Below are 144179 nucleotides of genomic sequence, written 5' to 3' on the forward strand. Positions count from 1 at the left end.
ATTCTGATCTGAGAAATGTACCAAAGCGACTGAGAAAAACTGTAATAAATTCAGCTATTTTTTTGTCTTATGTAAACATCTTTTATGTAAAATATCTTACTCAGGACCGTACTACACAAAAAATAACATGCATTTTTTATTATCCCTCTTGTTTTAATAGATAGATAGATAGATAGATAGATAGATAGATAGATAGATAGATAGATAGATAGATAGATAGATAGATAGATAGATAGATAGATAGATAGATAGATAGATAGATAGATAGATAGATAGATAGATAGATAGATAGATAGATAGATAGATAGATAGATAGATAGATAGACAAAATTAGAAAACGACAATAGACAATATAAGAGAATTTAAAGGAGGATGCATGTTTCCAACAATTGTTATTCAACTTTAGGTAATTTGGAGGAACTAAACAAAGGCAATAAAAGGACAATTATGAGACAAAATTAACACTTGTTAATTTGCCATACTCATATCCATAAATAAATGTGACCCATTCGTGAAATCATTTTAAACAGAGCAACGCTTCAGTTTTGATTACCTTATTCATAATGTCCTGCTTGAATGATCTCAGTCTTCATTAGGCAGGGAGACAGCAGCTTACTTAACGGTAATGACGGCATACAAAAGCGCAGCTCAATCAGGAGTTGGCTCCTGTCAGAGGAGGCGGCGTTGTAATGTCTGCAGCTGAAGGGGTTCAACCAGCTGCCTCAGGTGTAACAGCAATGGGATCTTCACCTTCTGCCCTCCCAGTGGAATACATCAACTCTGGGAGACAATCAGGCGTTCATACAGCCGCCTCTCATTACATAGCCCAGTGCGTACGGTTAAAACGAGGCACGTGTCAAATGCAAATGGACTGAACTTGAGTTTTGGGAAGTTTAGATTGTTCTCAGGACAGCTGGTTTATGGATAAGGGAAATGCTGTTTGTGGCCCTCTAGAAATAGCGAGGAAAACAAAGTAATGAAGCTGTATGATTCCAAAAGTAGAGAGTAAAAATAGTTATTCCAGATTACAGACTGTCAGAGAGAGAGAGAGAGAGAGAGAGAGAGAGAGAGAGAGAGAGAGAGAGAGAGAGAGAGAGAGAGCACCATTATTTATGTATATATATATATATATATATATATATATATATATATATATATATATATATATATATATTACTATTTTAGTATTTATTAATATTTTGATTTTGCTTTTATTTTTATATTTTATTTTTACATTTATATTCAGTTGTAGTATTTTTTAGAACTTAAACTTACTTTTCTTAAGTTCTTCATCTAATATGTATATTTTATTTTATTTCAGATTTATTTTAGTTACCAACAAATATTTTAATAGTTTTAGTTAATAAAAATAACAATGAACCACACAAACTTAATTGAAACGAATTAAGTATTTTGAAAAATATTTTGATATATATGTATTATTTGTCCCTATGCATCCAAGCATAACCACATAAGATAAGCTTTGAAAAACTGTAAAGTATGCACATGCATTTTTGTACATTTGGATAGACAATGTAATGCACAAGATCAATGTTTTGACAGCAGAATTTAAACCTTTTTTTTTTTTTTTTTTTTTGCAGTACGTACAGCTTTAGATCTGCAATAATTATGAATCCTTAAAATTGGTATGGAACTACTAGAATATTTCCAATCATACCTCAGGCGCAATCCCATACATTTACATTTAAAAATATTACACATTTCAGTGCCTGAGCTAGTACATTTTATATACAAATACCTATGAATACCAATGAGATCACATTGGGTATTCAAACTTTCATATATTTTAATGAAGGATAATTAAAATGCTATTAGCTATATTGTGCGAATTCTCAAGAGAGACAGATATCAAGAACTCTGTTAATTATTGAGAGGTGAGGGTAAATGTTATCACAGGTTAGCGTATGACATTATTACAGCTAAGTGTTCTTAATTGACAAACAAAATAATGTAAAACTGGGCTAAAAATACTTGTTGATTAAAAAAAAGCAGGTTTAGTGTCCTTGCAGCATGTCTTGTTGTTTCATCTCCATCCTTGTTTATTTAATTTCTTTTTTTCTTATTTGGAAATGCCAGCCATCTGGCCGCTAGCATTCCTGGCAGTAACTAATTCTGGCAAACATTCTGCCATTTACTGCTATCATGACACACCATAAAAAATTATTCTTTCATTAATAATGTATTTATGGGCTGAAGAGGAACAAGTGAAAATGTGTATCTTTCACTCAAATGAAAGAGTGCAGCAGGAGGGCGAGAAAAAGAGACAATCTAATTACGGTAAATCCGCCTCAGATATACTCCAAATCATTGTTACAGTGCTAATAAGCTGTCGGAGGTGTCAACACAGCTGTTATTGGCTGGACTTTTCAAAGTAATGGGTTTCTTAGCTGAACTTTTCTTAAAGAAACATGTATTCTCTATAATGTAAAAATAATCACTGTTTTCAAATAGGTTTACTCCCCCGTCTGCAACTGGTCAGGCAAATAGATAGTCCCACCCCAAACTCATGCCATTGGTTGAGCTGTGCTGTAATGCTACGTCCAATATTGCATACTGTCTGTAGGTACTACATTTACATGTCTGAAATTTACTTCGCAACCATTAAAAAAAGTATGTCCTAGGGATGTCCCAAGCCAATCTCAAGGATCGATTAAGCAGTTTTTTTTTAACTGATTGGTATCGGCTATCCAAAGCCCGATCCTTTATTTTACATCAGCTGTCACGCAGGTGTCATTCAGTAGGTGGCGGTATGCATCTTCAAGTGTGTTTGCCGACTGCCATTAGAAGGAAAAGAAGCAACACAAATGTTTGTGAGTGAATGAGGTCTGTTCTTGCATGTTCTAGTACTTCAGTGTTTAGTATATTTGATATTCGAAAGTAATTTAGTCACTGTTTATTTGTATCGACCGTCAGACACATCAGTTGGTGCTTCTCAAACAGAAGAGTGTGTCCTAGTAAGGCTCTAGTAAAGCGTCATCAAGTGCAGTTGAAGGCTGGCTCAATTTGAAGGATCTTTGGAAGGCATGCCTATATGTTTGGAAAGGAAATTACGCATTCTGTGGAGCCTCTAAAGGTTCATGGTGATGGGGAAAAAAATATGAGATCCGCTGCAAGCTTAACCATGTCCCTTTAGGGGCTCCGAATTCGGATCCAAATTGCTAAGTAACACCATCCCCCAACCCCCCGAAACTGAAATCCGAAAATCCAAAATCGGTTCTTCATTAGGACCCCACACGATCCCATTGGTTCAAATTACTTTTAATAGGTACTCTCTTTAGCGCCTGTTTACAATCCTACAAAATCATGTTATGATAAATGCTGTTTTTGCATACTGTAAAGTAGGGAAGCATGCGATTTCGGACGCATTGTGTGTTTACACAACCTAACAAATGGCATACTTAGAGTTGTTTATCCACATTGTGCTGGAAAAGGAGAAAGTAACCCTTAAATCTCTGTGATATTCTGGTCTAGATACGGCTTGAGTCCCTCTTTCAATGGTAATTTTATTGTACGATAGCTATACGCTAGCATTCCCATTCATCTCAATGAGATTCTAATTCAGCTAATATACTCAATTCAAATGCATTGTAATGTGCTTCCATTTTAAAACATTCTGGCTGCTCTTTTGGGTTGTTTTTATATTTTGGATTCTGGAACTGTAAAGTCCTTGGTGTGATGATTGCACACAGCCAAGGTTGCTGTGATCTCCTTAAATGTAAGCTGTCAAACACTTTCAGTCCACCCTCATCGCTGCTGTGGTTGTTTCTGTGCTGTGAAGGTCGACTAAAGTCTCAGACAGACCTTCTCGGATAAAACATCTAGGAAAATTCACACTGAAAGCTTAAAGAGTACTGCATAATGTTAGTCTGGCCAGTGCTCGAAGTAGTGCTTATTTAATATATTATGTTTTTCTATTACAATAAGTATATAACATGAATTTTTTTTCTGTTGTTTCTAAGGACAGACCTAATATACAGCCTATATTTGTTTGCCAAAGGAAACAGTCGTCTGTTTAGTATCACTGCTGGCCTGATTTTGAACTAGATTTCTAGATATAAAAAGGTTTGCGGCACTGAATATTTGAAACATATTCAGGAATTTTGTTTGAAGTAGTTGCAAGTAAGCAAGATGCACACCAGCTTATTACCCGTGTCTAAAAGTAACAAGCAATTAATTGTTTAATATGTCAGCACTTTCATACATGAATAGATGGTTCTTGTCCAAAATAAGTCAAGGGTCAAGCTTTTGCTCATGCATATGGCCAATGCAAGTGCACCGTGATGTAGTACATACTTATTAGTGCATGTACTTTATTTTTTGCACTTAATTACAGGGATGCACCGATATGAAAATTTTGGCCGATATGATAACTGATAATTCTATATATTTGAAAGCGATAACAGATATATTGCCCGATAAATCTAAATCCAATTTTTTATATAATTTTTGAGAGCCTGATTACAAAAACAAAAGTCTCACCATAAAAAGCCATGTCCAAAGCACACAGATATAATGTTTTCTACGTAGCCTATATGACAGATTTGCACTTCACATGTTGCGCTTAACTGTATTTTCCTTTTTGAAGTGACTCCAATCATATTTCAAGCAATTCAAAATCATCATGGTGAACAGTGCACATCTGAAGTGTCTCAGCTGAAGGAAATAATCCATTATTTATCGGCTTTAATATATCAGCCAAATTTTCTTATCGGGCTGAAAACAATAACATTAAAAATTATCGATACCGATATGGTGGCCGATATATCATGCATCCCTAGCTTTTCCCAGCTGTCTACGACCCTTTCAGAACAGAAAACAGCTTGTGACCCGTCAGTTGAGTATGTTTTAGGCCTAACAGTCTGTGTCTAGTGAGAGTGACGGTTCATCTTGTCAAGCAGTACTTGACATACAGAAAAAAACAGTGTAAACTCACTATTGGTTGTTTTCTTGGTGCAAGAACACCTTTCGTCCTTCCTTTGACACCTTCTTCGTCTCATCTGGATAACTATTAATATGACAAAGAGGTGAGAGTCGCCCCCGCAAATAAACATGCAGCACTGCGTGATTTATATCCAGTGCCAACACTCTTTATTAGACTGTCAATACATTACCTGTTGTCTATTTGCAGCTGTCGAGGCTGAATACACAGACAGGCCAAGAGGAGAATAAATGCATCTGCGGCGGGTGAGAAAAGCCTCCGGTGATGAGACCCGTGATGGACAGAGTGGTAATTGTGCGGCGGACCGGATGCCTTTCTGCATCCCGGCGTGTGATGAGCGCCCTTTCCTCTGGATCTCGCCGTGTGTCTACGCCCTGAGCCGATGTTTACCCTGCTCTGAGCTTGCTTTGCCTGTCGATTGGAGCGGGGAAGATATTGCGTGTCAAGTGCTCTCCTGGGCTAAACTATCATTTCAAAGTGTTATCACACAATCCTGACTCCCAGAGGCCGCCCGCCTGCCAGCCGTACGGAGGCGCTGGAGGAGCTCCAGACTTTTGCCAAGCTCAGCGTATGCCGGGCGGCAGACAAAGCAATGGCAGCATAGCAAGGGCACTGAGGATGCAAATGAGGGCAGGCTGTGCAGGTAACACTCCAGTAAACCAAATGATTAATCAGGTCTTGTATATTTTCAGGCAATAAAAAGCATGTTCCATCAAATAAATGTGTTATTTTAGGTCTCAATGACACCTGTTTTCATAGGACAGGGGAAAGAAGACTGGAAACAACTGGAAGAAGAGGGGGTAATAGGATTATTATATGGGATGTTTTCCATGTAAATATTTATTGTTCAAAATGTATTTGAAAAATACATTTTGCATTCACACAAAATGTATTTTATGATTGGAATTTTTTTTTTTTTTTTGCCCCTTCAAAATACATTTTTAAGTATATTTTGGCCATTTATATATTTAAAATGTAAATATTTTTTTTTACACACATTTTGCATTCCCACAAAATGTATTTAAGATTGGAAATGTATTTTCTTGCCCCTTGAAGTACATTTTTTAAAATATACTTTGTCATTTGGAAGGTTTAAATGCAATATATTTTACATTTGAAAATATATTTTCAGCCATGCTATTTACAACATATATTTAGCATATATTCTACACATTTTTGTTTTCAGAAAAAAATCATGGAAAACATATGGGAAACACCCACTTTTTACTTAATATCCTGTTTCACTCTGAAATGACACAATATAAAAGTGAAATGGGTTGCAAATGCTGATTCATATGGACTTTAAATGCACAGGTAGTTTGATTAGAAAAAGTTGACAATTTGTGACCTTTACATGTTTTAATAATTATATACTGTATTATGACACATCATGTTTATAGTAGAACCCTAAAACAGTGGCAGATAACTTACTATTTCATATGAAATATAATATAAGCTTAAATTTATATTCTAAAACATTTTTCTAAGCATTTTTGTGTGTGTGGCTAATGACAGCATAAACTCATTGTACCTAATGGACATGCAGGGTCAAAGTGCAAGAGGGTAAAGGTTAGTAAGTTGCATTTTAAATAATTTTGTTTTTCTAATTGGATCACCCCTGAATAGGGCAAATCAGAGCAAATTAATTTTGTAGTCCTAGTGTCATTTCAAGGACATCTCCAACAGTGACATCTGTTGTTCTCAGCAGTCGACTCCAGTGTGTCTTCTTTATCGCACGCTAATATTTGTCATGCAAGTGCCTCGCCCTAAACCACAGTTCTTGTAGGTTGTAGGCCTGGTTATTTCATTCCATTACTTTGTTGTCAGACTTATCAAATACTGAGTAGAAAGATTTTGCATACCATTTTACATTGTTAATTTAACAGACACTAGTGTTACATTTACATTTATGCATTTGGCAGACGCTTTTATCCAAAGCGATACTATACATTTGTATCTGAGTATGTGCAATCCCTGGGATCGAACCCACGACCTTGGCATTGCTAGTGCCATGCTCTAACCACTGAGCTACAGGAAAGCTTGTCATATCTTCAACCACAAAGGCACATAATGTCATTTAGCTTAAAAAATAACATTAAACACGTTATGAAAAAGTATTCGCAACACATTTAACTACATGTGAGGTTAATCCAAGTCAGAATATAGAATATTCCGTGGTAAATAATGCAGGACGGGAGTTGATTGCTATACAATGGGATTTGATTGGATAGTAAAAAGTAGGCTGTAATGTTATCGGCTCTTTTCCCCATCTTTGCAGTCCTGTAAATGTTAATGCCTGTACATTTTGATAAAATATCACAAAAGCAAAGAGTTTTTTCCCAAAGGGAGTTATTCTCTATAACTGAGTGTCACTGTTTCTGAACTCCCAAAATCGCCTCGAGTTTTCTTCCAGGAACGAACACGTCACAATATTCCTTCCACATTTAAATAATTCCAGCCCAAAGCATACGCAAAATAAAGGGGCGAGACCTGTTTGAGTTGCATTAAGATGTTGAAACTTGCTGTTTGGGGCATGACATTTCCACGCTCTAAACAGTTGACCAATTACAACACACTGGTTCAGCCGACCAATCAGAGCCTATTGCACTTTTCGTAAAGGAGTGGCTTCATAGAGACAGGAAACAGAGCGTTACTGACAGACTGGAAAGAGAGGTGCATCGACAACGTCAAATATGTGAAAATGAAGATGTTTTTTGAACAGTCAAGCAACTATGAAAAAGGGCATAATAGGTCCCCTTTAAAACATCCAGGCAAAGTTGAGACTCTCAGAGCCCACCCAACATGGCGACTGTTTCCCTAGCTTCCCTTAAGTAAAGGATTAGCACATCTAATTGCGCACCAATAGCCAAACTCTTTTAGCTGATAAGGTGCCGCATGAGTAATGCATTTCTGTCTTGCTCTGAGCGCCGTAGACACAGACAGGATTTACTCCTGCCTCAAATCTGTCTCTCCTCTTGTGCAAACAGGCTCAGAGGGAACGTTCTGCTGGCTCTATCTTCATAAGCAATCAAATCAAAAGGCGCATTCACGTAGCCTCTTCAATTTAGCCGTACTATGCAGACGGGGCACTGCTGAAATTGTTTCTCCTTTTCTCTCTTGTTGACTTTCTCATCATTTAACTCTCAGCTTGGCTTGAAGGAAGCAAATGACAAACAACATCTGGAACTTAGTTTGTTGGTAGAAAGTTGACATTTGACTTAGTGATGAATTCATCCAAATTCACCACCAAACCAGGGTTTCCAGGTTAGTGCTCAAATACACCACTACTAAAATATTTTGGACAGGGTAACAACATTACAAAATTGGCCAAGTTTAAAAAGGTAAAGTTCACAACCATAAAATGAAATGTGTCTTGGTTGAAAAATGTATTTTATTTTAGCTGACGCAAGACAGGTTAAGGTAGGGCTGCATGATATATCATTTTAGCATCAATATCCGCGATAGTCACACTGTGCGATATCAAGTATAGGGATCAAAGCTGATCCATGTTACATAAGGATCAGTTTAGGGCTGTCAAACGATTAATCGTGATTAATTGCATTCAAAATAAAAGTTTGAGTTTGTATTATATATGTCTGAGTCATATGTTTAATTATTATTTATATATATATATATATATATATATATATATATATATATATATATATATATATATATATATATATAAATATACACAAATTAATGTATATATTTAAGAGAAATGTTATTTATGTACAAAAAAAATATTTAGATAAAATTTAAACTATATAAAAAAAAACTAAACTCATTTAAGCTTTGCTGATTTAAACCAAGAAAAAGACGCAAAAGAGAACTCGCACGCGCTGTGAGAAGATTTGTGTGCGCTCATTCGACGCGCGCACACGCTTATTTCAGTCAGCGCGCAAATACTGACTTCTCTTTCAAGTCTTGCGCTTCGGAGGACAAATTCATACAAAAATTAAGTCAACATGCCCGTCTTGGCGAGTATCCTAGCAAACATAGTCAGTTATGTCTTAAGTGAACGTATAACAGTCGAGAAAGACATCGCATGTGTAACAGTATATGTAGCTACTGGATCGTGCATGTCTTAAAGGGAAAAAAACTATTCCTGCTGCCTGTTTTAATGTTAAATCAAACAACAAATAACAAAGAAATCACTCACTGCTCTTGACTGAATAGTTTTTGTAACTTCAATAATGATTAATACTATTTATTTTATACAGTAAAGATAATATGCAGTGTTATTTTATATTTGATTACTTTATCCATTCTGTACCTGAAAACTGCTGTTAGATACCTGAAAACCTGAAAAGCACTGTTTATTTTATTTGAATATTTGCTTTATTGTACTTATTTGTGATGTGCTTATTTGCTTGTAGTTTGATCGTTTGTTCTTATTTTCTTTATTTTTATTTGACAGTAGTCTTATTTTTAGGGTCACGGTTTCGGTACGTGCTAATAGCACATACCGAACTGTACCAAAACCGTGACCCTAAAACCGTGATACGAACCGAACCATGAGCAATTTGAACCATTGCACCCCTAGTGTCATCAACACTCAACAATGTTCCTGGCCCAGCAATGTGTTTTTGTTGTTTCTCACTGTTTTTTTTCTGTTTTTACTTTTCACAATCTTTATCTTGGCTGAAGCACTTTTGTTTTAATCTATATTAAGGATAATAAAATCAGCCTACATTATAGTTTAATGTTAAAGATATTAATATTACAAAAGTGAGTGAGTCTTATGTTTATTTTTTATGTTTGTATGAAGGCTAAATACAAATAAAAGCTGTACATAAATTTATTTGTACTGTTTTTATTTCTTAAATATTATATAGTTTTATAGGAAGAGATTTCATAGATTTGGCAAATTCATTTTTCAGACGTTGTGGCCATTCTTGGCAGTTTTTCTGAGGCTATTATATAGTTCATATCGATATCGGAATTATATCGTATCGACCGAAATTAAGAATTATATCGTGATATAAATTTTGGCCATATCGTCCAGCCCTAAGTATAGGGATCAAAGCTGATCCATGTTCCATAAGGATCAGGCTAGGGCTGTCAAACGATTAATCGTGATTAATTGCATTCAAAATAAAAGTTTGAGTTTGTATAATATATGTCTGAGTAATATGTGTAATTAATATGTATATATATATATATATATATATATATATATATATATATATATATATATATATATATATATACAAATTAATGTATATATTTAAGAGAAATGTTATTTATGTACAAAAAAATTATTTAGCTAAAATTTAAATTATATACAAATATAAATAAATAAATACATATAATAGTAAATATTTCTCAAATATATACATGGATGTGTTTGTATTTATATATACATAATAATTACACACAGTACACCGACATATTTTAGGCAAACTCAAACTTTTATTTTGTATGCGATTAATCGTGATTAATCGTTTGAGAGCCCTAGATCAGGCATCACACAGAGTGAAAGTTTATCATTTGAATGTATTTTAAAGTGATAGGACCTAAAAAAAAATTTATTTTAGGTCCTGTCACTTTAAACATTCAAGTGATTTTAAACCATCTGAGCTCAAGAAGATTCAAAAGGGAACTGGCACGCTGTTTTCTGTGTGCATTTTCTGGTGTCAGTGATTTAGAAATGAAATTAAAAGTACTTTTTTATTGAAATATAAATGCTGAGTATGTGTATGGGTTAGAAATATTATATGAAATTAATATAAATACAAAATAAATCAAATTCATGTGATATATTTCAAACTTAAAACCTGTAAACTTAAAACCTTAAAACTTTAAGCTGTCAAAACTACTTCAAACTTTCTGGTCTAGCTTTCTCAAGCCAACTTCAAAGTTTGTTTATGAACTTTACTCATCTACTTGCTAATTAATGTCCTTATTTGGATGATTACAATATATATTTTTTTCTTTTTTATATATATATTTTAAAAAAAAGAAAAAAATTCTAAAAAAGAACAAGAATGCTGTTCACATGGTCTGTACAACATGAATAAAGGGTAATTGTCTTAATGAGCTGATGAGTTAATGAGCATCTAATGATTTTTGGTCTTTTAAAATATACAAAATGTCTGATCTACAAAAATCAAATGTTTATAGCAATAATAATGCAATAGATAAATGCTCTTCATCATCATATGGCCCATTAGCACTCGAGGAAAAAGACTGTGCTTCATCTTAACAACACCAGTGAATGTCAGAAATAGAAAGTTGCCATGGATCGAAGTATTGCGCATCTGATTTCATGCCCGCTTGCATGTGCAGCTCGTTCCGTGACTCTGAGTCTTGCGGTGTGGAGCCTGAGTGAAAAGCTCTCTCATGAATGAAACATCGCGGCTAATGAAACGAACCGCTCCAGTTCCACTGGCTCACACGCTCATGCACACGGATACAAACACGCTTCACGTGCACGACAACATGCACGGGCAGCCTATGTATATTTGATGCTGAAAATAGTAATATTTTCTCCATTGTCAGGGGGTGGAGGGCATAGCTTAAAAGATGAGAGGTTGGATGGCATGACCAGGTGATGGAGTGACTGCACTTGGTGGTTTCCGTGCAAAAACGGCACAGTCTGAATGTGCGTGCAGCTCTGGCGGTCTCACAGACTGAGCGGCCCATGAGGCCTTGTTGCCGTGTCTCGGCCTGCGTGACTCAGATTGAGTGAAGTTTTAAAGAAAAACAGACCATACACGAGGAACAAACTCCAATCTCTGACCTCCAACTGGAACTGTTTTTGACACAAAGAGTGAAAATAATCAATCCTCCATCTGTGTCTCTTGAATTGGAGATCTTCTACCAAACCCGGCTCTAACAAGGCTACAAACTGCTGGGTTTGAGATGGCTTTTGGTCAGGTTGTTCGGATTTGAAAAGTAAAAATAACATAAATATCTTATGTTTTAATCTTTACCTAATACTGTAAAAATAGAGTGTGCAAAAATGTCTTAAAATGTAAGGGTTATGACGGAATTGCAGGAGTTTGTTAGATTGTGATGGAAATGTCAAAATGAAAAAAACTAAACAAAAACAAAACAATGTTTTGTGTAAAATGAAAAATAAAATTGAAAATAAAATTGAAATTATACTCTGATTTTAATATTAAATAATTATAAAATAATATTTCAAGATAACATTTTAATCATTTGTTTTGGCTTCAGTACAATAAAAAGCCAATTATTAAATTTTGAAAACATATTGTCTTGACATATCTTTACATTATACACACACCAAACACATAACAAATCTTATATTATATATATATATATATATATATATATATATATATATATATATATATATATATATATATATATATATATATATATATATAAAATTAAAATTGAAGTTTAACATGATTAAAGAGTTAATTAATATTAAAGTGCATATATTTAAAGGTTTGCACAAAAATGTAAAAATCTAATTATATATATTGAAAAATTTGAAAATTACTTAAAATCTCAGGAATACTTCAAGTAAATTATTTAGACAAAAAGGGGTACAATTGCCAAAAAAAAAAAAAAAATGTTTTGGGAACCCATTCTAAAAATAGGACTTATTATAGTAGTGTTCTAATATATGCAGTATGGACTATAATTGAACAGACACTTCAGTACATGCTGCCTAATTTATTTTGCTAACACGGTCTATCTTGAGGACGTTTTCAGGTTTTGAAGGTGAAAAAGTTTTAAGGCTCAGTTATTGCACAGTATGCTGCTAATTTTACTGAAGAACGCATTCACGTAAAGACAAAAGTGGTTCGCTTTCATCCATAGTGCTGAACTTGTATTTCCCTTCAAAAAGGAGAAGATGCTATCTGACACAAAGCGCTGCTGCTCAAACACCCATGAGGAAACACGCTGGCCTCGGTGAGAGGTTCAGCCAGCGAACACGGGTGCCCAGAGGACGGACCGGAGGAGAAAATCAGGCTAGGGCAGCAGATCAATGCACATAAATTCTGTGCTCCATTTCTACACGTGTTTCCCCCCTCTTTTCCTCATTGGAGTTCTTAATGAGAGCCGGATTGAAACATGCTGAGTCCCTCACATTTATTTTTGGCATGGACATTAATGTAATTTGCATAGAGTAATCAGACCGGTAATCAGTCTTGCTTAGTTGTTTGTATACACAAACACGCACAGCGATACAGGTGTGAAATTTTGCCAGCAACTCTCTCTTGCCTTGTTTTTATTCATAACTACATCCATATGTGGTTTGCATCTACTAATTTGAGTCACTGGACTGCACTGTATTCAGCTATGTGGTGGCCATATAATATGTTAATTTTGTCAATCAAAACCAAAAGTAAGTAAAGCATCACCACTACTAATGCCAATATTTAAGGATTTAAGGAGAGGTGTGAAATAAAAACTTATGTGGAAGGAGAGACTCAGTATTAGAACACCTTAGAAAGTGCATAGAAACACATACTGCTGCAATATTTGCATCTGCTTTCCTTCTGAAAGTGTTAAAAAATCTCATCTTCTGTTAATAGTCAAACTTTTAGCTCATATGGGTAACGTACCCATCACTGCGCCTCTGCATACATGCTTGTACTACACCAGTGGGGGAGCTACGGCATGCTGGGAAATACAAACCACAGGCAAGATCAGTGTGTTAACTAGGACAGTTCCAAACTTTTCAAATAGTATTCACACTGCCTTCAAAACGCACAGCCTCGAAAGAGAATTGCTGTAACCGAAGGGGATGCTGTTTTGAATCTGTTCACTTGTTGACCTTTTGGTTTATGCATAAATTATTATGGCAAAGTTTTAAAGTGCGTTTCTAGACTTTGATGTGTTTTAGATTTTGTGCTATTTTGAATGTAAGGGTGAATCTCAAACATGTCTGAGTCATAAAAAGCAAAAATAATAAATTTATAATAAAATAATATAAAATAATACATTTTGCATTTTGTTTTTTATATATTATATATATATATATATATATATATATATATATATATATATATATATATATATAAAAATATATATATATATATATATATATATATATTGTGGCATTCATGACAAAAAAAATATATATATATTACAATAATGCACATTATTGAATAATGTGAATTACATTTTTTTATGTGCTTTGCCATGTTAGTTATACAATATTAAAACAATATCATACTTGCAAGTCTATTAAGCCCATTACATTTCTCGCCACATAAGAAAAAAATATATAATTATGACATTAAAAGTTTAAATTATGATAGGCCTACTAAATCATATTTATGAAATGAGAAGTCGAAGTTATGACATACTAAGTCATGACGAACATCCATGTAAATAAGTTTGCCGAACTACTTTCTTATGCTAAATTTACAGTGTCCAAGCCTTACAAATTCGAAAATCGGTCCGTTTCTGAGAAGTTAACATTTAGGAGGCAGCACGATTTAGTGGTGTTTTTATACAACAATAAGTTAATAATGAATAACTTACCTTTTAAACCGCAAATCGCTAGTTACTTGTCTGTTTTAGTTAGCCAACGAAAATATTCCCCAACAAAAATGACGGTTACTGCACCGACACTCTTTTCTTCCCTTCCTGAATGAATGAGTGGTTTGAACGAATCGGTTGGATGAATGATTCAAATGACTCACTCATAAAGACAGTCACCTGAATGTATAAGCATTTTTAACGAATCGGTTGAATGAGTCAATTAATGTAAAAGACAGTTACAGTTGCCATAACTAATCTACAGAAAGAGTAAAAAAAAAAAAAAAACACACACACACACACATCACTAGACAGACTACAGTCTCTATAAAAGAAAAAACATAAATATTATATATATATATATATATATATATATATATATATATATATATATATATATATATATATATATTTTTTTTTTTTTTTTTTTTTTTTTTAAATAATGGAAAAATGACTTCTGGCATGTTTTTAAAGGATTTTTTTTTTTTTTTTTTTTTTTTTTTTTTGTTTAAAAAGAAGTATAAGAAAATTACAAATTTGGGTGTTGTAGTTTAAATTTCCTCAATAAGCTAAGTAGTTTTTAATGAAAACATTCCAGGATTATTCTATACAAAAAAAAAAAAAAAATCTTTCAGTATGGCCTAATTAGCGGATGTTATGCAAGACAAAATATATCTTATACAGTATGGCTGAATCTCTTAAAGAATTAGTTCACATTCAAATTAAATGAAAACATTCCAGGATTTTTCTCCATATAGTGGACTTAAATAGAGCCCAAATGGCTGAAGGTCAAAATTAGTTACACTGCAGCTTCAAATTGTTCTACACGATACCAGGTGAGAAATAAGGGTCTAATCTAGAGAAACCATCACTCATTTTCTAAAAAATAAAATGTTTAATTATATACGTTTTAACCATAAATGCTCATCTTGAACTAGCTCTCTTCTTCTTCTATATTTGAATTCTGGCAGTGTAGACACTGCTAAGTGTATTACTGCCCTCCACAGGTCAAAGTTTGAACTAATTGTTATATACTTGCACTAGCATATTGTATATGACAATTTAGTTCAAACTTTGACCTGTGGAGGGCAGTAAAACACTTAGCAGTGTCTACACTGCCAGAATTCAAATATAGAAGAAGAGAGCTAGTTCAAGACGAGCATTTATGATTAAAACGTATACAATTTTTATTTTATTTTTTAGAAAATGAGAAATGGTTTCTCTAGATAAGACCATTATTCCTCGTCTGGTATCACGTGGAATGCTTTGAAGCTGCACTGAAACTGTAATTTTGACCTTCAACCGTTTGGTCTCCAGTGAAGTCCACTATATGGAGAAAAATCCTGGAATGTTTTCCTCAAAAACCTTAATTTCTTTTCGACTGAAGAAAGAAAGACATGAACATCTTGGATGACATGAGGGTGAGTAAATTATCATGAAATTTTAAATTGAAAGTGAACTAATCCTTTAAGAGATTCAGCCATATTTTGTCTTGCATAACATCCGCTAATTAGGCCATACTGAGAGTTTTTTTTTTTTTTGTAAACAATAACTTCAACTCCGTAATGAATCATATCTGATTTTAAGAAAGTGTCCTTGGAATCAATAAGGATCATTTAGGAGGTTGACGTGTTTTTATGGCATCTTTTGAATCAGTTACTGAGCCAGTTGTTGTTTGTGTTGTTCGTACAGACAATGCCCACCCACAAGAACGATAAATAATGGATGACATTTTTATTTTAGTGCTCAAAACAGTCTCCTAGGGTAAAGAAAACACCGGAATCCGTTCATTACTCATTAACACAAATATCTATCCCTCCACAAATATCTGCCACACTAACGGAAGCACTTTGAGCTCTATTGTGCGAATCTCTTTGCGGTAATAAGCTCCGTGAAGTTGAATCGGCGGTCAGGCCTCTCTGTGACTAACAAGGTTTAATCCGGGCCAACAACACACGGAACCGCCTGATTCAGCATTCACCCCATACCATTTGCGTTTTCTCGGCCCTTGAAATATCTTATCGTCTGAATTAGAGCTTAATTTCTCCTCTGTCTGGTTGATATCTCCAGGGGCGTGATAATTTGCACAGCATGGATTGTATCAGATTCATGCAAATAAGGATCATCAGTGACAGACTTTGCTTATAACATCAAAGGGAAAGTTTGAGTGGTTAGGGTGCACGCCGAGGCCAGCAGAGTAAAGGTTTTGCATTGAAATGATGCCAATTTGCATATATGCTAATGAGGGCACTATTACATTTTATCAGTAGGCTAACTTAAGAATTTCTGGTCTCAGGCTAGGGAAATCCTTATTCGACTTGTTCAGGTAATTAGGTCACTCACTGTAGATCTCTTTAATTCCTTATGCATGCAAGTATGAGAGTGTTATGACTCATGGTAGAGTCATGAGATTCATTAGGCTAATTAAGAGCCGCTTACAGTACGAGTTCACAGACTCATACAGAATATATTTGTAGCGCATAAATGTTTAATTATTTTCTTTCCAACTTATTTGTGAACATTTTTTATACGTTAACCCAGGGTTTATTGTTGCCACAAATTCACCCTTTCCAAGTGGGTCATGTGGAATTTATTTTTCTTTACGGATACTGTGTGCATTAAATATATAAGTACAAGCACTATACATGCACAACAACACTGGAAACTCTAGGTGCTCATGAATGTTTAATCAAAGAGTTGGTATAAATTGCACGTATCGCAAATGTTTGGGCAACAACAAGAACACCGCTGTTTGCATTTTGTCCCTTTGGATAACTGTGGACACTCACTTTGAAATGTATTTATCTTTGACACAGTTGGTGACAAGATTAATTTATGGCGTTGTTTACAGTGTCCAAATTAATATCAAATGTGCTTTGCATCCTGATTTCTGACATCAGTATTTTTAAGAGTGAAATTCAGAAACCAAATTTTTTTGTATGGCCTATTGTTTCAGTTAAAAAGTGGTTGGGGATGATGGGTCAAAAGGTGAGTGTATATATATATATATATATATATATATATATATATATATATTAGTTTGTCAAATCGATTAATCATTGCAAAGTTTTGGGACGCCTGCCTTTACGTGCACATGAACTTTAATGACATCCCATTCTTAATCCGTAGGGTTTAATATGCAGTTGGCCCACCCTTTGCAGCTATAACTGCTTCAACTCTTCTGGGAAGGCTTTCCACAAGGTTTAAGAGTGTGTTTATGGGAATTTTTGACAATTCTTCTAGAAGCGCATTTGTGAGGTCAGGCAGTGATGTTGGCAAGAAGGCCTGGATCGCAGTCTCCGCTCTAATTCATCCCAAAAGTGTTCTGTCGGGTTGCGGTCAGGATTTAATTGTGCAGGCTAGTCAAGTTGCTCCACACCAAACTTGCTCATCCATGTCTTTATGAACCTTGCTTTGTGCACTGGTGCGCATGTTGGAACAGGAAGGGGCCGTCCCCAAACTGTTCCCACAAAGTTGGGAGCATGAAATTGTCCAAAATGTTGTGATATGCTGGAGCATTAAGAGTTCCTTTCACTGGAACTAAGGGTTCAAGCCCAACCCCTGAAAAACAACCCCACACCATAATCCCCCTCCACCAAACTTTACACTCGGCACAATGCAGTCAGGCAAGTACCGTTCTCCTGGCAACCACCAAACCCAGACTCGTCCATCGGATTGCCAGACAGAGAAGCGTGATTTGTCACTCCAGAGAACACGTCTCCACTGCTCTAGACTACATCCGACGCTTTGCATTGCACTTGGCCATTCCATTCCATGAAGCTCTCTACACACTGTTCTTGAGCTAATCTGAAGGCCACACGAAGTTTGGAGATCCATAGCTATTGACTCTGCAGAAAGTTGGCGACTTCTGCGCACTGTGAGCCTCAGCATGCGCTGACCCCGCTCTGTGATTTTACGTGGCCTGCCACTTCATGGCTGAGTTGCTGTTGTTCCCAATTGCTTTTACTTTTTTATGATACCACTGTCAGTTGATCATGGAATATTGAGGAAATTTCACGAATGGACTTATTGCATAGGTGGCAACCTATCATGGTACCATGCCTGAATTCACTGAGCTTCTGAGAGCGACCCATTCTTTCACAAATGTTTGTAGAAGCAGTCTGCATGCCTATGTGCTTGATTTTATACACTTGTGGCAATGGAAGTGACTGGAACACTTGAATTCAATGATTTGGAGGGGTGTCCCAATTTGTTTTTGCAACTTTTTTGCAATATATATATACACCGGTATATATATATATATATATATATATATATATATATATATATATATATATATATATATATATATTGCAAAACATTGGGACACCCCTCCAAATCATTGAATTTAAAGGGATAGTTCACCCAAAAATGAAAATGAATGTTAATCTGCTTACCCCCAGGGCATCCAAGATGTAGATGACTTTTTTTCTTCAGTCGAACGCAAATTATGATTTTTAACTGCAACCGCTGCCGTCTGTCAGTCAAATAATAGCAGTGATTGGGAACTTGAACAATAAGAGTCAAAAAAACTTCCATAGACAAATCCAAATTAAACCCTGCGGCTCGTGACGGCACATTGATGTCCTAAGACACAAAACGATCGGTTTGTGCGAGAAACCGAACAGTATTTATATAATTTTTTACCTCTAATACACCACTATGTCCAACTTCGTTCAGCTTCCGGCTAGTGAGGTCTGATTGCGCTCTGACAACAGAAGTGATGTCTCGGGCTCATTGAAGTATATGGGCGAGACATCACTTCCGTCATCACAACGCGTTTTTTGACCTCACTAACAGGAAGCTGAACGAAGTTGGACATAGTGGTGTATTAGAGGTAAAAATTATATAAATACTGTTCGGTTTCTCGCACAAACCGATCGTTTCGTGTCTTAGGACATTAATGTGTCGTCACGAGCCGCAGGTTTTAATTTTGATTTGTCTAAGCAAGTTTTATTTACTGTTATAGTTGAAGTTCCCATCCACTGCTATTATTTGACTGACAGACGGCAGCGGTTGCAGTTAAAAATCATAATTTGCGTTCGACTGAAGAAAAAAAGTCACCTACATCTTGGATGCACTGGGGGTAAGCAGATAAACATCACATTTTCATTTTTGGGTGAACTATCCTTTAAGACAGAATTCAAGTCATGAATCAGTTTTAAGACATTAAATTCACAGCTTTAAGCATTTAAAATTCATATAAATTTGAACTGAAATTCTTCATTTTGTCTCAACTAAACATTTTATGTCATTGATTTTTTTGTTTTTACATCTCAACTACACTAACATTTTAATATTTCTGCAATCTGTTATATCACAGCTGTAAAAATGACTAACCTCTAGTCAAAACTCTTCTGTGCCATAATATTATTATGATAGTGTACATTATGTTGTGTGTGTGGGCGGCACATTGCTGCACAGCTTGTTGTGTGACCTCCTGGCGTCCTATCTGACTGTGCTCACTCAACGGGAATGAGAAAGTGATGGAGGACAAGTTTCGTACATCGCCACAACACACATCCTCAACACTGAACTCGGCTATCACCGACAGGCTGAGGCTGTGAAACGAGGCTGTCTTTGAATTGAACTCGTCTCATCTAAGAGTTTTGTGGGACAGACTAAATATTTGACATCCAACTGCGGAAGAAAGTCACTTTAGCTGTCTTTGAGAAGTGGAAATCAGTTCAGTATTGACAATATGCTTCCCAAATGTATGTGGACACATAAAAATGTCTAAATCTCATGTGTTAAATAAAATATCAAACATGTCATTTAACTAACTTCACTTCCATCATCATTTTTGTTTTTTTTATTTTATGCAGTGCAATGATATTCAGACATTGCTTTTTTGCAATCAATTCTCTGACTGGTTTGGGAGTTCTGATGATGTATGTTATGTGTGTACAGGTTCTGTATATGTGATCATTCACCTGAAATGAATTCAGAGTATAATCCGCTTCAAGGTGACATTTGCGCATGAATGGTTTCAACGCGTCATGCAGAGGACCATCCAAATGGGCAAGTTATATTCTTGGCAAAGGCAAACACAGACAAAACACTTGCTAATATTTTGTCTCCACATAGATGACAACTTTCATAATGTGACAATGGAAGCTGACAGTCTCTTGATATATGCAATGTAGTCATGAATCAGTTTTAAGACATTAAATTCACAGCTTTACGTTGAAGTAATGAAGAAACCTCTCAGAGGAGAGCACTAAAGCCCAGCGGACATTAAAAGCAATTGCTCTGCTGTCACTGAAGTGCTGTTGGCTTGTGGTTCAGACTGGAGGGATGGGACAGAATATTTAGGTATGCCTGATAATGCATGATAATGTTTCGGCAAATATGTGTGTGGGTGAATGACACAAAAACTGTGAAGAAGGGTCATATTCCACCACATGATCAACAGAAAAAGTATAAATATATTGAGTAAAGGTCAACATCCAAAGTATGTAAGGTCGTACAACTAGATCTCTTTTATTGAATTCAAAAGGTTTTAATTATATTTTGCTACATATAAAGGTATTTTAAAGTTTTTGAAGTGTCAAAATGCCATCCAAAGGCCAATACAGCCATTTCATATATATATATATATATATATATATATTTTTTTTTTTTTATTATTATTCTGGCATGATTTTATAACATTATATATCAACATAGTGCAAAATGCTATTACAATTATGTGTAGAAGTCGTTGCTTCGTTCTTTGTTATGAGAAAGAATGTCCGGAAAAATGAATTTCATTGATGTCATTCGGAGTAACCAATATAAAGGGACCATTTTGGACCAAGTTATGCGGTCAGTATCATGTGACAGGATGTGACATCATTCAGACACCTGCAAAGGACCACATGGTCATGAAGCAAAGTAACTAACTCTCTTTTTATTTGCGAGTCCCGAAACATCAGGTCATTCGGTACAAGTGCTTTAAAACGTGGAAAATATTTTAAAAACTTGTACTAAATATAAAATGTTTAATTGTCCTTTTGTTTGCTAGCAAGATATCAGCCTGTTAGCATTGTTTGAAAATATCGTCATTCGGTATAACCAGAAGTGTCATTTGGTAAAACGTCTCGGTTACGTATGTAACCCTCGTTCCCTGAGGGAGGGAACGGAGACGTACGTCAGTAGTGACCGACGAATTGGGATATCGCTTAGAGAGCCCTATCATCTTCGTGTAAACTAAAACAAGCCAATGGAATTGGCGTGCGATATTTGCATAATGCGCACCGCCCCCGACAGGTGTATATAAATAGGAAGCAGATGCAATCGCACTCTGTTTTTCGCTGAGGAGACAACTGGTGTCCGCACTACAGCGAGGGTACAGAAACTGTGGCGACGGGACGTACGTCTCCGTTCCCTCCCTCAGGGAACGAGGGTTACATACGTAACCGAGACGGTCCCCTTTCAGTCGGTCACGTTCGACGTACGTCAGTAGTGACCGACGAATTGGGATCCCAACTAAAGCGCCACAGTTACGAAACCCCTTCCAGTGCCCAGCACAAGCTCAGCCGCCCATAGCACCGGCTGGCGGTGAAGGGGGCGAGCTTACACCGAGAGAGTCTACTGCTGTCTAACCACTACCCACTAAGTAAACTAGACACACTGGGGAAAGCGAACCCGAAGGGACGCTGCGGAAACCACTACCTACCCAATGGGGGAGGAGTTTACGTGGGAATACACACATGGACTGGCCCGGGGGCAGTACGCATATGGAGTCCCTGGGATGGCTCCACCTGGTTAGGGGGAGACTCATCTGACAGGTGACAGCAGAGCTGGCTCTGCTAAGGGAAAGACACGGACTCGGCCCGTAGGGAGTTTTAAACCGTGGAAAATACACATATGGGACCGCTCACGTAGAGGGGTCACGACATATGGGCCCCAGCCAACAGACAGCGTCAGCGACGGATGTAGGCCTGGCATCAGACACTCCGCAATGTCCGAGCCGAAGGGGAGGCGGAGGAACTCGACAGGGTTCGCCAAGCGGGGAACACGACTGGAGTGAAAGTATGCACGTATCCGGCCAGTGGCGGGAATGGCATTGCAAGCCGACACTTAGAGTGGGTACAACACGTCTACCGACTAGAGGATGCGAGTACACGTGAGGATACCGGCTCTACACGTAGGCTATAAAACCTAGCGAACGTGTTTGGTGTCGCCCAGCCCGCAGCTCTACAGATATCTGTCAGCGAGGCGCCATGAGCCAGCGCCCAGGAAGAGGCCACCCCTCTGATGGAGTGGGCTCTCAACCCGAGCGGGCAAGGCACGCCCTGGGATTCGTACGCCAAGGCGATGGCATCCACTATCCAGTGGGCCATCCTCTGCTTGGAGACAGCCTTTCCCTTCTGCTGGCCTCCGTAACAGATGAAGAGCTGATCTGAGGTCCTAAAGCTTCGCGTTCTGTCCACGTAAACGCGCAGAGCGCGGACGGGACAGAGCAAAGCTAGGGCTGGGTCTGCCTCCTCCGAGGGCAGCGCTTGCAGGTTCACTACCTGATCTCTGAAGGGAGTGGTAGGAACCTTGGGCACGTATCCAGGCCGGGGTCTCAGGATGACGTGAGAAGCACCGGGCCCGAATTCTAGGCACGTTTCGTCGACCGAAAATGCATGCAGATCCCCTACCCTCTTCAGGGAAGCCAATGCAACCAGAAGAACCGTCTTAAGAGACATTAGTTTCAGGTCGACTGATTGCAAAGGTTCGAAGGGATGACCCCGGAGAGCTGTGAGAACCAGGGTCAAATCCCAAGAGGGTACGGAGGAAGGGCGAGAGGATTCAGTCTCCTGGCCCCCCTCAGGAATCTGACGATCAGATCGTGTTTCCCCAGGGACTTACCCTCAACTGCATGGTGATGTGCGGCAATGGCGGCAACATACACCTTGAGGGTGGAGGGAGACAGCCTTCGCTCCAACCCATCTTGCAGAAAGGAAAGCACGGATCCGACCGAACATGATCGGGGGTCCTCTCGGCGAGAGGCGCACCATTCGACGAACAGGTTCCACTTCAGCGCGTAGAGATTCCTAGTAGAAGGAGCTCTAGCGGAAGTGATGGTGTCTACGACCGCTTGCGGGAGATCACTCAGAACCTCCGCATCCCGTCCAGGGACCACACGTGGAGGTTCCACAGATCGGGAGGCGGGTGCCACAGGGTGCCCCGTCTCTGAGTCAGGGTGTCCTTCCTCAGAGGAATCGGCCAGGGAGGTGCTGTCACGAGGAGAATGAGGTCTGAGAATCAGGTCCGAGTGGGCCAGTACGGAGCCACTAACAGAACCTGCTCCCCGTCCTCCCTGACCTTGCACATGAATAGTGCGAGAAGGCTCACTGGGGGAAGCGCATGTTTGCGCAGACCCGGGGGCCAGCTGTGTGCCAGGGCATCCGTGCCGAGCGTGCCGCCGGTCAGGGAATAAAACCACTGGCGGAGGGCAGTATCCGGGGAGGCAAGCAGGACTACCTGGGCCTCGCCGAACCGCTGCCAAATCAGCTGGACCGCCTGGGGGTGGAGCCGCCACTCGCCCGCAAGTAGATGCTGCCGTGACAGCTCGTCGGCTGCACGGTAGAGCACACCTGAGACACGAGTGGCCCGAAGGGACCTCAGATCCTTCTGACTCCACAACAAGAGATGGCGGGCGAGTTGCAACATGCGACGGAAGCGTAGACCACCTTGACGGTAGGTATGCGCAACGGCCGCAGTGCTTAGTGAGCGGACTAGAACGTGCTTGCCTGACAACAGCTCCTTGAAGCGGGCCAGCGCAAGACGAACCGCTAGCAACTCGAGGCAATTGGTATGCCAATGCAGCTGAGGCCCCGTCCAAAGACCTGTCACTGCATGCCCGTTGTACGTGGCCCCCCATCCCGTGGCAGAGACATCTGTGGAGACCACAGCGTGCCTGGACACTCGTTCGAGGGGTACTCCGGCCCACAGGAACGAAGGGTCCAACCACCGGACAAGGGTGCGACGGCAGCTCGGTGTCACGGGGACACGGAGCGTGCCGCACTGCCACGCCCATCTCGGGACCCGGCCGCAGAGCCAGTGTTGAAGCGGTCTCATATGAAGCAATCCGAGCTGCGTTACCGCGGCTGCAGATGCCATATGCCCCAGGAGCCTCTGAAAATCTTTCAGTGGAGCCGCTGTCCTGCACTTGAGCGAGCTCAGGCAGTTCAACACCGACTGGACGCGCACCTCGGTGAGACGCGCAGTCCGTGCGACCGAGTCTAGCTCGAGACCGAAACAAGAGATCCTCTACCCGGGGGCGAGTTTGCTCTTGTCCCAGTTGACCTGAGGACCCAACCGGTTGGGAGCTACAACCATGTCGGGTAGGACTTTGTACTGACATGCCCGACCCTCGAACGCAGACCGACCTAGGAAGGGTCTGCTTTTTGTCGAGGCAGAATCGAGACATGAAAGTATGCGTCCTTCAGGTCTATTGCTGCAAACCAATCCTGGGGACGGTCCAGGATTGGCCGTAGCCCACCGCCCTTTTACGGTACAATGAAGTAGGGGCTGTAAAACCCCGCCTTCATATCGGCTGGAGGGACCGGCTTGATTGTACCCTTCGCCAGGAGGACAGCAATCTCCACCCGGAGAACAGGAGCACTGTCCAACGACACCTGAGTGAAGTGGACAGCCCTGAAGACCGGGGGACGCCGGGCGAACTGAATCGCATAGCCGAGTCTGATAGTACGAATGAGCCAACTGGACAGGCTGGAGAGCGCTATCCACGCTTCCAGACACTGAGCCAGCGGGACCAAAGGCACCACAGACGCACCGGGGGTGGGGCAGCAAGGCAGAGAGGGACCCGACTCGGACGGCTTGAGGGCGGCCCGGAGTGGGGTCGGACTCTGCGAGGCAGCAGTGTGCATGGGAGACGGCGCACGGGACGCGGTCTGCACCATCACACTGCCACCTGCTGGCGAATGGGGAGGGAGCTGACAGCAGCGAGGCGGAGCCTGGCACACTGGCAGACACCCCTTGTTGTGACCTGGAGTTTGAGGAAACTGCTCTTTTTGTGGCAAAGTGGGTACCGCTGGACTCCGGAGAGCCAGCGGCGGTAGATGGACAGCCGCCACAAAATCCCCCCCGGCCCTCCTCCGGGGTTGGGAGAGCAGATGGAATACTCTCCCAAAGGGCAGGAACCTTCCGCTCCAGGTCGCCCGTCTCAGGGCCGAGTTTTCCCCGACCGCTTGCCACCTGGCTGGCAGAGACGGGCTGGGCACCACGTCCACGCCCGGCACCCTGCTGTTTGGCTGGTGTAGGCTGCTGCTTTGCCAACTTAGCAGGGGCGGAGGAAGACGCAGGCGGGCGCCCTCGGCGACGAGCGGGCTGAGGCTGAGCCACGGGCGGCTGGGTGGAGGCAGCAGCGGACCGCCGTGGCATGACATGTCTGATAGCCTCAGCCTGCTTCTGTGCAGCGGAGGACTGTTGGGCACAGCTCTCCACCGCGTCGCCGAAAAGGCCGACCGGAGACACGGGGGAATCCAGGAACCGATGTTTGTCGGTCTCCCTCATGTCTGCCAAGGTCAGCCAGAGGTGGCGTTGCTGGGCTACCAGAGTAGACATCGCCTGGCCAACAGAACGCGCTGTCACCTTCGTTGCCCGGAGGGCAAGGTCAGTGGCAGCGCGCAGCTCCCCAAGCAGCTGTTGGTCGGGACCTTCCTGGGGCATCTGCGACAGCGCTTTTGCCTGATAGACCTGCAAAAGGGCCACCGCGTGCAGGGCAGAGGCAGCCTGCCCACAGGCACTGTAAGCTTTCTCAGTCAGACCGGCTGAGAATTCACAGGCCTGGGACGGGAGACGCGGCTCACCGCGCCAGCCAGCGGCCGTTGGACACAACTGCGTCGCAACAGACCGCTCGACTGGCGGGATCTCCGCGTACCCCCTGGCTAGCCCGCCGTCCAGGGAGGTGAAGGCGGACGAGGGACCAGGCCCTGTACAAGCCCCAAGCGGAGCTTGCCAAGACCTGGTCACCTCATCGTGTACTTCCGGGAAGAAAGGCATTGGGGGGGGACGCTGGATTTGACCAGCGCGACCCCCCGCCAAGTACCAATCGTCCAACCGAAATGGGCCGGGACAGGGTGGAGGGTTCCACTCAAGCCCGACGCACAAGGCGGCCCGGGAGAGCACAGCCGTAAGCTCGGGATCCGACTCGGGCAACGCTACCGTCCCGGGCGGCAGCGCGTCCGAATCCTCCCCCGAGGACTCAGGCTCACCTTCCGATGCAGCGATCGACATCTGATCCGCCGCCGGCACACCAAAGGTAACGGCTGGACAGTCCGTAGAGGGCCCAGCGGAAACCAACGGTGGCACGATGGGTTGCGGTGCTGATGAGGCGGCAGGGGCCCGAGGAGCGTTTCCGCTCGGCGGGAAGCCCTGACCGTAATCCTCCGGTCACCCTTCCTATACAGCGCCGTACCGTCATTCCGGTTCCCGGGCCGGAAAAAACGGTCGTACGCGGCATAGGAGAGGGGACCCCCGCTTCCTGAGACTTCAGGAAGGAGAGTCTCGACCTCAGCATCGCGATAGTCATGTTCCCGCAATGGGAACATGAACCATCCACAAAAGCTGCTTCAGCGTGCAGAATGCCCAAACACGAGATGCAACGATTGTGCCCATCAGCAGGGACCAGGGAACGACCGCACCCATTAACGCACAGACGAAATGACATACTGTCAGGGTTCGTCTGTAAAGCTCTTTTAGAAGGGGAAGTCAACTCACTCGTGCTGAAGCACCCAGGGAGCGACGCGATGTGTCAGGTACACCACTCCCTGACACACCGAGGAACCGGCCCAAATCGCTACACACGCACACACTCTTTGTGTTGCTGTGAAAACAGCAGTTTTCGAGCTTATAGCTCAGCTCCTCGGAGACTCGCGACCTCGCTGAACGTGCCCTTTCACCAGCACTGGAAGCTCGCTGTAAATCCTCTTCTGAGGCAATGTTTTAGCATAAAACAAACGAAGAAAGGAGTCTTCTAAAACAGGACACCAGTGAATGGCTCCGAAGCGAAAGACAGAGTGCGATTGCATCTGCTTCCTATTTATATACACCTGTCGGGGGCGGTGCGCATTATGCAAATATCGCACGCCAATTCCATTGGCTTGTTTTAGTTTACACGAAGATGATAGGGCTCTCTAAGCGATATCCCAATTCGTCGGTCACTACTGACGTACGTCGAACGTGACCGACTGAAAGGGAACCGAAATTTTGGTTAAAACGAATGACTTTTTTGGTGACAATTTTTATTTTTATTTTTTACCATTTTAAAAACCTTATTCGTCAATGACCCATAAATAAATTTTAATTAAAAATAATGCCATGATGTATACTTACAAAAATCTAATTTTTGCAATGTAAAAAGAAATTATTTTAATTGATATTTGTTATGAATTTGGAATACGGAATGTTATTGATTGATTTACCATAATGAGACATTTTTAAAAGGTAAAAATAAAAAAGGTAAAATAAATCAGTTTGACAGTAAAAATATGCTTCATTTTGATAATGTCAAAATGAGGGCAAAAAAACTTAATGGTCTTAAAGTATCTTCAGCAAGCAAGCCATGGATGGATGGATGGACGGATGGATGGATGGATCAAAAAGAATCGGAAAGAGACAGAGCGAAAAAAACTTTATTTTATTCATATTTACATATATGATTCATGGTAAAGTAACTCCATTAATCTTTGTCTTACAAACAAATGCACAATTAGGTAATTTAATAATTAAAACAGAATAATTATAATTTAATAAATAAAAGGATGAACATACAGATAATACCCTGTTTTCAAAACTTAAATGAGGTCCAGTGTTTTTGTAAAGTCAACATGAAATGCCATTCAAAACCCATTTTACTTCTGACTGTGAAACCGATATCCAACAAGGGGATTTAATGTATGGCGGGACTTGATAGGAACGTGAAAAGTGTTTGGAGAGGAATGTCCTTTCAGCTTACAAAAGAGGCAGATAATATTTTGATGAAAACTATGAAACATTTTTTCCTTTTGGAACAACATGCACAGATTAATCATTCATAATAAGACCAGGAACATCTAGTAAAGTAAACAGGGTCAGTTTTGATTTCATGTTGACTTTAGAGTAGTCAGTCCCACCATTACAAGATGCACACAATTATGTGCAATTTCCCTTTTATCTCATAATTGTATCTGTTAGTTTTAGTAAAATGAATGATCTAAAACAGCCCAAACTCTGAGAGCACTCGATTTTCTCAAAGTAAGAAAGAATAAATATTTTAAAACTGGCCTGAACTCTGAATCCAGTTGTAAGAGAAAGATAGAGATTCCATTTCAGACAGATTTGAGATTCCATTTGAGAAAGTATTTCTGTTTTCCGCAGACCAACATTTACACATATTTATTCCTCCCATATCCAGAGGGATCCGGCGCTCTTCTGCACGCAATAAATAACAGCAGGTTGAGTTTCAGAGTGTTTAATCAAACACATGACATACATAATTGCCTTTTTCCCTTTTTACGACCACAGAGACAAAGCAGAGACTAATTCAGCGTTTGTCTGTATTCTTTTGCACTCCGCAGCTTTTGTCAGGAGCCCAAATGTTTCCTCCTGAGGGTCTCGGTTCATCATAAATTATACGCTTGTAGCTTAACTCTTATTCTCCCGTGACGTCGCACTGTTTTCGTCTTTTATTCAGTGTCATGTTTCAGCACTTGAGGCACTCGTAGTTTCATCCATGCCATTGTTGTGGTGCTGTGGTGGGTGTGGCGAAACTATGCATATTCATTTCCACCTTTTAAATATTCATTATTAGGTCCACTTTTCACATATTCATGACTCTATTACTCATAAAATCTTTATCCATGTACAACAATATTTAAATTATGTGTCATTTAAGGCAGTCCAAACATTTACAAAAGGAAGTAAAAGAGACGAGGGATAATTGCAGAATGTCCCGCTGAAGAAGAAAAACTCCATCCTTATCCCGGTAATAGTCCACATCAGCTTTCGTTGAGGAAGGGACAGTCGTTTGAAGTTCATACACAAGACCCAAACACAGATCAGATCAGTACGTACTTGCATTCTGATGAGGTCCATAATTATATGTGCACTGACGGCACACTCTGGTTCAGTACTTGGGCTCTCATCACCTGGACGCTGGTCATGATCTTCTTCTGATGGCCCATTAATGTGACTCCCAACCTCTGGATGTCACTGAGATGGAAGTGGAAAAAAGAAATGTGATTAATTGAAGATTATGAGAAGTGCTGAGCAGTTATGATCAATTATTCATCTAATGTATTATAAATGTAAACATCCAAAAACAAGCTTCAACATTAAAACTCACCCCTTATTTATGTGACCTTAGATTAACTTTAAGGCGGATTTGTCTGCTATTGCCTACAATGCTCAACTGCTACACAAACATTTACACAGAAACCTTTCTATTGCTGTAATTGACCCTTTCCAAGATTAGTTAATCATGGCAATTGTAACCATAAACGTAATTAATCAGAAAACTAATTGTGCAGCTGAAATTAAGGGCTTTTTATGTTAAAAGATTCATTACAAACATCTGAAACAAACATGATTTGCAACCAGCATGGCTGCAGTTGGTCGAGGAAAAATGTTTTTTTTCTCACACAAAAACCTTGAAGATTTCATGACCACATCCAATAAAAGGGACTCTAATAATATTATTTCTAGAAAGGTAGTTGCCATTTAGTTGAAAACTGGGAATTTGGTCCAAAATTGACCAACAGGGAGAGCCACTGACTGACCCATTGAGTAGTAATTGGAAATATGGACAAAATAGCCATAAAAGACTTGCTTCTGGAACTGCTTTCAATTAATTACTAATCAGTGTTATTTTAGTATTAATTTTATACAGTTATAGTATTTATTATGGAGCCCTTAAAAGTACATGGTGGTGGAAAAAATATGACATGGGAGGAAAAAGAATAAGTCAATGCTTTTGCGTTCCGCCGAGAAACTTTGCATTCGTTCCCTTGCAAAAACTTTGCGTTCCACAGAGAAACTTTGCATTCCCTCACAAAAACGTTTGCGTTCTGCTGAAAAACTGGTTGCACTTTATTTTACAGTACGTGCACTTACATGTGCTTACAGTTTACTTACCTAAGAAATTACTGGGTTATATAAGGTAAGTACATGGGTTAAGGTTAGGTTCAGGGTTAGTACCTAGTTATTACCCAGTTATTACAGTTACTATCGTAAGTACATTGTAAGTACTTGGGGAACAGGACTGTAAAATAAAAGTGCTACAAAAAAAATTTGCATTCCCTTGCAAAATCATTTGAGTTCTGGCGAGAAACTTTGCGTTCCCTCGCAAAAACATTTGCGTTCCGCTGAGAAACTTTGCGTTCCCTCGCAAAAACGTTTGTGCTCCGTCAAGAAACTTTGCATTCCCTCGCAAAAACGTTTGCGTTCCACAGAGAAACTTTGCATTCCATTGAGAAACTTTGCATTCCCTCGCAAAAACATTTGCGTTACGCTGAGAAACTATGCGTTCCCTCGCAAAAACGTTTGTGTTCCGTCGAGAAACTTTGCATTCCCTCGCAAAAACATTTGCGTTACGCTGAGAAACTTTGCATTCCCTTGCAAAAACGTTTGCGTTATGCCGAGAAACTATGCGTTTCCTCGCAAAAACATTTGCATTCTGCTGAGAAACTTTGCGTTCCCTCACAAAAACATTTGTGCTCCGTCAAGAAACGTTGCATTCCCTCTCAAAAACGCTTGCGTTCCGCTGAGAAACTTTGCATTCCCTCTCAAAAACGTTTGCGTTCCGCTGAGAAACAATGCATTCCCTCGCAAAAACGTTTGCGTTCCGCTGAGAAACAATGCATTCCCTCGCAAAAACGCTTGCGTTCCGCTGAGAAACTTTGCATTCCCTCGCAAAAACATTTGCGTTACGCTGAGAAACTATGCGTTCCCTCGCAAAAACATTTGCGTTACGCTGAGAAACTTTGCATTCCCTCACGAAAACGTTTGTGCTCCGTCAAGAAACTTTGCATTCACTCGCAAAGACGTTTGCGATCCGCTGAGAAACTTTGCATTCCCTCGCAAAATTGTTTGCGTTCCGCTGAGAAACTTTGCATTCCCTCGTGAAAACATTTGCGTTCCACTGAGAAACTTTGCATTCCCTCGCAAAAACATTTGCGTTACGCCGAGAAACTATGCATTATTATGCGTATTTTTTCCTTCACCATGTCCCTGTAACTTAATATTTTGAATTAGCTTCAGAAGACTTAATATAGAATATATTATAAGAATATAATGCAAAAATCAGAAGAAATGAAGTCATATAGGTTTGATAAAGTTTAATTTTTGGGTTATCTAAACTTTCAAACATTTGAAGCAAATCAATTTGAGAGCAGAGGTTTGAGAATGTGTCTCAAGTAAACCCATGAAATCAATTGTTAAAGCTGGTCTCCACCAAGCTAGTTTCCAGTTTTTTGAAAATCAGGGATTGATTTGCTTCAATGTCTACAAATCCACTAAAACTGGACCAATAGGAATGGCATTGACCGTACCGTCCTGACACACCACAAAACTGCATCTAATGGTCATTGATCATCTGACTTGAGGAGTTGACGATCAATCAAAGGCTTAAAGCCATAGGACACCTTTAATCTGTCCTCCATCTACCTCAGCGCTTAGATTCACATATCCAGCTGGAACCCTGCGATGGTGAGATGATGCATCTAAAAGGCTTCATTTCTGCATTAGCAGTCTCAAGCACTCCATCGTGTTACGGAGTGAGAACTCAATCAACTCACTGTTGTTTCATGCTCATCACATGTCCTAGAGTCAGATACCCTCCTGCGGCAAAGTGGTCCTTATAACGGCCCATCTTAATGGTGTCCAACCACTCGTCCACCGATCTGCAGCTGGTGAAATCAGGAATGCTTCTGTTCATCAAAGGACTGTTTAGTCTGAAATGAGAGCAGGGGGAGTGAGGAGGCGCGTACGAGATGTACCTTTGAAATGCGGCGAGTGAGGGCAGAAAATCAATACGAGTTAAAATGATAGAGAAGGGGGGGGGCTGTAGATCTGGCCGGTTTGGGTAGATTAATACATGGATGAAATCCCTATTTCTTCCCATCAACGCTCCCTGCGCATCTGGATATGCACCGGCAACTTGACAGGACTTGCGCTCCGAGCTGAGCAATTTATACAAGTCCAATTGTGAAAGCAGAAGCGTTCTTTTTTGGTTCACGGCAGATCAATGTCAATATAACACAGAGGTCTTTTATTTAACAGCGAACACATCTATTTGAGATGAGCTTATTGGAAAACGTACACTCGCGTCTTAAAGCGGCCAGTCGTATTCCCAGCCATTCAGACAAAACTTTCTCGTCAACTTTGTGAGACTTTTAATACAGATCATATCTGACACCGACAAAGTGCATTTGTCATGTAAACCCCCCCCCGCTTATTGATTGGCGGTGCTCACCTGCACAATGTGTCCATTGACTTGAGGTTCTCAGGGTTCCGGATCAGCTTGTCCAGGACTGTGACGATCTGGCAGAATCTGGGTCTTTCATTGCGGTCTTTCTGCCAGCAGTCCAGCATTAGGGTGTGGAGGGCACCGGGGCAGCCCATGGGGGCTGGGAGTCGGTAACCCTCCTCTACGGACTTGATCACCTGCAGAAAACCAATCAAACTCAATTTATATGTGGGATATTGTATTGATTTGTCTATTTGCCAAAATGATTCCACTATGGCTGATGTTTTGCCATGTTCTGAATGGAAAATACATTCGATCAGAAATCATTCTAATATGCTAATTTAATGCTCAAGAAACATTTCTTTTTATTATCAGTGTTGGGGGTAAAGCATTGCAAGTATGCAAGTAATGGACGTTGAGTTACATAAACAGATTACTTTTGTCAAGTAACTAGTAAAGTAGCCCATTACTTTTAAATTTACATCAACATATTACTTCAAATAAGTAATGCAAATATGTAACACAAGTTACTTTGTTTTCCAATTTAATAACTGACACCTCTCATGTCCCCAATTTGAGAGAAATCGGGTGTCCAGAGGTGCGCATGATAGTTATTCTAGACTAGTTCTAGACTAAATGTGAACATGCATTTACTGATATTTACTCTGCATCCTATTCTTCTGTATTCCAAAATGGCATCACAGCTGAAAGGTTTGCTTGAGCTGCGCCCTCTACTGTACAGGCATGAACTTGCATTTCCTTCAGCCTGAGACTTATTCATTTCACTTTGGGTGTGAAACGGCCTTTACATTTGCCAAAAATAGAACTTTTTTGTTGTTATAAAAACAAACAAGACCAGCCCACATGAGGAAAAGCAACGCAAAAGTAATGTAACACATTACTTTCCATAAAAACCTAATTAGTTACTCTTTTTTAGTAACACAATATTGTAATGCATTAAAAGTAACTTTTCCCAGCACTGCTGATTATTAAAGGTGCCATAGAATCAAAAATGGATTTTACCTCGGCATAGTTGAATAACAAGAGTTCAGTCCATGGAAAAGACATACATTGAGTTTCAAACTCCATTGCTTCCTCCTTCTTATGTAAATCTCATTTGTTTAAAAGACCTCCGGAAAACAGGCGAATCTCAACATAACACTGAATGTTACATAACAGTCGGGATCATTAATATGTACGCCCCCAATATTTGCATATGCCAGCTCATGTTCAAGGCATTACACAAGGGCAGCCAGTATTAACGTCTGGATCTGTGCACAGCTGAATCATCAGACTAGGTAAGCAAGCAAGAACAATAGTGAAAAATGGCAGATGGAGCAATAATAACTGACATGATCCATGATAACATGATATTTTTAGTGATATTTGTAAATTATCTTTCTAAATGTTTTGTTAGCATGTTGCAAATGTACTGTTAAATGTGGTTAAAGTTACCAGTGTTTCTTACTGTATTCACAGAGACAAGAGCCGTCGCTATTTTCATTATTAAACACTTGCAGTCTGTATAATTCATAAACACAACTTCATTCTTTATAAATCTCTCCAACAGTGTGTAATGTTAGCTTTAGCCACGGAGCACTATCAAACTCATTCAGAATCAAATGTAAACATCCAAATAAATACTATACTAACATGATCCGACGCATGCATGCAGCATGCTTGACGAACATCTTGTAAAGATCCATTTGAGGGTTATATTAGCTGTGTGAACTTTGTAAATGCACTGTATTAAAGCCGGGGGATGGGGGCCGCAGCCTGAATTGGTGCATAGTTAATGATGCCCCAAAATAGGTAGTTAAAAAAATGTTGAGCTGAAACTTCACAGACACATTCAGGGGACACCTTAGACTTATATTACATCTTGTGAAAAAACGTTCTAGGGCGCCTTTAATGTTAAAACAAGTAGTGCGGCTTAATATTTTCATGATTTTGTTTCCCATTTTTTTCAGGATTCCTTTACTACAAAGATTAAAAGAACTTGATCACCTGCAGAAATCCATTTAAACTGAATATGTTGGACATTGCACTGATTTGTCTATTTGCCAAAATTAATCCACTATGGCTGATCTTTTGCAATGTTCTGTAAAGAATATTCATTGTATTAAAAATCCACTCAGAAATTATTCTAATATGCTAAACCATAAAACCAGACAAACTGAATATGTCAAATTGATTTGTTTAATTGACAAAATGATTCCACTATGGCTGATATTTAGCTATGTTCAGGATGAAATATTAAACTATTATTCATACTGGGTGCTGCATACTGCAAAGTACACTAAACATTACCTACTCTTTTTTTTTTTTAATAGTATGAGCAACATTCTTCATTGTTACTTTTTCTTATCTGGGCATGAGAATTAATTAACAAGCAGCAATAAGCTACATTGTTGTTGCATTATCTCTATATGCATATTAAATTAAAAGAATTATATATTTTTAATCATTTTTATATAACTCTTAGTAAATCTGATCAAACAATGAGTAGTAGTAAATCATGCATCACACTGGAGACATGCTTTTAATTATTATTATTATTATTATTAGACAATTGTTTTTAGAATTTATTTGAAATACCAAAACATTTTAAATATCTAAAATCCTGCAGATCCAAGATAAATTGACGTCTTCATAGGATATGACAAAATACTTATTTGCAGAGTATGCTAGCATACTATTCTGAACATATGAGCCAATATGAATATGAAGTGTAGTTTAGACCCACATCTCTGTTGGTCAAGTTCCAATATGGCCGTTCTCCATATGACATCACTTCCCACATCACAACTCCATAACTCCATACATCACTGGAGGACGAGAATTTCCGATAGGCAATGGCCTCCGGTGCCGTCCAACGGATTGGGATCTTTCCTCCCTAAAATTCCATATAGACAGTGATTTACATGCACATTCTCAAATTTCTACATATCCTAATTATTGTTAATATGCAAAATCCAGTAGTTCATTGCTTCGACATTCAGTTAAACTGCTAACAGTGATTGTAAATTAATTGCCTAAATTATTACATTATTAGCTAACTGCATTCTTTAAATTGTAATGTTGACCTGCATTCTCTGTAAAGCTGCTTTGAAACGATATGTATTGTAAAAAGCGCTATACAAATAAGGATGCATTTATGTGATCAAATGTACAGTAAAAACAGCAATATTGTGAAATATTATTGCAATTTAAAATAACCGTTTTCTATTTTAATACATTTTCAAATATAACATATATGATCAAAGCTGAATATTCAGCATCATTACTCCAGGCTTCAGTGTCACATGATCCTTCAGGAATCATTCTAATATGCTGTTCTCAACAAACATTTTTAATTATTATCAATGTTGAAAACAGTTGTGCTGCTATCTATCTATCTATCTATCTATCTATCTATCTATCTATCTATCTATCTATCTATCTATCTATCTATCTATCTATCTATCTATCTATCTATCTATCTATCTATCTATCTATCTATCTATCTATCTATCTATCACTAACATTTGAAGATAACTCTTTTAAGTACTTTGGTCTTCATAAATTCTGCCGAGTATGTTTCTGGAAATGGACACAGCAGGAAACGTACACTTACACTGGTGGTATAGGCTGCATCAGGGTCGTCCTCCAGCACACGTGACAGACCGAAGTCTGAAATCTTGCACACCAGATTACTGTTGACCAGAACATTCCTGGCAGCCAAGTCCCGGTGGATGTACCCCAGATCAGCCAAGTAAGTCATGCCAGCTGCTATGCCACGCAGAATCCCCACCAGCTGAATAATGGTGAACTGACCATCATGTCTCTGTTTTGACGGAAGAAAAACAAAGCAGGGGAGAGAAATCAGTGAAGTTTAACTTCGGTTCACGGGGAGGTTCAGCGAGGCGAAACAAAACTACAGCGAAATACAAGAACAAACAGAAACGTGTTTACACACCCTCAGGAAAGAGTCCAAGGAGCCGTTCTCCATGTACTCTGTGATGATCATTACTGGTTTGCCTTGGCAGAGAATGCAAAAACATGGAGAAAAACAGGGGAAAGAACAAGGAAAAGATGTCAGGAGATTGGAGAGATGATGAAAAGTCTGGGTAAAGTAATACAGAACTGCAGGTATTCTTCACTTTTTACTCAACTATGCGTGAATTATTAACTTACACCGATGTACATTCATTTGATCATTATTGCAAAATATACCGAGTTTGTTACCCCGATGTGAAGGCAGAGGGGTCTTATCAACCTTAAGGGGTTTATTTTGCAACAATGCCAGTCATATCTTACTGCATATTACAAGACTACTTTACAAATTAATAAATACACATTCATTCATGAGTTTGTGAGAAAAAAATCATTATAATCATAACAAATAAAATGATTACTTAAAAATTAATATAACAATTGTAATGAATTTATAATCTATAATAAGTCTAATACAAGTCTAATACATTTATAAATTAAAATTATAAGTAACAATTTAATTTTGAATTTTATATATATGAACTTTATATAATAATATATATAAAGATGACAGATTATTAAAATATATTTTAAATATAATTACAAATATTTTAAATGTACTTTAAAAACAACCCAATGTATTTATTTTTTTATTTTAGAAGGTATATATATATATATTGCATTATATTAAATAATGTAAATGGGATATAGGGAAAACATTCTGCTCCATAAATGGTATGGAATAATTTTGAAAACAAAATAAGTTCCAAAAATGTTCCATTCATAAGTGCATGACACTGATGGACATTTGAAGCGCTTACTGCGGGTAACAACCCCCTCCAGGTGGATGACGTTGGGGTGATCGAACTGTGCCATGATGCTGGCCTCGCCGAGGAAATCCCTTCTCTGTTTCTCAGTGTAGCCAGCTTTAAGAGTCTTCAGAGCCACAGGGATATCACGTTTTCCGGGCAGCTTCATCCGCCCATAACACACTTCCCCAAACTCTCCTGATGTGTGCCAGAAAAAAAGGATTATATAGTGGACAGTGTCCACTCATGTTGGATTTGGATTCAAGTAAGACTTTCGACCTTCACAATGAGTCACATGAAAGTACTACAATTATGTGTACAATTGTGCTCATGTTTTTCCTATTTTTCCTTTAATAAAAATATTAATCTATAATTTTTTCATCTGATTTTTTTCCCATTATTTTCTTGATATCATGTTGATCTCGATGCCCAGGTGTATTTCACACAATCGCCAAGGACAGCTATACCTGAACCGATGATTTTCTCTATTTTGATCCTGGACGCTTCAATTTCTCTGGCAAATTCGTGGACAGCCTGGCAGGGGTCCTCATATGTGTGGGGATCAATATAAAATCTGGCTTCTGGAAATGATACTAGAATAAACAGAATTAGCATTTGGTCACATATTGCAGCATGAAAGCAATTTTCAGTCACAGCCACAATCTCTGAAGGGCCCAGGCAGCAGCTACAGCAAGATATTGGACCAAAAAAGCAATAGTTTCCTGCCTAAAATTCATTAAAAGAGAAATCATCAGGGGAAAAGTGTGCGTCTCATACCATGGCCATTTTGGTAGTGCATTTTCTCCTCGTCGGAGTCTTGGAAAGCTTTGCTGTACCCACAACGTCTGTAACGCAATCCAGAAGGAGAAACAGAAATGTTTATTTTTCTAAAACGGCCTTGTGATGTACATCCCACATGTTAATAATATTCAAACGTAAAACATAAAGAATGTAAAACTTAATTAACTCCACACTTAATTACCAAAGACAATTTTTTGATAACAAACGTCCTTTGTTTTAATCCGCTGCCTTATATTTATCAAGCAAACTGAAAAAGTGTCCGTTCATTGATGTTAAATTTTCATCAAATTCACATGGAGACTTCAAATCATTGGCATCAAAAAGCAATAGAGAGCAACAAAGACCACTCACTTTTTCAGTTTTTCACATTCATTTTCTCCAAAAGTTCTTCAATAAAGAGTTCAAGTCACTATCCAACTCAACCAGCTCTGAGTTGAATTAAACTGAAGCAAAAAGTATTTTTGAAAAGCCCCCCAAAAATTCAAGAACGCAATCGAATCAGAAACAGCGGTACAACACGAAACAATCTAGGTAAGATTGAATGTACAAAATATACATTTAAACTTTATAGCAAAATATGCAAACATTACATAATCCACAAAGCTTAATGGGAGTTTCATGATATTTGATACAGCACTTTTGTACATTATTGCATTATTCTGTATAGAGAAAATGAATGTGATTTTTATTTCTGGAACCCCACTGTTGTGCTATATGATTTAAGGATATTTAGCAGTGTTATTAGTCCAAAATCAATCAAATTTAATTTCCATTGTACAGGCAAGTTCACATTAATGACAATAACTATAATGATAACAATAAATATAAAGTTTTAAAAATCATTCTAAACATAAAAGAATAGCAGAGTCCACAGCACAACTATAATGGCACAGAGAAATGATATCGTCAGAATCACTTTCAGTACTATTTTTTCCAGCTGATAAATGACAAAAACATTGACAGCCAATCAGAATCCATCCTGCTGTAATGAGCTTGAGCATTTAAAGCGGTAGACAACAAAACTGCAGAGCCCACTCAGAATAAACAGAACGTTTTTGTCTGCTGGTGTGGACTCTAATATCATTATATATACCTTTATAGTTATCGTTCTTGGTGTGAACGGGCCTTAAGGTGTGTATTTCAGGGTGTAAATGTACCTAAACATATATATAATGCCGTGAAACACTTTCAAAGATAATTACAGCATGATTCATTGTGCTGGTTGAGTGGGATTAGTTCAGGATGGGAAGCTGGCATGAATATTCTCTTAATCAATTCACTCAAAAATGACAATTCTTTCTCATTTACTCTCATATCATTCTAAACCTGTATGACTTATGAAGATGTACAATAGCAAAATCAAAGATATTTCCTATTCTCCATGTTGCGTTCACTAGAGAAGGAGAGATGCTCGATTTGTGAATGAATCATTCATTTGAGTCAATTTTTTTCAATGAATCATTTGCTCCAGTTCACAAAACAGGTCTGAATTATTACAAAATTCAGCTCATCCAGTCAATGATTCGGTCACAGACAGAAAGTCACACAGGTTTGGAATGAACTATATGAACTATCCCTTTAACATATGTAACAGAATAAAGCAGGGGAAATGAATGCAGACAATTCAAAGTACTCCTCTTGCCGTTTTCTGCAGATGACAAAGGCCAGAAATGTCACCAGTCCCGTTACCGAAGCCACGCAGATCCAGATAATGGTCATGTTGGTATTTCGCAGCAGAGCTGGCAAAGAAACACAGAAACTAAATATCAACACTAACACGTCATTAAACACTCTGAATCATCAGCAGTTTTTTCACTGCAGGTGACATTTGACCAGCAATGTGTGCAATTCAAACACACCATATTTTGTTGCCATGTTTTGGACAATGATTTGAGACATTTGTAAATTCTACCCACCATTAGTTTTTAACATTTTAAGATTAATGAGAGACATATATTTATATTTAAAATTATATTTCCCAATATATTTAAGGTAGAAAAAAAAAAAAAAGAAAAAAAAAATATATATATATTTAAAATGTATTATACATTAACATTTATATTTAATAAATATATTTATATTTAAAATTATATTTCCCAGTATATTTAAGGTAGAAAAAATAAATAAATATTATATTATTTATATATATATATATATATATATATATATATATATATATATATATATATATATATATATATATATATATATATATTAACAAATAAACTTGATAACTATGTCCGGGCGGAAGGAAGAGATTAAATTATTAAATTTACCATTTCATTTCATTTTCTCTTTATTTTAGCAAAATTATGACCTAATATAAAAACTCACTCCTCTTAATTAAATATTCCATGTTCATATATTAAAAAAATATGAAACATATAAAAATTAAATGAATACATAAATTATTAAAATATAAAAAATATTAAACTAAAAAATAAACAAATAAACATTAAATTATTTTAAAAAGAGCTTTATTTAAAAATACATCTCTTTAAGGTTTTGCAGCTGTTTCCCTGTTTTGTTCTCACTGACAGATATTAATGAAAATATTTATGAAATAAATTAATATCACAGCCTCCTTTCTATATTTCACCCGCTATGAGATCATCACACTGGCTCCGTTCCAGTCCAAACGCTTGGAAAAATAACGGCACGTCTCTCCTCAACAAGCCGCAGGATTTGAGTATCATTGGTGTCTGTATAGCATTAGTAATTATTTAACACTCACTTGCTTTGCCGGTCTGTATCTCCACTGACTGGCTGAATCGCCCACAGCCAGCCGAGGTTCTGGCCCGAATCTGGAAAATGTAGCTCGTGCCGGGCTTCAGACCTGACACTTTAGCGCTGGTGTTCTTTGACTTCAGTGTAGCATAACTTTGCTGTTCATTGTCCTATGGAAAAATGCCAGACAGACAATTAAGGATTACATTCAAGTAAATAGTCTGTTTAAGGTCAATTATGTAAATACAATCCATAAAGACAATAGTGGACAATTCACACCAGGACCTGACAAAATCTTATTTTGAGACCCAGGCTAGAGGATTGGACCGATTAAACTGAAGTGCTCACTAATCTGTTAGCATTCCCCGCTTCACCCCACTGCGTCCGTGAACTCTGTCCCCACCGAAGGGTTTCGCTTTGTTAAAACGCCTTTGATGCTCCTCTGTCCCCTGGGGAGACCGCCGGCGCCTTATATCCATCAAAAACTACTGCATGGTCTTTGTTAAGCACCATTCCCCAGGAATCAACACACGGGCAGCGGCATGGCAAACAGGGATTGCACGTAAATCATATTTACATAGTGGCATTGTTGACTAGGCACTGTATACTAATTCTCTGTCACAGCTGATTTCTCTTTTGCGCCATTAGGCAGCAAAGCTCCCGGCTCATGCAACAATTAACTTCCCTCCAGTGTTTGGCAGCGCTCGCTGTGTTTGCCTTCAATGTCACTTTAAATAATCTCTCCAAATCAGTCTGAGAGCACTATTGGTTGGTAATTTCCTTTCAATTAGCCTGAGCTGCCAATAAACCTAGTGGTTAAATTGAGATATTTGACTCCAGGCTAGTCTATAAAATGTGACCCTTCATTAAATGGGACTCGCCATCAAGCCATTTATATAATAATAACAAGACCTTCTCAGTTAATGAATAAATATCACTCCTTTAGGACACAGAGTGTATTCGCTCTGATGAAGAAATTACCTTTTCATAATATTTGATGTCATATTCTAATATAACTCCATTGGGCTGCGCTGGTTCGTGCCAGAACAGAGTGACACTGTTCTGACTGGCATTTTCTTGTCGGACAGCCATTACTTGAGATGGAGCTGTGAAAACAGAGATATGATGGTCCCTTTAGTAAGACAGCAGATTCATTTTATGACAATAATTTTATAGATAAGAGAAGAAATACAATTTACAGTATTATAGCTCGTTGGAAAATCCAGATAATACCAGATTTAGCCTTTCATTTATTTATGTTAGCTGGTTCGAGCTAGTTTAGGTGATTGATCAGCTAGTCAACTAGCTAGTTGGACCAAGGTTAACCAGGTAAGGGCTGGAAGATCACTAGAACTATGCTCAGTTCCTGTGTGTGCCACAGTCCTGCAGAGTTTAGTTTTAGTTTCCTTGATCTAAACTGTTTGAAGGAGGCCATTTATAGCTGTTTCAAACTATTTTAAGTGTTTGAAAAACTATACTACTAGCTGGTGAGACAAAGTTCAACATGTTTAGGGCTGGAAGACCACCTTGACTAAGGCTGACCACACAATTGAGCCCGATTTTAAGCCCGATTTTGGGCCCGATTTGCAACCCCCAATGATCTGAGGGGTGTGACCAGATTCGAGGCTTCTCGCAACCGTCATTACGATTATTTTACTGCTCCAGATTGCCTCAAAGCCTGCACAATCACAAATTGTAAATATCAAACATGTTTGATATTTTGACTCTTGATCAGGCTGCTTCTGACGTGATACCCGCAATAGCCAATCAGAGCTACCGGATGTTGCGTGCTTCTATATAGCTGAAACTCGGCAGCCACAAACATGCCACAAAAGTGGAGTATTAAAGAGTTAGTTCACCCAAAAATGAAAATTATGTCATTAATGACTCACTCTCATGTCGTTTCAAACCCGTAAGACCTCCGTTCATCTTCGGAACACAGTTTAAGATATTTTAGATTTAGTCCGAGAGCTTTCTGTCCCTCCACTGAAAATGTATGTACGGTAGACTGTCCATGTCCAGAAAGGTAATAAAAACATCATCAAAGTAGTCCATGTGACATCAGTGGGTCAGTTAGAATTAGTTGAAGCATCGAAAATACATTTTGGTCCAAAAATAACAAAAACTACGACTTTATTCAGCATTGTATTCTCTTCCGGGTCTGTTGTCAATCCGCGTTCACGACTCCGCAGCGACGCTGCTGACGTGTTATCTGGTGCGCCCGAGCTTCGTTTACAGTCTGAGGGAGACGCACGCTGTAAACAAAACAACCTTCGCAAACATGTCTAAGGATTTCAACACAGAGGAAGACTTGCATAGCCATATTTATTTGAACCCAAATACACGGACGAAGAACTAAGAGCGATGGAAGAAGCCTACACCGCTGTCACAAGCAGCGTCACTGCTTAAGAGAATACAATGCTGAATAAAGTCGTAGTTTTTGTTATTTTTGGACCAAAATGTATTTTCGATGCTTCAACAAATTCTAACTTACCCACTGTTGTCACATGGACTACTTTGATGATGTTTTTATTACCTTTCTGGACATGGACAGTATACAGTACTTACATTTTCAGTGGAGGGACAGAAAGCTCTCGGACTAAATCTAAAATATCTTAAACTGTGTTCAGAAGATGAACGGAGGTCTTACGGGTTTGAAACGACATGAGGGTGAGTCATTTATGACATCATTTTCATTTTTGTGTGAACTTACCCTTTAAGAAAGATCATCACCCATATTCTCATCTAACTGTGAAAATGTTACTACAATCGACAGGTGTGAGGACCCGTGGTCTGGACGAATCTTCTATTGTGTGCCTTCAGAGGATATAATGCTAAATATCCATTGAAACTGTCATTATGTCTGTGGTCTCCCACAATTTTAAAATCGGTTAAGATTTAAAAATCGTCTAGTGTGTTAAAAACTGACCATTTACAGTCTGGTTCAAACTAGTGTAGGTGGTTTATCAGCTAGACTAGCTAGCTGATGGAGTAGAGGTTAACCTAATTAGGGCTGGTAGACCACCTTGACCAAGCCTATTCAAAACTGGTCATTTATGGTCATTAGCTAGTTTAAACTAATTTAATTGCTTGATCAGTTAAATTAGTAGCTGGTTTGGTCAAGATCAACATGGTTAGGGCTGGTAGATCACCTTGATAAAAGCTGTTCAAAACTGGTCCTTCGTGGTCATTAGCTTGTTCAAATTAGTTTAGGTGCTTTATCAGTTAAATTATAAGCTGATTTGGCTTAGGTCAACCTGGTTAGGGATGGTAGACGACCTTAACTAAGATTTTCAATGGTCATTAGCTAGTTCAAGCTAATTGAGGTGGTTTATTAGTTAAATTAGTAGCTGGTTTGGCTGCGATAAACATGGTTAGGACTGACAGACTATATTGTCTAAACTGGTCAATTACGATCATTAAAGGGATAGTTCAGCCAAAAATGAAAATTTGATGTTTATCTGCTTACCCCCAGCGCATCCAAGATGAAGGTGACTTTGTTTCTTCAGTAGAACACAAATGATGATTTTTAACTCCAACCGTTGCCGTCTGTCAGTCTTATAATGCGAGTGAATGGGAACACAATCAATAAGAGTCGAAAAAACTTGCACAGACAAATCCAAATTAAACCCTACAGCTCGTGACGACACATTGATGTCCTAAGACACGAAACGATCGGTTTGTGCGAGAAACCGAACAGTATTTATATAATTTTTTACCTCTAATACACCACTATGTCCAACTGCGTTCAGCACTCGCTTAGTGAGGTCTGATCGCACTCTGACAGTTGTACATAGTGGTGTATTAGAGATAAAAAATGATATAAATACTGTTCGGTTTCTCTCACAAACCGATCGTTTCGTGTCTTAGGACATCAATGTGTCGTCAGGAGCCGCAGGGTTTAATTTGGATTTGTCTGTGCAAGTTTTTTCGACGTTTTTATCGATTGTGTTCCCATTCACTCGCATTATAAGACTGACAGACGGCAACGGTTGGAGTTAAAAATTCTCATTTGTGTTCTACTGAAGAAACAAAGTCACCTACATCTTGGATGCGCTGGGGGTGAGCAGATAAACGTCAAATTTTCATTTTTGGGTGAACTATCCCTTTAACTGGTTCAAACTAGTTGATCAGTTGTTGGGGCCGAGTTCAAACTTGTTGGACCACTTTTGCTGAGGTTAACCATGTTTCAAAACACATCATGGACTGGTCAACTAGCTAGACCACCTTAGGCTAGAAAAGACCTGGATTTTCAAGTGTTTTAAGAATTATGTGAATAATAAATGCAATCAAACATTAATGACCCAACAGTGTCTCCTACCTGCCTGGTTTGTGGTGATATTGACCGTCACCGACTGTGGCAGTTCGTTGCTCAGGTGTGTGACTCCATTTAACGCAACAATACGGAAGGTGTAGTTAGCATGAGCGGCAAGATTCAGCACCGTCACCCATGGTTCTGTAAGTCCCGTCTGCTGAGGGATAAAGCGCACCGGGGCCGCTCCTGTCCGGGCCACCACGACCCCATTCAAGGGTCCTCCTCCTCCTCCAGCTGTCCCACCGACAGCTCCATTAGTGTCTGCAACGCCCCCATTGACGCTCCCCACCCCATTACTTCCACCTGCAGCCACCCGACAGTCCTCACACTGCGTCCCGTCTTTGTCGCACTTCTGGCAAAGGACATCATAGATGACATCACTGCGGCCTCCTGCGTCCAGAGGTGAACCCCACTCCAGACTGACCGAGGTGCCGTTCACATATGAGATGATGTTTACTGGAGCTGACGGAGGTCCTACGGGGAGGGCGAAGTTAGACAGTTCTTAATTATAGGTTAATTAGTGAGGTTCAGGGAATTGGTGGTTATCAGGCTAGCCGATCAAATGAGAATGATTGAATTTGCACTTCAGTAACCACACGACCCTGGTTCAACAAGTAATCTTGTCTTACCATTTTTCCACTCATTAAAAGTTCAAAACAAGTTCCATTTTTGTTCCTAAAAAAGTATTTGGAGGGCACAACTTAAAAATATAATATAATAATAATTAAATTAGATTAATAATAATAATAATAATAAATATATAATTAAATCAGGACTAAATTTGTTTTAAAGAAAGAGAGCACAAGCACACTTTTCAAGCAAAACATTTCACAGAAATATTAAGTAAAAATAAAAATAATAATAATATTAAATAAGATTTTTATTTAATCTTATTTTTTTTATCAGGCTTGCTAATCAAGCTGATCAAATTATTTATACATCAAAAAATATATTTATACAATAAAAATATTTATAAAATAAAAGATATATTGTTGAAAATTAACTGTATTGTGTGACTTTGTGCTTGGTTGTTGTTAGTGGAATATGTTCATGGTTAATGTAATGATCTAATGAACTTGAGGAGAACTTGTCCAACTGACATCACACACCCACTAAAAATCACCAAAACACCAGCTGATACAGACTTCAAAATTATGAAGTTAGTGAAGAGAAAAGATCCTGCAGCTTTTGAAATGACACTTCATTTGATCATTGATCTCTTATGCATTGACACATTCAGACATTATAATGTGTTTTCAAATACTTTTCTGGGCTATTGTATCTAAATCAAAAATAGAAAATGTTTTGATTTGATGATATGTAAACATGAAAACTCACTTGTGCAGGGAGAAGCCGGTGGATCCGTAGAGGAACGATAGAAGTTGGCATCACACGGGCAGGTTAGAGCTGCTCGAGTCTCAGAGTGACTGTGGAGGGGACATTTGCCACAGAGCTGATCTCCTGCCACTGGTTTGTAGAAACCCACCTCACATGCTAACAGGAAATACAAAAAACTATTATGTTCAACTCAAACTGCTTCTTTACCACTTAGATGTTCATAAAAATGCTCATAAAAGTGTTTTAAAGGGGACCTGTTATGCCCCTTTTCACAAGATGTAATGGGGTCCCCAGAATGTGTCTGTGAAGTTTCAGCTTAAAATACCCCACAGATCATTATAGCATTATTACACCTATTTGGGTGTGAGAAAAAAACACACCATTTGCCATCATGTTAACTTTATGTGCAAATCCAGCATTTAATTGACCCTCGTTCGGCGTAAAATGACGATATGGCAACAACATCTACTACAACAACTCTTCCTCTTCTCTAAAGCAGCCCAACATGGCATTAGCCCCTTTGTTGCATGTTCTCGGGGGCGGAGTTTATGTAAATTTTAGGGTTAGTGATGTCACTAACCCAGGAAGAAGCTCATTGTAGTCCGACCAGCTGTTTGCTGTAGTCCTTAAATAGTGAATTCTTTAAAAGAAAATATCTAACTTTGCATTGAACTTTTAGCGTCGTAACTTTGCAGATGTTGTTTATTCTCAAACAGCAACATTACAGACTAAATAAAGTTAAAAAAAAGTGAAATCATAATCAAGGACCCCTTTAAAGTCATGAAATCAAAATTAACTATTTACTTTTTTAATGCATGTTCCAGTTCATCATTAGTACATTTTCCAAATCACAATCAATTCCCTGTGGATAAAATAAAGTCTTACGCGCTTTCTCAATGAATATCCTGTTTTACTCAGAAATGCATGCCATTTTTATTGAACATTATTTGAACAAACTGAAATGCAACAGGTTGTGAACAAGTAGTGCGAAACTCACTCTCAAGTGTAGCAGTTCAGAGTTTGCAAAAAGAATGTTCAAGTAAGGACAACAAGTACATGGGTGAGGAATCTGCGCTTCAGGGAAGAAAAAAAGAATTGAGAATTAACATAGAGTGATAACAAGATCTTTATCTCCACCGACAGAAACCCCAGGGAGTCCAAAAAGTATTCCTTCTTGCAGTATTTATCCTTGTCTGTTTTCTCTTTTGGCTTGATCCGATTAATCCTTCGCTCCCTTGATGTTTTTTTGAAAAGCTCCTGAGTTGAAAAGCAGGTCACGATAAACATTGGGGCCGTACACTCTTAGTGACGTCTATACGCTTTGAAGTTTTTGACAGACTACCCCTGGCAACACAATCAGAAGCGCACATTCAACATACACACTGACAGACATAAGTTAATCATGATGAACTTTGGTGACCTTTTCTGTTTGGTCTGAAATTTCTTTTTTAAGACTATTTCTACTTAGTAAGTCTCTTTTCAAAACTGATAAGAGTAAAAAAAAAAAAAAGCATGAGGGTGAGAAGATAGAGACTCCGGTGCTCTTTATCTGGGGGTGTTTACATACACTACATTAGGGTTGAGTTGTTCTTCTGTTTTATTTTCACATTGGCACACTGTTTGGTTTGTCAGCACCTGTCAGAGCGCCGCTCTCCTTGCAGCCACATTTGCATTACAATGAATTTTAATGAATATTTACAGCCATTGTATGCTGACCTTGATTTTTACTCTGTGCAGATAGTTAAGTAAATATGGTTGAAAGAATATCCACCGAAGTGTTTTTCATGACCAGACTATGCAAGGTGTTGTGAGTCACCAAGGGGATTCAAGCATCGACACAAATGAAATGTTTTTATTTACCATAGTGCAACCTCATACACTCAACTAATTAATCATGAATGCGTGTCTATCCATGGTAAGTGTTGCAAGCCGTGTTGGAGTAATTCCACATTTCATAAATAAAAAATCACCATCAAATCATCATAAGATTGATAAAGATTTTTTTGGATTACTTATTTTAAGATCATAATATAATATAATATAATATAATATAATATAATATAATATAATATAATATAATATAATATAATATAATATAATATAATATAATATAATATAATATAATATAATATAATATAATAGTTGGAGTGCATTGAATGCATTTTGCATAAAAAACTAAATAATAAAAATTACTTACTATCCTGATTATTTTTTAATATAATATAATATAATATAATATAATATAATATAATATAATATAATATAATATAATATAATATAATATAATATAATATAATAGTTTGGAGTGCATTGAATGTATTTTGCATAAAAAACTAAATAATAAAATTACTTACTATCCTGATTATTTTTGAATAATATCTATTTAATTGTTAATAATATAATATAATATAATATAATATAATATAATATAATATAATATAATATAATATAATATAATATAATATAATATAATATAATATAATATAATATAATATAATAATTGAAAACTTGTAAATAGTTAATTTACCAAAATAAATTAAAATTTGGCTAAAATACTAAATAATAAAAATTACTATCCTGATAATTTTTTAATCATTAATATAATATAATATAATATAATATAATATAATATAATATAATATAACATGAATTTGCTAATATATGTCCACAGTTACACCAACAAAGCACAATGAAAATTTATTTAACCGAACAAATTTCATTTTTTGATCAAAATTGCATAAAACTTTGAAATAACTGTTTACTTATTTTCATAATTATTTTAAAATAATAATAATAATAATATATGTTTTAAAATAAACTCATTCAATTTAAACCAAATATTCAATGCATGTGGTTTTATCCAAAATATTATGTTTCAGAAAATAATCAGAAATTGTCATTTTTTTCAAATGTAGTGTTAACGGGTCAGATATTAGACCTTATGATCTTTAAAATAGTTCACCTAAAAGGAAAACTGTGTCATCATATACAGTACTCACGCTTATGGATTTCTGGAACACAAAAGCAGCACCATTAGGGTGAGAGAGTTTAATTTGGGCAAACTGTTATTATAAGGGAGTCATTATGAGTATATAGCAGTACTCACAAAAATGCAAACGGAAACACTCTTCATACTGACAAACACCTTCAGAACTCTTATGGGAGCCGAACAACAGCTGCTAATGAGCTGGAGGATTGTCTGAGTGATGTATGATTCTGTCAGTGAAATCATAGCTGGAAATGGGGCACTCCATCACAGCTTCTCCAAACACACGTGCTGTAAACATCCCCCTCTTTACTGAAGGGGTTACTGATTGCTCAGGTTCCGGATGCATCCAGCACACTCACGTTAGTGTGTCATTCGCCTGGTACGCGCTGTCCTGCTCTAGATTTGGACGCCACACGCACAGTACAGCGGTGTACCATTTTGAAGGCGAATGAAGGTCTGTACTGTTACTGTAATGATTGTTTCCCGTGAGAGTCATAAAAACTGAACAGATGTTCCCATTCAGCCTCTAACATACAATGCAAACATTTCTGCTTTGGTGTTTTAACATGACGTAATGGCTAAATCCCTAAATGGCCTAACAAAAGTGCATTGTTATGGTGCATTTGGAAAGATCGTATTTACGCACATGAACACCCCCACAAAGTCGTAAATACGAGTGGAAAGCTCTGGATTTTCTTTAAGTCCTGAGTTTATGATTTGGGGGACGTGTCAATGTGAAAAGTGGTGGAAAAAAACAGGAGGACTTGAATGCACCATTATTTTAGGTCCATTCCATGGTCCTTATTATTAGTCAAAGTTTATTGCACCACAAACAGTCCTAATGTAGTTTCTAATCCTATTTTGACTAATTAAACAGTGTTTCTGCTACTGTACCTTAGAATTATCGAAATGACCTCTGTTATGATTGGATAACTAAATACTGAGTAGGTGTAAACATTTAAAAGTGGGCGGTCATATGTTAATGAGCTAATGACTAATGTCAGAGTACACCAGTGACAGCCCACTTTTTGTGTTTTTCCCATTAATTTTCTCCTTAGTCCTTAATTTTAGTATGCCATCTCTAAATCTCTGTCTATAAACACTGATTATAATTATAAAAGTTTATTGAGTTTCTAAGAAACCGCTTATGCTTACCAAGGTTGCATTTATTTGACCAAAAATACAATAAAAACACTAATATTGTGAAATATAAATATTGTTTTCTATTTTAAAACATTTAAAAAATGTAATTTATTCCTGTGATGCAAAGCTGCGTCATTACTCCATTCTTCAGTGTCACATGATCCTTTAGAAATCCTTCTAATATGCTGATTTGATACTCAGGAAACATGATTATCAGTGTTGTGCAGCTTAAAAGTATTTATGTGAAATATAAATCTTTTGTTACATTATACACGTCTTTACTGTCACTTTTGATCAATTTAATGCATCCTTGCTTGATAAAAACATAAAAAAAACATCTTACTGACCCCAAACTTTGAACGATATAGAACATATTCATGCAAAAACAATTTATTTTAAAAACTTCAGCCATAAATCTAATTCATTGCATCACATATCTAAGGCAAGAAATACTCCTCTGAGGCACATCACCTCATGCTCAACTCAAGAACTGCCTGAATGTTATCATTAAAAATCAATTCTCTCTGGAGCTTTTACTATGAAGGTGATTTCTCTCTTTTTTTTTGTAGCTTAGTTTCCTTCTGGGTGGACTGAGATGGAAGCTTTGCATTGTGATTCACACTCTCTTTTTAATTATCAAAAAGCAAAGATTTTCAACAGGTTGCACCAGTCCGTCACCTTCTGTATTATTTCTCTTTCAAATCATAAAGCAAAAGCTTCTGCAATTTTTTTTTTCCACAACAGCACTTTTAGGGGTGACATTAATCAAGGTTAGTGACATTTGGAGCTGGCCAATCCATCCCCAGGCAAAAATCCCAGCAGCAGCAGCAGTGATACCGAGCATGACTGGCACCGTCCAGATCCCGAAGCCGCACGGCCACGATAAGACCTAATGCCCTCAAACCACATGGGAACGAGTCTCAAGATCGAACAACCAGAGGGTAAAAATAAATAAAGAAATAAATAGGGACGGATAAGAAGGGGAGAAGATGAATTGCTCGCAAATGTTTGGGCCTTCAAGCTTCGGCTCTGGCTATCAAAATGCCAATTCATGCATGAAATTCAAGCTGAACCAAGAGTACAATAACAGCGAACACAGACATGACCTTTTGATAGTCATTAAATAGACAGGTCTTTGATTTCAAACAGTGTGGATCATATTTTGCATTACAATACAAGGATTTACCTGCATATTAGACTTGCTATTCAGTCATAATAACGTCTGCGTTTTTGCTAAATGTTATTCACTGCCTCTTAGGTAGATTTAAAGGAACAGTGCACACAAAAAAAAACATTTTGTCATCCATTAACTCACCCTCATGTTATTCCGACCACATATTATTTTCTTTCTTTCTTCTGTGAAAAAAAATGAGATGTTAGGCAGAATTTCAAAGTTGCTTTTTTCCCCTCTAAAAAACAAAAGTAAATAGTGATTTACACAGCCAAAATATGGATTGAAGCTTGTGTTCAAATAAAAATGGCATCATTACATAATGTAGGTCGTGCCAGGTTTGATATGATTGGTTCTCTGCATGTCATGTGACCAATCATGATGTTGCAAGTTTGAAAACCATAATAGAAAATAAAAAAGGTAATTGCAACTTTTTATCTCACAATTTTGACTTTTTTTCTCAGAATTGCAAGATATAAATTCACAATCGCGAGTTATAAAGTCAGAATTGCATGATATAAACTTGCAATTGCATTTTATAGTCACGACTGAGATAAACTCGCAATTCTGACTTTTTTCTCAATTTTGAGTTTATATCTTGCAATTCTGAGAAAAAAAGGTCAGAACTGTGAGATATAAACTTGCATTTGTGAGGAAAAATTCATAATTGTGTGATAAAAAGTCAAAATTACCTTTTTTATTTTTTATTTCACGGCAGAAACAAGCTTCCATAGCCATCTGCTACTGTTTGTTGATGCACATTAGAAAAATAAGACACGGACAGTGAATAACGGATTTATGGTTTTAAGCCTGACAATATAAATCACTATCTATTTTGTGGAAAATATCAGCTCGGACATTCTGCATAACATCACCTTTTGTGTTTCACAGATTAAAGGTGCCATTGAACGTTTTTATACAAGATGTTTTTTTACAAGATAAGTCTAAGGTGTCCCCTGAATGTGTCTGTGAAGTTTGAGCTCAAAATACCCCATAGATTGTTTTTAATTAATTTCTTTAACTGCCTATTTTGAAGCATAATTAGAAATGCGCCAATTCAGGCTGCGACCCCTTTAATTGCTCGAGCTCTCCGCCCCCTCCTGAGCTCTCGACTCTATCATTGCATAAACAAAGTTCACACAGCTAATATAACCCTCAAAATGGATCTTTACAAAGTGTTCGTCATGCATACTGCATGCATACATCGGATTCCTGTGAGTATAGTATTTATTTGGATGTTTACATTTGATTCTGAATTAATTTGAGGCTGTGCTCCGTGGCTAACAGCTAATGCTACACTGTTGGAGAGATTTATAAAGAATGAAGTTGTGTTTATGAATTATACAGACTGCAAGTGTTTAATAATGAAAATAGCGACGGCTCTTGTCTCCGTGAATACAGTAAGAAACAATGGTAACTTTAACCACATTTAACAGTACATTAGCAACATGCTAACAAAACATTTAGAAAGACAGTTTACAAATATCACTAAAAATATCATGTTATCATGGATCATGTCAGTTATTATTGCTCCATCTGCCATTTTTCGCTATTGTTCTTGCTTGCTTACCTAGTGTGATGATTCAGTTGTGCACATCCAGACGTTAATACTGGCTGCCCTTGTGTAATGACTTGAACACGGGCTGGCATATGCAAATATTGGGGGTGTATATATTAATGATCCCGACTGTTACGTAACAGTCGGTGTTATGTTGAGATTCGCCTGTTTTTCGGAGGTCTTTTAAACAAATTAAATTTATATAAGAAGGAGAAAACAATGGAGTTTGAGACTCACTGCATGTCATTTCCATGTACTGAACTCTTGTTATTTAACTATGCCAAGATAAATTCAATTTTTAATTCTAGGGCACCTTTAAAAAAGAAAATAATATGGGGTTGGGACAATATAGGGCTAAATAAGGAAAAAAACTTTCATTGAACTATTCCTTTAATTGTTCCCAAGGCTAAAAGAAGAAGAAGTGGATGAGTTATAGAGCCTACAAACACAACCCCCCTATGCACAAAATAACCATATACCTTTGACAAACAAGCATATCTTAATTTGTGAAAATGGCTTGTGTTAGCCTGAAGAAAGCAGCCTAATTCGAAATTGGCCATGTGTAAAGACGTCTGTTTATCCCAGAGGGAGGCTTTTAATGGATATATAAGGCGGCCGTAAGGAGTTAATTGTTTGTGGCTCTGTGATCTGATATTAACGAGGGCAGGGGAGTCTAGTATCTAGTTTACTCACAAATACTTGCATTAATATACATATAGATATATGTGTGTGTGGGTCTGTTTGGACGTGCATCCAATTTTGCTTCTGTTTTCTATTTTGGCCCTTAATCTTATTGTCTGTAGTTGTGGTTAGACTGTGTCCTCCAAAGATCTCATCTTAAACTTTTCAAGCGCAGGAGGGTAATTGCTATCAGATCAATTTACTCAAGAAAAGTGGTGCCTGTTTCTAAGTCCTTGATAGATGGAGACCAACTTGTCTAAATTGGGGGCGACCTTGAAGAGTCATGAACAGTAGAAGGAGAAATGCGGACGGTGACTTTATTGACTTGGAGGATCCTAGTGATTGTGCAGATAGGCTCGGCTGCCCCTTGATATGAAAAAAGAAACTAATAAAAGGTTAAACAGAATTCAAATGATTAGTTATAAAGTCTCCCTGTAGTCAATAATTTTATTCCTTAAAACTCATCTTTGATCATCAAAATGACATTTAATTGTTTAAAACAATTTCTTCATGCCTTAAAATAGTTTGAATGTAACTATTTACATTTACTTGCTTCATTTAGTATATGCAGGTCTATGAATGTGCTAATTAGCCCCGCCTCCACTCGCTCACACGAACTCAGAGATCCATTCGGTCAACTTACTGAGGTAAACCCATAGTAAACCTTTATTAGGTAAACGCTACACTATGGTATTGCAGATGGGCACTCGAGTTAGAGACTCGGACTCTATTCGCATTTTAACAGACTTCAGACTCGGACTCGACCTGAAATGACTACAGACTTGACTCCACTCGACACAAAAGACTCGGAATATTTTAAAAACGACTCAAGTTTTTTACCCTTAACTACTGATATAATAAATAAAGAATCTGTGTTGTGTTTACATGGTTTTATAATATCTGCTTCACATATATTTCCTTACGTGTCGAACTTGTGGTAGATCGGACTCTTGTCATAGAATTTGATGTCATAATAAGAGTCCCATGCAACATGACGGGAGCAACCGTGCCATAATATGTTCTTTCGCTTGGGTTTATCATCATGTCAGATCAGCTAGACGCACAGAATGTGGGAAAACAATTAAAGACACCGGAACAACGTCATCAAATTTTATGAGACATCGCATCCACAAAGGTTAGTCGCAACTCACACAGCTAACGTTAGCTATTATATTGTGGTGTAGCTGCATGGCTTATTTGAATTGCCAGCCTGTTAAAATATGAACAAAAAAAATCGAGACTTTAAACCTATCACTACATTTTAGCAATCTTTTCATATTATTTGCAGCTTTTCTATTTCTTAACGTGTGTCCATAAGAGAGAGAGATAGAAAGAGATATTAATCCATTTATTACTTAAAGCTCATATTTTAACATATCACAATCAGCATGTGTAGAGTTTTCAATTGACATTCTTAAACATTCCAAAGTTTGATATTTCCTGATAATAACTGTCGTCACTAACAATGAGGCTAACTGCTGTAACAAACCGTGACTCACTGGCGCCATCTTGCGTCCACTTAACGACTGTATTGAAAACATGATTGAAAATGACTACTCGTGTTGCCATGACGACTGTTTTGTACATTGTAATGGATTATAAAGTAATAAACTGGATGTACATTATCCCTTACATCATAGGACCTTAATTTAAAATAAAACAGATTATAGAAAGATCATATTATTTTGTACAACTAAGATAAAAAATAGGATTTGATTATGAGATTTTTTTTTTTTTTTTAATGACTCGGACTCCAGATAAAAGACTCGTGAACATCTCTGCTTTTTACAAGGTCAGACACATAACGGTAATTAATATGATTAGCCTTTTGCTTGACTATATCAAACGGCTAATAATGTGTTGCGATTTCAAACCGTGTTTTTGAAACGGTCTTCAGATCACTGCAGTTTTAAAGAGAAAATACTCAGCCTAAGGTGGTTTTTTGCTGGACTGACCAGCTCACAAGCCCTTTAAAACCACTAAATCAGACCAACTAAGACTGGCAAACCACCTTAGCTTTTTATTAGTGAACAGCCCAGCACTGCCACCTTAAAACCAGTTAAACTAGTCCAAACTGGTTTTAAAAGTTCTCAAAAAGATAGAAACCAGCCAGTAATATTTTGCTCAGCCTTTGAAACTCTTACCGAGATGCATCTACACGCGCTGTATGGTCTTTGACAGTCGACTCCCAGCAGGGAAGCCCTGTATCTCGGACCACTGCTTCTGTCCGGTGGCTACATCGCACACTTGCTGTAGCGTAAAGCTAATGAAGTCGTTTAATCTACCTGAATGCTCCCACAGGGGCGTCCCACTTTAATTATGTTCTTAAATGTCTCTCACATGCACTAATAGGCAGAAATGAAACATGGCACCACGTTAACAAATCCTGGTGGAAGAAGGGACCTCAGCACAGATATTAAAAACTTCACGGGCTGGCATTAATTTTAGCCACTACAGATGATCGTAAGCTATGTAGCAAAGCGAGTTCATGATTAGATGCCGCCCCAGTCGGCACAGAGTGTAAAGAGCATTTATCTCCATTTCTGGTGCAATTGGCTTAGCAAAACTAGTCACTCAGTTGATTTAGACTGCCTTTATTATATTTTGGCATGATATTAGGCTACTTATTTATTTTTTTTGGACAAAGTCCAAAAGTGCATAGACCACTAATGAAAATATTCTTATTTTACATTCATTTGTAATTTAATATAAACTTTTCTTCATACAAACTACATACAATTATTTAATTACAATTATATATTTTAAAATTACACTATAAAAAATGCTGGGTTAAAAACAACCCAAGTTGGGTTGAAAATGGACAAACCCAGCAGTTGGGTTAAATGTTTGCCCAACCTGCTGGACAGTTTTATTTAACTCAACCATCAATTAAAAATCACTGTATTGCTTGCTTAAAATAAACCCAAAATATATTGGAAGATAACATGTGTTATATGTTTAATAAATGAACATTTATTTCTATTAAGTTTAATGAATAATAATTAAACAACAAACATTTATTAAATTGTTTATTAATAAATGTTCACCTTTTGATTATTATTGTTGCCTCTTTAATTATGTGTCTGATTTTTAATTTCCAACCTATTTTGGGTTCACGTTAAGCCAGCCATATAGTAATTTTTAAACAATAGTTGGGTTAAATAAAACTGCCCAGCAGGTTGGGCAAACATTTAACCCAACCACTGGGTTAAAACAACCCAGTTACTGGATTTGTCCATTTTCAACCCAACTTGGGTTGTTTTTAACCCAGCATTTTTTTTAGAGTGTACATTTTTATATGTGATTATAATTATATTTACATATTATATTTTCTCTCGTATATTTTTAATTTATAACAATGCTTAAACTTTCAGTTTTTTTTTTTTTTTTTATTTATTTTAGATTTAAATTAAAAAACAAAAATTCCAGATTTTCAATGTGGTAATTTTTCAACCCCAGTCTATATTATACAATATCTGTAAAAATTGCTAGGGAAATGGACTTGAGGAAACCTGATAGATATGAGACATCATAAATAAACACTAAAAAGAAAGTAAAGCAAAAGCAAAGTAAATAAATAATGATATATTATTGAAATTGTGAAATATTTATTTATCAAGGTAGTGCTTAAACTTTCAGGTTTTTTTTTTTTTTTAATTTATTTTAGATTTAAATTAAAAAACAAAAATTCCAGATTTTCAATGTGGTAATTTTTCAACCCCAGTCTATATTATACAATATCTGTAAAAATTGCTAGGGAAATGGACTTGAGGAAACCTGATAGATATGAGACATCATAAATAAACACTAAAAAGAAAGTAAAGCAAAAGCAAAGTAAATAAATAATGATATATTATTGAAATTGTGAAATATTTATTTATCAAGGTAGTATAGATATATACTATAGGTAGTATAGATAGATAGATAGATAGATAGATAGATAGATAGATAGATGTTTCAGCTCAAAATACCCAACAGATCATTTATTATAGCTTGTCAAATTTGCCAAAATTAGGGTGTGAGCAAAAACGCTGTTTTTGAATATGTCCCTTTAAATGCAAATGAGCTGCTGCTTCCATCCCCCTTTCCAGAAAAGGGCGGAGCTTTATTGTTCAAACCGGAGTCGACACTGATGGAGAGACTCAGGAAGAAGTTACAACTTTTAGAATGAAACTGGACGTTTCTGAATGGTTAGTGGATAAATTTATGTAGTTGCTGTGGAGTTGATTCAACTCATCCACTAGCATGTGCCGTCATGTTAATCTGCAAAACCTGTATGGATGCCTACTATACATAGCATACCTGTTTGCCAAACAGAGCCAGACACACCAGGCTGATGCTTATGATTGCCAATGCTGTGAATGGTCTAATATTTTAGCACTCGAGCTTGCCAGGGTCAGCTTTCAGGCTATGCAAAACTAACGAGACTCTAAATAGTGTTCTGTGCTCATCTCTGCAGCCAGCGACAGAACAGTTAGCATGCTTTGATCGAACTTTTGCCACGTCGTTAGAACTGGTAAACTGTTGTCGCATGCGAATGGTGGCGTCGTGGATGGAAACGTGTAGATTAAGAGGCAGTAATATTATAATAAGATCTCCTTCCTACATCACTAGGAGAGAGAAATCTGAGCTGCTTGTTTTTTACAAACTTGCAGAGAAAGGCTTGCCAAAGTTACTGGGTTGTCCTTTCTTTTACGTTTTCTGGGTTGGTAAATGCACTGGGGACCCGATTATAGCACTTATAGTCCTTTAACAATAGTTAAGTACACAACAGATGTAAAACACTGACTTGCATGTAGGAAGTCAAATGTTTTCACATTAAGTTTCTGGTGGGGAAAACAGATTAAAAATTAATTGTTCAACAGGTGTTCATGTTGGTATTGTGTAATAATCTGCGTACGCCAACAATCCAACAGTGTTTTTCTTTGGAAATAGTGTGCAGCCACATCAAATGAGACAAACGCTTCTCTGTTAATGAGCATTAAATGGCTGCTAATTGTTTGATTGAATTGCTGTCACCTATCTAAGCGTGTCTAATTGAAGAGTACGGAGTGAGGCATTTAAAGTGCCGCTGACAAAAAGGAGCCATCTAAATGAAAAAATGTTTTGTGTGTGCCAATTACCAGAGAAAAGTCGAGCGAGCTTTTTTTTGTTCTTTAGTCTTTACACAGGCTTGATCTATCTTATGAAGTTGCTGTGATGCAGCGGCTTTGTGGAATTTTATCACACAGCCCGTTTGTTGCACGAGAACAATGGCAATGCAAATAGGCTGATAAGACGTTCGGTTTTCAGTTGCAAACCAGGAGGGCAGCCGTGGATTTTCGCATCGTCCAAGTGAAATTAATTGCGAGAAAGAACATGCAAGAAAGAAAATCACAATCTAAAAATCTGATTATATAATGCGTTTAATAATTTCCCCTCATTATCAACACCACACTTTCATTCACGTCCCTCCAGTGTCATTAAATGGGCAAACACATGCATTCGAATCTATAGACCCACATTATTATAATACAAAATATGGATGGAAGTTGCATGGAATAAATGAATGTAGCTTTTGTTTGTCCGCTTGTAATTGCACAGGATGTTTTTCACTATTTCTGATGCAAGTGCCAATAGTGATTTTGAGGGACACGGTCCAGCTCCGTCTAGCAGAGATAAAATTCATTCCTTTATTGGGAAAAAGCCCCTTTCCCCAACACTATTCCACCGTCAGCCTGCCTGCGTGGTGGTCTGACAGATTAAACAACATCGCCACAATGGCATAGTTACGTGCGGGGCTTTAATATTGTCCACTGGAGCCCCCGTTTCCTCATTTAATCCCTGTGTAATATGTTGGCCAGAAAACCCTCATGCTGTACACAATGCACGCCCAGCTAAGACACAAAAAAGGCTAATTAGTCGCCCACCCTACCACTCCGCCCCCTCTCGCAAATCCTCATTCTTTCCATTTACAGGCGCAGTATCTGGTTTTGTTATCAGGGCCACCAATGTGCTGTTGGCTGCAATTGTTTTGCTTTATTTGACATACAATGTGGCTCAAATAAAACTGTAAATTATTACTTGCACGTCGGATTTTAACTATAATTTGGCAGACATTCAGCACTCATTGGGAGACTAGGAAGGTATATGAACATTCCGGCTTCAGTACAAGTTCCATCAGACATCTTCTGCCAACAAAGAAAACAATAAGCAAAAAAAAAAAAAAAAAAAACACGTTAATGCAATGCACTTTCAAAGGTGCAGTGTAATTCAATCTATAAAAAATACCTAATGTTAATTTTAATTTCAGCTGTCAGGACCAGGTAACATTTGCATGACGCAAGAATACTAAAAAGAAACTGTCTAGTAGTAACTAGATGTTCATCCATATAATACAACAGTCCCCTAAACTTTTGTACAGTTCAATACGGCAACAATTAATATACACAACTGTTCAAATGTTTGGGGTAGTTAAGATATTTTAATGTTTAAAGTAAAGTCTTTTAATCTTACCAAGGCTGCATTTATTTGATCAAAAATAGTATAAACTTTTTCAGGATTGTTTGATGAATATACTCTAAACATTCTGGGTTGTTTCAACCCATGTTTGGGTCAAATATGGACAAACCCAAACTTTTTTTGAAACCCAGTGGTTGGGTTTGTCCATATTTGACCCAAACATGGGTTGAAACAACCCAGAATTTTTTAAAAGTGTAGAAAGATCAAAATAACAGCATTAACTTGAAACAGAAATCTCACTGTAAATGTCACTTATGATCAATTTAATGCATTCTTACTGAATAATAGTATTAATTTTTTTTTAAAATAACTTTTGAATGGTAGTTTACAATCTTTACATCTGTACTTTTAACGTCAAGGTGTAAACGTACAGTTTATTCCCATTGTAAGTGCTATAATGTAATTTTTTTTTTTTCGCCTAAAAATAAAATATAATTTATCATCTATATTCTTATGTTATGTGGTAATTGACCCACAAATGCTAATAAACAAATGATAAAGGTCAAGTTGTCAACAATTAAACTCAATTGTTCCTTCAAGTACGTTTTTAAATGCTGTGAGTTGGGAAGGCACACTTTGGGATCCTTGTGCAGTATCCTGGTTTTCTCCGGTTCTGTTATTTCATGTTGATTCTCAACATAATAAAATATATAGAAATATAAATGACTGTACAGACTGACATGAGTGCACTTTCCTTATTTCAGTGTTATGACCACAAATCTCCCCACTAAGACATACGGCTGATAATAATACTGCATAAGCACAGATGGTGTCCTCCTGAACTCCTTATATAAACAGACTTTTAAAAAACATAACCCAGCATTAATATCATTCAATAACTTCAGAAAATTCACAGACACGAATGATGAGAGGTGTGCTACTTTAAGATATCTTGACTTTTTTCAAATCGTACAGATTTGCATATCTAAACAGTTGCGCCACATAGTATGCAATGCAATATTTTAGGCCCAATACCTGCTGGGTCATTCTGTTAACTTAACCACAGGTCCCAGTTTAAAATTTTAATTTTGATTTTTTTTTTTTTTTTTTCTGGTAAAAAATACATAAATGAAACAGAAAGACATAATATTACATGCCACAGATGAATATCTTTTACAGAGTTATCCACTATTTTATAGAGAAGATCAATTTTTTTTTTTTTTTTTTTTTCTTTTCAGGAAAATTTTCACTTAGATTTTGGATCCCATCTACAGTGGATTACCCAGTATTTATTTACTTAGAGTAAATATTCATCCATGGCAATTAATATATTGGCTTTCATCACTATTTATGTTTGTCTTTCTTAAGAAAAAAAAAAATTAACAAAATTTTAGCTTCTTATTCACCAACCACCCACAATCCATTTTAACCATGTGCTATTAAACAATCGACGAGATGAGGAACTGCATTGTGCATAATAGTGCAAATAAATGACATTCTTAACTTGTGTGCAAACCCAGTTCATCACATTTCTTGAATTGCATCATATTTTTACCTGGGTCTGGTGCCTTAAAGCCTGTGAGCAACAAACGGACAGCTGGAGGACTGAAGTGACTATATGACAAGATTAAATCTGTCTGCTTAGCGAATTTAAATCTTTATTGGCTGCTTTCAGGCATATGATCTAATGTAATATATATTAAACCTCTACAGCTCTCTTTCTTTCCTATTCGTTCCATTGTACGCTGTCAGAAAATAAATATCATTATCTAAGAGTGACAGACGAAAGCATTCTGAAATTCCCTTATGGGTCGCCAGCGGGCTGCTGATGTGTCGCATCGTGAAAGCCAGCGAGATGTCTAACAATCACAAGCACATGCTAGATTGTATGGAGGAGTTTATAATTATAATCTGTGAGAGCATGAAAAGTGGAAATTGATGGCTGGGATTGTGAAAAGCTGGCCTCTTCAACAATGTACAGTAGCTTTTGACTGGCTTTGAAATCATCTAATGTCAGAAAATGTTACAAAGTCAGATTTGTAAGCTTTTCACAAAGCTCACTGATGAACAAAAGGCTTCAATAAACAACTCTGAACTCTGAGCCCTTCACAATAAAGAAACGTTATTTCGTCTTGGACAATGTACGGCATTCTTGTTAAGCTTCGCTTTGTGCCCTTGCAATTTTTTCATCGTATTGTTAATAACAAGGCAGTGTATATCAAAAGACGCTCAGCTGTCATTAAACTGGATTGCTGCTTAGATAAGTGGTCGTCGTCACAGATGACGTTGTGAGTGGTTGTCAGGGTGTTGCTATACAGCTGCTATGGTGTTCTGAGGTGTCTGAGTGCATTGCTATGAGATGCCAACAAGCATAAAGTGAATGCAATTACATTAATTCTTATTTAGCATCTGTTAAATGGGTTTTCATATTGCTTCATCCAAAACCACTTGTTTTATTCAAAATGATTTAGATAATGTCACACTGAAGTGACTACAATGCCACATAGTGAGTGTAAACTATCATACAGCTAGCTATCATAATAACAAACTTGGCTGCCAAGCTGGTACTTCACTTGTGGGACTATAAAGCCCGATAATGGTGACACAAAACACGACATTAGAGTGAAATGTATACCTTCAAACAATGATGAATAGCCACCTTAAAGGGATAGTTCACCCAAAAATGAAAATTAACCCACCCTCAAACCATCCTAGGTGGATGCATTTTTGGGGGGCTTCAAAACAGGCCCCTCGTTCACTACCATTATAAAGCTTGGAAAAGCAAGGATATTTTTAAATACATCTCCAATGTGTTCGCCTGAAAGAAGATAGTCATATACACCTTGGATAGATTGAGGGTGAGTAAATCATGGGATAATTTTCATTTTGGGTGAGCTATCCCTTTAACCAGTTCCATACACTTTTACAGTGATAGTAATCAAATTAAGCTCACTCTGATTTGACCCCAGCTGCAGTGCATGCTGGGTAACTAACAGAACCAATGGAGAGTGACTTACCAAAAAATTTAATACGATTCTTTTGTAAACAATGATTATTCTTTCAGGAGATTAAAAAAAAAAAAAAATTATATAATGTATATATACACTACGAAAAAAAGATAATTTTATTAGGCAAGGATGCATTAAATTGATCAAAAGAACAGCAATAATTTGAAATAGAAAGACATTATAAATGTCTTTGCTGTCACTTTTGATCAATTTAATGCATCCTTGCCTAATAAAAGTTTCTATTTATCAGAGTATCCTGAAAAATGTATCACCATTTCCAAAAAAACTATTGACAAAAAAAAACTGTTTTCAATATTCATTAATAGAAAATATTTCTTGAGCAGCAAATCAGCATATTAGAATGATTTTTGAAGGATCATGTGACACCGAAGACTGGAGTGATGATGCTGAAAATTCAGCTTTGATCACTGAATATATTTTAAAATGTTATTTATTTCAAACAGTTTTTAAAGGGTAATAATATTTCACAATATTATTACTGTTTTTATTGTATTTTTGATCAAATAAATACAGACTTGGTGAGCAGAAGACATTTTAACGGTACACTGTAAAAAAAAATATTTTAAATACATTTTTTTTCTTTTGTCAAATCAACTTGGATAATTAATGTGGTTCAGATAACATAATATTTTGAGTTTCTGTTGATTAAATCAATCCTCTTCATTGTATTTACTCAAATTTTAAATTTCAATAAACTCAAAATTTTAAGGAAACCAGGTAACTTCCTTTTTTAAGTTAAACTACAAGTCCTTTTTACAGTAGTGCACATATAGTGAGGGTCCACTAGTTTAAAATATAAAATTTTACAATTTTCTAACAAATATATTATTACAAATGATATCATCAGTGCAACATTTTGAGTAAAAAAAAGTTTCAGCTCGAAGCAAGAAAATCTGACCGTCTGTATAGAGTTCACATGACCATTTTACTCTTTGGATACTGCAAAATCTGAAATATTTCTTATTTATTTTTACATACATTTTTCAAAATCCTAAAACTGTGTTTCTTTCCACATTTTTAAATCCCAAATTGTCAGTATGGCCTCAGACCTTTGGAGCTCACTGTATTTTCTGATTGTTAACCCCGGCACAACATCCTCATGGCTTCCAAACACAATAGTTTTGCATGGAAACCTGTTTACAAGCACTCATGAATAAGTTAGCCAACAGCGGCGGCTGAACATGTGGGGAAGACACTCTCCCCTGAATCTAAGTAGGTTAAATCAAGTTGCCAAATGGAGTGGATTTGACAAGGCTCCCTGCTACCCCAATGAGCATGAACTATCTCATCTCTTCCGAAATGGATATTTTCCCTACATTTTCACACTGGACCGGAAGGCCCGGGAGCAACGGCTGCCACTGGAAAACCTAAAACAGAGCTGACAGGAGAGAGACGTGAAGCTAGCGCTCTGTTTTGATCGGCACTTAAAACGTTAGTGGGAGCCCATCGCTCAGCTCTCGGTCAAAGAAAATGGGAAGCCTTTTGACATTTTCTATTGCGACGACATGCAATCCTTCCACGGTGGTCTGAGCCTGCGGCTTTAAGAGTGGTAAGCTGGGTTTTTTTGTTTTTTTTGTTTCGCAGTGTCCAAGAGCAGCCCAGTTTGCCATGCCGGGTTTGTCCCTGAGATGTGCGTGACTAGAGGAGGAGCGTTCACCGAGAGAATTAGCACAGCGACCCAGTTTAGACACCAAAAGCCTGACTCTGCGGCTCAGACACTTAACCTTTACTGACTCGCGCAGACAGCGGCAACACTTTAGAAAGGAGGCAGAGGAAAAGGAAATGGATTGCCATGAGTGCTATTAGCCACAGATCGAGCAGAAAATTACCTGACAAAGTATGAGTTTGTGATGGTTTGAGTAATACGTTCAAAACAGAATGCTGTGATACTGGGAACATGAAGGAAATTGAATTAATAACAATTCCACAGCATTTGGTCATGTATCTAGTGAAATAAACAGCGGCTGCTCATTCCAGTGTGATGAGAACTGCAGAAATGAGTGGGTGAATAGAAAGAAAAACTAGAGAAAGAAAGAAATATAACAAAGTCCTTTTTTGCAGATGGTTTAACACAGGGACCTACAATAATAATGCCAATAAAGACTATTTAAATGACACGGATATCATAATTTCCATTTAAAAAGGTTCTAAAACGTCATTTTGAACTTAATAAAATTAAATGCATATGGCTCAAAAAAGTACACAGACAAAGACCAACAATTAAAAAATATCAGATAATAAAATAGTCTGACATATTATGCATATATATTTGACAGTAATTGTCTTGAAATGCATTTCATAATCAAATTTATTTTGAAATATTTGTTACAAAAGTGGTGTTAGCAGCATGCTAAAATGGTCTTCAAGAAGTTGTCTCTAAAATCATCATCTTTACAGTATTGAAGCTAAAAAAAAAAGAAATATTGGATTCTTTAATATAACAAATATTAATATTATTAATATTAAAAGGTGTCTCTAAAACCATTCTCCCCACAGCACCACAATTAAAATATTTACGGCTAAAAAATTATATTAAATATTATTAATATTAAAAATATTAAACATTCTGTAATAAAAATGAAAAAACATTATATAATCACTGTTTTCAGCATTACTTTCAAACAACCAAAAAAATAGAAAAAAGTGACCAGTCAACTATTCAGCTATCGTGAACCATCACTAAATATTATATCAAACATTATTATATCATTTTTAATAGCTATGGAGTTACTGTTAGCATGTTGAAACATTATCCATGAAGTTGCATCTCTAAATTCATTCTGTTTTCAGTACTGCTGCTGAATTATGATTATTATCATTATTATTCTTGCCTAGCAGATGACAAAACAGGCAAAAATCCTGCGTCCAGTATTTATGCATTTCATAATCTTATACTGATACACATGCGTTTTCTTTCACAGCTGTTTACATTCACTTAAGTCATAAGCGACTGTTTACGAGGATACCTACCAAAATGGCATTCTGACACTTTTGGGTGTAGGCTTTTTGACCGTTTAGGAGTGAATCCGAAGCCCACATTCTGCTCCATATTAGTGCCCGCACACAGAAAGCCACCTGGGGAACAGTGTTTCTTTCGTTGCTTAATTTGCTTTTAATTACACTGTTTAATATCAAACACGTCCCTCTGTTTAGCAACAGTAAACTCCATTTTACATCACTTACCTATTCGGCTGATTTGGATGTTAAGGAACAAAAACACAACGCTGAATGTGGCAGCGGCACAATAATCATTTTACCTTGATTATCTTGTTTTCATAATCATTGGAAGCCAAAATCGAAATTGAAAAACAATTATGATTAATTGCATAGCCCTATGACTTGGCTTACATATTTTCACTATCCGCCTGTTAAGTCGTGACGTAAGGAACGCCGTTTCCGGGTCCAAGCCTCAACTCATTTCACTGGCAAATGCCATCGACGGCCGTTTATGAGCGATATTTATTCAAATTAAAGATCAATCATTTTGAAAAGTTAAACATTTTAAATACTTACAGTCTACACAACAGTCTCCATGCTCACAGTGTCAAAGTTATTAATATTTTAACGATTTATAAAAGATGAATCATTGTCTGGCCATCTGGAATATTGGTATGGAGATAAAGGTTATAATTCTATATGTTTTTGTAGTATTACGTGTGTATATTAGCACCATTCGTTGTTTTCTTGTGGTATGAAATAGAGCGTTTGGACCCGGAAGTGCTGCCGCGTGACGTCAGACTTAACAACCGGATATAGTAAGAAAGTAGTCATATTCGGATGCAGGGATAGACTGGACCATGGGCTTGGAATTGTACAAATCTGGTTGTCTGATATATATATATATAAAAATGTGCTTGAAAATGGTGAAAAAGCAACTAATTCATTCATAATATTGTCACTCACCAATGCAGTTGTCTCTGTGCTCCTCAAATCCAGCGCTGCACACACATCGTCCAATAGGAACGAGCCACTCGCCCTCAGCGCTGCAGTACATCTTGGGCGTGTCTCTCTCCTCGGCGTGGTCCACACACTGACCTCTGACCTCCACGAGCGAGGACGAGTCAGCCCCCGTGACCACGTCCGTGAAGACGGCCAGGTTGCGAGCCATTCCCGTGCAGCGTTTGTAGTAGACTCGGACGGACACGATAGCGATGCAGGCTCCTATATCCTGGAAGGCCAAGTAGAAGCCGCGTTTGCTCAGCGGCCCGACGCCACGGATTTCAGTGTTGAGCTTCAGTCTCCTCACCCCCAGGTCCACGTTAGTGAAACTCTCGTCGGCAGCGATGGTGTCGATTTTGGAAAACTGACTCTCCCAGATGCTCGTGCCAACATCACGGTCGGTCTCGTAGTAGTAGAGGTTAAAGGTCTCCTTGCAGGTACCGAGAACACCTGGCATGCTGTTGCAGTCTCGAAGCGTGAATTTCATCTCGATGTAGATCCGCCGGGCGCCGTCTCGCTGGATCCAGTTGGTCCGGAGCCAGTTATTCTGGCTCGGGCTCATAACGTTGCACACCTGGTACGTGTGGATGGGGCTGAAGTACTCGTCCATTTCATTGATTGCATCCCACTGGAAAAGACAGAATGAGAATCTGGGTTATTATTGAAAATGGTTACATTTGAAAGACTTTTTCGCAAATGAAAAAAGTTTTACATATAAAAATAATCAATACTATAAAATGTTCTTATTTTATTCGCCATGTTGAGATCAAATAAAATAAATACATAATAATAAATATTAATTAAATAAAAAAACAAAATAAAATAAAACTAAAATAATAAAATAAAAAGTGAACAAAAAGAGCACCTTTAAGGATAGGAGATTGCACACTCAAAATGTGCTCTTGCAAACACACCTTTAATGCGATAGAGATCTTATTTGTGGATTTACATATTTACAGTGTGAAGATTCTTATAAATCAGTCCATTATTATTTCAACAGCAATGTGCATGAGAGCTTCTTTAAAACGTTTACATATGCATTGCAGTGCATAAGATTAATATCATGATGAATGTGGCCTGCATTTCCTTATTAACGTTCAGTATTCCTCGTTATTCATGGGTGGTTTTTGTGCAGTTTAAGCAGTTTCTTATGCAATGCAAATAATCAGGCATGAATAAATATTTTATGATGAGTTGCAAATGAACTTAAAGATTCATATCATGAGCCTGAAGCAAAAATTGGAAATGCTGATCAATGAGAATGAAGCCGTCCACAACCGGAGAATTTCATTTACTGTACCGGTCACAGAACACCAAACCCAACAAACAGGTAAAAACTAAAAGTTGCAACTAATTTAATTACAGTTTTCAGTAGCGTGACAGAAGTTGAGATGTTTTCAAAATAGCTTTTCATGTACTGAACTGACTTTAGCAAAACAAAACATTAGTGCTTTCAATGTCACATTGTATTTTGTGCACATTTACAGCAGAATGAACTGAAACAGTAATCAAACGTGACATTTATCCACTCCATTTTTAACGTAAGAGCGGACGATCTTTAACGTGACTGTGCAAGGCTTCCAGTGTCCAGTTCCAGTTATTTTACCTGTACAAAAACAGTCTGTTATGCTGCTTGATATTGCAAACTGTAATCATAATCGCACTGCTTTTTAGTGCAAATTTTTTTTTTTTTTGTTATACGTCTATTTTTTTATCTACAGGGACTAATGAAACTGAAGTCTGGCACATTCACAAGGAAACTTCCGTGTTAAAAATAAGCTAACTATGCTGAAGCTATTTAAGAGGGCAAAAGATGATTAATTAGAGCCGCATTGTTCTGGTTCAAAAGCAATGATGTTTTTTGAAAAAATAAATCTTAATTAGAGTGACAACTTTAAATTTGCAATTAAATTTACACAAAATACAAGAAAAAAAGAATATGGCATACATCATATACAGAGTCAAAAACAGCAGCATTTACCTAAATATTTTGGATAAAAATATGCAAAATAAATAATAAATATAAATAAATCTATATATGCAAAATATCTATGGGGGTTATATCCCTGCTTTAAATAAATAAATAAATAAATAAATACATGAATAAATTAATAATAGTACAAAACAGAATAAGGAGTCAAAAGCTTTTCACTAAATATTTTGAAAAAAATATATTATGCAAAACATGCAAATATCTATAGTGTTTATTTCTCTGCTTGAAATAAATAAATAACAAAAGGCAAAAACAACAGTATTTAACAAAATATTTTGAAAAATAAAATATTATGAAAAAGATGCAAAATATCTACAGTGTTTATGCCCTTGCTTTAAATAAAAATAAATACTCTTACATAAAATTCCTGCTTAAAAAATAAAATATTATGAAGAAGATGGAAAATATCTATTATAAAATATCTAAAATATCTAATATGTCTCTGCTTAAAATTAAAATATATATATATGTATATATATTAGAGATTTATTAAAATGTATTAAGAAAAAAAAAAAAAAAAAAAAAAAAAAATATATTTATATATATATATATTTATATTTATATATATATATATATATATATATATATATATATATATATATATATATATATATATATATATATATATATATTAGTACAATACAAATTATAGAGAGTCAAAAACAGCAGCATTTATTTATTTTTTTTTGGAGGAGAAGGGGGTTAGGAAGAAGATGCAACATATCTATTGTGTCCTTGCTTGTAATTAATGCAGGAACTTGCCACTCATAAAGTAGCCTCCTCAACATTGATAATAAATATTTGAAATCTGGGGTTCTTTAAGACTTCTAGAAACATTGATGAAATATGCTATACAACTTTCATCACCATGAACTCTGAGTGACTTTCAGGTAGATGGTCAAGAACAACAGCGCTCACTCGTCACGAAAGAGCCTCTTCTCTCTTTACTGCAGAAAAACCTGCTTGAGAAGAGCGTATGGACAGCTGTCCTCCGTAAAGGCCTTTTTTGATGGCACTGTCTGTGAGCAATTAGCTGTTGTCTTTCATCCTTCTCATGTAATAGTAAAGCAGGTGAGTTGAAGGCTAGCTGCACTATGAAAGACCTCAAGTCCTACTGGGTTTACTCCTCCCACGAGGAGGAGACTCTACGTGCTGCCACACAGCAGGTCTTTCATCTCACTAGCTCACATCTCCCACCAGGCTTTACTGAAGGCACACGCCGTGAGCGAGCGCTGGATATTCACTGGTAATTAAAAGCAGAGGGCTGCTGGATAAACAGAGTGGACAGATGATGACGCTCGGGAGGGATCTGGAGTGGGAAAACTATAAAACATGAATGTCATTGTATTATAATGTACCCAACAACATAGTTGGTATTGGTGTAAACTGAGTCTTCTATGGTCATTTTTCCGATTAGTTCAACAGATAAAACTCCAATGCAAGTTGCTTTGGATAAAAGCATCTGCCAAAAAAATAAATGCACACATTTTAAGCTAATTTCATCACTCCCTTGAACACTGAGGTTTGTTACTGTCAGTGTTATATAAAAACGCACATTAGCTATCTACAATAGTTTGTGCACTTTGCATCCTTACAGTAGTAGTAGCAGCAAAATAGCATCACTTATCATTATGTTTTTATGAAAAAATGATGGTTTGCGGCCTGTGGAGAGCCTCGGGATGTTTTGTTATTAGCCCGCTACTCTTCAAGGCTAATCTCACATCTATTTTCTCCTCTATGGATATTATTATGCACTCTTACATGATGTACGGCGAGATAAACAGCGGCCAGACATGAAAATAAGGCTGGAATGTCTTTGAGAGAACAGATACAACAAGTAGTGAAGGCATCACAAAGCAACAGCACATGTTTTAGGATGTACCTACTAGCAACACTGCTGGCAATAGAGTGCTGCAGTGATGTGGTATTTTTGTAGGCCAAACCCGTAAGTTAGCACCCTCAATAAAAAGGTTTTCCATTGGCTTATGGGTTATTGAAGAAAATAAGCTTTGTTTTTAGCAGATCTATACAGGTGGAGCTGGGGAAGGTGGAGGGTTTCCCTATCCAATCTTTTTTTTTTCCCCCTCGTCTCAAGAAATATCTGCGTACACACGAAACCACTGAAACCAACTCAAAACGATGTAGTATACAGTACAGTCCAAAAGTTTGGAACCACTAAGATTTTTAATGTTTTTAAAAGAAGTTTTGTCTGCTCACCAAGGCTACATTTATTTAATTAAAAATACAGTAAAAAACAGTAATATTGTGAAATATTATTACATTTAAAATAACTGTGTACTATTTAAATATATTTGACAAAGTAATTTATTCCTGTGATGCAAAGCTGAATTTTCAGCATCATTACTCCAGTCTTCAGTGTCACATGATCCTTCAGAAAACATTCTAATATGCTGATTTGCTGCTCAATAAACATTTGATTATTTTCAATGTTGAAAACAGTTGTGTACTTTTTTTTTTCAGGATTCCTTGATGAATAGAAAGTTCAAAAGAACAGCATTTATCTGAAATACAAAGCTTCTGTAGCATTATACACTACCGCTCAAAAGTTTGGGGTCAGTAAGAATTTTTATTTTTATTTTTTTGAAAAGAAATTAAAGAAATTAATACTTTTATTCAGCAAGGATGCATTAAATCAATCAAAAGTGGCAGTAAAGACATTTATAATGTTACAAAAGATTAGATTTCAGATAAACACTGTTCTTTTGAACTTTCTATTCATCAAATAATCCTGAAAAAAAATATTGTACACATTAAATGTTTCTTGAGCAGCAGATATATATTAGAACGATTTCTGAAGGATCATGTGACACTGAAGACTGGAGTAATGATGCTGAAAATTCAGCTTTGCCATCACAGGAATAAATTACTTTGTGAAATATATTAAAATAGAAAACAGTTATTTTAAATTGTAATAATATTTCACAATATTACTGTTTTTACTGTATTTTTAATTAAATAAATGTAGCCTTGGTGAGCAGACGAAACTTCTTTTAAAAACATTACAAATCTTAGTGGTTCCAAACTTTTGGACTGTACTGTACATGCCAGATCAGTATGTGGCACTGTAATTCTGCCACAGAGATACACTAAAAACAAAGAATAAGACTTGGAGCATGCGCATAAACCTTGCGCGCTGTATACAAACTTTAGTAAAGCTTAGAAATAAAGCTTTATTTTAATAAAACTAATAGGCCCGGTAAGTTCTGCAGCACAAACACAAGCATGTAGTCCACTATTGTTGTTGTTGTTACGTGACGTAGCATGTCTGACTAGGGTCGACACGTGGGATGATGACATCATCGTTTCACAAAATATATGGATTAGCTGTACACACGAAAACACAAGGGCGTCATTTTCAGATTTATCCACTCTGGTACCCGGTTTCAAAAATTGGCAGTTTCAGGCTCCAAAAACGACGGATCTGTCTGGACGAAACGCCTATACGATACAAAATTTTTGCGTATGCACCTAGACACGTCTCCGTGTGGACGGGCCCTGATACAGCAGGAACCAATCAGCTGTGTCTAACAGATAATAATGTGATTATGAGCAGGTTGAGTTAAAGCGGAACTCAGTAAGTTTTGCGAAGCTCCCCCTACAGGTTCCTTCAGTGAATCACACTGTCGTAAATGACTACAACGCTCACCAGCGCAGTAGTTTTGCAAATACAGTACAAGAAATCTCGATGGAGGTGGGTAATTTTCGAAATTGTCTTATAAAGTCATAATATATACATTGTTTTTGAATTACCATAAAGCATTTTGTCACTCTCGCGTGAACGTGAACATGAGGCCAGATTGTGTCAGGTTGGCGCAGCTCAACTTGCAAGTGTTGTTTTCTGGTGAAGACATGCCAGAGGGGGTTAGTGCTCGCCTCAAACACACCACTACAATTCAATTAACCATCGTAATGACTTAGAAAACTATTTATGAAGGTAAAAAAGTTACTTAGTTCTGCTTTTAAAGGTGCCCTAGAATCAAAAATTGAATTTTCCTCGGCATAGTTGAATAACAAGAGTTCAGTACATGGAAAAGACATACATTGAGTTTCAAACTCCATTGTTTCCTCCTTTTTATGTAAATCTCATTTGTTTAAAAGACCTCCGGAAAACAGGCGAATCTCAACATAACACCGACTGTTACGTAACAGCCTGAATCGGTGCATAGTTAATGATGCCCCAAAATAGGCAGTTAAAAAATTTAATAAAAAAAAAATCTATGGGGTATTTTGAGCTGAAACATTACAGACACATTCAGGGGACACCTTAGACTTATATTACATCTTTTGAAAAGATGTTCTACGGCACCTTTAAGGACCTATTAGCTTGCGCCATCTAGAGTTTCATGACAGAACTTTGCATTTGTACAACTAACAAAGTTAGCTAACTTATCCGCTAAAACAGTTAGCATTATGTGAGAAATCACTTAAGTTGTTCCCCAATTTCTGATTAGCTGGGCATGCATGAAAAATCTCTAGACATATAACCAAACCATAATCCATACCAACAAAACTGATACGAAGTGTGCGCTGCAAACGGCAGCATTTTTGATGATCATTTCTGTCCAGTCTGCTCTTTTTATTGAGTTTAATCAAGTACTCATGACATTTTAAGCTCCCAATGCGCATTCGATAGACACTTTACTATCCAATGACGCTGGTGACAGTAACAACATGGCGGATGTAGTACATTCAAATTTCGTCCATACATCCCACATTCCTACTATACAGAACATACTTTTTTAACAGTCGCAAAATAGGTTCAAATTCAAATATAGTACCTACCAAGAGAGTATGCGATTTCGGATGCCTCTGATGAGGCTGTGAAAGCAACTAGTGAGTAGATGAGTTTTCCTTTTCGGCCTGATGACGTTTAATGTCGACAACCACTGTAGTTATATTTAGCCAAGACAAGTAAATAAGAATCACTGATGTGTTTTTGTTGAGCTAGTGTTCACCACAGAACTTATTTCAGACATTTAACCAAAAACCCTTTCAAAAAACCATTGACTTCAATACGATTGGAACCGGAAGTGCTAAAATGTTAACTCCTTTCTGGGTTTTTGGCCTACAACAATACGTGATCCATGCAGCACTCATGTGCTCAATGAATCAGTAGCTCAAATGAAAACAGAGGCACTTTCTAACACAAGCAACACTCACTTTTCAGCATAAAAAGTTCTAACTTATAAACAGTAATCAGAAAAGCAGAAGTGCTATAGTACACTATAGCATTCAGCTCCCACTGGCCTTGAGTAGATCGCCTCCCCTGAATACATTACGGACACAGCCGGCCTAATTGAAAGGGAAAATGCTGACCTCAGAGGAGCCTTGAGCTCGACCACCATGAACTTGGCCTCTTCTCACAAGTACATCTTCCAAAGGAGCAGATTTCCTCGCTTCCCTGGCCTCACCTCGGCCCACGCTTCCCATGGGAAAACTACAAAAAGCCCGTTGCGGTAATTAAACTGTTGGATTCGAGCGCACACCGTAGCCAGCCTCCCACTTTGAGTATTTAGCGGTTAAATTTAATTTGTCCTTGCACTAATGATTAGATTAGAGAGTCTGTTAAAATCTAACACTTTTCAGGTTGGCTCGAGGGCTGGAAGTAATTCGCTTAGTCCTTTCATGAGGTTTCCGATAAAAGCCTGCGTTTTGTTTTAGCTACATCATATATTAGACAATCAATGGAGGAAAATGATTGAAATTAATGAAAGTGATGGTACAATGAAAATCCTTCTGCTCAGATATTTTTAATCTAATAGAGACTCTTTTTATGTAAATTGAGCTAATCTACATAATCTCCATATCAATATAAAAGGTATTATTCTTTTTTAAATGCAGATTCATGGTTTCAGATCATTTCAGTACCTTGTACATGGGAAATATTCTTGGACTAGAAACTTTTTTCAATTAACTGAGACAGCTCAATGATTTACTGAAGATATAAGCACATTATTATGTAAGAATAACACAATACAATAATAATTAATAAAAATATGATAATTACATGTTTTAAATATGCATATTTATATTTCAATATTTTAATTTTAATAAAGTAATTCATGTTTTAGTGATCTAAATTCCCTAAATTCATTTCAGTACTTGAAGACTTCTTGGACTATAAACTTTTATTCATTTAATTAGTACAGCTCAATTACAGCTTTACTGAAGATATTAATACATAATTTAAAATTTAAATTAATAAATGATTAAAATTATAATAATTAGAAATACAATAATAATAAAAATAAATGAATATTTTAATCATTACATTTTAATAAAGTAACTGTTTTAGTTAGTGAAATATCTCTATTCACGCAGGGACCCTCGTTAAATCTATTTAACATCTTTGGATAAAATATTTAAGTGTCTAATTTTTTATCTTGGTTTATTTTTATGGGACACATCAAACCTCTGTCAGTTCACAAGCAGGGGAGATCTTACTCCTGAATACATTCATAATCCGTTGTTCTTGGAAAGAGCTCGCCGCCAAACAAACAGCTGCAAACATACATGCCATCATTACAGAGAATAAAAGTGATTCTGAAACACATCCCAAGAGCCATTTGCGGAACATATCACAAAAAATATGCACAAAAACAGCATTTGTTTCCACTTCTTCTGTACAAATCAAGAATAAAACAGAAAAGTACCAAGGTGTCAGGGTTTGGCTAGTTATCTTAAAGGTCATTATTTACATAATTTACTGGCATTCCAAAAGAAGGGTAGCACTTTATTTTACAGTCCTGTTCCCCATGTACATACTATATACTTATTATCATAATTGCAATAACTGGGTAATAACTAGGTACTAACCCTGAACCTACTGCTAAACCTAACTTTATGTAGTTACCTTACTATCCCAGTACTTTCTTAGGTAAGTACACAGTAAGTACATATAAGTGCACGGACTGTAAAATAAAGTGCAACCAAAAGAAGTATATTTTCAAAAGTGTTGCAGTGTTTTTTTGTTTTTGTTTTTTTGGTCCATGCAATGAAAGTCAAAGGGGTCCAAAATATAAAAAAAAAAAAAAATTTTTTTTTTTTTTTTTTTTTTTTTTTTTTTCATGGAAGAAAGAAAGTCATGCAGGTTTGGAATGACATAAAGGTATTTATTTATGGGTGAAATTTAGCTTAAAGGGGTGGTTGATTATGATTTCACTTTTTAAATTTTATTTAGTGTGTAATGTTGCTGTTTGAGCATAAACAACATCTGCAAAGTTACGATGCTCAAAGTTCAATGCAAAGAGAGATATTTTCTCTGTAAAGAATTCTACAACAAATGTCCGGTAGGGACTACAATGAGCTTCTTCCCGGGTTGGTGACAATTAATGTTTATTTTATTTCAAGTAACATTTTTTTTTTTTTGAAGTTTGTTTTTTTGTTAGGGTTTTAGTTTTATTATAATAACCCTGGTGCTGACCCCCTTCAAGATGACCAGTTTGAAACGATACTTAACCCAGGGTTAAAAGTGGCCTGACAGGGATAAGAATAGTGTGAAAAGCCTTAAATACAACTCTGGAAAAAAAAGAAGAAAAAAAAATCTGGCAGAGAAAAGTCTTGTGTGATCCAATTTCAGATTAGCAGCTAGGAAGAGAAAATCCTTTGAATCTGGATTGACAAAAGCAACACAGAACAACTGGCCATGCTGGGGTGATATTTGCAGTGACACAATCATGTAGCATCAAGGCAGACGATTAATCTTGGAAACGTCCCCCACCCGCTTCGCTCAAGTGTGAGAAATCTTGATCTGAATTGAATTCCCTGCCTGCTAATTGGAATACGTAGTTTGACAGTGATAACCTTTGTGGAACGTGTCTGTTAATTGTGTATGTCGGCCTCACGCTAACACACAGAGTTATGTTCCATCCAGAGCCGTACGGGGTTAAGAACATCTCCCTCTCTAACCGCCATCCATTGTTAACGTATGTGTTCGGCACTTCATGCAGTCTAATAAGCTGAGCCTAGCAAGAGTACAATATAAGGACATTTTCAAATGTCTAAAGAATGACTAAACTATGTAATACTCCACTGAAATGTTAACATATAAATAAGCAAGTTGCTCAGACTTGTCAAATTCAAAAGTCTCAACATGAACCCAAATATCTCAACAAATATTTACAAAAATCAAATGATTTAAGTTGCAATCCACATTCATTTTTATAACTTTATATTCATTGTGTATGTCAACTATTGACTCATTTTGATCTGTTTTTATGTCTCCTAATGAATTTTAGGAGAAACATACTTATAAGAGACAAACTTATTACTTAAACTAAGAACTCCAATAACTCTCTTGAGAATGAAAGAGCAATACAATTTTCCTCTGGGCAGACATCTTCACTGGCCACTGATATAATGCTCTTGTACAAACACATTTTCTTCACACCAAATATGCACCAACATTCTGGACCCTGCAAAGTATTTGCTCAAGGCCTTTGCTTTTCCTTCACTACTTCAGAGGTGATGAAATCTCAGTATTTATTCAAGCACTTGTGGTCCTGAGCAGACAGAAGGGAGGAGAGAGAGAGGACATCCTGCTCTTCTTAATAAGATGAAGCTGTTCCAGGTAGATAATTAGACGGGTTGTCAATGTAATTACTCCGAAAGCTACTGAGAAGCACCATTAAACTATCAAAACTTTCAGAAACTCACAAACGTGTGTTTAGTAAATGATAAAGTATATGTAGAAAAATCTAACCGCAAACTGTTATATCTATTTTTTATTTTTTTTTTACCCAACATTTAATTTACTTTTAATTCAATAAGATCTTATGTCTACCTATGGAAGCTTGTTTCCGTTATGAAATTTTTATCTCACAATTGCAATATAAACTCACTATTACGAATTATAAAATCAGAATTGTGAGTTATAAAGTCAGAATTGTGAGTTATAAAGTCAGAATTGTGAGATATAAAGTTAGAATGCAAGAAATAAAGTCAGAATTATTTGATATTAGTCAGAATTGCGAGTTATAGTCAGAATTGCGAGTTATAAAGTCAGAATTGCGAGTTATAGTCAGAATTGCGAGTTATAGTCAGAATTGCGAGTTATAAAGTCAGAATTGCGCGTTATAAAGTCAGAATTGCGAGTTATAAAGTCAGAATTGCGTGTTATAAAGTCAGAATTGCGAGTTATAAAGTCAGAATTGCGAGTTATAAAGTCAGAATTGCGTGTTATATAGTCAGAATTGCGAGTTATAGTCAGAATTGCGAGTTATAAAGTCAGAATTGCGAGTTATAAAGTCAGAATTGCGAGTTATAAAGTCAGAATTGCGTGTTATAAAGTCAGAATTGCGTGTTATAAAGTCAGAATTGTTATATATAGTCAGAATTGCAAGTTATAAAGTCAGAATTGCGAGTTATAGTCAGAATTGCGAGTTTTAGTCAGAATTGCGAGATATAAAGTCAGAATTGCGAGTTATAAAGTCAGAATTGCGAGTTATAAAGTCAGAATTGCGAGTTTTAGTCAGAATTGCGAGTTATAGTCAGAATTGCGAGTTATAGTCAGAATTGTGAGTTATAAAGTCAGAATTGCGAGTTATAGTCAGAATTGCGAGTTATAGTGAGAATTGCGAGTTATAGTGAGAATTGCGAGTTATAAAGTCAGAATTGCGAGTTCTAAAGTCAGAATTGCGAGTTCTAGTCAGAATTGCGAGTTATAAAGTCAGAATTGCGAGTTATAAAGTCAGAATTGCGAGTTATAGTCAGAATTGCGAGTTATAAAGTCAGAATTGCGAGTTTTAGTCAGAATTGCGAGTTATAGTCAGAATTGCGAGTTATAGTCAGAATTGTGAGTTATAGTCAGAATTGCGAGTTATAAAGTCAGAATTGCGTGTTATAAAGTCAGAATTGCGTGTTATAAAGTCAGAATTGCGAGTTATAAAGTCAGAATTGCGAGTTATAAAGTCAGAATTGCGTGTTATATAGTCAGAATTGCGAGTTATAGTCAGAATTGCCAGTTATAAAGTCAGAATTGCGAGTTATAAAGTCAGAATTGCGAGTTATAAAGTCAGAATTGGGAGTTATAGTCAGAATTGCGAGTTATAGTCAGAATTGCGAGTTATAGTCAGAATTGCGAGTTATAGTCAGAATTGCGAGTTATAAAGTCAGAATTGCGAGTTATAAAGTCAGAATTGCGAGTTATAGTCAGAATTGCGAGTTAAAAAGTCAGAATTGCGAGTTATAAAGTCAGAATTGCGAGTTATAGTCAGAATTGCGAGTTATAGTGAGAATTGCGAGTTATAAAGTCAGAATTGCGAGTTATAAAGTCAGAATTGCGAGTTATAAAGTCAGAATTGCGAGTTATAAAGTCAGAATTGCGAGTTATAAAGTCAGAATTGCGAGTTATAGTCAGAATTGCGTGTTATAAAGTCAGAATTGCGAGTTATAAAGTCAGAATTGCGTGTTATAAAGTCAGAATTGCGAGTTATAAAGTCAGAATTGCGAGTTATAAAGTCAGAATTGCGTGTTATATAGTCAGAATTGCGAGTTATAGTCAGAATTGCGAGTTATAAAGTCAGAATTGCGAGTTATAAAGTCAGAATTGCGAGTTATAGTCAGAATTGCGAGTTATAGTCAGAATTGCGAGTTATAAAGTCAGAATTGCGAGTTATAGTCAGAATTGCGAGTTATAAAGTCAGAATTGCGAGTTATAAAGTCAGAATTGCGAGTTATAGTCAGAATTGCGTGTTATAAAGTCAGAATTGCGTGTTATAAAGTCAGAATTGCGAGTTATAAAGTCAGAATTGCGAGTTATAGTCAGAATTGCGAGTTATAGTGAGAATTGCGAGTTATAAAGTCAGAATTGCGAGTTATAAAGTCAGAATTGCGAGTTATAAAGTCAGAATTGCGAGTTATAAAGTCAGAATTGCGAGTTATAGTCAGAATTGCGAGTTATAGTCAGAATTGCGAGTTATAGTCAGAATTGCGAGTTATAAAGTCAGAATTGCGAGTTATAAAGTCAGAATTGCGAGTTATAGTCAGAATTGCGTGTTATAAAGTCAGAATTGCGTGTTATAAAGTCAGAATTGCGTGTTATAAAGTCAGAATTGCATGATATAGTCAGAATTGTGAGATAAACTTGCAATTGCGTGTTATAATGTGCACTTGTCATTATTTTTTTTATAATTTTTTTTTCACAAGATTTATTCTTAATAATAGTAATACTTTCCAATTTGTATCTCAGTCTAAAGTTTATTGCTTATTTAATTTGAATGCTGGACACATATTTGCCCACATTCATTTACTTTTAATGCATTAAGTTTGCAGTTTGGCACCCCAGGGTGTTTTCCTGGCCCTTTGCAATCGGTTTTGACATGAATACAGCATGATGCAATAATTGCACATCTGTGACAGTGAAACACGCATGACCGTTCTGACTGCATTCAGGTGCTGCAGTCACTGTCAAAGTAATGCTGTGCATCCATGCGACAGCGCAGGGTGGCATCTCCAGACATGTTTGACGGTAACAGGGGAGTGGGCGGACATCTGGATGCATCCATATCATCTCCCTCTCAAAGTCCATTTGTCATCGTCTCCGTCTGTCTTATCACTGCTATCGATTGTGGTGGGTGGGCGAAAAAGGGAGGTGGGTGTCAATAGATGTGTCATGGCAAACACGAGCCAGATAGGAACATAATGAAGTCATCGGACAGCAGCTGTCAAGGCCTGACTGATTTGGCTTAGTGACAGCCGATGGCGACTGGAGCCCTGCAGGAATGTACAGAAGGCAGAGATATCTGCCAGGGGTCAGCCTGGGGTCACCCATCTCACTGCCAGCTTGAATTGGACTGTAAAAAGACATCTCACTATGAGTTCATGAAGGAGCATAAATGATTCAGGACTAGCTGACTGCGGTGAGGATCCATAACAATGCATTCACACACAAACCCTGCATCAGGCATCTATCATTAGTGCCACATTTATGTGTGTACGCCCGGATTAAATATTTAAGAATATGATGTACCTAGAGACTATGATAATTAGTTGTGTTTCTAAGGCAAGCATCACTATTGCTATTGCTCAAATTTGGAGTTGGAATTAGTCTCACATTGAATTGGGATGACAGGAAGAGGATTTTATGGAATTGTCTGTCTATCTGTCTGTCTATCTGTCTGTCCATCTGTCATTCTATCTATCTATCTACAAACCTGATTCCAAAAAAGTTGGGACACTGTACAAATTGTGAATAAAAAAAGAATGCAATAAATTACAAATCTCATAAACTTGTATTTTATTCACAATAGAATATAGATAACATATCAAATGTTGAAAGTGAGACATTTTGAAATGTCATGCCAAATATTGGCTCATTTTGGATTTCATGAGAGCTACACATTCCAAAAAAGTTGGGACAGGTAGCAATAAGAGGCCGGAAAAGTTAAATGTACATGTAAGGAACAGCTGGAGGACCAATTTGCAACTTATTAGGTCAGTTGGCAACATGATTGGGTATAAAAAGAGCCTCTCAGAGTGGCAGTGTCTCTCAGAAGTCAAGATGGGCAGAGGATCACCAATACCCCCAATGCTGCGGCGAAAAATAGTGGAGCAATATCAGAAAGGAGTTTCTCAGAGAAAAATTGCAAAGAGTTTGAAGTTATCATCATCTTGAGTGCATAATATCATCCAAAGTTTCAGAGAATCTGGAACAATCTCTGTGCGTAAGGGTCAAAGCCGGAAAACCATACTGGATGCCCGTGATCTTCGGGCCCTTAGACGGCACTGCATCACATTCAGGAATGCTACTGTAATGGAAATCACTACATGGGCTCCGGAATACTTCCAGAAAACATTGTCGGTGAACACAATCCACCGTGCCATTCGCCGCTGCCGGCTAAAACTATATAGGTCAAAAAAGAAGCCATATCTAAACATGATCCAGAAGCGCAGGCATTTTCTCTGGGCCAAGGTTTGTTTAAAATGGACTGTGGTAGAGTGGAAAACTGTTCTGTGGTCAGACGAATCAAAATTTGAAGTTCTTTTTGAAAACTGGGAAGCCCTGTCATCCGGACTAAAGAGGACAAGGACAACCCAAGTTGTTATCAGCGCTCAGTTCAGAAGCCTGCATCTCTGATGCTATGGGGTTGCATGAGTGCGTGTGGCATGGGCAGCTTACACATCTGGAAAGGCACCATCAATGCTGAAAGGTATATCCAAGTTCTAGAACAACATATGCTCCTATCCAGACGTCGTCTCTTTCAGGGAAGACCTTGCATTTTCCAACATGACAATGCCAGACCACATACTGCATCAATTACAACATCATGGCTGCGTAGAAGAAGGATAGAAAACATTTGGCGCATCATAAAGAGGAAGAGGTGACAAAGAAGACCTAAGACAGTTGAACAGCTAGAAGCCTGTATTAGACAAGAATGGGACAACATTCCTATCCCTAAACTTGAGCAACTTATCTCATCAGTCCCCAAACGTTTGCAGACTGTTATAAAAAGAAAAGGGGATGCCACACAGTGGTAAACATGGCCTTGTCCCAACTTTTTTGAGATGTATTGATGCCATGAAACTTAAAATCAACTTATTTTTCCCTTAAAATGATACATTTTCTTAGTTTAAACAGTTGATATGTCATCTGTGTTGTATTCTGAATAAAATATTGAAATGTGAAACTTCCACATCATTGCATTCTGTTTTTATTCACAATTTGTACAGTGTCCCAACTTTTTTGGAATCGGGTTTCTATCTATCTATCTATCTATCTATCTATCTATCTATCTATCTATCTATCTATCTATCTATCTATCTATCTATCTATCTATCTATCTATCTATCTATCTATCTATCTATCTATCTATCTATCTATCTATCTATCTATCTATCTGTCTCTCTGTCTGTCTGTCTGTCTGTCTGTCTGTTTTTCTGTCCGTCCGTCGGTCCGTCCGTCTGTCCATCCGTCAACCCAAGCAACTGCATAGCAGCACACTGGCAACCACCCAAATCTCCCAAACAACCATCAAGCAACACCTTGGCAACCACTCAGAACATCCTACTATTATCTATTATGGCAAGCATCACTCACATTTACTTCAGAGAATGTAGATATCCAGTTAAGCATTCGATACCCTTGCATGTGGCCCCTGGATGTCAAAGCTGATTAAATTAGAGGTTAATTGCCTTGTCTTGATGAGAAATGTATCATAACAGGGAAAACAATTTATTATTATTTTTTTTTTTTAGATTTGCTCATTGTTGCATCTTCTGAAACTTTGACAAACTGCTGAACTGTAAAATGAGCAATTACAGCTATCGCTTAGTCGCTCTAAATATCCAGAACGTGCTTGAGATTCGAGCATCCAGCTAACAGCTGCACATGTTACTGAGATTCTTTGGAAAAGTACTGACTAGCAGTAGAGGCACAGCGGTGTCACCTCACACCATCTGAAACAAACAGAAAGCCTGAAAATCTGTCATGAGGGGACAGAATGCACTGCCACTCTTTCACTCCAGCTTTGGAGAAATTTGATTTACCAGTTAGCAGAGAGCAGTACAGCAGAACTGATCAAAGCGCTGTTATTTCTCAAGGGCCACAAGTGTCCACAACACGTACTGTGACAGGTTATTGTGAAAGTACAAGGCAAATACAGACAGTTTCAGACTACTTTATAGTGAGACATCGGGGTTGAAGCACTAAGGACACTTGGGAATGGATGGGAACTACGATTTACAATTCCAAATCCTATTTGCTGCCTCAATTTAAATTCAGGTATTGAATTTAATAAAAGACATTCTCAATTAAATTCTCATGAACACATTTTGGTACACTTTGAAATATTGCCTTGTGAAAGCGAACCGAACCAAGAAGAAAATACAACATTGTAACAAATTAAGTCCCCACTTTGGAAAAAGCAAACAATCTAGAGGTCTGAAAATGGCCTAAGTGTTCTATTGTTAAGTAAAAAAAAAAACGTTATTATAATACGCACCATACACTGATAAAAAATAAAGCTTCCAAAAGGGTGTTTTCAAAGTGATGTGATGTCATAGAATCGTGTACAATCATGTAACAGTATCAAATTTGGTTGCGCCATATCATTGTCTTGTGCTGGATTCCTCTTCAGTAACCGGCGACTGATAAGCAGAAAATGAGTGCCGCAGTGAGCGAGGAAATTGTAAATAAAAGAGGAAAAGTCAGCTCGCCAGTATGGCAGTTATTTGAGTTTTCAATGGCTGTTGACATTTCTGTCATAATAACTGGGATTATGATCAGAGGAAGATTAAGTTTAAAATAAAAATGTTTAAATGTAATACATTTTTCTCCTGGTCCTTATTTTAAATGGGTCATAAATAATATCAATAATTATCGACCGATATGAAACACTGATATCGTGATACAGTTTTCAGCCATATCGCCCAGCCCTATCTGCTAACTCCCCTGACTGCTTTGTTGGATAAAATGGCTGATTCTGCTTTATGATTGGTTAGATCGCCTGTCAATCAAACTCCTGGCTAAGGGTCAATTGGCCAAGTCCAGCGAATACCACTTCTAATTTTCCTGACCTGATCCATGTCAAACCCTGGGTTATACACACATACAATAGGAGTGAACTGCACACACAAGAGTAGGTTAAAAAGCGCAGCATTTCTTCATTTTTCAGTCCATGTCAGCTCCTCATCACTCCTTTCTGCTTTATGCTTGCACAACTTCCATAAGCCTCCTACTTGCATGAGGGAACGTGATGGATTTCATAGTCAAGGTGCTGGTTTAATCCAATTTTAATCCATCTCCCCGGGCCGGAGTTTGAGATGGCTTTTATTCCTTTTGTCAGGTTACTGCTGAGAATGCAGCCCATTCTCATTTCCCATTCATACTTGTGTGTACAAAAGAGCCATGTGCACACAAAAACATATGAAAAGATACACTATAATTAATTTAAGATGTGATAGTGCAAGCTTTTAAAAGCATATATACACACATATACATGTACTGTAAAAGTGATTCCAATGACATAGTTTCTCTGTGCCGTTGTGTTTGTGTTTGTGGACTCTGCTACTCTTTTATATTTAGAATGATTTTTAGAACTATATCTTAGTCCTTGGTGTAATTAATGAAATCCCACAAAGTAATGCACAGACAGTTTTACTCATTGCATGTCTATCAGGAGCAGTCACAATCGAGATATTCATGTAATCGATGTCAATTTTCACTGTTAAAATCATTCCTATAACATTACTTTGTTGCCACTGATTACAACTGCTATAAAATAAGGCCGATAAAGTGAGATATGACAAGCTTCCAGACCTCCCAGGAGCCAAGATGGAGATATAAATGAAATGTGTCAAGTAGCTGTCAGAGAGAGCACAATATAATATTTGTTACTATCATGAGTGAGATAAAGCTTACAGTACATGATAGAAAACTCCTGCTTCTAAATATGATACGATTTAGACATAATTTACAGAATAAGTCAATGAAATAAATAAACTTCAATCTGGTCTAAAGTATCTAATCCAGTCCAAACAAGCATTAACTCCAACATATATGATAAGGCACATGACAGATTTGATTTAATCATATGCTACATTTTCTTATAGCTGTGCTCAGTGAGTGTGTAAAGTGACCTGGAGCTGAAGAACTCCTCCTCGCGTGACACAATCTGCCACGGAAAACGTTTTATCATCAAACCCATGAGGCACTCACTGTGTGACGGCCCCTCCACTGTGACAGGGAATACGTCACAGGCATAAAAAAAGTCAAATACAAAAGTCTAATCTCTTTGTGCTCTGCTCTTTATGGTCCCTGATGGTAGCATGCATTGTGTGGCGTGCCGCACATCACCGAAGTCACGTAGCATTCAGAAGAAGACTGAATTTTAAGGAAATGGAAGTGCCGAATCCTCGAAAAAGACGAATGGATATAGAGGAAAGTGTCCATGCAGCAAATCCTTTTGTAAATGGGAATCAGGGGCACAAAGCGGGCTGAAGTATTTAATCCATCAATACCGATTCCAGCAGAGAGCGGCGTACGCTTTAACATGAGGGTCAGGCCTGTGACTACCAAACAAACTGTATTTACCATCTACGTGATCGGCATGTACGAGCATTTTGTTTGGACCAACAACAGGAAGTGTGTGTGGAGTCTCAGAGGAATCATTTATTGCTCAGATGTTGCTCAGGAGGCTCAATGGAGGTCTCAAGGCCGGGACACACCAACCCGACCAGCTGCAACGAAAGCCGATGGTGTTGTCGCCTCACGTCAGGGAAAAAATATGTGCTTGAACACACCGAAAGAACTTCAGCCGACTGTCAACTAGCATGAGCGTCCTGCGCCTGTGTATAAACGAGATAACTGTCTATTTAAGCAGATATATTTGTCTATATTCGTCATTCAAAAAGGGAAGGCGAAACAAAGGCTGCATGTATATAAACCATAAACAAAGCAGCGCTTGCTTATCGTTTTGAATATCAATCATGCTGATCACGTTCTTTATTCCACTCCACTCATGTTGTTATGAAAATATTCATGCATTCGAGTGCTCAGGTAGATGATGTCATGACTTATTTGCTTGCCTTCATAATTTTTGCTTATATTCTCGTGAACTGACTGGTTTGCTATACTGAACAGCCAATCAGAGTTCTTTCTCTCAGACTGCTTGACGGCAATTCAACATGTCGAATCGGCTGATGAAAAGCCGATGAGGACCAACTTCAGCCGACGGTGCGGAACACACTGAGAAAACTTAGTTGGCCGACCAACAAAAACTGCTGTTTCACCTATTCTTTTTGAGAGATTGAAGTTAGAAGTCTATCTGTCCGTCCATCTATCCATCCATCCATCCATCCGTCTATCTATCCACCTGTCTGTCTATCCATCCATCCATCCATCCATCCATCCATCCATCCATCCATCCATCCATCCGTCCGTCTATCTGTCTGTCCATCCATCCATCCATCCATCCATACGTCCGTCTATCTGTCTGTCCATCCATCATCCATCCATCCATTGTCCGTCAGTCCATCCATCTATCTATCGTCCATCCATGCATCATCCGTGCATCAATTCATCCTTCCATCCATTCATCCATCCATCTATTGGTTTATCTGTCTATTTATCTATCATCGATCCATCCATCCATCCATCCATCTGTCTATCTGTCTGTCCGTCCATCCATCCATTGTCTGTTCCTCCATCTGACCATCCATCCATCCATCCATCTATCATCAGTCCATCTATCCAGGCATCCATCCATGCTTCCATCCATCCATCCATCCATCCATCCATCCATCCATCCATCCATCCATCCATCCATCCATCCATCCATCCATCCATCCCTCCATCTATTGTCTGTCCATCCATAAATCATCTATGTATCCATCAATCCACCATTCTATCCATTCATTCATCCATCTATTGGTCTATCTGTCTATTTATCTATCATCCATCCATCCATCCATCCATTTGTCTGTCCATCCATCCATCCATCCGTCCATCCATCCATCCATCCATCCATCCATCCATCCATCCATCCATCCATCCATCCATCTATCCAGATGTAATGGGAAAGTGATTGGATTAAATGGAGAACAAATGGATAAGTCTCCTTCATTTCATTTGCCAATATATCAAAATCTGAGCATAGGTTTCTGTAGGAGGTGCATGTGAATTTAGTGGGGTCTTTTTCTAAGCAGAAAAATGCTTTTTTTTTTTTTAAGGCTTCATTTGCTCTCCATTTAATGTCTTAATGTCTTTGCTGTCCAGCATATGAGACTTATGAAACAAATTAGATATTAAAAACATTTAATTTATTTTTACTTTACCTATTAGCTGAATTTGTGTTTAGAGTCAACAGATCTGAAGTTTAATGCACATAAAAAAAATAAAAGCACAGCTATTAGAGAAGTAAACACGAGTTTATGCATCTAACGGAGCGTTGCAGCGTGTAAATGAGATGCATTTGTCAGGGCTCATTTCAGTGGGGACCGTCGCAGTCACATCAGACAGGTACACTAACTAATGCCGCGCTGTTAAAGTACGCCACTAATTTTAGGTAGCTGTCAAGTAATAATTGGGGAGGAGGTGTTTTCTGTGCCAGTGCGAATATGCACGCTAACATAATCTATTTGTGGAAATTATTTTTACAGTTGAGAGAAAAAGAAATAACTGCCTGCTTCCCGCAAGAGGCGGTTTAATCGCTGTTCCAGGCCTTCAGTGTTTATGTGACTGAGTGGATGCGAACGAAAAACGGTGGCAAAGTTCAAGTAAATAGTTTGCATTATTCGCTGAGAATACATTTAACAAACAGTAATTAGAGGGCAAATGCAAAAGGGGATGCTCGTTATCTAGCAGTTTTACTGCGTTACTGCTTGTTGACTTGCACTGAAAGCGCACTTCAGTGAATTATGTATGTCCCATTTTCTACCTTTCAGGTCGTAGTAAATGCGCTCTCTGTAAGGGAGGAAATCCATTTCATTTGTCATTCAGAAACTCTCTCTCTCTCTTGCGCTTTCTCTCTCACCCAGGATACAAACCTAACACCTACTAAGCGTCAAATGGGGGTAAAATAGGCTTTGGCAAGTAACTTTATTAGCAGCTGCAACATAAAACATGGTTACATTGAGCCATACTGATATAAATAATTATATCTAAAGTTTGGGGTCAGTAAGATTTTTTAATCTTTTTTAAAAAGGTCTCTTACTTGATCATAAATACAGAAAAAACTGTATTGTGAACAGGGCTTGTGGCTAGTGGTTTTCCAAAGTTACTAGTCACTCAGCATTTTTTGTCATTGATACCATGGGGAAAAACTGCCATATAGATATTTTAAATATAATCTCATAAGGTATATTAGGCTGCTGTCACTTTAAGACCTGACACATGGATTCATTATACTGTTACACATTCTTTTTCTTTTTAAGTGTTTATGTTCACTTAAAATATAACTGACTGTGTATACATGAATACTCGCCAAGACCGACATTTTGACATTATTGTGTTTATTTGACTGTTTAAGCAAAATAAGCAGCGGAAAATAACTCAATTTAGTACTGAGAGGAGGTTTTATGCGTGCACACTTTGGGTGTGACAACAAAATCTGCAGGAATGAGTAAAATTATGTGAAATATTACACACAATCCCATGCCGAAATTCAAGCCCTGTAACACCAACAATATTCATCTGGAGCGAATGAAACAAGTGAGTGAGGGGAGGCGGGTTTTCAAAAGAGAAGTTCAAAAGAACAGCATTTATTTGAAATAGAAATATTTTGTAATATTTCAATGTCTTTACTGCCACTTGATCTTTTAAAGGTGCCGTAGAACGTCTTTTCAAAAGATATAATATAAGTCTAAGGTGCCCCCTGAATGTGTGTGTGAAGTTTCAGCTCAAAATACCCCATTGACTTTTTTAAATTCATTTTTTTAACTGCCTATTTTGGGGCATCATTAAATATGAGCTGATTTAGGCTGTGGCCCCTTTAATTCTCATGCTCCCCCGTCCCCAGAGCTTGCGCTTGCCTTAAACAGCATAAACAAAGTTCACACAGCTAATATAACCCTCAAAATGGATCTTTACAAAGTGTTCGTCATGCAACATGTCTAATCGTGCAAGTATGGTATTTATTTGGATGTTAACATTTGATTCTGAATGAGTTTGATAGTGCTCCGTGGCTAAAGCTAACATTACACACTGTTGGAGAGATTTATAAAGAATGAAGTTGTGTTTATGAATTATACAGACTGCAAGTGTTTAAAAATGAAAATAACGACGGCTCTTGTCTCCGTGAATACAGTAATAAACGATGGTAACTTTAACCACATTTAACAGTACATTAGCAACATGCTAACGAAACATTTAGAAAGACAATTTACAAATATCACTAAAAATATCATGATATCATGGATCATGTCAGTTATTAATGCTTCATCTGCCATTTTTCGCTATTGTTCTTGCTTGCTTACCTAGTCTGATGATTCAGCTGTGCACAGATCCAGACGTTAATACTGGCTGCCCTTGTGTAATGCCTTGAACATGGGCTGGCATATGCAAATATTGGGGTCATACATATTAATGATCCCGACTGTTACGTAACAGTCCGTGTTATGTTGAGATTCGCCTGTTCTTCTGAGGTCTTTTAAACAAATCAAATTTACACAAGGAGGAGGAAACAATGGAGTTTGAGACTCACTGTATGTCATTTCCATGTACTGAACTCTTGTTATTCAACTATGCCGAGGTAAATTCAATTTTTGATTCCAGGGCACCTTTAATAAAAGTAAAAAATCGTATTGACTTTTGACACTATTTCTGACCTCAAACTATTACAGTAATTAATATAATATAATATAATATAATATAATATAATATAATATAATATAATATAATATAATATAATATAATATAATATAATATAATATAATATAATATAATATAATATAATATAATATAATATACAACTAATTTATTAAAGGGTTAGTTCACCCAAAAATTGTGTCATTAATTACTCACCCTCATGTCGTTCCACACCCGTAAGACCTTCGTTCATCTTCGGAACACAAATTAAGATATTTCTGATAAAATCTGTTGGCTCAGTGAAGCCTCCATAGACAGCAAGATAATTAACACTTTCAATGCCCAGAAAGCTACTAAAGACATTTAAAACAGTTCATGTGACTACAGTGGTTCAACCTTAATTTTATGAAGCGACGAAAATACTTTTTTGGGCACCAAAAAAACAAAATGACTTTTCAACAATATCTAATGATGGGTGATTTCAGAACACTGCTTCATGAAGCTTCGGAGCTTTATTAATCTTTTGTTTCGAATCAATGGTTCGGAGCGTGAAAGTCACGTGACTTCAGTAAACAAGGCTTCGTTACGTCATAAGTGTTTCGAAATTTCAATTGTTCACGTGACTTTGGCAGTGTGATACACCTCAAACTCATGACTTGTTGAAGAGAGTTGTGATTTTCCAAGCTTTCCAAACTTTTCCACGCAAACACACTTATAATTTTCACCTTGAAATCACCACCCAATAGTGTTACTGAAGGAGGGACATGAGCCATATTTGGAGACCAGAATATCATATCAACCACTTAGAAACCACCCAGTACAAAACAATCTCTAAATAACTATATACCATCATAGATGTGACTTTTGCACAGACAAGCACTAAAGACAACATACAGTAATGGACAAACAACCCTTTCCAAATCCTGTTGAAAGACTCTCCCGCTTTGATTGAAGGAATTTACTTGTGTTCCACGAACTTCCACCAGCGTTAAACATGCGATCCGATAATGGCGGGATTGTTACAATACATCAGTGGCTGCGACGTGTCGCGCGGTTTTGTAATTGTCGCCTGGCGGGGAGGCGCCTCACTCTAAGGGACATCACACCGCCATCAGACTCTGACAGCCACCCTCGCTAATTGTGACAGTTCAACGCTTAGATCACTTTGTGCGCCGCTAATTCAATACCCCATGCATCATTTTCTCCATTAGAATATGCAAATGCAGCCAACTCTGAACATCGCCTTTCTTTTTCCTCTCCTGCTCTGTCCTCTCCTCACACACACACACACACACACACACACACACACACACACACACACACACACACACACACACACACACACACACACACACACACACACACACACACACACACACACACACACACACACACACACACACCTCTGTCTCTTTTATGGTACAGATGAGAGCTGCTGAATAATGTGTCAAACGGGACAGAAGAGTTTGGAATTAGTTAAAGTGTGTGTGTGTGTTTATGATATATATATATTTCATTTAAATATTTTTGCCCTATTTTTGAATCATTCTGGCCCAATTTAACCTCTGTGTACAAAAAGTTATAACAAAAACAAAAAATTATAACATTTTGATGAAAGATTACTAAGACCTTTGGAATTATTTATATGCACCAGCTGTTCACAATAAGACCAGTAATGTGAATTAATAAAGTAAATAGGTCATTTTTGATTTCATGCTGACTTTAAAGCTGCTTTATGTGCTTTCTGTGCCACAGGCTCTAACACTGCTAACAAGACAGTTTTAATAACATGACCTATACTCATCATAAAATTAGAAACGGCTATAGTGATTGTGCAACAAAACGTAGGTTTACAGTCATTGAGAAAGACAACTCTATGAAATGAAAATGACTAAATGAGCCAATCAGCAATCTGATTGTCTTGAGCTGGCGGAGCAAGTTCATAGTGGCATTCAAAAGAACTGCAATAATAATCATCGATTTGTTTTGCAAACGCTTCATCTGCCATTCTTCGAACAAACAGGTAGTCCCACCCCAAACTCAAACCACTAGTTGAAGCCAAAGTTGACATGTTGAACAGTTCAATCAAACAAAACAAACTTGAAAGCGGCATAAGACTGCAACGTTCACACTCTTTAGGATGCCAACGTATAAACAATTTCCTCTTAACATAAATAATTATGCACTGTACTGAAGTAAAAAAATGCATAAAAATTTCAAAACACACAAATAATAATGAAGAAACAGACATGTCTTACCCCATGTGAAGGATATGTGAGCCAGCCCCAGTCTCCTGATATTTTGGTTGTGTCCAGGAGATTCACTGTAAATTGAAAATAAAAATATGTTACAAAGATATTCAAAAGAACATTCTTGAACTACATCTGGAAGCATAGCCAGTTATATGAGCATGATGCACACAGTATATTTTGATATCTTCTCTTTACTAAAATCTGTATTACTGTAACATATTTTCTGCTTTTATTTATATATATATATTTTATATTTAATATACTTTATATAATATATTATATACACTACCGGTCAAAAATGTGCGATTGGTAAGATTTTTAATGTTTTTAAAATAATTTTTGTCTGCTCACCAAGGCTGCATTTATTTAATTAAAAATACAGTAAAAACAGTAATATTTTGAAATATTATTACAATTTAAAATAACTGTTTTCTATTTTAAAATATTTTAAAGTGTAATTAATTCCTGTGATGCAAAGCTGAATTTTCAGCATCATTACTCCAGTCTTCAGTGTCACATGATCCTTCAGAAATCATTCTAATATGCTGATTTGCTGCTGCTATTTGTGTATAAATTTTTTTTTTTTTTCAGGATTCTTTGATGAATAGAAAGTTCAAAAGAACTTGAAATATAATCTTTTATAACATTATAAATGTCTTTACTGTCACTTTTGATCGATTTTATGCATCCTTGCTGAAAAAAAGTATTACAATAGAAGCATTAATTTCTTTCATTTCTTTTCAAAAAAATAAAAATAAACATCCTTACTGACCCGGTAACGGTAGTGTATTGTTACAAAAGCTTTGTATTTCAGATAAATGCTGTTCTTTTGAACTTTATATTCATCAAATAATCCTGAAAAAAGTACACAACTGTTTTCAACATTGATAATAAGAAATGTTTCTTGAGCAACAAATCATCATATTAGAATGATTTCTGAAGGATCATGTGACACTGAAGACTGGAGTAACGATGCTGAAAATTCAACTTTGAGATCACAGGAATAAATTACTTTGTAAAATATATTCAAATAGAAAACATTTATTTTAAATTTTAAATAATATTTCGTTTTTTACTGTATTTTAAATTAAACAAATGCAGCCTTGGTGAGTGAGCAGAAGAGACTTCTTCTAAAAACATAAAAAATCTTACCGATCCCAAACTTTTAAGTGGTAGTCTATATAATTAATCAATATTACTCTTGTTTAACAAATATGCCATTTAATGTAATGTATAAAAACAAAATATTTTAGTAGTGCTGTAAAATCGATTAATCACAATAATCACATCTAAAATAAGGTTTGTGTGTAATATGTATATATGTTAGATGCGATTAATCAATTTGACATCATTAATTTTTTAGATATTTTTACTGACAAACAAGACAAAAGTACAGATTAAGACGATCATTCTTTGTTCTGTAGTTTATACAGAGGCACAAACATAGCATGATGAAGCATGTAGAGCCGTAGCATTGACATATGCAGTGGGCCGTCCCCAAGGCTTTATTGATGACCAGACACCTAGCCTGTTTTCGGTACGAATCAAGGTCACCATGGAACAAACATTTTTTCCCTCCATGACTGTATCTGAGGGCCAAACCAAGCTAGATTTCTTTCACAGATAAACACGGTAAACTGTATCTTCCTGCTCCCATCCATCTGGGAAACATGAGAGGTGCTGCGCGTCTGGCCCTGAGCTGCCGGCGTGACACTTGATGCGGGAAGCTGTGACAGATGTGCCCATCTGTGCGCGAGGAGGAGTCGGCGTGAGATGTTCACCTGACCCAGTTTTACCCCCATAAGCCCAGAGACCCTGAGTCCTGCTTTACATTCAGTGCACCCAACTAGTTGGAAATGGGTAAACAAGGAGTCACCTTCAATTTGAAAAAACGCCAGCTGCCACATGGACGTGTGTCGGGTACCGCGCTAACAGATAACACAAACCGTCTTCGCCGTCCCATAGGTACCACAAAACAACAAATTAAGCTTGCCGTTACCTTCACATTTGACTTATTACGTCTATACGCGGCTCAACTGCAAAGGTATTTTGTGGAGGTCACATACGGGCAGTAAGTTACTCTAAAAAAGTCAATAATTGCTAGCTACTAATTATATCTTCAACAGTGTAATTAGATTACTGTACTAATTACTCTCTCTAAAAAGAGATTACTTATTACTGATATCTTTCTAAATCCCATATCAACCTCGACCAGTTGAACAATACAAAGAGAGAAATGAAACTTATTTTTTTAATTCTTTCAAATAAATAATGTAAAATTTAACAAATTATTCTTAAACTGACCGAAGTATTTAAAGGGAGATTGATATGGTAAAACAGACACCATTATTACTGTTCGTATCAGTGTATGAAGAAGATCTGGAGCTGTAATGCAGATATGGTAATGGACATTTCATTTCCGTCACGCACTGTAAACGGTAGACCAATCACAACAGAGTGTGCCATCTGACCAATCAGAGCAGAGTAGGCTCTCAGAAAGGAGGGGTTTAGAGAGACTGAATCTTTTATCAAACCCTTACAGAAACTGTGAGAAAAGAGGTGAAGCTGTAATGTATACTGTATGCTAAAATTAAAGTGTTTTTTGACCTTGGATGCATGTAAACATACTGTAGGAGACTTCCAAAACTAAATTAGGAAGCTTTAAAATAGCATAATATGGGCACTGCAAACCTTCACAATACAGCACACCTGCAGTGCTATATGTCATCAAATCTATCCAGACAGCCGTCAAGAGACATTTCCACAGACCAATGATTTGTTCGACTACCGCTGTGTCTGTCATTATACAGAGTATCTTGCCATCTGAAACTCACATAACAGATTGAACTTTATTTGAGTGAAAAAATTTTAACTCAGAAAATATTCTTTTGTAATTCTCAAATGCTGGCTAGTTTGGTAATGACACCTGATAAAACTACTCTCAGATAAAATCTTTACGCTGTCAATATTTAGTAAACACAGTATTTCAAAGGAAAAAAAGGGAAAAATAAAAAAAGTGCAAAGTAGAATTTGTCATATTTCAATGCTTAGAATAATAAAATGCACTAACATCTCCTTTCTTCTCTGATGACATGTTTACTGACATGAGGGCGGGACAACCTGTCACTCACATGAGATCAACCAATTGCAAACAACCATCCAATTAATTCCTGACGGACAAAAAAAAAAGTTCCACCCGACATTTTTTCTCATTCAAGAAGCCGTTTCACTTGCATATATGTCACAATAGAGAAGAAAAGACTATTGCAAATTCAGTTTTATGCCAAATTATTGTTAAGTGTAACCAGAACTATAGAATCTGCTGTTTTGTGCAAGTAAAGATTGCTGCTATATAGATTTATGCTGCTAAATTTAATTAAAGAGGACCTATAATGTGCCTTTCACAAGATGTAATATAAGTCTCTGGTGTCTCCAGAATGTGTCTGTGAAGTTTCAGCTCAAAATCTCCCACAGATCATTCATTATAGCTTGTCAAATTTGCCCCTATTTGGGTGTGAGCAAAAACACACCGGTTTAGTGTGTGTCCCTTTAAATGCAAATGAGCTGCTGCTCCCTGCCCCATTTCCAGAAGAGGGCGGAGCTTTAACTGCTCACACTTCAGTTGTTCAAAGCTGGAGAATCTCACGCAGCCAAAATGACAATTGTCAGCAATGCTGTTCAGCCTTACATTGTTCAAACCGGAGTCGACACTGATGGAGAGACTCAGGGAGAAGTTACAACTTTTAGAATGAAACTGGACGTTTCTGAATGGTTAGTGGATACATTTATGTAGTTGGTGTGGAGTTGATTCAACTCATCCACTAGCATGTGTCGTCATGTTAATCTTTTGTGCAAATCCAGCGTTGAATTGACCCTCGTTTGTGAAGCAGTCCGGCGTAAAATGACGACAACAACACTCTACTACAACAACTCTTCCTCTTCTCTAAAGCAGCCCGACATCCCGGGGGCGGGGTTTATGTAAATTTTAGGGTTTGTGAAGAAGCTCGTTGTAGTCCCTGTCAGCCATCTGTTGCTGTAAGGAAAATATCTCTTTGCATTGAACTTTGAGCGTCATAACTTTGCAGATGTTGTTTATGCTCAAACAGCAACATTACACACTAACTAAAGTTAAAATAGTGAAATCATAATCAAGGACCCCTTTAAACGAAGGTCATTTATTTAGATTTCTGTCCTTAAAAAGGAACAAAAATGCATTAATGTGAACTGACCATACTAATACTGTACATCAGGCCCCAGATGAGCTGCTCTTCTTCTTGTATTTTACATGTACTCAAGGGAACCTCTCTCATTCTGTTCATTAACAGGTTGTCTGTGCAATTTTTTTCCCCACTTCTTTTAAATGTCATCACTTTGGTTAATTTTCTACTCAGAGAACTTTTTCAGCTTTCTCTGATCTCTCTCTTTTTCTGTCCCTCGCTCGCAGGGAGCACGTGTTGTAATCAGTGGTATTAGTGCACTCACTGATTGGACTTCTAATTTGGAAAGGCTGTTTTTGATGAGAGCACTGGGTCAGAAAGTAGGAACAGATGGCCTCTCTCTCTCTCTCTCTCTCTCTCTCTTTTGCTGTTTCTTTCCTTCTTGCTCTTTGGCTCCTTCCTACGATCCAGTGTTGAGGGTTAACAAACTGAAAGTAGCGGTAGTGCTGCTACTAGCTTAACATTTATCCGTAGTGTGACAGTAGCACAGCTGCCTACAAAATAGTGATGCCAAGTGCACACTACAGGACACAAGCGCTAGCATCTGTATGTCAACATGCTTCAGACACTAGAAGAGCACTGGCAATGACACTGTGCAAGTAAACTACATTCTAAGGCTATCTGTCACAGACTTAAAATTAAGGAGGTGTGTATAGCAGTGTAGCATGACAAAACCTCACATTTTTTTGTCACACTGCATTGTGTGCAGCTTTATACAGTGCACAGCATAAATGAATACAACAGATGAACAAATGCAAAATACAAAAGATGTATTTTCCTAATGATTCCTAATACAATTCATGAATAGATGGCAGAACTGAAATGTATTAAACATACATTTGATAAAAACAGAAATATATCATTAATCTGTAAAAAAAATAAAATAAATAAATTTGCCAATTTTGCAGAAATGAGTACACCCTAGAGTTAATTCAACAAACGTATAGTATTCTAGCACTTAGTATGCCCTCCATAATTTTGAATATACTGCTCTGACACTTCTTGGCACGGAGTGTACAAGTTCATGACAAATTGTCACATCTGTTCTGTTTAACTCCTGGATGATGAGCTCCTTAAATGCCCTGATCTTTAATGGGGAGTGTTGCTCAACTCGTCTCTACAGAATCCCCCACAGGGAGTGCAGAGTGTAAATATTGAGTGTGATTCATGTCCACAGAAGGTTTTTCACCTTGGGAGAATGCATATCCTCATTTTCATGTTGAAAAAAAATCCCAACAAAGCAGGGAATGAGGAGAGGGTGGCATCTTCTGTTTCAAGTTTGTGTATTAAATTACACAGTGGTGTGGGAATTCATGACAACATTGATAAAGCACAACTCCATATTTCTATATAAGAGCTTTACTACCACTGAACTTTACTGTGGGAACCAGGTACATCTCACTGTACTCCTTCTCTAGCAACACCAGAACATTTTGGATGCTGTTAGATCCAAAATGATTGACTTGGTCTCATAAGACCAGAATATGGATTCCCAGAAGTCTATATTTTGTAAATATGGGCCTTGGTTACAGTAAGTAGTTCCAGTGAGAACAACAACCATGCATGTCATTTCTGCAGGCTGCATCTTAAGGCCTGTTCACACCGGGACAAATATCGCATGCGATTTTCGCCGACGTTTAACGCCTCGTGACTAAACTACGGGCGCCAATGTGAGTGTGCACACCGACGCGTAAAAGCGTCATTTTTTTTAAAAACGCCTCGGGTTCGTTTTTTTGGTTTGACGCACCGCGTTAAAAACTGTCCGACAAATGAGATTGGCGCTTTTGTTCACGTGCCTGGAGCTGCTGAAGTTACAGTAAAACATGACTTGGTGGCGCTCAAGCACAAAACGGTCTCGCCGAGCACACAAGACGACGGAGAGAAAGTAAGTAGACGAGGAAGACCCCTACAAACTATCCCTGCATCTCAAACAGCTCCCTAGGTCGTGTATCAGTATACCATGTACATGAATGTGGCCGAATCCCTGATCAGTGCCCTGACTAGTGAAGTAGAGAGCTGATTGAGACACACACTATGGGTGCTCTGCCACAGATGTGTATTATTTCTGTATTTTTACTTTTTTTTCCCTTTTACATTCAAGAAATATAGTTGAGAATGTCTGTTTCATAAATATGTTTATTTACACTGCTGTTCACTTGCACTATATATATATATATATATATATATATATATATATATATATATATATATATATATATATATATATATATATATATATATATAGGTATGTATGCCATTTAATAACTTTATTAATATCATATGTTTATTTGCACAAGCGCCACATACTGTCAGGGAGTGAATTTGCACTTTCACTCGGCGCATTGCCGGTGAAAATCGCTTGGGTGTGAACACAAAAAACGTCGGCGATAAACGCGTGCGATATTCGTCCCGGTGTGTACGGACCTTTACTCTGTGAGATAAACAGTCACTCTTTTCATAGCTTTTGCTGGCTCTGAAACACTCGCTTGGTGTTTCTCCTGCTCTTTGTCTAGGAAAAAATTTTAAAAAAATCCCTCATCACTAAATGAAAGCTTAAAATTGAAGGCCTGATTATTTCAGGGCCCTTGTCACAAGTCCATTGTTTTTTAATTTTTTCTGTTACTTTTGATATATTTTCACACTTAAAACAATGATTTGGTAATCCTCTTGCACCACTGTACTCTTTTGTGCTAAGAAATAATTCTCCTGACAGTTCTCACCCAAGTGCTTTCATTGTTGTCAGCATTTAGTCCGAGAATGATTCAGTGGGCTACATAACACTTTTAATTGTCAAGAAATTACTTCTCTTTAAACGTTTTGGTTCAACATACTTGTCTGTTGATCAAAAATTGCCTTAAACATACACCAGAATTTTTTTAATTTAATTTTATTTAGCAACTTTCAAGAGGGTGTGCTCATTTTTGCAACATAACATGTTATTTTCCTGAATAATTTTGACATGCTTATTTGGTAACTGATCAAACAGACTTGCTAGAATGTTATATCTCTAAAGAACCCTAACATGTTTTCTAAGTAAAGTGTAATTGCTGAATTTGTTAAGTTTCAGAGGGGGTGTACTCATTTATGCTGTGCACTGTAGCTGAGAAACCTAACATAATAATCAAACAAGTCTCCTCAAAGTTGAGAAGTCTGATTCATTTTAGGAAATTGGTTTGATATATATATATATATTGGTTTGATATTCTCTCCTCCAAAAGTTTGGAAATACCTAGGACAATATCAGCATAAATCCTTGCCGTTTTGTGATTACACACACACACACACACACACACACACACACACACACACACACACACACCCAGATATATATATATATATATATATATATATATATATATATAACACACTTTTTAAACCATCTCTAAACAGTGCTCTAGTTGGTTTGTCTAAACTGTTTTGTATTCAATCAGTAAAACTATAAAGTTGCAGGGAACCAATAATCTTCAAAAACTTGCTGTTCTGACTATGACGTGTATATATTACCAATTATTATGTTATCAAAAGAGAACATCATTATTACTGGTCTTCAAAGATAACTGCCAGTTACTTTAATGCATTCATGCCAAGAATGATAAGAGTTTATGCTGATATTGTTAAGAATATTTTACATTTACAAGATTTTGGATATAAAAACATATAAATGAAATATACATTTAGAAAAAAAAATAGTGCTGCCAATAAATAATATAAACAAGCATACATTACTGTTTATAGTGTCACAAAAAATTCTGTTTCAAATAAATATTGTGGTTTCCACAAAATGTTTTCAACATTGATAATAATACTAAAAATATGTTTCTTGAGCAGCAAATCAGCATATTAGAATGATTTCTGAAGGATCATGTGACACTGAAGACTGGAGTAATGATGCTGAAAATTCAGCTATAACATCACAGAAATTCATTACATTTAAAAACCTATTCAAATAGATAAGTTATTTTAAATTATATATATAATTAATATAATATATATATATATATATATATATATATATATATATATATATATATATATATATATATATATATATATATATATATATATATATATATATACAATATTATTGTTTTTACTGGATTTATTGAATAAATGTAGCCTTGATGAGAATAAGAGACTTCTTACAAAGACATACAAATATTTTACCAACCCCAAACTTCTCAGATGATATAAAAACATGAAATATCATCTCATTGTTATGCCAAAAGATAATGCCCCTGTGGCTTCAAAGTAATACCAATACTAATCTCAATGTCGAGCCGTTTAGGGGCTCTTACTACAGCCAATTTTAGAAGCCCATGTCACAATTACACATGGAGATGCCTGTCAGCGGTGACGAATGCCTTTCCTCAACAAAAGCATCTCTCCAGGGAATTAGGTGTACACTTTTTAAAACAATTTTTAATCTTTTGCCCCCTCAGAAAATGTACTTTTAAAGTGTCTATCCATCAAAAACAGAAAAGTCACCGACCTGCTCTGAAATAAGTTTACAGTTGCGCTCATTCACAAACGGAGACGTCCCGCGGGCAGTGGTTAACTTTTTCATCTTTTCCTTTAACACCCTGAAATCTGTTCTCCACGTTCAGTTCTTCTGGCTTTTCAGGCTGAAGCATCTATCAGACCTGAGGATTGATGGAGGGCTGCTCTGGCCTGAACACTGGGTCACTGACGGAGAAATTACAGTGTCTAAAACAGCACAGATGAAGCACTGGACTCAGAAAGTGCAGAAAATGTCTCAGAGCAATTAATCATGATGCATTTTGAGCTAGAAATGTGATTCTTTTCCTAACGAGACAGGAATATTTATAAATATATGAGAGGTGTGTATGAAGAAGTGTGTATATACAGTATGAACATCTTAATTTAGAAAGTTAAACACTATTTAAATTAAATTAGCAATGTTTAATTATTGAAAAAAAACTTTGAAGAATATGTCATTGATAAATAAAATAAAATAAAATAAAATAAAATAAAATAAAATAAAATAAAATAAAATAAAATAAAATAAAATAAAATAAAATAAAATAAAATAAAATAAAATAAAATAAAATAAAATCTCAGTGAGTGCAGAAAATGTACCAGCAGAGAGATTAGGCATAATGCATTCTGGGCTAAAAATGTAAAGCTTTTCCTAAAGAGACAGCAATATGTATGCCATCCTGATGGGAATAGGAACATAATGTTTATCATTACGGAATGTATTTTTAATGAACAGACGTTTGAATAATGCAAACGGGGGAGGAATCAACAAGACAATTAAATATATATATCTGTGTTTGTTTGTTTTGTTTTGAATTTTAATTATCCAAAGCACATTTTCAAATGCTCAAAACAAGGTGTTTATTTAAAAGAACAAATTACTAATTTGGTTAGGGATTTGAACAAAGTTTAACAATCAGTATTACACTTCAGAATGTAACTCATCTTGTGTGCTGTACTACAATTTTATTCAAAAGTATCTAGTAAATATCTTTTCTTTTTCTTTAATGCAACTACAATGCTAAGAGCCCAATGTATCTTAATAGGATGAGCAAAAGTCTTCTAAATTGAATTTTAAACCAGCTATCTTTACCTTCTGTGCCTATTCCAGATGGAGCAACATCAACAGATGCAGTTTTTCAAAGTACTGATGTAGTTTTTAAGATGAATTGTGATAGGCAGGACATCCATATGGCTATAATTCAACAGCTGACCGACTCCATTCTGATCAGACAAATCACTGATCTATCACTTTTGCTCTTCTGCTCTATAAAAGGAACACACACAGACATAACAGCAAACAACTCAAAAACAAGGACGTTTTTTTACCTTCATGGAAAATATCATTATTTTTCCTTACTAATTGGCCATATACTGCAGTTAAATAAAGTGGACACTCCTTTTGAGCACTTAATTCTGTTCTATAGACACACAAAGTTCAGTTGTTTACAGGTGTGACCAGAGCCGTTTCAAGCATCGCCCCCACCCTGGGTCAGTCTGTTCACGATCACATTGGGAGGGGTGGGGCCTTTCGTTTGCCACGGGGCCCCCAAAAGTGCACCAGTTGACATCAGCACTAGACAGAGGGCGTGTCTGAAGCTTGGTGCTGACGCGACCGTCATAGTGACAACAGCCAATCACATTTCTTTTTGGTGTTGCATGAATACAGTTGGCTAGCGTCTGTGCTAGGGTATTTAAATAAGGCAATCTGATTGGCTGACGCCTGCATTGGGGCTTGAAAAGTTGAACATTTTTCAACTTCTGCCGAGAGCAATGCTAGTGAAGTGACGCAAAGGTTCGGCAACACATGATGTCCGCCATTCAAAGTAAATGAGAAGCATTAATGGCGACGCCCCGTGTGAATGTGCCGTATGGACGGCCCTGGGTGTGACAAATCCGAAGCAAACAAGTTATTGTTTGTCATGATATGAAAATTTCAGAAGTCTTTACTACTAATACCAGTGAAATTTCACTATTCTCAATACAAACTTTGGCGCCACAGCAAAAGCTAATATTGAATATTGAATACACTTTTTCATTTAGAAATCTGTTTATGTACATTAAATTACAAAATAAATGTTTAATTAATTGAGAAATATTTACATGTCAATGATAAAACAAAACAAAAAATGTTTCTCAAAATAGAACACAGATAATAACATAAATCAAGAATCTAACAGCATTACCAAGTCTTGAACTAAAATAAAATAAAATAAAATAAAATAAAGGAAAATAAAATAAAATGAAACAAAATAAAACCAAATCATAAAACAAAACAAAACAAAACAAATAATTAAATTAAAACAAAATAAAATAAAATAATAAAACAAAACAAAACAAAACCAAATCATAAAACAAAACAAAAACATAAACATAAAATCATAAAATAAAACAAAACAAAATCATAATAAAATAAAACAAAACCAAATATAAAATTAAATAAAAGCAAAAAATAAAATGAAACAAAACAAAACAAATAAATAAAATAAAACAAAACCATAAAATTAAAACAACAAAACAAAAACATAAAATAAAACAAAACAAAACATAAAATAAAATAAAAAAAAAAACAAAAAAATAAAATGAAACAAAACAAAACAAAACAAAAAATAAATAAAATAAAACATAACCATAAAATGAAATTAAATGAAACCAAATCATAAAACAACAAAACAAAAACATAAAATGAAATAAAACAAAACAAAACCAAATATAAAACAAAACATAAAATAAAATAAAAAAATAAATAAAATAAAATGAAACAAAACAAAACAAAAATAAAATGAAATGAAACAAAACAAAACATATAAATAAGTACAATAAAATGAAACCAAATCATAAAATAAAACAACATAAAACAAAAATCAAATCACATCAAAACAAAACAAAATCATAAAATAAAATAAAACAAAACATTTCTCAATTAATAAAACCTTGCTGTAGGAAATAGAACCAAATTAATATAAACAGAATAAAGATAAAAATGTAAGCCGAGTTTGTCAGATATCTAACAGCATTATAAAGTATTTGAAGTAAACATTCCGAAACTGGAGAAATAAACCTGAAGCTTAACTAGTCTAGGCTGTTTTCAGCTGCCTAGTTATCTAATCCTCTCAGCATGCTGCAACTGATTAAGGCAAATTTCACTTTAGGACTCCTAACCAGGAAGCTGATCTGACAAATATTGTTTTTCCATTATAATTAAGTTGACTTCGGATTTCACACAGCGACTATGTGCCAGTGCTTTTGTTTCTCAGGCGGAAAACCGGCCATCTCTCTCTGTTTGAAGTGACACATCCTTTCAACACTTCACAAGGAAAACAACAAAGGCAGGACGTCTAAACACCCTCGCGCTCGACAGAGAGCTGCTGCGGGGAGTCTGCGAGCGACACTACGCCCGCGTTTAAAACAACATTCTGTTTATCATCTTATCATCTGAAGCGGAGAAATCCTTGAGGACTCATTTCATGATCTATCCTCGGAGAGGCCCTCTGTTGAAAACACATCACGCTTGTACGAAACGGTCATTAGATCCCCACTATTTGCCAGCGTCGAATATATCCGACTGCTTTTAGTTGAGGATGACTTCAGTGAACTGTAATGAATTGTTGATGGCGTTCAGAAACGGAGATAAATTCCCCCCGCTGTACCACACATGTCTGTCTGTTCTCATCCACGGCTCACACTTCAATTATTTCGGTAGACTGTCTGTCTCACGGATCGGTTTACGCCAGTGCTTCGTGTTTTCCTCAGTCTAAGGTGAGCGAAGACCTGAAGATACATGAACACAAGCCTCCGTCTGTCCCTGGAGGACACAGTGGGCACAAACGGCCACGAGGCGTCAAAGCTGGACGGTCCTCGGGGAGTGTTTGCTCACTTGTTTGCTGGAGCAGCGAAAAGACCTGCAAAGCTATTTTTGGATGAGGGAAAGTACAGCAAAACTACTATGTGGAACATCCAGTATCACTTTAGCAGTAATGAGAGGGGAGTTAATGTTCACTAGTTCTTGGTTCAGACCTTAGACAGTTTCAATGTACGACTGAGAAAAATATTTCATTTATTCTTTATGTGTTTCTCAATTAAATAAACATCACTTTAAAGGGTAAGTTCACCCAAAAATGAAAATGATGTCATTAATGACTCACCCTCATGTCGTTCCAAACCCGTAAGACCTCTGTTCATCTTCGGAACACAGTTTAAGATATTTTAGATTTAGTCCGAGAGCTTTCTGTCCCTCCATTGAAAGTGTATGTACGGTAGACTGTCCATGTCCAGAAAGGTAATAAAAACATCATCAAAGTAGTCCATGTGACATCAGTGGGTCATTTAGAAGTTTTTGAAGCATCGAAAATACATTTTGGTCCATGTTACAGTTAATGTTACAGTTGTGGTGTTGACTCTGCTTTCTTTTATATTTAGAATGGTTTTTAGAACTACATCATTTTCGTTATTGTTATCATCCTTGGTGTGAACAGAATGGAAGCTTGTTTCCGCCATGAAATAAAATTTAAAAAGGTAATTGCGGCTTTTTATCTCAGAATTGTGAGATATAAAGTCACAATTGTGAGTTCTAAAGTCAAAATTGCGAGCTCTAAAGTCAGAATTGGGAGATAAAAAGTCCGAATTGCGAGTTCTAAAGTCAGAATTGGGAGATATAAAGTCAGAATTGCGTGATATAAAGTCAGAATTGTGAGTTCTAAAGTCAGAATTGCGAGATATAAAGTCACAATTGTGAGTTATAAAGTCAAAATTGCGAGATATAAAGTCACAATTGTGAGTTATAAAGTCAAAATTGCGAGATATAAAGTCACAATTGTGAGTTATACAGTCAGAATTGTGAGATATAAGGTCAGAATTGCGAGATATAAAGTCAGAATTGTGAGTTCTAAAGTCAGAATTGCGAGATATAAAGTCACAATTGGGTGATATAAAGTCAGATTTGTGAGTTATAAAGTCAGAATTGCGAGATATAAAGTCAGAATTGTGAGTTATAAAGTCAGAATTGCGTGATATAAAGTCAGAATTGTGAGTTCTAAAGTCACAATTGCGTGATATAAAGTCAGAATTGCGAGTTATAAAGTCAGATTTGTGAGTTATAAAGTCAGAATTGCGAGATATAAAGTCAGAATTGTGAGTTCTAAAGTCAGAATTGCGAGATATAAAGTCAGAATTGTGAGATATAAAGTCAGAATTGCGTGATACAAAGTCAGAATTGCGTGATATAAAGTCACAATTGCGTGATATAAAGTCAGATTTGTGAGTTCTAAAGTCAGAATTGCGAGATATAAAGTCACAATTGCGTGATATAAAGTCAGAATTGCGAGTTCTAAAGTCAGAATTGGGAGATATAAAGTCAGAATTGCGAGATATAAAGTCACAATTGCGTGATATAAAGTCAGATTTGTGAGTTCTAAAGTCAGAATTGGGAGATATAAAGTCAGAATTGCAAAATATAAAGTCAGAATTGGGAGATATAAAGTCAGAATTGCGAGATATAAAGTCACAATTTCGTGATATAAAGTCAGAATTGCGAGTTCTAAAGTCAGAATTGTGAGTTCTAAAGTCACAATTACCTTTTTTTATTTTTTTATTTAGTGGCAGAAACAAGCTTCCATAGAACAGGCCTTTACACTCTTCTCGAACTGATTCCTGCCCACCAAGCTCTCTGATAATTTTTTAATTAAAGTGTCTGTCTGTTTCTAAAAGATACACCTCAAAGTCACAGAAAGATCATCTTTATGCTCTCTGTGTCATCTCTGTAGGGAACCGAAATCTACATTGCTTATAAATTCACTTTATTTAATTTCTTCAGAGTTTCCTAGGCTTGACAAACATAAGCCCGATTTGTGTTCGCATTCAGCATGTCAGACAAAATCATTTGACTAAATCAGTAAATCCCTTACAGCAATGCATGGTTTCTCATATAGCAGTCAGGATAAGTCGCAACACAAGTCTTTCTCAGATGAACAACGATAAGTCTTTTTTGACAGTCATAGATAGACATATTTTAATCCATATAAAAGGCTTTAGTGTTGGGCTGCCATTCAATGGAAGCACTGAGGTGAATCTATACACTCTGATAGCATTTAATGGAAATAAGTCCAGTACAATAGAGTAGATACTAAACGATTGCTCGCTGATAGAACGGCGCGTACGCGTGTGACAATTTCAGCCGTACCCCGTGAAATGACAAGACACGCTCGACTGAAAATGGGCAATGCATTTCAAAGCCACGTCGCCACTGATATGACACTACGGCTCCGGCACTATTACGTTTCTCAATAAAAAGTCTAAAAATAAACAATGTCAAAACTCACTGCTTGGAAAAAGAGATTATTTCTTTCATCACCAAACTATAACTTGATTTTCCACAGGTTTAAAAGCCTCGGGAAAGTGTGTTGTTTAAGTAAACAAGTTTTTGCTGGTAATTATTTAACGTATATGAGAAATATCAAGCCGCGCTCACACCTCTATTAAACCTTTAGTGCGCAAGCCAGATATTTTCTCCTATAATCTGGGCCGCAACCTAAAAAACTTGTTGTACGCTGATGCAACGGGGTGAAAGAGATATTAAATAAATCTTTTTCCTCAGAATGGGCTGCTCTTCTCTCTTTCAAATAATCTTTATTAATTTTTCTACCTTCTATATCATCTGCGCTCGCTTTAAATGATGAGTTTATTCGTCACCTTTTAATGTGATGAATGTGCGAGCGCGAAGCATCAATACTGCTGCGAGAGTGTTGGTTGTTGAGATCTCACTGTAGACTTCCACCACGTTCACCCCATCACTGAATTAGGTTAAACCTTTGATTTATGTGCAGATTATGAGGTTTAAAATACATTTCCACCATGAAAAGCGAGGGAGTAATCCATCACTGAGCATCAGACGGAGTTTCAAGAGCACTGTATCACATTGTATCACGTATTTTGCGTTGTGACGCAGAGCGAGCTGGAACACAGAAGAGTCTTCTAGGCTCAAAATATTCCCCAATTCAATCTCAGACACCAGAAAGCACTTGAAGAAAAGACTAAATATGACTTGATGTCACAATAAATCTGTATTTAAACTCGAATCTGAAAAATTCCATAAACAGGCCAGTGACAAAAAAGGACACCAAAAATTATGAAAAAAGAAGAGGAAGAAATTAGTTCTTGGAAGTAAAATATTTGCATTAATTCTGATTTCATTTAGTAATGAAACACTTTTTGAATTAAGGACTTTGAAAATGTAAAGTGGTGTAGCAAACAAGTTAAAAAGTAACAGTTTTCAACCACATAAATCATTTCATGACGTTTTCCGTATTGGAGCGTGTTTCCGTCACTGAATAATAATTTAAAAAGAAGCTATAATTCTGATTTATCAAAATAATTGTGAGTTATAAAGTCAGAATTATAAGATATAAACTCGCAATGCTGAGAAAAAAAGTCATTTTTTTCCCTCAGAATCAGACTTTATAACTCACTATTGCAAGTTTATTTCTCTCAATTCTGAGAAAAGAAGTCAGAATTGCAAGTTTATATCTCGCAATTTAGAGAAAAAAGTCAGAATTATACTTTATATATATATATATACTGTAAAAAAAAAATATTGAAAAATAAGTTACCTGGTTGTCTTAAAATTTAGATTTTTTTTTTTTTTTTGAAAAAATCTTAATTATCAAAGCTGATTTGACAAAAGAAAAAAGTGATAAATCATGCAAATAATTTTTTACAGTGTGTGTTTATATATATATTATATATATATATATATATATAAATAAATTAAACATTTATAAATATTATAATAATAAAATATAAAACTAACCTTAACTGCTTCTCTACTTTTTTCAAGAATTTTATCATTTTCAGACTATTTTTTTCCATGAGCATTACATCACTTTTTTTTCTCACAGCAAAAAAAGAAAAATAATTATTTTAATAATTTAAAAACAAGAATGAATTTCATACAATTAATATAATAAAATAATTATAAATACATAAAAATAAACACAATATATACATTACTGTATTTATACTTTTTTATGTCATTGCATGTATAAAATGCATTTTTGGATAATTAAATAAAGTCATAAAAAGCATGAATTCACTGAGATTCTGCATAATTCCGGTAAAACCAAAACTTTAAAAGGTGTCTGTTTAGATAAAGCTTAATCCTGGTCTGGCACAATTAATGGTGACTGTCGGTTCAAAAATATTTATTGGACTAAACCTAATCCAATTATTTCAAACCAGATTAGTTCCTTCACCTGATCTCTAGTTTGAGGATGCGTCTCTGCAGGCTGAAGAATAACTGTTTGAGGACTCCTGCGGCACAAGCACACAGAGGAGTTTGGGCTTTCTGCTCTGCTCTCCATCACACAGGGATGCTGAGGTGCATCTGGTCAGCGTGACAGAAAAGGGCCCTCTGGCTGGAGCAGTAGATTGTCACGGCACAAGCACTGCCATAAAGTTCAACACAGGCATTCGTTTATGTCTGCTGTGGGCACTCCATTTTCCACTGTGCCCAAACGCCATCTATCTCCTTTCGTTCTCGCACTCTCCCTGTCTCTATCTCCCTACCTTGATCCTGAAAAACAGCATCAAGTGGCTCTTTTTTCACACGGTCTGTTCGTCTCGTTCAGGATGGTACTAGAGCAAATTGCGTGGACTGACACATTTCATTATAGGGTCGGGAACAGAAATGCAGAATGCATTTAGCAAGACCAAATGACATACACTATTTCTGTGAATCAAGTCTCCATTCCAAACCCAAGTGAGTCTACTCGACAGCCCTATCTGCCACTAAACATGAGCACCAAACTGCCTGTATTGATTTCGATATCCTCGTAACACTACTGCAAACCCAGACTGTCAACAGTGTTGTCTGATCAAGATTGTCTGATGGCGCACGGGCAACATTGTAGCTTCGACAAAACAAGATCCTGGAATGATCCTGTGAACTTTGAGAATGTAATCATATATGAGCAGATAATTGCAAATGCTTCACTGTAAGCTTTAACATGATTAGACATCATACAGAGAGAACTACAAAGGGCTTTTTCTCTCTTAAAATGGAGGTGGGGGGAGAGACTATTTGCCAATGAGTTTGTTTTCGCTTTAAATTAAGTTTTTTTTTTTTTTTTCTGCTTCATTCGATAACATTTGTTGTTTTGCTTCAAGGATATTTAATTTACACTACTGTCCAAAAGTTTGGGGTCAGTATGATTTTTTAATATTTTTATTTTAAAATTTTAAATTAGTTTCATTTTAAAATATTATTACAATTTTAAATAACAGTTTTCTATTTTGCTGAATTTTCAGCATCATTACTCCAGTCTTCAGTGTCACGTGATCCTTCAGAAATCATTCTAATTTGCTGATTTGCTGCTCAAGAAACATTTCTGATTATTAATGTTAAAAACAGTTATGCTGCCTATTATTTTTGTGGAAACCCTGCTAGATTTTTTTTCCAGGATTTTTTGCTCAATAGAAAGTTCAAATGAACAGCATTTATTTGAAATAGAAATCTTTAGTAACATTATAAATCAATTTTTGATCAATTTAATGCATCCTTGCTGAATAAAAATTAATTTAAAAAAAAAAGTGACTGACGCCAAACGGGCAGTGAATGGTAGTGTATATATATTTTAGTGGATAGCAACAAAACCCAAGACTGAAATACTAAGATGAGTGTATGCAGTGTAAAGATATAGGATCTCAGTGTCCCTCTTGTTCTCCTCTGGGAAGTGAACTCACAACCTTATGATGCTAAAGCACTGCAATACAGCTTCCCTTGAAATGCCTAGTGCCTTTCACCCATTGCCGTATCCCCACTTATCAAAGTCACAAACAGACCGCAATCAATATCAGATTCCCAAGACACAGAGAGCCACGTGCAGGTTTCAGCTCTGCTTTTTCTCCACAACGAGGACGGACATGTAAGAAATCATAATGCATCTCACACACTGCATTCCTGTCACTGTATCAACACGAGACGCTCAGTAAAATAGTGCTAAACAGATCAGAGCAAACGCATCCTGCAGGAGGAAGGCGGTACGAGGCCTCAAAACAGCAGGACAAGTCGGGGAAATTGTGCGTAACCCACCTGAAATTGTGCATGAACCCTGTGATGCTGAGACCCCAATTACAGAGCAGGACTGCCATCTCTTTCCTCTGCCTCCCGCATGGATATAAAGAGAGAAAAGGGATTTGACAGTCCTGTTTGGGAATTATTGTTTCCTCCCTGGAAAGATAAGGATTTGCTTTGGGATTTTTTTTCCCACTGTCACACTTCAACTGTCAATTTTCTTCCCGCTTTTAAAGCCATTGAAGCTTTGATGTAACCTACATGCGGAAGCGTAAGCATCTAGAATCTTGATCGCATACTGCACGAGTTTAAAAAATATGAATGTTGAAAAATCAGTAGTTTCGTTCGTTGCACTTTAAGACGATTTTACTTAAACTACCAAGCTTAAAAGCTTAAATATACTACACTGTAAAAAATTATATACGTGATTTGTTATCACATTTTTTCTTTTGTCAAATCAACTTAAATAATTAATGTGGTTCAGATGACATAATTACGGAAGAGGATTAGGGCCAAGCAATAATAAAAAAATAAAACCATCTCGAGATTAAAGTTGTTAAATTTCGAGAAAAAAGTCGAGATAAAATGTTGATAATAAAGTCATTAAATTACGAGAAAAAAGTCGATAAATTATGAGAACAAATTCATAATTTAACAAATTCGTAATTTTAAAAAAAATTCTCGTAATTTAACGAGTTTATTCTCAACATTTTATCTCGACTTTTTTCTTGAAATTTAACGAGTTTTTTCTCGTAATTTAACGAGTTTATTCTCAACATTTTATTTTGACTTTTTTCTCGAAATTTAACAAGTTTTTTCTGGAAATTTAACAACTTTAATCTCGAGAAGGTTTTATTTTTTTATTATTGCTTGGCCCTAATCCTCTTCCGTACATAATATTTTGAGTTTACCTTGATGTACTAAAATAGCTAAACCTAAAACTGAAATAAAAGTCAATAAAAACTCCATAGACATACATAAAAACTATTAAAATGAATTGAAATGAAAATAAAAATACTAAAACTAAAACTTAAAATGAAAGCAGAAATTAAAACTGCTTCAAAATATTAATAAAAACTCAAAAACAATCTCAATGATATTAAAATAACACAGATACAGTTGTTTTTACTATTGTAAAAGCGCAAACATATTTTTGCCTTTTATAAAAACTTAAAAACTTTAATTAAAAACAAATACAATGTTTAAAAAATAATTGTTGATTTAACTTAAAAGTAAGTTGCCTTAAAATTTTGAGTTCATTGAAATTAAAAATTTGAGTTAATACAATGAAGGTGGTTGGTTTAATCAACAGAAACTCAAAATATTTTGTCATCTGAACCACATTATCTAAGTTGATTTGACAAAAGAAAACATGTTATGATAAATCATGAAACTATTTTATACAGTGTATAAGCAATAAATAAACACGACTTCATTTAACTCAGAATCTGTTGATATTGACTATAATCTAGCTTAATTATCATGTTCATAAATACACATAAGATTGAAGACAATTCCATAAATGAGATTGACGAAACTAACGGCCAAAAATGGGTAATTTCTTTAACAAAAATGAATTAAAGAGTAAGAATTAGAGCTTAAATATGAACTTCTACTGCCAAACTTGATTTTTTGAGCATTAAGATGACTACATCATGGATCAATGAAGTAATAATATAATTATAATTGTAAGAGCCAGTGCAGCTTGTGTATGAGGATCTCTGAAAGATCTTTGACGCCTTTAAAGAGGGTTCTTACTAAAGCGGTTCAGATATGGACCTTGAGGGTCCCTCACAGCTACAGAAACCCCAAAAGGTTCATGTTCAAACCTTGAGTGTGCTGTAAAATCATCAGAGCGGAACATTAATATCTCACAAAACAACATTCATGCTAGTGTTTTCTAATCAGACAAGTGCCAATCACTCAAGGTTTCATTCATTTATCACCATGCAAAGGTACTTTGAGACACTGACTAAAATTGAATTAGTTTCGAATATAAATCCCGCAGATCCACTGATAAGTATTCCAATGATGTTCTGGATTAAGGGCCAATCTAGAAAATCACACAATGGAGAACTAACTCTAGATGAGAAGGTACTCACAATTTTTTTTTTTTTTTTGGTCTCAATAATGTTTTGTCCTTACACTTTGGGTGTGAAATTAATTGGGCATCTCTCACTCTGTTACTGTCTTTCAGCAAAATAAAATTTAATTCAATTTAATTTAATTTAATTTAATTTAATTTAATTTAATTTAATTTAATTTAATTTAATTTAATTTAATTTAATTTAATTTAAGAAGACCAAAGACTTTTAATCAATCGGGTTCAAGCTCCTGAGCAAAAACTAACATGGTCACACTTCACAATGTGTTTATAAAATGATCTATTATCCATTACATTTCAGTACGTCTGATTGCATGCCTGATGATAAAAACAAAGTACAGTTTTTCTTACAATTATTATTGTGCTCTCTCTGACTTCATAATCACTTCTTTCTCTCTGTGTTAGACTTGATGTCAACATTTTCGAATGCCTTTTTAATCATGACAAAAATCGCATTAAGTTTTAGCATCTCTGGCAACATGATTCATCTTTTACACAAGAACATGCACAACACAATCAACACTACAGAGAAAAATCACTTGGATGTTTTATGCAATGCACTGCAAACTCCAGCTTAAAATCGCACTCACACAAAAGCTACAGTACTTTATAGGGCAGGTAAAAGTTCTTTTCAACAGGGATTTTCAAAAGACTTTTGTGCAGGTTAATGGAACAATTCAACAAAATGCTTCAGCAGTAATGCACAGAAACTGTGTAGCATTAAAGACACAGGGTTATTTTGAATTTCAAACATGCGTCTTGTCAGTTGAGAGCTGAAAATAGGTGCCTTGTTTTCTTTTGTCACCGCAACTCGTTCAGAACAAATTTCTACCGAGATGTCATTGAAAGTGTTAAATTAAAGGTGAAATTGAAAGGTATTTTAAGGTTTATACACTGTATAGGAAAGACCGGGGCTAGTTGTCACACTTTTTACTCCAGTGAATATTTCTCAGGGAAGGTTTATTTTTGAAAGTCAAAAAAAAAAAAAAAAAGTCAAAAAAAAAGCTATTAAATATTTGGAACATATTCAACTTGTTCAAAAATATGATGCTGCATTGGTACAAGCATTTATGCGTTAGACTTTTGCCTCAGAACCTCTGAGATTAAGCCATTGTGACAACTTCGCTGCGTGACAACTAGCCCCGGTCTCCTCCGTTCAGTTTTTTAGCCCTTGTTAGGCAGCACAACTCTCATCTAGATGTTTTTCTCTCGCTCTCTCTCACCTCAGTGGTCTTTACGCTGTATTGAACGGTTTGTGACAGTGACTGGAGAGGCAGAAATATCACGCAAACCGTGTGTTCACTTAGAGTGTCTGAGCAGAACATCCGTGTCAAGCTGCCGTCTCCGCCACACGCAAACCCTCTCCCTGAGCTGAAAAACACGCGACGGCTGGAAACAGGGGAAAACAGTCACGTATCCAGAGGCTGGATAAGGTCACGAGGTCACAACTGTTTCCTGTCCACATAGTAAACAAATATGATATGACAATAAAACAGAGATCAACCACTGAGGAATACAATATTCTACAGCTCAGGTTTTCAATAATGCTGGCTGTATGAAGACTGATACTTTATATACTAATAAAACTAATTTAGAGATTAGCAACTGTGTATGAATCAGAACCTTGGCGGTTCATAGATATTCAGTAGAATAGAATTGAACAGAATAGAATGGAATAGAATTCATAGGATGAATATATTTGCAATAGATTTTATTTATAACTAATTTAGAGATGTGCAACTCTGTATGAATCAGAACCTTTGAGGTTCACAGAAAATCAATAGAACAGAATAGAATAGAATTCATAGGATGAATTTATAATATATTTGCAATATATTTTTATTTATAACAACTAATTTAGAGATGTGCAACTGTTTATGAATCAGAATCTTTGAGGTTCATAGAAAATCAACGGAATAGAATAGAACAGAATAGAATAATGGAATAGAATTCATAGGATGAATTTATTATATATTTGAAATATATTTTTATTTATAACATTAAATTAATCACATTTGTTAAAAAATATGTAAATGTATACATGCAAATAAAATCAATAGAATATGATAGAATTAATTTGAGGAATTTATAATATATTTGGTATTATCTTTTAGAATAAATTAGATTAACAAGTAAATATGTAAAACAATTAATAGAATAGATTAGAATTAAATACAATAAATAAAAATATATTATAAATTCATCCTATGAATTCTATTCTATTCTATTGATTTTCTTTACATGCATACATTTACATATTAATCTCATTTCTTAGAAAATATATGTATGTAAAGAAATAGAATAGAATAGAATTTATTGGAGGAATTTATAATATATTTGCACTATATTTAAATTTTTACAATACATTTTAGAATAAATTTGATTAATTTAATAAGTAAATATGTAACGACAATCAAAAGAATAGATTAGAACTGAATAGAACAGAATGGAATAGAATTCATGGATAAGGATGAATTTATAATATATTTATAATATATTTTAATTTATAAAACGTACAAAAAGGTATGTGCACATTTTACGAACGAACACCTACGGTTACGCACGAGATCAGCGTGCTGACATCATCAGATGGAAAACCGGTAAAACCGTTATTAAATCATTTCTGATGTAAAAGATGCAAAAGGTAGTGCTTGTTAATATAATGAAAACTAATTACTGAAAGTTAATAATAAAGAATTAAAAGTCTAATGGGGACCATGAGTTGGAAAGGTTGATAACCTCTGATCTAGACAAATTACACAGATGCAGAATTTTTCATTTTGACAATTTTGAAGAACGAGATATAAGAGTGAATGACCACACAGTCTGACAGAGCATATGATACCGCTAACTTAACAAGACAACAGCGTGTGTGTAAGCGAACACATCCGTGATGATCTGATGTTAGATATGATCTGATGTGCATCATTGAGAAAAGACCTCATCCTCATCCAACAGTGCCCTTTATGGCAATGTAATGCTCAAAAATATAGGATTTATGGCATGATATAGTCATGTAGTCAGTGAAACGATGGCAGATTTCTATCAGAAACCCTAACAAGAAGCAGAAATGCTCTCATTGTGGATGTTATCGCACCGATGAGCCCAGCAGAAGTCTGAAAAAGTGGCAGGATCAGTTCAATCACAATGACAGATCCGAACAGGCAGTGTGTTCCCTCTTTCACAGCAACCGATCAGCCCACACACGCACAAACACACACACTTACTTTGTGATATACGTGCACTTTCCAAATCATTTTTATCACACACGCACATGCACGTCACTCTCAATTAAAGTTTTCCTGAACTGATGAATACAAGTATTTAATGGTCAAATATCATCAAGGGGAGACCGGGGCTAGTTGTCACACTTTTAACTCCAGGGCATATTTCTCAGATAAGGTTTATTTTTGAAAGTCAATATTTTTTTTGCCTACATAAAAAGCTGTTTACTTTAAAAAAACACACATTGACTTTTGGTGATAGTGGGGCATGTTGTCACTGTTTATAGATTAAGTCACCGCCTTTAAACAGCCTATTATGTGCTTTTTTAGCAGAATTCAAACTGATACACAAATCAAATTATGCAAAACGAGAAAAGGTAACATACAAAAATATCAAACTACCTTTCTGGCAATCATAAATTGCACTGTACAAAATTACAACATTTAAACAACTTATATAAACCAGATATTTATGAAAAAAACTGACTCCTGAGAACATTTTGGAATTATGTTCATTATAGGGCTGATTTTTCACTCTTGTTTTATTGTGGTCATCTAACAGCTGTGACAAAAATAATAATAGTAATATGATTATTTTATATAGTGCCTTTCTACCAACTCAAGGACGCTTTACAATAGAGCAATGGAGAAAAGAGAAAAGTACAATATGATGATATAGGAATTTTAGTTTGGAGGATAAAAAAAATGATAAAACACATTAGATTAACTTTAAAGTCTTATTCTTATAGTTACTGAGATACAGACGTTGTAACAACTTCCCTGTGTGACAACTAGCCCCGGTCTCCCCATCACCCTGACATCTGAGAGCAAGACAGCATAAATTCCCATCTGTATGACACACACACACACTTACCTTCATTATTAGACGTTCCTCTGGAGCCCAGGACCTGCATTGATATAGTCCACACTAAGAGGGGCAGCAGCCCTGGATCTGATGCCATCGTGCAAATGTGGACCCGGCGCACGGGGAGAAATCTCTCTCTCTCCCTCTCCCTCTGTCTCTCTCTCGCTCTCCCCTCTCCCTCGCTCACTCCCTCTCTTGTTCTCTGCCAGTGTAGAATCGGAGCAGTAGCCTCTATCAGGAACTGCTTTCAAAACTGCCTGCCTGCACTTGGGCACATGCAACATCACCAGGCGCAGCATGGGGGCGTGTTCAGCGCTGCCTGTCACACAGAGCAGCCAATCAGAATGCAGGGTTTGGATATGCACATCCCTATCTTTACATCCAGCACACCTCTTATGCATCATCTACGGCTACAATCCTATGCATATATTTATTGATTAATAGTTTTTTTTTTTTTTTTTTTATTGAAATGATATCAGATTTTAATGCAGAAAAGATTTTGGTTTACAGAAAATAAGGAAAATGGGTAATTAATTTCCTGGAGATTTATATATATATATATATATATATATATATATATATATATATATATATATATAAAATATTTTTTAAGGAAAATATCACAATCAGATACTTCCAAGAGAACACACTGAACACAGGGATCTTATTCATGTAAACTTATTAAGCCTAATTTATTCAGTCATATGTCATCTTAAATAATATTTATGACTTGAATAAAAACAGTTAACTTAAAATAAGTTTCACACATAAACAACAAAACATTTTATAGTGGATAAAATGATCTATAAATATATGCAAATTGTGAAATAAAATAAAAATACAATTGAATTGTGAATGAACATATTGTGAGCCTATTATTTCTGCAACAGTGTGAAATTTAGTTTTTAATTTTTGGAAATGTAATGCTTAAAAATGATATTTGAAAGAAATAGTTTTTAAGTCATACAAATATAGATTTCCTTACAAAAAAATATTTCCTTACCTTTATGACAGCATAAACTGTTATCATTTTTTTAAAGGTAAGCATAACACAGTCAAATAATTCAAGTATACCCACTACTAGAATACAGCATACAATCTATTCTTATTAAATATATCAAATGTTAAAATCAGATTCAACAATGGGGCTTTTTCTGACACCGTATATATATCTGGATCGTTCATCGTGTATACCTTATGACTCTGTCCTAATATTCCTGAAATTCTGCACTTTTTGTAACTTTAATGCTCAATAATGCTGGATTGCTGAATGATAATACTGTCAGAATCTTTACAATCTCAAATTTTCCCACGCAGAACAAGCTGTGCATCAAATATGGTTATCAAATATCCTTCCTCCCTCATTTTAGCAGTTAAAAAAGCAGGACATTCAATTTCAGATCAGTGTGTTATTTATGAACAAGAGGCCACCACATCCTCTGATGGATTTTCTGATTAAGTGCTTGAGGCGCAGATAAAACCATGTCTGCGTATCGGCTTGCAGCTCCATCTCTTCTCAGTCCGTTTCTCATGGCAATATCTGATTCAGTTATAGACTTCCAACCTCCAAACTGGAGTCACTACTTGCTCTCCTGACATTGATTCAACATAATCCATTAAAAATCCATTGCTTTTCTGCTAGTGTCACATAACCAATTTCAGATGTCTGCTGAAATGCACAAACTTTTTAGCCACAGAAAAGTTATTTTTTCACATTATGCCAAATTTGCTGTACATTTATACATATATCCAATTTTCTCAAATGTAAACACTCAGTTATCCAATAAAAGTTTGAATGTTTTCAGTGTGAACAGCTTTTAAAGAAAAAGGTAACAATTTAACTTTCAGCAAGTAATTAACAACTACTTTCTTGACATTTATAAGTGTTGAAATATATGTATTTATAATCTGCATGATAAAGAATATGTATGAGATAATTTGGTCACCCTGACTGGAGTTTAAAAGACTGAACTGAATTGTGTTGGATAATGACACTATCTTTGCAACACTTTTTTGACACTTAATAAACTGAATTGAATCAACATTGAACTGACTTGAGCTGAATACTTACTGTAAAAAAAAAAAAAAAAAATTGTCTTGATTTCTATTACCAATATCTAAAAATTCTTAAGTCAATATACATTTACTTGAGAAGCAAAATGACGCTGAATGAAGTTGCATGACTTAAGATTACTTAAAATGACTTAAGATATTAAGTTTTGTGTTCATCAAAATCATCAGAATTGATTTTCTGCTTAAAACAAGAAAAAAATATCTGTCAGTGGGGGAAGAAAAATAAATTTAATTCAAAGGGAAAACAAGATTATTTTTCTTACTTTACTTTGATCAATTTTTCAGTAAATGCTGCTTCTCAAGTAAATGTATCTTGAATTAAGAATGTTTAGATGTTTGAAAACAAGACAAAAATACTAAGAAAATGTTTTGCAGTGTGCATTAAACTGAACTTGTTTCGTAGTTGATGAATTCTGTTCATTAATATGAAGCTGCTTTGAAACAATATGCATTGTACATGCTCTATAAAAATAAATGTCACTTTGGATGGCCATTTGTGCATTTTTTTAGATAAAGTTGACTCCATTTTAACTCATTTACAATAACACAACTACAAACAAAATAAATTAATAAATATGAACAAATACTGAGTTGATTTTTTTTTTTTTTTTTTAAGTATGCAAAAAGAAAGTGAGTCGTCTGAGAGACATGAAACTTAGAAATCCGGTGCCTGGGACTATGGTCATTATGCAAAAATATTTGTCCACGGAATGCTCCGATTGGCCAATCAGAATCAAATATTCCACAGAGTCATGTAATAGAGTGCAACAGTTGGGTTCTGGAAGAAAAAACTCTCCATATGAAATATTACATCTCTTGCTGCTTTCTCTAAAATGATGTAAGGGTGGTTATTGGATAATCAAATATTTCTTCATAAATAGTGGTTCCTTGTTTGTTTTTGGTTTTGTATGTATTTTTTTGTTTTTGTGTGTGTGTTTACCATCAACCTGCCAGGGACTGCAGATGAAAATTAGCCAGAATGGCTAAATCTGGCACATTTACATAAGAGACTTGTTTCTTGTGTTAATTAATGTGCATTGTCCTCTTTTAAAAAATAAATAAAATAAAATAAATAAAAACAAAATATGGAAATTGATTTTAAGGATAAATTATAAAGCTTTAAAGACAGACCTACTGTAAGCAACAATGTTGTTAATCCATGGTATTTGTTTCTGCTAAAGTCTTATTTTTAAAATAATCATATTTAATAGCAGAATTCCTGGTGAAAAACTACATTACCCATGATTCTGAACAGAAAATTACACCAATCAGAGAGTCAAAAAAGCAAAATATGCCAAAATAGCTATTTAGCTCCACCCACTCGCATGAAGCACCACAAATGACGTAATTGAATCTCTAAGTTCTCAAAATGTCAATATATATGTATATATATATATATATATATATATATATATGTATGCATATTTTTAAATAAACTTAAAATATGTAACATATATATACATATATAAAATCAACATTTGTAAATGAGTAGTTATATACTTTTTTATACTCGTTTTTAATTAGATTCTGCTGCTGTTTACAGTGCTTCATGGGATTGTAGTTCTTCCCCACACTAAAGTTTGTACCTTTGTCTTTTCGTCCGATTTTCCAAAACTTTTTTTTTCTTCAAATCAAAGTTTGTAATGTTATGATTCACCTCATAGCTGGTTGGCTTGGTTCATGGTTTATAACTCTTTCACAAAGGCTTTTTAAAATCCCTATGGGGATGGAATACTTCTGGAAGCAGCACTGCTGAAAAGGTAGGCGGGCAATGAAGCAGAATTACATCACAGCTCTTCTAATCAGAATTAGAACTATTTGTTTTATAATACACGTTATCATATTGTAAAAAATGTTTGTAAAACATCATTAATAAAGGTTTGAAATAAAGTAGTGTTACCATAAATCGGTCTAGCTCCGTCTCTGGCTCTGCAGCTGGGCGGGAGAATCACACAGAAGATGAGAGGAAGGAGAGACACTTGGGGGATTCGGAGCCAAAACCAGGGTCTGCGTCTTGCCTGCCAATGTCTTTCCTGCTCAGGCTGAGAATACAGGGAAGATGTTGTGCTGGGCCACAGCTAGTGCTGTTCAGTCCCCCTGTGAGCAAGATGCCTACGTGCAAGAGGGCCAAGACATTTGGACGCGTCTATGAGCCTCTGTTTATAACTTTAGGCCAAGTGAGATCTTATATCTTGTTCAAAAGCTAATGCAAGCATTATAATTGCTCATACTTAGGATTAATGGTTTGAACAAACATCTAACTCCGAGTATTAAACTTCAACTTGTACTGCACCATTTATTCTACAGACATTATTAATCCATCAAATACTGCAGTTAATAGGTTTGCTGTTACTTTTAAGTGAGCAGACTTCAATGATCTTGCCTAGCAGACAATAAACCTCTCCAGAAATATTATCAGTTTCATGTTGCTTGTTAATGGTGGAAAAAAAGGAAATAGTAGTAAAATGTCAACTTTAAGACACATAGTAGCCTCTGCATTGTGAAGTAAGTGGCACACATACTATGAGTAGTTGTTTGAAACATCTGTCTTTAAGCAAATCAAGTATGAGTTTTGGATGAGCGCCACTTCATGTAATTAATATTCATGAGCCAAGATGGTAACTGATATAATATGTATGCAGAAAGCATGTTTCTCCATATACACTGCTGTTAAAAAGAGTGGGGTAAGACGTTTTTGAAAGAAATGAAGCTTTTTTTTTTTTTTTTTTTTTATAAAGGATGCATTAAATTGATCAAAAGAAACAGTAAAGACTTTTACATTGTTAGAAATTATTTCTGTATCAAATAAACGCTGTTCTTTAAAACTTTCTCATTAAACAATCCTGAAAAAAAATATAATTGTTTCCACAAATATATTAAGCAGCACAATTGTTTTCAACATTGATGATAATAAGATAAGTTTCTTGATAATATTAAGTTAAGATAAAAGTAAAAGATAATACGTTTCTTGAGCAGCAGATCAGCATATTAGAATGATTTCTGAAGGATCATGTGACACTGAAGACTGGAATAATGATGCTGAAAATTCAGCTTTGATCACAGGAATAAACTAGATAAAAAAGTTGAGTCGAGACAAACTTTAAGTTGGCTTGAAAAAGCCGGTCCAGAAAGTTTGAAGCAGTTTTAAAAGTTTTCAGTTTGAAAGTTTCAGTTTTAGTTTAGTAATTTTGATAAGAGTACTGTGTGGTTGCTAAGGTTTTGCTATGTGGTTGCTAGGGTACTCTGAGTGGTTGCTAAGATATTGCTATGTGGTTGCTAGGGTACTCGGGGTAGTTGCTAGGGTGTTGCTATGCGGTTGCTAGGGTACTCGGGATGGTTGCTAAGGTATTTTGGGTGGTTGCTAGGCTGTTGCTATGCAGTTGCTAAGGTACTCAGGGTGGTCGCTAGGGTGTTGCTATGCGGTTGCTAAGGTACTCAGGGTGGTCGCTATGGTGTTTCTATGTGGTTGCTAGGGTACTCGGGGGTCGCTATGGTGTTGCTATGCGGTTGCTAGGGTACTCAGGGTGGTCGCTAAGGTGTTGCTATGCGGTTGCTAGGGTAATCGGGGTGGTCGCTAAGGTGTTGCTATGCGGTTGCTAGGGTACTCGGGGTGGTTGATAGGGTGTTGCTAGGTTTAGTTTGATAGATAGATTTAGTTTGATAGATAGATTTAGTTTGATAGATAGATGAGTTTATGAGTTTGAATGAGTTTCAATGGATTAGAAATAGTACCAAAGACTATGGAATAACACAAGACGTGTCACTCGTATAGTTTTGAATGGGAGAAAGTGTAACACGCAATATGGCAGAATAAGTCCCGCCTTCTAAATAAGAGCCAATCGCCGACTGGTAAAGTCATCGCGTCACTTCAGCGGCCATTAGAATTGCCGGTTTCTATAGAAACAGTCAGACGCGCGCCTCCGAAGAGACGCACATTTAGGTCTGCGCATGCGCATTAGCTTAATCCAACCTGAAAAATACAGTTTTTTGTCATGATTCGAGCGTTTAGAAACTAAATGTATGAGTCGGTTGTTGTTAGATTTCATTGGTGATTTCAAATATGAAATTTAATCGTAAGGTTGACGAACAGTTTTGGAGAATTTGATGTTTCCCCATTCAAAGAGATAGGGCATGATGCCCACTGCCCAGGATTCCCGAGAGGCATTTCAAAGATGACCACCGAGTGAAATGACTTGTCTTAAAGGGACTTTAATAGTACATAGAATGGCACTTGAGTCTAATTGAGTTTTTGAGTCTAATGGGCTTCCGTAGTTTAAATTTGAATTTTGACAGTTCATTTGAACATTCCGTCAATGAAAGTCAATGGGATTTTTCGAGCTTTAACAGTCTTTTTTAGGAAAACCGTAAGTCTGATCAGTTAGAAAAGATATAGCACACTAAAGCCGGGGACACACCTAACGATTAGCTGAAACATTCTAAGACTGAACTGAACACACATAGCGATTGTTTCCTTCGACTGGAGCCGATTTTAATCGTTGACAGTCGGAGAAGAACACAAACGTTTATGATTGAGACCGCTGCTAAGCAACACACTGTGCTCGGGATCTTGAAAATGGATGTAAACAAACAGCTCGCGCTCTTCATCTGCAGCTATATCTGTGCGGAAAATAACTAAAAAAGAGGAAAAACGCGCAGGATATGTGTGAGGTCCTGGCTGGAGAGGCAACATGGATTTGTTCTCTACAGAGAGAATTTGAGGTGAGTAAACAAAATCTCAATAATAGGTAGAATATTTGTAATTCATATGCTTAAATCTATTTTTAGGGCTTGCACTCCGGTGGTGTCGGCCGTTGTTAAGCAACGATAATCTGCGATTCTCAATGAAGCTTGTTCGACTTGAAACGGCACTGTACAGACCATTAAATTACCACAGAAGTAACGTTAACTTTATACTACCACAATGCGACCTCAAAGGGCACTTTCAATTTTGCGATCAAAGGGGCAGGGCTCTTTATATTCTCTCTGTATATACTGTATCAACTGTTAATTTTGTATCCGTATCAGATAAATAATATTGGCTGGTGCTCCAGGACACTCGCCCAATGCCGTCTATGGATAATCCGGCCCTGTACATTACCTGACACGTTCAAAGCTTCCGCAATAGCAGCCCAGTGTCGTTCCTTATCGCTTCTATAATGGTATTCCTTCGAAGATATGTTGTAACGTTATTCGTACTCTTGCCAGAGTTCAACCAGTTTTTCTTCCATACCGGTTGTCCAATGTGTTTTTATGTTTCAAACGTTTTGACGCCATTTCGCCGCTTGTTTACAATCGCCTGACACAGTCTCCAAGGAAACAGAGACGTCATCGGTCACAAATATTATGCTGCCTTCACGTGCTCTCAGTGCTATTGTAAAGATGACTTTCCTTGAAAAAAGAAAAAAAAAACGAAACTTGAATGCGATTTGCTCATAATCACTACTTCAGAAGTGGGAATTATCAAATTTGAGAAGAATCTTTGTGAGGAGGACTGGCAATGACTGTTTCTAAAATTCCAAGACTAGAATCGTTAAACGCAGCACACTGCACGATTTTAAGCACCAACTGTAAACACCGAACGCAACTGGCTCTGACTCGGCGCGATTGGACATGATCAGTCGTAAGTATCAAATTACATTCATAATCGGGTTTACAATTGTTAGGTGTGTCCCCGGCTTAAGTCTGAAGATCTGACCCGAGTTTGGAGTATGTAGAGTTAAAGCTCTAGGAGGAGTTAGAGTTGGAAATTTTAGTCTCAGAAGAAAATAGCATAACAGTAAGTTTGCTTTTTCAAGCCAACTTAATTACATTTTAACATATATTCAAATAGAAAACAGTTGTTTAAAATTGTAATAATATTCCACAATATTACTGTTTTTACTGTATTTTCGATGAAATAAATGCAGCCTTGGTGAGCATAAGAGACTTCAAAAACATTTAAAAAAAAATCTTACAGACCGCAAACTTTTGAACGGTAGTGTACATTGATTCAAACATAGCTAACAAATAAAACAGCATATTTGCAAACAAACATTATACACATTACTGCCAAGCTACAGCCCCGACAAGGAACAATAATTTTTTCAGCGCTAAAATGTAAGGCTCCTTTCTCTATACATGCCTATTTTAAGGCCAAGAACATTCTATTGTGCCTCTGCAGTGTGGAAAAAAGACCAGAACATTTTAAAAATGGATGACTAAATGATACGGATTGATTTCATGCTTTCAAATGCATTCTTTTATGCGTATAGCCCCAGAATATCCAGATAGTGTTTAGATTAACATAGACGCACAAAATGATTTCATTTCTTCAGCAGTGTGCTTTTAGATGCGCTAGCATTCCCATCTTACGAGCAGAGACTTCTTTAGCTCTTTAGTTACTAATCCTCAGGAGGAGACGAGAGCAGCCCGGCATCTGAGCTTTACAGCTGTTCGCCTTTCAGCAGACGTGGAGAAACACCGACAGAGATGATGCTACCTTAAAACTCAGACATGCCACAAGACCAATCAAACGATTAAAGCTTATAACTACATTTTAACATCAAAGCTGCTTTAGAGTTCACTGCATTATGAATGTGTTCAATATAAATCTGCACTATTAATGCTTTGATGACAATCATTGAATTTAAACAGAGTTCTCCAGCTGCAATTCTGCATCTAATGAAACAAAAACAGAGAAAAAAAAAAAAAAAAAAAAAATAGATGTCCCCAAACTTGCTCATATGCTGCCGTATCATTATTTCAGGTTATGTCTGACTTTAGTTCAACAAAGGAAAAAATGAAAAGGCATTCAGTTCCGTTTCAATGCCAGAACATAAACAACGCATATATGACAGGTATTCTCAGAGACAGAACTTGTAATCAGTGCAAACCATATGTCTCGCAGCTCATAACCAAAACCCCTCATTAAAATCAAGAATATTTCATTTCTCATCGAGTGCCGCTCTTTGTTTCATAAGAAATTGTCAATGGGACATCATTAAGGCACAATCAAAATTACATGCGACAAGTCATTCTGGAGAAGAAACGGTGTGTGCTTTTGTGAAAAGGAGCCAAGCATAACTGAGAAAGAAGAAGTGATCACACCTCGATGGATCACGCGGAACTGAAACGTCTCCCGTCTACACCATCGCCACAACATGGAGACGCCGCAAACCGTGTCTCTTATTTCTCACAAAGCTATTGAAGCTTCCTCAGCAGAACATACGGTTATAATCTTCAAAAAGTGTTATATATATATATATATATATAAAAAACTTTGGTCTAAGGTCCAATTCTGACTATTAACTAGTTAAGTTGGCTTGAAAAAGCAAACTTTCTTTTATGCTATTTTCTTCTGAGACTAAAATTTCCAACTCTAACTCCTCCTAGAGCTTTAACTCTACATACTCCAAACTCGGGTCAGATCTTCAGACTGTTCTGACTTAGTGTGCTATATCTTTTCTAACTGATCGGACTTATGGTTTTCCTAAAAAAGACTGTTAAAGCTCGGAAAAATCCCATTGACTTTCATTGACGGAATGTTCAAATGAACTGTCAAAATTCAAATTTAAACTACGGAAGCCCATTAGACTCAAAAACTCAGTTAGACTCAAGTGCCATTCTATGTACTATTTCTAATCCATTGAAACTCATTCAAACTCATAAACTCATCTAATCTATCTATCTATCTATCTATCTATCTATCTATCTATCTATCTATCCATCAAACTAAATCTATCAAACTTAATCTAGCAACACCCTATCAACCACCCCGAGGACCCTAGCAACCACATAGCAACATCTTAGCAACCACCCCGAGTACCCTAGCAACCACATAGCAACATCCTAGCAACCGTGTAGCAAGACCCTAGCAACCACCCAGAATACCTTAGCAACCATCCTGAGTACCCTAGCAACCACCCAGAATACCTTAGCAACCATCCCGAGTACCCTAGCAACCGCATAGCAACACCCTAACAACCACCCCGAGTACCCTAGCAACCACATAGCAACATCTTAGCAACCACTCAGAGTACCCTAGCAACCGCATAGCAAAACCTTAGCAACCACACAGAGCACCCTAGTACTCTATCAAAATTACTAAACTAAAACTGAAACTTTCAAACTGAAAGCTTTTAAAACTGCTTCAAACTTTCTGGACCGGCTTTTTCAAGCCAACTTAAAATTTGTCTTGACAAACTTTTTTATCTAGTTGGTTATTATCAGAGATGGGCAGTATTTATGATACATGTATTTCAAATACAAAACAGTATTTTGTAATTTGTATTTGATAGGGTTGATGAAAATGGCTTTGTATTTTGTATCAAAATACTTTAGTGTTTTGTATTTTTGAAATACTGTAAAATACTTTATAAGAAGTCTACATGATGACATCATAAAAATGCAATCTCTGATTGGTGCTTTCTCAGTGGTTTCCTTAGACTTGTTCAGAACAGATGTCAAGTTTTGGTGTTGCCTAGGCTAAATAGTTAAATTTACAGCTTTCTTGAAAGCAATTACCGAGCAGCAGCCCCCTATATTCATCATTAACAATCAAAGGATTAAATAGTTATAAACTAGTTGCTATGAATACAGGTGCCATCACAGTGTCTTCTTGTGAAGGACTTGTTTGTCATTGAGTCCGTGTTGCTGATGCAAAGTAGGCCCTTTGTTACCAAACATCAAGTAACTAAATTAGGATACAATTATAAGCCATTCGCAAACTGTTAAAAATTAAACTGTTGGTTACTTTAAAACTAAATTTCATCTGGGCGATCGCAGGAATATGTTAATATTTGATCTGTTAATGAACTGAGTCAGTGTAATGATGAAGGGATAGATCAAATAGGCCAATTGATGGAAGGTTTGCGAAGAAATGTCATGATCCCTTGTAAAAGTATTTTTTAGTATTTTTAAAATACAAAAATACAGTATTTTATTTTGATACATTTAAAATTAAGGTATTTTGTATTTTATTTTAAAATACATTTTGATGTATTTTTGCCCAACCCTGCTTATTATCATGCATATTACTAGGATATTGGCTATTTATTAGTACTTATTCTACATAGTTTAGATCCCTTAATCCTACCCAATACCTAAACTTAACAACTAACTCACTTACTACTAATAAGCAGTAATATTTTAGCTAATCATCTTGTAATGAATGTCATTTCAGTTCTACTTTCTGACTATGAATTATCATTAGCAGTAAAAGACAACAATACTCAAGCACTGTAAAAGGTTTTGCAACAAACAAGCTTTTTTCCAGTATAATTTCATATGAGTTTCTTCAGACCTTACAAGTTAGCACTGTACATGATTTATGAGCTTGTGACCTCCTAACTGAACTCCTTTCCACAAATTGATCATAGAAATAAAAACAATATAAATAAAAATTAATAACAGTTTTCTCTTAGTCTTAGGCTATAGTGTAAACAATAAGTGCAACCAAAATCAAAGCACTCTCTCAATATTCAAAGTGCAAATAGACCAAATTTTTCTTCAAGCATGATACAGAGATAAGAGATGTTACAACTACACAGCTCAGCCTTAGATATCTTTCATTTTGGGAGATATTTGCATGCATCAGGGAGCTGCTTTCAAAATGCGGGGTACTGAAATTACGTTTGAACGCATGTTCGCGTTTTACTTTCGCTTTCGATTTCGTGATCGCACATACTCTGTGAATAGGGAGCGGCGGTGCTGAGTGCGCATTCTATAAAATAAGTCATAAGTCAGATGCTTAGGCTCTGTTGTGCAATGAATCCTCTGCCATAGTCTTGTCAGTCATCTCGTCACTTACTCTCGTCACGTGATCAGTGAACTCTGATTCCTGCTGCACTACGTACGACTCTGCAGCTCGCACTGGATGGGATTGGAGCGACTGTTATGCCATCATGGCAACATCCAAGACAGCTTTTAAAAAAAAAAAATCTTTATTTTTATTTTATAAATACTCATATTTTGCATTTAATGTGCTTGATTGTCATGAAAAATATGACATCACAATGCAAAAACATAGCGATAAAAACTAGGGACGGATAATTTCTTCCGTATTGTGACGTACGGATTATTCAAGAGAAAAAAATGAAAGTCTGAAGATCAATAATATGCATTTAGAAAATAGACAAGGTTCCATTTCTCGATGACTTTAGTGGCCTTAAAAATAAATTAGCTTAATTTACTTTAATGATAGTTTTTGTTTGTGGCATGAAATATCACATGGGCATGTTCTAGACAGGTTTCGTTACATTCACCCACTAAAATGAACTTTTCTTTGGCCGTATCCCTCAAGCAACAACCACCCAAACGTCTTCTCTCATCCTGATGTGCTGTCATGCGCTACGGCCCGCACTAACCAGGCGTGTGTCTGCCTCGAAGTGTTTAATAAACTCCAACATACTGCTGCACGAGAAGCACTGCTGGTGACCTGACGTTCATGTGCGCTTGATGGACGCTCGGGCAGCGCGCTTGGCACACACCAGCCTCGAATTACCTGCCTGGCTACCCTGCGGCCTGCCATTTTGTGGCACTGTGTGGCAGCAGATGGTGCGGGTCACTACACGGGTCTTGGACACTGAGTGGCTGCTATATATAAACCTGCAGCAGCACGCTTGTGTAGCCTAATGGATTCATCTATTTATGGAAAAAATATAATAAATGCAATTAGTGTTATGATGAATCATGCTCATGCCTAGAAATCAGATCAGATGGATGTATTTTAAGCAAAAAATTATGTATGAACAAAATGTTTATCTTATTAACACATCATGGCACGCATTGTTTTGTCTTACGTCATCTGTTATTGGCAGCACTTGTTGTTCTCTTGTTGCCATTACATCATCGCTTAGCTATTTTTCCCTGACAAACTTGCAGACGAATGCTTTTTAAAGACTTTTCTGGGTGTTTGGAAGGTTTAAAGGGATGGTTCATCCAAAAATATCATATTAAAATATTACAGCATTTACTCACCCTCATGTCATATGACTTTAGAAGACTTATAATTTCACGCTCAAGGAATATGGACTATTTTTATGGTACTTTTATGTTGCTTTTGTGTCTTTTTTGAAGCCTGAAAGCTCCAGTAAGCAGAAAAGAACAGCCATAAACTTATATATATAAAGTATAGAGATACATTATATTAACTACTTTATTTTTTTAAATCATATGTTTGCATATATATAATTTTATATGCTATATTATATAATATATATAATGCTATACTATATATGCTATATATTATAATCTCTCTCTCTCTCTCTCTCTCTCTCTCTCTATATATATATATATATATATATATATATGCAAACATAAATTATATTATATTAGAATATTACACACAAATTATATATATTTATTATATAATATTTTAGCAAATACATGTATATAAATATTTTTGCAAAAAAATTATTAAAATAACTAATATATATATATATATATATATATATATATATATATATATATATATATATATATATATATATATATATATATATATTAGTAATTGTAATCATTTTTTTGGAAAAAAAAATGTATATATATTTTTTTCTAAATGATTAGATATTTAATATAAAAAGAGCAGCCATATTCTTCAATCTTTCTTTATAAGAGGGTGAGTAAATGACAACAGACATTTTTATTTTTGGCCAAACTATCCCTTTATCGGTGGCTGGAGGGCATGTGAGCATGTCACAATGAAGATGCCAACCTTATGGTAGCCGGTTCTCCAGATGGAGCGTGCGCTACAAAGGAGAAGCTTGTTCTCATCAAAGGCTAATGTGAAGTTTTAATCAAACGCCATGCGAATGCCAGACCAAACAGTGAAAGGATGGAACGGACGGGTCAAATTCAGTTCAAACAGCCACTCAAAGGCTTCCTAAAATTGCCGCCAACTTCAAACGCACAAGCAAATCACTTTCTCCATGGCGGGATACAGAGCCAATTTTAAGCTAATCACATTGGGAAGCCCTGCAGCTCTGTTAACCATGACGAAGGTACAAAAATCACCAAAATTCGCTATGAAACACAAAACAAGCTAGTGCTAGACATGCACAACAATGAAGGCTAATGCACAGATGCAGTTTTGTCAAATGGCATTAACAAAGATGAAAATAAGCTTTTATTTTCCCTTGTTTCGTTGCTAAATGAAGCCTAAATTGTAATTTCGAAGCAAGAGAAAACCACACATTTCAAAGCAGCATGCCTTATAGTCACTGTTTTCATTTTATTCTATATTTATAATATTAAGTTTATTCTTTTTTTTTATTTAAATCAGAGTTAAATCAGCTCTGCTCAGAGTACAAATGGTCCCTCTCTTAATAGTGTTAAAATAACACTGAAGCAGAGTTAAAGTTTATGAGATAATTAAACAATTAATAAGGCTGTGACTGAAGTCAGTTACAGTTCTTGTGTTTCTGTTTTGTTCAGTGATTCTGCTTGTTAACAGCAGGTGTTCATCACTAATGCACAATAATCACTTAATTAATTGTTTAATAATCTCATAAACTTTAACTCTGATTAAGTGTTATTTTAACACTATTTAGAGAGGGACCATATGTACTCTGAGCAGAGTTGATTTAGGAGATTTTGCTGTGTAAAAATTAGAATTTATTTATTTATTTTTTTTTTAAATAATAATTTGCTGTACATAAGCAATATCCAAAAGACATTAATATTACATTAATATTCCAACTTCTATAAAGCCCTCATTTTCCACTTCTCATAACTCGTAATTGGTAATCAAGTAATCAATGTGCAGAAACTAATATGCTAATATGAGTGTCAACTGCCCTTTAAAAATAAAAATGCCACTGCGAGTGTGGTAAAAATACACCGTGAGTCACAGATCCAATGCAGAACATCTGTAGCTCTTATCACCGATGACAGTTTGAGAACATCTAAAACGACATTAATTACATTCCTGACAGCCGAATCAGCAAGTGTGATCAATGTGACATTCAAAGTAAAGCCCTCTGCAAAAATCACACACCTCTAGCATCTCACATTATAGGCCAAGCATGAAGTGTGTAGACGATCATGACAGGTTACCACCCGCTGATCTTATTATGTTGTCTTCAGCTCTTTAACGATAGCAAGAGGGCTTTGCTTATTCAGTCAGAAAATAATCATAATCACAAAAGCACAGTCTAGACAGTTTTTGTTTCTCATTAATGGGCGATTCTTTCATTCCTGACTACTTGAAAACTTGAAAAACAAAACTTCTTCAAACTTATTCATCTGTGTTAAAACAGTCATCACAAGCCTTGAATTTTCATATTGTTTGTGACAGTAAATCTTTACATTTAGAGATATTTTCTGTTATAAAAATACAAAACTGTACATAAAAGACAAATAAATTCTGATAAGTTCTTAAAAAGTGCAAAGTTAAAGGTCATTGATTATGTCTGGCAATGATTACAGTATCACTCTCAGAAAAAAAAAAGGTACAAAAGCTTTCACTGGGGTGGTACCCTTTCAAAAAGGTTCTAATATGTGCAATATAGGTAAACTTTTGAGGTACTAATATGTACTCTTAAGGTACAAAGTTGTACCTTTTGAAAGGGTACACTCAAAAAAAAAAAAGATTTTTTGATGCTGTTCAGTTTATTTTAACAATTTATTTTGATTCAACACCATTGTATCAGGTTTCTGGTTTAAATGTGATTGATTCATGTTAAATTGACTTGAAATGATTACTCTTTGACTTTGACTTGATGTTTTCATATTGGGATAACATGTTTCAATCGAGTAAACCCAACCAGGGCTCAATCAAACAGGATTTTCACTTCCCATCATGCTTTGCAAAAAGGATGAACTAGGAGTGTAAATGTTGAAATAAAGTGTTATTTTAAGCAGTTTTTAGGAAGATGAGAAAATGGAGAGACTTTTTAACGTTTACTGTTAAAGTTTCTATTAATTAATAGTTTTAGGGTTACCATTGTGGTGAATTGATGCAAACTTTCAAATTACTTTAATAAGGAAGTAATCACTGTGGTAGTGCTCTGGGTTGCATTTCCCAAAAGCATTGTAAGCCTATGTTGATTGTAAAACCATTGCCACCAATGGACTTATGATCAATTTAGGCTTTACAATGTTTTTGGTTAAGGCAATTAAGGATGAATCCAGTATCACATCTAGACACATTCTAACACAGAACATCACAAAAGTTATATAAATCACAAAATTAAACAAGAAGATTTAATTGTAAAAATCAATGTATATGAAAACAATTTATTTTTATTTATTCATTTATTGCTTTTTATTTATTTTCCAAAACATTGCAAATTAGTTGGGCTGACACTATTACATTAAGCTGTGCCCAACCATAAGTTGAATCAACCTTAATAAATTAAGTTGACCCAACGTAAGTACATTAAATTGGAATAACAGAATTGCATAATGCTGAAATAAAGCAACTTAATCATGTGAAAATCCTTTCCATGATTTTTTATGTTCATTCAAAGAGTTATTTTTTTGAGTGTACCGCCTCAGTGACAGCTTTTGTGCCTTTTTTCTGAAAAAGTTTTTCGACACTTCCCAAATTTACGAAACGGTATTAAACGGTATTAATTTTTTAAAAAACAAAATGACTGTTTTTAAAATAAAAGCATTGAAGAATCACCATGATATGGAAGATTGTTTCAACCATGAAATAAAAAAAATAAAAAAGGTAATTGCAACTTTATATCTCACAATTCTGACTTTTTTCTCAGAATTGTGAGATATAACTCTCAATTGCGTGTCATAATGTCCAATTGTGAGGGGAAAAAACACTGAATTGCTCAGAATTGTGAGTTTATATGCTCGCAATTCTGAGAAAAAATACAAACTCGCAATTGTGAGAGAAAAACAGAATTGCGAGTTTAAAGTCAGAATTGTGTGATTAAAAACTCATAATTGTGAAAAAAAGTCAGAGTTGCGATTTTAAATCTCACTTCTGACTTTATAACTCACAATTGCATATATAATATATATAGTATAGCATTATAAAAAGTGGCAATTACCTTTTTAATTTTTTTTATTTAGTTAGTGGCGGAAACAAGCTTCCATACCACAATACGCTGCTTCAATCCCATCCAAACTGTTTGCTGAATGCTTGTTCATACCTGTCTGTGATAATAAGATAAAGTCTGTATTACGTTTTCTCTTTGATGCATATTAATGAGTGTTTTCACTGTATGTTTCAGTTATAAATGAGAAACTTTTGTTGTTGAAATGTGGATGCACATCACAGCAAATGAGTCTCTCTTTCCGCCTAAGCCGTCGGTGGGAAAGTCACAAAGTGGCTTATCTCTCTGAGTTCAGAGATTTTCTCTTATTTAATTTATTTTTATCTCATTCATTGTTTTGCACATTTGCATAGAGTCTTTATTCTGCAAGTCCCTGCAAGCACTTAAGGTTGCTTTTATGAGTAATATACATTGTTAGCTATTTTGTAAATTAATGGTCCACTACCCTGATTGGATCAAATCAAGGGTGGACAAACTCCTCATCCACCCTCACCCTCATTTTCGATCTGCTTCATCCCATCTCTTTTTTCATTCTATTAGAGATGGTGAAAGATTGCCTTATCTCCCTCAGAGGCATGGAAAGCCGCCTTGCGTGAAAGTGCCAGGATTCAAAATTCAAAGTAGTGATTAATGTGGCCGTCCTCCTCATAGACTGTGAAAATTAGCTCCCAGCTCTATTGAACGTGACACTGCACTCTGGAAGAATCCTTACAAACTGTAAATACGGCGTAGTCATGTGTATTCGTCTACTAGCACTATTCCCCTCATGGACTCACACACCTGGGAATTTAATATTCAGTGCTTCAGAAGACTTTCAGGCAAGGTGCAAAATTAAACCCTCTAAGAGTCAAAAGTGAGTAAAAAATGACTTGAGCAAATGTTATCACCAATTCGTAATAGTGTGGCAACTGCTAAAGACAGCAACTTTTTGAACAGAGGCAATAATCAAACACACGCTCATGAACTGTACTCTCTTTTACGTAGCACTGCGAACTCTGATTGTTTTTAGTGAGTCATAAATCTTTTACTGAATTGATTCATTTGGACAGTTTAAATGAACTGGTTCAAAAATGTATTCACAGATTGATTAAAATTCCTTTATTTATTTAATAAATACCTGTAAATTATTTATTTATTTCTTTTCTTTTCTTTTAATTAACTTGTCGTTGTTCTATTGTGTAATTTAATATTGACTGTTGTATTAGTGTGTTTGTGTTGTCTTATTGTGTTGTGTATACAGCTTTTTTTTTTTTCTTTCTTTCTTTTTATGTGTAACATCTACCTGCCTGGGGGTCTGCAGATGGAAATTAGCCTAAGGCTATAATCTGGCATATTTACATTTGTCTTAATGTTCATTAATATGCATTGTTCCCCCCGTTCTTCTTAAATAAATAAATAAATAATTTTTTTGGCCAGTTATTCATAAATTAATATAGAAAATAAATATAAATAAATATAGAAAAAACTAATATATACACTACCGCTCAAAAGTTTAGAATCGGTAAGATTTTTAATGTTTTTAAAAGAGGTTTTGTCTGCTCACCAAGGGAGCATTTATTTAATTAAAAATACAGTAAAAACAGTAATATTGTGAAATATTATTACAATTTAAAATGAATGTTTATTATTTGAAAATATTTTAAAATGTAATTTATTTCTGTGATGCAAAGCTGAATTTTCAGCATCGTTAATCCAGTCTTCAGTGTCACATGATCCTTTAGAAATCATTCTAATATGTCAATTTTGTTTGTTTTGTTTTGTCAATATTGTTTACAATTGTACAAAATATTTGTGTACAATATTTTTTTTCAGGATTCTTTGATGAATAGAAAGTTCAAAAGAACAGTGTTTATTTGAAATCTAATCTTTTGTAACATTATAAATGTCTTTGCTGTCACTTTTGATTGATTTAATGCATCCTTGCTGGATAAAAGTATTCATTTCTTTAATTTCTTTAATACAGTATATATAAAAAAAAATGATAAAAAGAAATTATATAAATTATATTACATTTTATAAATATAGATATTATTTGCATTAAATAAAAATGATAACTATATATATATCATTTATCGTGTGTGTCCTGGCGCTTCTCTTACCTTCAGTTGTTTGATATTTTTTGGATGCAATTCTCAGTTGTCCAGTTTCCATATTTGTCATCATAAAGGTGATGCACCTTGAGAAAGAAGATGATTATGGGTTAATTATCACTATATCAGAGGCAGAGACATGACATCTTGCTATGAAGTATGACCACTAAATGGCTTCCTAATTATGATTAATCACTCTGAGATGACACCCGGGTTTCATATTCATTCATCCAGGTTAAGAAAGACAGTTTCAATTAGCTTTTTTAGGACAGAATCACGCTTTTACTTTAGCTAGTTATACTGATGCAATCAACTGGGAATCTTTTATATACCATGTGCTGCTCTCACTGAATGAGTGACACATGCTAAGGACTGTTAAAGGGATAGTTCACCCAAAAATGAAAATTTGATGTTTATCTGCTTACCCCCAGGGCATCCAAGATGTAGATGACTTTTTTTCTTCAGTCGAACAAAAATGATGATTTTTAACTGCAACCGCTGCTGTCTGTCAGTCAAATAATAGCAGTGATTGGGAACTTGAACAATAAGAGTCGAAAAAACTTCCATAGACAAATCCAAATTAAACCCTGCGGCTCGTGACGGCACATTGATGTCCTAAGACACGAAACGATCGGTTTGTGTGAGAAACCGAACAGTATTTATATCATTTTTTACCTCTAATACACCACTATGTACAACTTTGTTCAGCTTCCGGCTAGTGAGGTCTGATCGCGCTCTGACAACGGAAGTGATGTCTCGGGCTCATTGAAGTATATGGGCGAGACATCACTTCCGTCACCAGAACGCGTTTTTTGACCTCACTAACAGGAAGCTGAACGAAGTTGGACATAGTGGTGTATTAGAGGTAAAAATTATATAAATAATGTTCGGTTTCTCGCACAAACCGATCGTTTCGTGTCTTAGGACATTAATGTGTCCTCACGAGCCGCAGGGTTTAATTTGGATTTGTCTATGGAAGTTTTTTCGACTCTTATTGTTCAAGTTCCCAATCACTGCTATTAAAAAAAGTGAAAAAAGAAAAGAAAAGAAAAAGTCACCTACATCTTGGATGCACTGGGGGTAAGCAGATAAACATAAAATTTTCATTTTTGGGTGAACTATCCCTTTAATATTACTATTGAACAAACCTTTAACCCTAAGGCCAGATATCTACTTTAACCAAGTAAGCAAACTCAAACGTCGATGCTTGACCAATGCACTGAAAACTCACATTCTCCCTGATGATGCGTTGTGACAAGAAACCTCAGCAGTGTTGCCAGACGTACGATAATTATTGCATTTGTGCGATAATTTTGACCTCTGTACGATGTATGATCAATAACGAAAAAAATCTCATAATGTACGATAATTTCAGTATTTTGTGACACTTCAAATGATGGTCGTTATAATCGTCTCATTGATTTATTAATTTAGTTCATTTACCTATACTAAAAAGTTGTGTACGATCATTTTCTTCCAAATACGATAATTTTGAGCTTCTGGTACGATAACTGGTCATTTCCAATCTGGCAACACTGAACATCAGCAAGGGGTGATAGAGTTACCTTGGCTGCTAAGTCAATTGGATGTGTTATTATTCTTTTAGCTACAACTACAATAAACATTTCGATGAAGAACACAAGCCATATCTAGAGACCAACAGATTTGTGGATGGGGTTTCAAAACCACCTGGCAACCCACCAGCAATTAGCAACATTCCAAAAATGATTCAAAACACCATAGAAACTCTTTAGCAATGCTCTGAAAACCACCTGCAATGCCCTAGCATTGTGATGGCACATTTCCATGGCTAAACACCAAATCACATTCTATAGAACATTTAAAAATCCACTTTCGTTTGTGCCTTCAGCACTTTGAACCATTACTCCTTGGATCAGAGATATCAGAAGCATCAACATGTTAGCACAGCTCATGTTTCAGACATTCAAGGGTGTATTTGAGGTTATTTGACTTGTTTTCTATCGATTGCAGCTCTCTAAAGACCATGAGAGGATCTTAAACATGTGGACTCTTCAATAATGAGTCAAGCTAATTAAGCAGACAGGGAGGAATGATGTTTTTGTTGTCTGAAGTAATTAGTCACTTGTTGCCCATAGTTAGCAGCTGTAGCTTTCACAACTACATTTTCTGAAATAAATGTCAGTGGTGCTTGCTAGGGCGATTCTGGGTTCTTATGCGGTTGCTAAGGTGTTCTGAGTGGTTTTAGGGTGTTGCTATGCAGTTGTTCTAGTCAAAGAGTCTCCATGACGTTTTGATCTCTAGATATGAATCTCCTTCAATGCAAGGTGTCATTCATGCCCATAACCACCAGGGGCAACCGCAGGATTTTCTCAAGGGGTACAGAAACTGGATCAAGCACCAATCTAAAAATTCACAAACTTTCTTAATAGAATGCGATATTCAGGAAGCCAAACGCTTAAACACGCAGACTATATGATATGAACTTAGCATGGCTCCAAAAATATGTTTACGACAGCATCATTAATTTGTGGAACTTGTTATCTCAGTCACATATGGCTGGAGCTGAGACTCAAAGACGCACGCTCAAACAAGCCTATATGCACATATATTATGCAAAATAAAGGAAGAACAAAGTAAACAGACGCTATAGGTGACAGGAAGGACTTCATTAGGGGGGGATTTCTGCTGAGCTGACAGAGACACCCTGCTCTCTCTCATTCTCTCTCGCTGTCTTAAACACACACACACACACACATTTATGCTTCCCATTCTTGTGAGACAAACAGTGGGAATGGGAAATGGGGGTGGACAAGGAGAGAGACAGAACAAGGCCCGTCACCACACAGCATAGGCTTTTTGTCACTTTCAGAGGAGGCCTGTAAGCGAGCTAGTGGCAGTCACAGCGGTTGTGGGAGGCAGGGTGAGGGAAAGTTCATCTGGAGGCGCACAGCTCCGAACGCAGCTCCAGAGACACGGATTGACTCCAGGCTTTTGGCAGTACGACAGCAGTTAGCGCGTAGCAGGCTAATACCGCACGGTGCTTTTCACAGACCCTAATCTACACAACAACAGTGGTTAGGACACAAACAACTTCAATATGAGTCATGTTTATACATAGCCGTGCTGGTTTTGTTGCTTTGTTGCGCATTATGGGTTATTTTTCATGTCTGTTTGATGAAGGGTGGAGAGGAAACCTGGAGCGCTAACCGCTTGTCAAGCCCAATTATAGTGTGGATTTTTGGGTGGTGAAACACTCGCGGTCAATTTAAGTTCACTGCAACTTGTTAGAATTTGTTTTTGCTTTTTAAAACACTGTGAGGTGGTTGTCTACAGTATACAGCCAGGGTCCAAAATGAACCTACGCCGCGATGACAACTGTAAAAAAAAAATCCTTGTAAAATTTACGGTAAAAAAACGGCAGCTGTGGTTGCCAAAACTTTACCGTAAAAAATACGGTAGCAACGTAAAAAAATATTCAGTTACATTTGCGGTAAAAAAAAAAAAACATTTCGTTAACTGATATAATGTTAATTTACCAACATACTGAAGTACTAATATCTGCTTTGTACCTTTGTAATACACTGACAGTCACCAAACACAGTGGTGATAAGAGTCACATGATGAATCAAAGCTCATGACAAGCAGATTTTACACAATACTAATATATAGAAGGTGCACAGTGTCACTCACACAAACACTAAACACCATCATGTTAACACACAAGAAATTATAAAAATGCAATAAACATTAATTTGACAACATTAGATGTAAAATAAAACCCTAATGTACATATCTGATTAGAAAAAAGTAAGAAGAAGCAGTTATTTCAACGAAAATACATCAAATGTGAAGTGTCATGCAGGGAATTGTGGGAATGTAAATTTAACGGTATTTCACCGTAAAATTACATTAAATGTAGCGTTAGATCTATTACAGTTATTCTATGTATATAGTACAGAAACTTTCTGTAAACCAATTAACTGTTTTTCACCATAGCATTTTTACAGTTTTTTACCATTAAAATCATGGTCAAATTTCCATTCGAAAATATTTCTGACCAGTCATGAAATTGTATTTTGAATTATTTGAATTAATTAAATAAATAGAATTATTAAATAATTGTATTTTTGTCCCAATGCAACATACTTTAATTAGGAAATTTCACTGTAGAGGTACTCTGCACCACCAAAAACGTCACACTTTTACCATAATTTTGAATTCATAAAGTCCTTTCTGAGGATTCCTTACAAAAAATAAAAGGATTAAAATTTAAAAAAAGAAAGAAATTATATATTCACCCTCATGCCATTCCATATATATATATTATATATATATATATATATATATATATATATATATATATATATATATATATATATATATATATAATGTTATAAAATATATAATAATAAATAATAATGTTTAAGCTTCTCTTTCCCAAACAATGATAGTGGACACTTAAATTTATAATCAAGCTGCAAAAATGACAAAAGCACCTTAAAAGTTGTCATGTTTTTAAAATGTGCTCAAAAAATAATATAATTATATGTTCACTATGGTTCGAAACTTTGGGAATAGTAAGATAGTAGATAGTAAGAAGTTTACTAGAAGTTTAAGAAGTTAATATTGTGAAATATTACTGCAATTTAAAATACCGGTTTTCTATTTTAATATATTTTAAAATTTAATACATTCCCGTGATCAAAGCTGAATTTTCAGCATCATTACTCCAGTCTTCAGTGTCACATGATCCTTCAGAAATCATTCTAATATGATGATTTTCTGCTCAAGAAACATTATTATCAATGTTTAAAACAGTTGTGCTGCATTTATGTTTTGTGAAAAACGTGATACATTTTTTTCAGGATTCTATGATGAATAAGTTAAAAAGAACAGCATTTATTTGAAATTATCTTTTGTAACATTAATATTGTCTTGACTGTCACTTTGAATCAATTTAATGCATCCTTGCTGAACAAAAGTATTAATTTCTTTAATAAAAATTGTACTGACCCCAAATTTTTTAACAGTACTGTATAATATAAATATAATTTAATTCAACCTACTTCCAAGTCTTAAAAACATCATATCGTGTTTTTGTTCCTCGTCTGTCTTTTTGATAGGTTAATATGAGTCGAGGAATATCCCACAAATTTGTCACCACATGGAGTTCTGCAGGGGGGAAAACACAAATTTCCTAGATACCGCAACTGACAGTTAAAACTTGTAAGGTTTGCAGCCTCAAATATTACATGTTACAAGCCAACAGGCAAGTAAATAAAACAGCTGTTTTACAGGCCATCATTTTCGAGTGCCTACAGCTATAACTATCGCTGAGACTAGGTTCGCACTAGCATACCTAAACAGCCCCAGAGCTAAAAATGAAGTTGAGATGTTGACATGCCGGGAATTCTCAGAGGGCCGGTCATTTAAAATACTGTTTCACACGACTCAAAGTTTGCCATCATCCTTCATCAAAAACAAATTATTAACCTTTAGAAACTAGCGCGGCTGGCAGACATTCCCGAGTTCATTCCAGGCTGCAATATCTGCCAAAACTCGGCTGAAAATACACACAGGGACCATTTTCTTAACAGCTGGGAGTTCAATTAGCAGCTGATAAGCGAGCAGGGGTTGGACCCTCCAGTTTCCGATTCCTCATGAAAAGAGGAGCAGAGCGGGCCGACTCGGCACCGCGGGCCAGAATAGAAGAGTAATGTTCCTCTGCGCACAGCTGCTAACTGACAACAAAGGACTTGTCATCGTGATTAATGGCTTGAGGAAGCCTCTCTTTGTTACCAGGGCAGCACTGTACTATGTTAAAGGCTATTAACGTGGGGAATAGATGGGGAAATATAAAAAAAAAAAACAAAGAGGGAGGAGAAATTATATATATAAAAATCAGTACAGGGCGTGAATAAAGGAGTCAAAGTGGCTGAGCTGGAGTAAGGGGGAATCCGTGATGTAGTTCACTGTAATTTTACCACACTGGCAATGTGGGGCGTATGACAAAGAGCTATTTGTTGAAATCACCGCATATCGGTATTCGTGGTGATAAATACTTAAGGCTGAAGATTTGTCATCTGCAGCACTGGATTTAGGAGTTCTAGACATTCTTTCTTTTCCCCTTCACTCCACCAGCTCTAAATGAAAAGAACTATTTATGGAGGCCATGATATGATGCACTGTCAGGTAAGTAAGAGTGAAAGAAGCAACTTTTCACATTGATTTTTATGTCAGCTGAAAACAGAAAGGTTTTTGGCTCTGATGTTGCCATGGCAACTAGAGAAAAAATGCTTTTAGATTCACCTTCAGTGACTGAGATCCTCCTGCCATAAAAGTTGGGCAGGTCTTTTGGAGGCAAACAACCGTTGATGGGCGCTATTGACTTCCATAGTATGGGGAAAAAAAAGTCTTAAAAATATCTTCTTTTGTGTTTAGCAGAAGAAAGAAATTCATACAGGTTTGGAACAATTTTCATTTTTGGGTGAACTATCCCTTTAACTCCTGAAGTGTGTAAGAAGCCAAACTGAACAATTAGTTGTTAATAATGTATTCTAACGACCATCAGAAATGTTTTTCTCTTCTTTATTTGCGAAATCACATGAAAAGTGGTACAAGCCTCGACTCATTTGTGTTGCCAACCCACAATATACCAAAATAAATCCAAATGCTTTATGCTAAAAATAAGACCAAAATATTGCATCACACTTTAATAACTCCAAGCTTATAGGTTCTATCAAACGTACGTCTAGGTAAGTCTAAGGTGTCC

The 144179-nt window shown here is 36.4% G+C and overlaps 1 protein-coding gene and 1 long non-coding RNA gene across 2 annotated transcripts in view; both read right to left on the reverse strand.

The window, feature by feature from the left end:
• Positions 1-28137: 28137 nt before the first annotated feature.
• epha8 (eph receptor A8) lies at positions 28138-118571 on the reverse strand. The gene is made up of 17 exons (XM_067387787.1): positions 118279-118571; positions 93303-93367; positions 67754-68417; positions 46839-46994; positions 45507-45974; positions 42167-42291; positions 41193-41355; positions 40092-40197; positions 38435-38502; positions 38125-38250; positions 37670-37855; positions 36832-36893; positions 36490-36699; positions 35620-35769; positions 32880-33070; positions 32203-32358; positions 28138-29620 (listed from the first exon to the last, which is right to left on the reverse strand). Exons 1-17 carry the CDS (start codon positions 118364-118366, stop codon positions 29506-29508), a joined length of 3099 nt encoding a protein of 1032 aa, XP_067243888.1. The 5' UTR covers positions 118367-118571; the 3' UTR covers positions 28138-29505.
• Positions 118572-122263: 3692 nt separating this feature from the next.
• LOC137020974 (uncharacterized) overlaps positions 122264-144179 on the reverse strand; it is a 25853-nt gene continuing 3937 nt past the window's right edge. The window contains exons 2-3 of the long non-coding RNA XR_010895264.1: positions 137435-137511; positions 122264-122454 (exon numbers count right to left, since the gene is read on the reverse strand). This is a non-coding gene — a long non-coding RNA (uncharacterized lncRNA). The remainder of the gene's footprint in view (positions 122455-137434; positions 137512-144179) is intronic.

The sequence above is a fragment of the Chanodichthys erythropterus genome, chromosome 6, assembly GCF_024489055.1.
Source record: "Chanodichthys erythropterus isolate Z2021 chromosome 6, ASM2448905v1, whole genome shotgun sequence".
Taxonomy (NCBI): Eukaryota; Metazoa; Chordata; class Actinopteri; order Cypriniformes; family Xenocyprididae; genus Chanodichthys; species Chanodichthys erythropterus.

Excerpts from the sequence above, each read along its gene's own strand:
- epha8 (XM_067387787.1), bottom strand. The coding sequence starts at position 118,366 with ATGGCATCAGATCCAGGGCTGCTGCCCCTCTTAGTGTGGACTATATCA. Across the intron at positions 33,071-35,619 it reads GGAACTTGACCAACAGAGAT|GTGATCAAGTCCGTAGAGGA; the intron begins GTGGGTCTAAAC and ends GGTTTTCTGCAG. Across the intron at positions 29,621-32,202 it reads GTGATGAGCATGAAACAACA|TGACATCCAGAGGTTGGGAG; the intron begins GTGAGTTGATTG and ends CTTCCATCTCAG.